Raw genomic sequence first — 144,179 nt, 5'->3', positions numbered from 1 at the left:
GCTCCACGGCCATGGCTCACGGGCCCAGCCACTCTGCAGCATGTGGGACCCCCTCGGACTGGGGCACGAACCCGTGTCCACTGCATCGGAAGGTGGACTCTCATCCACTGTGCCACCAGGGAAGCCCTGTCAACTTCATAATATTTTTGATATTAAAAAGGTAATTCAGTTGAAATTTGCTAAGAAAATATATCTTAAGTGTTCTTAACACATGCGCACACACACACACAAATAGTAACTATGCGAGGTGATGGATGTGTTCATTAGCTTGATTGTGGTGATCATTTCACAACATATGTGTATATTAAATCATGATATTGTTCACATTAAAAAATAGTTTAGTAGCATCCTGGGGGGAAAAAGTAACTCAATCTATATGCCAATTATTAGATTCAGTGGAGCTTGGGATAGCATCCTATTATTAAAGACATTAATATTTCTGAAGCAAAATGAACAAATATTCCCATTAAGTGGGATAAATAAAGACTATCTCCAGCTGCATGATGGTTTAGAAGAGGTTTTACTAACAACTGAATTATGAAAACTTTCCATTTCAATAGGTTTTCAGATTTGGAAATCGGTGATGAAAAATTGTCAACCTGTATTCCCATGATTTCAATATTAAATGCCATTCCTTCTTGGAAAGTCCATGCAGATTCTATTTTTAAAGAACGCTTATTAAATGCCTTAATGTTCAGGGCTTTTTGTGAGACGTGCTTGTCGAGCTGTATAAATAATTAACAAAACAGATAAATTGGACCTCATCAAAATTAAATCCTTTTGTGCATCAAAGAACTCTATCGAGAGTGAAAAGGCAACCCACAGAATGGGAGAAAATAATTGCAAATCATATATCTGATAAAGACCTTGTATCAAGAATATACAAACAATGGGAGTTCCAAGAGCAAGACCTCTGAAAAATCTGTATGTTTGGGACAATGAACAAGTACTGGGTTGCCACAAATAGGTTGCAATTAAAAACAATCAAAATTAGAAGAGAAAAAAGAAAGGTCAACAAAGAAATGTTTTTTATTAGTTCATGGTTTTGAAATGCCTCGTGCCTCTCTCCTCAGTTTATTCAGTTCCAGAATACAGGTGTTTTTTCTGACAACAATGGAAATATCAGTTGAGTTGATAGGCAGCCCTGCTTATGTTTGCATTGTTCCTCATTTAAGCATCACTCCTCACTCTGCTTTTTCTGGCTTTTTGCGTCGATTATATATATAAAGCTTTTCCAAATCGCCTTTGAAGGAAGCAGTTTGACATGCTAAATTAAACGGAGCTCCAGAGACATTTGTTTTAGGCAGCAAAACCAACTCAACTAGACAAAAAAAAAATGCCGAGCCCATCAGATCTGAAACCATATTTCTCCTTGTCTGCATGTTAAATGGCAATAATGTAAATGAATGTGAATCTCTTGGCGAGCTGTGAGAAAATAAGCTGCAAATTACAAAGTTGGCAAGTGAATGTTGAAATTGGTGGAATGTGATGATAACGCAATGGGTGGAGACCTGAGCCTTCATTAGAGATTCTCATTTCTCACTCATTTCATTTCCAGTTATAAAGCCCAATGAAATAAATCTTGGTAATTGCACAGTTGATTGCCACATCAGTTTAGGGGAAATGAATATGGTTATTACTTTTTTCCCTTTCTCCCTCTCTTCTTCCTCTCTCGCTCTTTTGTTACATCTATGGGATTTTCAGAGAGCTTTTCCAAACTATTGTGAGGATCAAACTCTTCAGTAGTTTTGACATTTCTATGGCCTGTGGGCACAAGTGCAATTTTCTCTTTTCAAAATGAGGTGTGATAGCATCACCAAATGACAAACCAAAGCTAAAGCCTTGGTACCCTGGATATCACAACTCTTCCTACTGCCAAGAAAAGAAAAGAAAACCAGGAAAATCTCAACTAAAGTAAAAATCTCAAGTAAAGGCTCTATAAGGAAAAGAGGGAGAAACAGAGTTTATTGGATATTGCTGGTGACAGAAAAGAAACTGTGAAAACATTCACATCAAAGGTGATCATTTACCTTCATTCAAGGCTCTTTTTTAAGTTAAATTTATTATAGTTTTATAACCACTGTAAGTAGATTTCATGGGATTGGTCCAGTAGTCAGTTTTTCAAAGTAAACCAAGAGAAAGTTCTGTGTCAGGTGTTGACATATGTTTCCTGTCATGCTCAGAAAACATGTTAAGAATTGACTAGCTCATAGAAATGAAGGTACCACTCACTTTTTTCATGAGAATGGCCAGATTTCAAAATGGCTGGTACAGCCATTTTAAAGTCTGTTGGAGGCAAAGATGGGGGATGAGCAAGGTGAAGAGGAAGTGCATAGATTAGGTCTAGGGATGATATTAGTAGATTTCCAAATTAATATAGGGAAACCTAACAGAGTCAACTTGATAGACTTCTTGCCCAGGGCACAACATTCCTCATTGATCAAATTCCACTTTGTTCATGGGATTTAATCCCTTTTCAAGAAAGGCAAAGCAAAATTTCAGGATGAGTGCATGTTAACTGTCATGGCTCCAGTGAGTTGGACAAGGGAATCTGAACTTTGTTGATTATTGTGATCAGGTTTAGGAACAGCAAAGCTCAGTAGGGAGCGAGTCTTACCTATTTTTGTTTGCCCTGAATTGTGTGACTGTAGTCTCTGCCACTTTGCTCAGTCTCTCTGTGTGGCAGCCTTCAGATTATGAAAATAAGTCACAAGAAACACCTGATTCATACAGAGTCAGGCAAATTCTGTCTTTCTCAAATGTCAAGAAGATATAGCTCTATGGCGTGATGGTTCTATGTTGTCAACTTGATTGAGTCATGGGTGCCCCGACATTTGGCCAAACATTATTCTGAGTGTCTCTGTGAGGTGTTTCTAAATGAGACTGAGTAACATATATTTCCCTCCCTTAATCTGGGTGGACTTTATCCAATTAATTGAAAAACTGAACAAAACTAAAAGCCTGAATTACGGGGAACTCCTTCTGCCTGACTAATTGAGCTGGGACACTGGTCTTTTTCTTCCCTTGAGACTTGAACTGCAGCATCAGGTCTTCTTGGGTCTCCAGTTTGCCTGCATTTGGACTGGATCTACACTATATATATATATATATATATATATATATGGAGAGAGAGAGAGAGACCTTATTATAACATAAGGTTAAAAAAAGAGTTAAAATTTAAATACTGTGGTATGTACATTTTGGCTCTGATGGGCCAACTCTGTGACTTGAGTTTCTCACAGTATGGTGGAGGACACCTAGAGAACATGTTGCTTTTGTTGTTGTTTTCAAAACAGAAAATTGAATTCCCATTGTGAATTTATATAACTTTATTTTTTGCTTTGAACAAGAACTACACCATCAGCAGAGATTTTCCTAAAAGAAGTGTTTTGATACATCATCACAGTAAAAATCATCATGGTTGAATACTTCCTATTTGTTAGGAATTATACTGAGACCTTCACAAACTTTTATAAAACCTACTGACAAACTTGCAAATGATGAGTCATTAAGCAACTTGCCCATAGTCATTCATTCAGTGGTTAAAACAACATTCATATGGGTCCACTTGATACTGCCCGTCCCTGCCAATGGTAGAAAAATTGGTGAAATGAGGCCGCAAGGATGTCACCTCTGATTTGAGTGGGGAGAAATGAGCAGTAGTCAGCATATGTTAGTCACCCAAGCTATTTATCACTCTGCTTATCTCCTTATCTTTTCTTTCTCCTTTGCAGAGAACAGGATGGCACTTAGCCCTCTGTTCTCCACTATCTCTTTAAACTCATGGATAGACAGAGCATGAAATTCAAGCCAAAACAGACTGCAAGATTCTCCTCTTTGTGTCATATTGGTGCTATGACTCAACTGAAATTTGAAAGAAATGGAAATCCTACATTTATACATATATACTTTACATCTCAGTAACATATCTGAGACTCAGATGTATAATTTCCTATGACCATGGCTTTATGTTGGGGGTTGGGGGAGGAGGAACAAGGGAAAACTAGAGAGAAATGAGTCAAGTAATTTTACAATATCAAAGTTCTTTTTCTATTGTTGTAGATTATTTGTTGAATTTGTAAAATAAGGACTTTGGACAAGATGTTTCTAATTTTGTCCAGTATTAACATTGTTTATTTGTATCCTTCTATTTCCAAAAAGAAATTTCACAAACTTCTAATACATTAATTGTCTCAAATTCCTTCCTCTATAATCACTTGTAATCTAACCTTTTTTTAAAAAACATCTTTATTGGAGTATAATTGCTTTACAATGGTGTGTTAGTTTCTGCTGTATAACAAAGTGAATCAGCTATACATAAACATATATCCCCATATCCCCATATATATATATATATATATATATATATATATATATATATATATATATATATATACACACACTGCAAATAACTGAATTTTGTTTCATTTTCTGGCTGAGTAATATTCCATTGTATATATGTGCCACATCTTCTTTATTCATTCATCTGTCAATGGACACTTAGGTTGCTTCCATGTCCTGGCTATTGTAAATAGTGCTGCGATGAACATTGTGGTGCATGTGTCTTTTTGAATTATGGTTTTCTCAGGGTATATGCCCCGTAGTGGGATTGCTGGGTTGTATGGTAGTTCTATTTTAGATTTTTAAGGAACCTCCATAGTGTTCTCCATAATGGTTGTATCAATTTACATCCCCACCAACAGTGCAAGAGGGTGCCCTTTTCTCCACACCTTCTCCAGCATTTATTGTTTGTAGATTTCTTGATGATGGCCATTCTGACCGATGTGAAGTAATATCTCATTGTAGTTTTGATTTGCATTTCTCTAATGATTAATGATGTTGAGCATCCTTTCATGTGTTTGTTGGCAATCTGTATATCTTCTTTGGAGAAATATCTATTTAGGTCTTCTACCCATTTCTGGATTGGGTTGTTTCTCTTTTTTTTGATGTTGAGCTGCTTGTATGTTTTGTAGATTAATCCTTTGTCAGTTGCTTCATTTGCAAATATAAGTTCTCTTTCCTTATCGTCTTAATTTTTATGATTGGTAGCAAAACCCAGCAGGACCCTAGGGGCTCCTTGGCATGAAAGCCTCTCTGTGTCCTCTGTTTCTTGTTTGTAGGGAATAGGTTTCAGCCTCCATGACCTTCCCTGTGTTGTGAAGGGCAGGTTCAAACAGTTGTTAATTAGGGAAGGGAGGGGATTCAGAGACAAGGTGGGAGCAGTCAAGAAACAATAGTGCAGCCTTGAGACAGGATCCTGGTTCTGCCTCAAGGGATACATACAACAATACCTTTGAGCTCTTCTGCAGAACTAAAACCCTCAACAAATGGAAGATGTTGTCTACTTGATGAAGCATTCTTCATTCCAGAGAGAAGGTCACAGTTTAATAACAGAAGCTCATCAGGAGACCACCTGAGGCCAGATTAAAGGAGTGCAGGTCCTTCACACACCCTGATCCTTATCAGCAAAACTCCCCTTGAACCATTTCTATAAAACTCCTCACCAAATAACCCCGGGTTGGGACACAGTTTTTGAGGGGCATGAGCCCAATATGTCCCCCTTTGCCTGGCAAAGCAATAAAGCTATTATTTTCTACTTCAGCCAAAACTCTGTCTCCAAGATTCAATTCAGCACTGGTGCACAGAGGCTGGGTTTTGGCATAAATAACAACAATTTGGTACTTATATTCAGAATGGTTATTGGACAGAATGTGTAATAGTCACCTATTGAATTCTCTCATTTTATAGAACTTTTAACTGGTTTATCCAAGTTGATACAGAGATTTGTGGCAGATCAGAATTTGGGTTTCCAGGCCCTTATGCTAAATTATTTCTGTCATTTTCTGAGTAGGATTCTGAGTAGCACAGCTTCCTCCTCTAATACACTTTTCCTGGCCGAAATATTTTTTCATCACCAAAATGATGCTGAAAATTCCATAGTTGTGGCTAGGAGGTCATATGGTTCTGCCACAAATCCATGTGATAATTCAAATTCTCACAGTATACTCTGCATGGATAATAGAATTTGTCAAAGGACCATATTCGTGCCACACAGACCTCTCAGAAAGTAGTATTTTGCAAGTATGTGAAGAATCAAATGGAAAATCAGAAGTTTCCCTCATTTGATCTGATACAATAAGAACTCATATTTACAATTACCTCATTCTAAGCACCTGGCGGTAACTAGCCATTTAAATCCTGATTAACAATTCCATGACGTGGGTGTTATTATTAGTCCATTTTTCAGAGGAGAAAGCTGAGTCAAGGAGAAGTTAAGTAATTTGCAGGCTCCAGTAAATGGTAGATGCAGGTATTGCTCCCGAGTACAAACCCTAGTCTCCTGAATCTGGGCTCTATCACCACTTGTTATGCTCTGTGCCACACTAAATTGTAAAATCCAGGAGATCCTTTGCAACTGATACCTGTCTTCATTGGCTGATTTCTGATGGGTCATCTGAAAAGAATGTCACTATCAAGGTCACAGTCCATCAGAAAATATCTGTTTTGATGCAAAGACCAGCACTGCATTGAACTGTTGGAGGTAAGATAGAGACAGCACATCTATTAAAAATGAGTCCCAGATTCCCTTTTGCCTCCCTAATTCCTTAACTTTCATAAAATATATTCCAGACTCTCAAAATTACTCTAAAACAGCAAAAGGAATAAAAGAGCTAAATCAGGGGGAAAAAATATTGTTTGAGCACTTTGACTTAAGAAAAAAATAAAAAAGCTTTCAAATTCATTTTCTGGACCTATTCTTTCCCAATCAGCACCACATCTAATAAAACAAAATCAGTGTCACCCCTGGAAGAGCTCATTACCTTTCTTCCTCTTGACATGCCAGGAGGGAACTTGTTCCCCAATGCCAGCTGTTTCAGAAGCCTGAGGCCTGCTTCACCTCTAGGAAAGTTAGCTTTAACCTTTCAATCTCATTGATTTAATCATATAACCATGTAATTAAATTCCAATAGTCAAGTTTCAAGGGCAGGGAGGTGAGGACTGGGCAGTTCCATTTAGCCCAAGCAGATGGCAGACACTGCTCCTGGAACAGCGTGCTCAGATTGCATGTTGCCATCATTTGTGTTGAGTCCCTATTAAACACATGCAACAAAAAAGTAGAGCCCGCCTGCTTAAAGAATGAAAGCCTCTTCACCTGCTTCCGTGAGATAAGGTGCAATGTATTTTTAATGTACACTTTTATCTCTCCCTGGCAGTCAAGACAGCTTCCATGTGATAGCCAAACCATAAGGTGAGCAAAGCTAATGGGTCTGATTTGTAGACAGCATATGGACCCCTAGGTTCAAATTAATGCATTCTTTCTTCTGTTGCCTGAAGCTTTTCAAATGTTGAGGAAGAGCTTTCAGGATTGAGTTTAAAGATGCTTCTTCTATTTAACTGTTGTTAATACCCAGGTGTTATTTCAACACCTGGTTGAAGTCTGTTTTATGATTTTACCAAGAAGACATCAGCAACATCTCCAGCCTTGTTACATTAACAATGTGTTGGTGAGGCCAGAGTATAACTGGGTATCCGTACACTGCAGGTAAATCTGTAAATTAGTACAAACTGTTGAAAGAATATGATAATATGAAATAAAAGTTTAAAGCTATTCATACATTTGCCCAACTTTCCCAATTATTCAAAGTGTACAAGCAAAAAGATGTACATGTTGCCTTATACATTGTACTTAAAAAAATTTATTCTGAATATCCTTCACCAGACTACTGATTAAATAAATGTTGGTACATCAATGGGATGGAATATTACGTTCACAAAGTGAATTTTATTAGTGTAAGTTCAAGTAGGAATCAAATCTGTTTAAATGCATTATCCCAACTTATTTTTTTTTAAGAATATACACACAGATATGAAGAGGGTGACATTAATTAGCTTTGGCTGATGAGACATGGGTAATTTTTATTTTGTACTTTATGTGCTCTTTAGGTTTTATATATATATATATATATATATATATATATATATATATATATATATGTATATTAGAATTATGTGCAGAGAAAAGTGATTTACAAACTAATCCCATGAAATTTTCATAGCTGTTTCAAATCTATGAGATTATTCATAGAAAGATCACAAACCAAAAAGCTGGTCTCTTCATTGCAGCCATCCCATCAGAAACTCATCAGGATAATATTTGGCACAAACATGAATGTCAAGGTACTTTTTTACTAGTTTTAATTTTAATGTTTCTTGCATTAAGTGAAATCATTCTGATTTTCATCAGATGACCTTGAAAAAACAGACAATAAATGACACTAAATCAGTTAATACCAAATTAACATTAATATGAGATGAGCGATAAAATTTTAGAATCATACTCTCAGTATCAAGAAAAACAATTAAAGGGTACAGTTTCTCTGTTCTTTAATTTAGAAGAAAAATAGGCATTAATTTTCTGGTTCCCTCATTCAGTTTTTAGAAAGGCTGCTACTCAGATCAATCCCCATGTCTCTCTAAAAGCAACACACAGAGAAGGATTCATACACATGGACTTATTCTCAAAATGTCCCTGCAAAACAGGCCAGGGAAGGTGCTTAGAAGAGCACAGAGGTTAAGTGACTCAATCAAAGTTACTGTGTGGCTGAACTCTTATTAAAGCCCAGGTCTCCATATCTCAGGGTGGGCTCTCTCCAAGGTGGCTTTGGTGAGGGGAACACAGCATACTTGGATCTGTTTCTTTCATGTGCTTCTAAGAAAAGGCAGTGAGTTTGAGTAGCACTGTGGGGATTACTAATAGGTCCCCCAGCAGAAGCATTTTTAGCTTTGATAGAGGTTTTCCTGAAATCACCAAAGGATACAGTTAAATTGAGATTCTAGACATCATTTGCAAGGAAGTTTTGTTTAAATGGCTTAATGGATCATCCTCAGTGACGGGTCATAGAATCTCTGGATATTCTTCACCCAGCATGACTAGCCAAATGGCACTCCACTGATGCCACCAGAAGATTTGTCAACTTGGATGACCAAGTTGGTAGCTTTCCAAGTTACATCTGTTGCCTAGCAAAACTATTCTGTGGGTAGAGCTGCAATTTTTTTTTCCAACTTTGATTAAAACCTTCCACTTGTATATGTGACTCAGGAAATACCTCCAGCCTATCTATGCAAGTCCTCAAGTGGATCACCACTGAAAATGTTTATTTTTTAAATTGTGTTTTGAGTTTAGGTGCATCACTGTAAACGTCTGGAACTCGTTTGCTGTTTTCTCTCTTATAGATAATAACTGTTATCACAGCCATTGCATAACAGCCAACTTAGGTTAAAACTTTGACATTCTCCTAACTGTTCTCATGTAGTTAAAGGCAACTTCCATTCAAAACATGGACTATGACATACCTTAAACAGGCCAAATCAAAGGGCTAACATTTCCCCAACTTCAGAGGTAGGTAATTTTAGGGTGTTGATATGTTGATTAATGTCCAAACAATATTCTTAATTTCTTTCCTTTGTTAAGAAGAGTTGGGGAGACTTGTAAAGGAAAAACTGTTCAAAATAACAAAAACATCAAATTCATTGTTAATTTCTAGGTTTTTGTAAATCACTAAATGTATTTTTATGCTTATTAGTTTAGTTAACATATTCACTTTAAACAACTAATTTGATAGTATTTTTTTGCCCTTTTATTTTTATTTTCATTTATTTATTTATTTATTTTCTGTGGTACGCGGACCTCTCACTGTTGTGACCTCTCCCGTTGCGGAGCACAGGCTCTGGACATGCAGGCTCAACAGCCATGGCTCACTGGCCTAGCTGCTCCGTGGCATGTGGGATCTTCCTGGACTGGGGCATGAACCCATGTCCCCTGCATCGGCAGGCGGACTCTCAAGCACTGTGCCACCAGGGAAGCCCTGCCTTTTAAAATTTTTAATTGAAGTATAGCTGATGTACAATATTAAATTAGTTTCAGGTGTACAACATAGTGTAATTTGACATATTTAACATGAACAAAAAGTCAAATGTTCAAATCTTACAACTGGCTCAGTAATAGATGAAGATTATATTTAACTTGTAAAATGAAAGCCATGATTTCTTTTTCAATCTTCTAAAAGTTTTATAATATTTTATTAGATTTATAGCCTAAAAATTAAGATGACTTTGTTTAATCAGATGAAGAGCATTACAAGAAGAAAGTTCTCAGGAAATATTTTCTGCAGCAACAAACAAAAAACTAAAACCCACTTCAAGGTAGAAAGTGAACTTTGCTTCTAAAAGAAAACTTGCTATCTTGGACATTCTTCAATGGAAAGGAAGCATGTCAGAAAGTAGAACTCTTTTCCAAATAATCAGAGAAAAGCTGCTCCCCAATAGAAATATTACTGAATATGAGAAGAGCTAATAGTGTTATTTAAAGATTATCCAAATAATACATTAGTACAAATCACTGAAATATCTTCTGAGCTAATAAGGCTATTAAAGCAGAATTCTAATTGACTTTAAATAATATATTTATGAAGATATCTTCAGCAACACCAAACATATGAAACAAAATATTATTTTTGTCCTCATGTCTAAAGAATACTCTGTATTCTTTGTTCCTGGCTTTCCTAATAAACAGCTTCTTTAATGAGAACTATCTAATGTAGATTATGTTCTTGTTGTTGTTTTAAATCCTGTATTTAATACAGATATCTTTTTTTTTTTTTTTTTTTTTGCGGTACGCAGGCCTCTCACTGTTGTGGCCTCTCCTACTTCAGAGCACAGGCTACGGACGCGCAGGCTCAGCAGTCATGGCCCACAAGCCCAGCCGCTCTGCGGCATGTGGGATCCTCCCAGACCGGGGCACGAACCCGTGTCCCCTGCATCAGCAGGCGGACTCTCAACCACTGCACCACCAGGGAAGCCCCAATACAGATATCTTGTTTAAGGTGTAATATATGTGAGCTCCCAGTCCTAGTGAGAAAGTATATGTAAGCTGGCAGGTGATGAAGGACAATAACGAATTTGAAATTTATTTTATTATTTAAGAGAAACAAGAAAGCATTGATTAATTTTAGACTTTAAGTCAAATATGCATGCTGAGATTTTCAGGAAACCATTAAAAGAAATAGGAATAGAACACATATCTTCCAAATCAGTTGAGGGGAAAAAAAAAAAAAAAAAACCTTCCTCATAAGAGACACAGTTTAAGCATAAGGACATAGAAAGATTAAAAATAAGAGGAAGAAAATGACATGAACATATCAGCCAAAAGAAAGCTGGTATAATTATGTTAATAATAATCAAAATAGAATTTAAGCCAATAATACAAAATGTCCCTCTGAGAAATTAAATGGAACATACATAATTACAAAAGGAATTACAACTATATAACTATTCTAAAATCTATGCAGTGAATAACTTAGTCAAATTATGACACAGTGCACAATCCTTTTAATACATTATCCCAATAATTGATAGACCAAGCAGGCAAAGCAAAAGTGGTAAGAGATAAAATGAGGTAATATTGGCTAAATATAATGTAGTTACATAGAATCCTGTATACAACATTAGGAAAAGAACACTCATTGCAAGCAATTGACAAATTATTAAGTCATAAAACAAATCACAACAAATACCAAAGAATTGATATTTTCTAGGCCATATTCTCCAACTTAAATGAAAATAAATCAGGAATAAGTAATTAAAGATATCTATAAAACCAAAAAAAATGAGACATTCTAAATAATTTATGGATCAAAAATCTATATCAAATTAGAAAAATTTAAGAGCTGAATATTAATTTAAAATTACATACTAAAAGTTCAGAGTGGCAGCTAAATTAGTACTTAGAGCAAAAGATATAGCCTTATACTAAGAAAAAACTTTAAAATTTACTGCTGAGATTAGAACAAGCTAATGTTTACTATTCATCATATAGAGGAACCAATAAGAAAAATAATAAGTGAAATTCATGAACAGATAATGCATAAATAAAAAGAAGCTCAAACACAAAAGGAATTAGGGAAATGCAAATTAAAACCAAAAGGAGACACCATTTCTATTCCTAAAATAGGCAAATATTTAAATGTTTTAGACTAGGAAATATCAAGCATGGGGAAATGAGAACTTATATATTACTGGTGGTAATTAAAATTTGTATAAACACTTTGGAGAGCAATTTGGTAGTACCTACTAAAGCTAAGAATGAAAATTGAATGTTCAATCTAGCAATTCAAATCCTATATATATATATATATACCTAAGGAATTCTCATACATGATACAAGACATTAAAAAATGTTCACTGAAAGAGGTTTTATGATACTGAAAAATATAAAACAGCTAAAATGTTCATCAATATGCTAAAGTAAAATCTAAATTCTTATGTATTTGTTAAATGTTGTATTTATATAGTAAAATACTATTCTGTATTGAAAATGAGTGAATTAAACAACATGGGATTTCCAAAATATGATGTTGGGCACAAAAAAGCAAAATGCAGAATGATTCATAGATTATAAAACCATTTATATATAAATTTAAAGCATAAAACAAAATTATATACTGTTTATTTATACACATGAACACGGTAAATATTTGTGAAAGGAAAGAGGCTAGTGTGACAGGTGGACACAAGAGCTTCAACTATATTTGTAACTTTTTTAATGAATAAAAGATCTGAAGCAAATTTAGAATACTCTTTAGATCAAAGCTAGTTGATGAGTACATGAGTGTTCCTGTTATCACTCTCATTACTTTCCTGTGTGGTGAAATAATAATAATTTCCTAATAAAAAAATAAAATAATAAAGAAATAATAAAATAAAGCAACAAATTGTATGATCAACTAGAACAGAAATATTATGTTCTTCCTCAGAATATGAGAAAATATTCTACATGTGTATAAGGTATATATTTTAAAATAAATGGATTATTGCCTCTGCCCCAAACATGGTCTCTTTGAAATTGTTGACACAGTTTAAATAAAGTTAAATGAAGAACTCAAAGTTGACACATAACAATAATATGTTTCATTAAATTTTATAATGAAGGAAAGTATAGACAATATGAGAAATTTCATTGTGAAAGAATTTATCTTAAAATATTTTGTGTAAAACTAGTCTGATAGAAACAAGGTTCTGTTTTTGAGGCTGAGCTTTTTGCTTGGCAAGATCAATCTGACGTGATTCATGCATGTTATTCAAACACTTAACCCAATATATTCTGTGCCACTGATAACAAATGTGGTTAAGGAGTTCATCTGACAAAACATTTTGTACAATTTTGAATTAAGTTCTGACTTGAGACACACATATCTGTCTTAGTTCCTGATTATCTTCTTGTTTTTCAAACCATTAAAGCACATAAACCAAAGGACCAATGGCTGCAAATAGGATTTACAGCATCTGCGACAGATTTTGTCATCTGCTTCAGGCTAGTTCTTCCGATGAGCTATTAAATCATCAAAATTTGGGTCAAGTGATTTCTGCTCAAGTAAATTGTTACCCAAAATAAATACATTGGGACTTTATGGAGGAAACCGTAGAATAGAAAATTAATAATTAGTGCATTTCCAGATTCTTACATCATGTCTAAAATGTATACTTTTGCATTTATGATTCTGCAACCAGACTTCAGGGCAATCAAGTCACATCGAGGTAATGGGTATGTTGACAGGGACAGTAACAATTCTCCCCCAGAGATATGGGATTTCTTTCCACATCAGTTATGGAGGAATGTCTGTGGGCAAAATACACTGCAAAGATGCTATGGGTTCAAAGGAATGGGTTAGTTATAAAGAGAAATACAAATTCTGTACCTGCTTACACATGGCTTAAAAATCTCTTCATTCAAAAAATTTTAATCAATTTTTTAAAAAAATTAGATTTTATTCATGACAGCATCTCTCCTTGGTTAAACTTTAGACTGTCTCCTCTGAGCCCTACTTTTGAACAGGCCTCATCCTTGGGTCTTGTCCTAAAGCCTACCTATCCTAGTTGTAGGAAGAATCCTGCTAGTCTGTTTAGTGAGAATCTCCCAGCCTTGATATCTGACAGCCCTGGCCTGTGTACAAGAAGAATGCTTTTAGGTCTATTGAGCAAGAATCTCCCTGCCCTGGATGTTTCCTTGTACTAATTTTCCATCAATAACCCCTCACTCTGCTCCTTAGCTATAAGTCCCCACTTGTCCTTGCTGTATTTGCAACTGAGCCCTGTTCTATGCTGAGGTCTCTTTTCCCCTTAATGCAATAGTTTCCAAATAAAATCTATTTTTACCACTTTATTGTCCGGCTCTGGTTCTCTTCGACAGTGCTAAATATTGTGCTAAGTTCTGATCAAAACAACTGTTGTAGGGCTTCCCTGGTGGCGCAGTGGTTGAGAGTTCTCCTGCTGATGCAGGGGACACAGGTTCATGCCCCGGTCCGGGAAGATCCCACGTGCGGCGGAGTGGCTGGGCCAGTGAGCCATGGCCGCTGAGCCTGCGCATCCAGAGCCTGTGCTCCGCAATGGGAGAGGCTGCAGCAGTGAGAGGCCTGCGTATCGAAAAACAACAACAACAACAACAACTGTTGTCCCTACTTTCATGGATATTATCCTTTAATGGAAGATAGGCTTTGAACATATAATCGCAGAGATAGATGACCACTTAGTGTTGATATCCTTGTTGTAGTACTGGGGACAATTAAGGATGCAGACAGAACTTCTTATCTGTAACTAGTTCGAGGTCCAATTCAAGAAATAAAACCCACTGTAAGTATTTAGGCAAGAAGGGAAATTAGGTACTTAGAAAACTGTATGAAGAATTGAAGGAGCAGAGAAAGGGGACGGCCCATGGAAGTATTAAGTTCAAGAGAGCATTGAGTGATTGCACTCTGGCAATTAGAAAAACACTCTTGTATTGCCAGACACTATCCCCATCACAGCTGCCCTTAACACTCATGTCTCAGTGCACTTTATAACTGAAATGGCAACATAAGGATGGCCTCTGTCTCATTTTTGTCTTTCAAACTGTATGAGTGTATCTGATGGTGGAACCAAATTTCCATCTAGATGACTAGTAACAAGGGGATATGGAAATGCATTTTTAGGCTTACAGCTTCTTTAGTACAGCATGGCACCCAGAAGAATATGGGAATGAATGCTGAGTGCCAATTGATTAGACACTTTGGCTACTCAAGACCATATCTTAAACTTAAAAAAAAAAAAATTAGCAATTTCAACATGCACCTGCCTATCATATAGCAATTACCCCTTATACAAATAAACATAGGTTTTCCTCTCCCCAAATTTTATTAGTCATTGCATCTGTAGCTGGGTTATCATCATCCTTCAGCTCCAGTCATAATTCTAACCTGATAGTCTGTAATTTGAGGGCAAAAGTACAAACATCACAATTTATATAAAATTGTAGGGGGAAAGGAAAGAGGTAAAAAGGAAAGGCAGGACATACACAGCAGAGCAAGGAAGAAAAGAGGAGTGGTTATTAATTCCTTATTCTGTAACTGGTCACAAGATCACAATTGTTGTTTATGATGCCTTTTATCCTCTTCCCATTCCATTGACTTTTGACCAGCACTGTGACTAGTTAGGGATCTTTGCTCAGTAGGGGATCCAAATCCTCATTCTTGAGGGTTCTTTACTCTTGGTGGTTCTGCCTGTATTGGATTGTTATTGTCCCCTATTTAACATTTGACAAAAAAGTATGGAAGTAGTAAGAGGTGCTCCTAGAGGATGCCCTGTGTTCCACATGTACCTCTCCTTTTCTTTGTAGAAACAGTTCTATTTCTTCCTGATACAGGATCAGTTGTGCCAGCCAATGAAGTTAACTTCCTCATTGCCTATTGGTTCAGTGTCATGGAAACACCAAACTATCCAACAGTAACCTTAGAGTTCAAAGGAATCGCTGTTGTGTCATTTTGGAGGGGAGGCACTCCTCCTTTGAGTACTAAGACCTTTAAACCATCCCAGCCCAAAGTCATGTGGACAGAGAGCTAAATATTGTGAATGCTCTTTAGATGATAGATAATTATCTCCTCTCCCAGTTCCATCTCTTGGTTTCCAGATATACACTTTGGTATGATTTGCATATGTCATATTGTTAGACAATATTCAATTCTGCTGTAAGAAACACAAAAACTCATAAGATGTGGAAGTTTTTAACCTATGAGACATATTAAATATAGATAAAGCAAGTACATCTTGTGTGCTCTGAACATAGACATAAAGGGATGGGAAGAACAAGAGTCACCTAACATTCATAATATACTAAATATATGAGGCACCTGAGGCACCAAGTGTTCTTGACACACTAAATGTACATAAAGCATATGAGGTACTCAAAATTTACAAGGTTGTGGATCAACCAAACATTAGTGATAATCATCCCAAACCCATGTTTCCTGTGGACCATAAATGCAAAAAACATCCATAGCTGCTCCTCCAGTAATTTACAAGCTACAGCTTTATCCAGATGCACATGCCCCTTGGCATCCTAGATAGAGTGTGTTGGCCCTGGACAATTTCCATATCTTAGGGACCCTCCCTTAAACCTCAACTCTGGTCCTCATTACCATGCCATCAGATGGGAAGGCTGAAGGCTAATCCATTCAAGAGGCAGAAGCTACAAATATGTTCAAGTGAAGATTAAACACTAGGATCCATTCAGCCTACTGGCATCTATTCTAAGAAGAACATCAACTGAACTCAGCCCTTTCCCTTTACTTCTCGTCATTTGTTTTAAATTGAATATGCCATCTGATTTGAGCATCTTAATTTGGTCTGTAAGTCTCTGTTCAATGACATTGTTCAATGACCTCTGGGAAGCTTAAGGGAACTCCCCACATAACATTCAAATATAGAAAAAAGTGTCATGTATTGGTCACTAATTCTGATCATGTATCCTATTATTGAAGGACAGTGCCTTCAACCTCCAAGTGAATCTTCTCCCAAGTGGTGTTATAAATGAGTTTTCATTGGTTCATTATACTGTCTTAAAAAGCCATTTGCTTCAGGCAGCTTGTGGCACATGATACACAAGTGAATCCTGTTGACGAGCCCATTTAAAAAAATGTGTGTCCTATAAATGAATCCACTGTTCAAAAACAATGTTGTATGTGTCACCATGATTATGTACCATTAAGTAAATCAACAGATGCAGAGACATGGTAACAAGAAAGGCAAATCCATATGCAAAATAACTGTCTATCCTAAAATGAATAGTTGCCATTTCCATAAATGGAAAGAATCCCATGTCATTATCTGTCATCAGACAGATTACTGGTCCCCCTGTGAATGGTGCTATGTGTGTATCAGCATTTATCCCTGAGGCTGGCAGCGCAGGTATTGAGTATTGGTCATACCAAATAAGCCATGCTGTTAAATCTGTGTTTAACTTACATCCTTGCTATTTTGAACTCTTTATTTTTGACTCCATTGAGCAAGCAAGGGAAGGTGGCTGGTAAAAAAAACAAAAAAAACAAAAAAAACAAAAAAAAAACAAAAATCTCCTTGGCCTTCATATAATGGGTCATTGTATTCATGTAATCTTTGAAAAATTCCTCATCTAGGAATCTCTTCTAAAGAGAAATCACCTGAGACATTAATATCCACATAGGCTCTGTCAGTTCTGAAAGGTCCTTCCACATACCTCTACCCTATAACTCCTTGTTATCAATCCTCCAAATTTCATCCATACTTCTGGCAGCCTTTTTTTCCAAACAAAGTGAGCAAACAGATGTGCCACTCAAAGATCTGTGCACTTGGAAGATTTCTCTTCTCTATATTTTTTCTGGGAAATAGGATGATTGAAGTGGCAATGGAACAAAATGAAGTCCATTGAGAGGGTAAAAAACTTGTTCAAGGGTAAAAAAAATTGTTCGAGTGACAAATTTGAGCATTCAGCCAATCTTATATATTCTGTTACCATTTGCTGTAGGTGGCTTGTTGCTCAAGCTCAAATTTCTGGTGGGTTGGTCAAAAAACATGATAATCATGGTGGCATGACCACTTGGGGGGTCCAATGGTCAAGTGTTTAGCCTTTCCCAGGATCTATTAGCAAGGAAGGATATTTCCTTCAAAAGAAGATTAATAATATCAGGAAGGAGACATAATTTTGTTTTGAAACCCCAAAGGTCTACATTATTAATCTCCTATCAGATTTGCAAGATTTTCCAAACTTCATGGCCATCTGCCTCAAACACTTTAGGCACTACTGAATTTGCTGACTCATTATGGCCAAGTGGCAGAGAGAACAGCTTGCACCACAGCCTGGATGAGCTGGAGAGTCTATTCTTGTTCTGCAACACACTGAAGACTCAGACGTAGTGATTACTTGGTAAAAGTATTAAAGAAGCACATCCCAAAATAGTGTATGTTGCTTTTAAACATCCAAGAAGCCCACAAAAACTGGGCCTATTTCTTTGGAAGAGATATAAAGACATGCCCCATTGAGCTCTCAGGAATTTGAAAAAGATGGCAGGTCCTGAATTTTCATGGGGAAGGGGGTCTCTCCTACTTTCTGGCATGTATACAAATTACCGAGCTGTCTAGAATAAAATTTACTCACAGATCTCCAAGTGACTGAAAAGTTACTTTATGTCATTAAATAATAAACCTCTGTGATATCTTCTGGCATAGTCAGATAATCAAGGGCCCTGGGGTAATTCACGCCATTGCCATGAGAAAAATTAATTAAGGTGAAAGCAAGCCTTTTTACGTTCTTTGCTTATTCAGATAAAAATAAAGAAAATTCTAGATTAATAGCTACAAGATATCACAGCACAGTTGATTTTGTTCTAGGAGAGACCACATCTTCCACAACAGTAGCAACTGAAGTCACCACCTGATTAAGCTTACATTGACCTGCTCTTTTCCAAAACATAGCCAACTTCTTCATGGCTGAAAGAAGCAAGTTAAATGGGGATATCATAGAAATCACTACCCTTACACCTCAAGTCTGGGAATTGGGTAAGTGTCTGTGACATTCCACTGTGATAATTAGAGTCGGGCTTCCATTTGTCACACCCGGGTCATTTCTTCAGCTGTACAACTTAATACAAGTTAAGCGAGTTGACCATCTATTTTATTCATAAAGTTATGATGAGCAATTATCCAGTCCTAGAAAATGGGTTAAACCATTTTTCTACTACTATCTTCTTGATGTCTATTATAATCATGTCCACCCTATACCTGGCAACAAATATTGTCATTTGACATCTGTCACTCCAAGAGTCCATCACTCCTATCTAAACAGAGAGCCCATTTCAAGGGCAGCATCTACACCTTTATCTCTGTCCTAGAGAGGACATCAGTGTACTGCTAAATGCCTTGGTGAAAGAAATACCCTCTGAACTTGCTTAGGTGATATAATTAGAAGTTAAAATGAGTCACATGATAAATCATTCCAATGTTCTTATCCCCCCAAGTCTCAGATTCTACAGATATGTTGAGGAATTTCTTGCATCTTAACTTCATTTGGTGGGAATCATCTCTAAGTCCAGGTTTCAGTCAACCAATCCATCAAACACTTATAAGCCCTCTTGGCTTCTTGGACCAGCACATTAGATGCAGATGCTGGTATGTGCAACCATATTGGTTAATTTGGCCCAGTATGTTTATAATTTTTCCTATCTGGTGCAGCTCCCTTCAAATATATTTCCACACACATTCCTCAGGTTTCTGCTGATAAACAAGAACAAACTATTGCCATTTTTTTTAATGTTTTGGGCTTTTCCTCCTGGTTCACACTTTGTATTTGACCTCTGTTCACACCCTGGGAACCAATTCTAACAAGTCTGGAGGCAGTGAGGTGGTAAGGACAGACTGTGAGGAGAAATGGCGTTCCTTATACATTAGTTAACTGCAGGTAAGTTAGCTCTCCAAGAAAGGAAGAATCAACCTAATAAAATAGGGATGATAAGTCCTCTACTGGCAAGGAAGTTTCAGTGGATTTGGACATTCAGTATAGTTACAATAATCTAAATCCATCTAATGTTCCCATTCAAATCCTCTGAGCTCTCAGTCTTTCTCAACCAATCCTGTAACTTTCACAGAGGAGGCCTGGTGAGGCTGAGATTCAACCCACATTACAATTTAGCAATAAACAAGATTAGACACTGTGTAAGAGATACTTTTTTGTTTGTTTTTGTGTTTTTGTTTTTTTGCCATCAGCAGCCCTACAGCTACAAGATATAAAAGGTTGTGGGAGATAGACATGGATGCTCCCTGGGCTCCTGACTTGCCTTGAGAAAAGTATTTAAAACCCTGGGTTTGTTGTTTCCTCTCTGTATAATCAGGACAGTCAGAGAGAGCCAGCCTACCTTACAATTATTATATTTATATTCCCATCATAAAATTCTATTGAAAAAATCACAAAACCTTGGCTTTCATAGGTACTTCATTCCAGGTGACCTCAGGTAATCATTACAAGCCAAGTATTAGCAATGTATCATTATGCACTAATAGGATTGTCTCCTCTTTCATACTCAACCGGGTTAGGCAATTCCAAATTTATATCCTTGAATAAGTAGATCTGTAACCAGTTTTGGAATCAAATACTTCAGCCAATAGGATAAAATATAAGAAATGGAAATGATTCTAGTTATTTTAAGCAAGAGAGGATTTAATACAAATATTAGGTGTGTACAAAATCAGTGAAAGAGCCTGGGGATGGGGGGGTGGGAGAAGAAATCCAGGGCCATTTCTTAAACTGTTATATCCAAGGACATTCTGCTGTAGCCTTTATCCAGAAAGCAGGACTCTCCGCTGCTGCCTCGTGACCTCAGTGAAGTTAGTGACCAGACACTGGAACGCTGATTATGGCTACCTTGCCTGACTTGTACTGAAGCCCAAACATCAAAAGGCAGATAATTTCAACTTCACTTCTGCCTTGAAAATTTTGTACAAATGCACATAACTGGCAGAGCCTAATTCACATATAGAACCCTACATGTAAAGGAGTCCAATAAATGTGGTTGACTCTTCCAGAAAAGTATATAATAAATTAAGAATGATGAATACCAAAGCAATCAGCCATATTTAGAGGTTTGTCTAAAAAAGTTGATTCTCACAGCTTGCCACCCAGCATCAAGCACTGTATTCCCTTCTTTTCTCCTTTGAGGTTTTTATGTCTTTTAAAAGCCCTTTCTATTTTTAGTTTTCACTTCAGTGGGATTTAGCAGAAATAATTCATAGACTAAATGCATGGTGGGAAGGAGTACAATTGGGACTCACATTATGGAGAACTGCACTAGATGTCATGTGTGCTTTACGTGTATTTAAACTCATTTAGCACTTACACCAAATCTACCAGGAAATTTTGGTTACATTTTAAACAACTTGCCCAAGGTCACATGATTAGTAAGAAGCCAGGTCAGGATTTCCACACAGGCACATCAGCTGTGCTTCAGAAAAGCCTAAGGTGAGATCTACACTTTAGAAATGTTCACACATTCTCTCAAGCTATTTGTGAGAGAGAATAGGAGGCAGCTTCTAATGAAGTGTTTGCCAGGTCATTTAAGTAGTTTGCTATGTTGTAATCAAGGGGTTTAAATTTCTTTGCAGAGATGCTAGACTCTAATAGGAGAGACAGACTGACCAATGAAAATCCAGAACATATATAAAGATGTAGTAATAGTCACAAGGCACATTTATTAAAAAAGTATGTAATTTATGGCAGCCAATGGTTCTGTAATGGCAAAGACCTCAATGAGAGTACTTAGTCTTTATTTTTATTATTATTAATGAATTCTGCCTCTTCTAATTTGCTTCTGAGAGAAAGCTCTCCATGGTTTTCCCGAGGATTAAACAAAACAAAATCTCAAGATATTTAATACTTGCAATAAATACTTTGGTGACTACATTTTACTTCCCAAGAGAATCTGGGTCATGATCTGCATTAAAAACTTATAATTGCATGATTCTAAATGTAGTCAGCAGGATGGTTGGGCCATTAATCCATGGAGTGCCTTGCTATCCTGTTAAAATATATAGTTTTGGAAATAAAATGCTCAGTTTGGTCATTTTTAGATTACCTTGGCTTTATCTGCAGAATGGTCCACCACAAGCCCCTTACAATGGGCTTCAGTTATCTCATCTTTAAAATAAGTGATGCACTTGATGATAGCAAGAGTCCATAAATATGAATTCTCAATACACACGCTAATTCTAGCTAAAATCAATGGTAAGAAAACTCAGAAGCTCTCCAATACGGTTGAGACAAACCATTCACTGCTACATTTCTTTGGGCACATTAAAAAGTAAGTAGCTAAAAATGAATCACAAGTCTCTGAATTACTGGTGGGGACCCTTCTACTTACTTGTGTTACAGAAAATAAATGTGGTATCTTGAATACCTGATGGGCTTTAATACTCATTTTCTTTTTGCCCATGTAGGTAAACTGCTTTCAAGAAGAGCAGCTTATTTTAAAATTATAAATCACTTCAGAAAGAGAATTCACTTTGCTCTTACTCCTGTCAAGGTTTTGTCAACTTAACGAGAAGGCATGCTCATAAACAACTTGCCATCTGGTTAACTGAATTTGTCAAGGAGTATTAGGACTGGAAGAAGGAAACAGCACAGCAGAGAATGAGAAGCACCATTTCCCAGGTTCCAGCCAATGATTGAGAAAATCTGGGGGATACTGCAGGGATGCTTAAAATAATTGCATCATAAGAGAAGTTTGTTACAGAGTAGTGGCTGCCTACTTTGGGAATTCTTTTGGTTTCATTTCCGTTTTTATCTAGCCACAGGAGACACTTGGCTTAACACAACGATCATTTTGATTGTCTTTTTCTTAGACATTTTTATTTTCATATAGAATTGATGAACTTGGTTTCACTTGGCTTCAAAGAATTGAATATTAAATATTTTTGGTTATTGTACTCTGTGTTTTTAAATTTTCACTTTTAGGGTATATTAGGGCTATTTACTGAGAAATTTGATAGTCATCACATAAGGGAAAAAGTCAAATACTGATTAATCAAGATAAGTTTGCCATAAACGTGGAGCAAAATTTGGGCCTTGTATATGTTCATATACATCATTTATATGCATAGAATTAAACAGTCAGAGGTTATAACATGAAGTTAATTTTATTCCATGTTGTTCAACAAGTAAGGAACACCTTTAAGCTCAGTCTCACACCTTCCTAAAATGATAGTCCTATCTGCGGTGGAATTTAAACTTTGAGCAGAAATGTGAAGTAGGCTATGGAGGGTAGGGTTTCCAGAGAAGCATGCAAGACTAGCATGCAAGAGGTTTATTTGCAAGGACTCTTGCAATTTACAGTGAAACAGATGAAAAAGAAGGAAGGACAGGATAGAGGCAGAAGTGAAGCCATTATAAAATCTTAAATGAATCCTAAACTGAGGCTGCAGCCCATTTGTAAGCAACACCTTACAGAGCTGATCCAAGTTGCAGTAAGATACCTAGACCTTCATACCCCTGTGACTACCAGTCATCAGGTAAGTGTGATCTGGAGAAGAGAACAGAGGTGAATACCCTCTCTTCAGACTCAAGCTTTCTACCAATAGCACTAGAGCACTTCCTGGAGTGCTAGCCACAAAGGCATATCTTGCTCTCCTTAACGTTGCTTCCAAATTTGGGATCCCACTTGGTGGCTGTCCTTCTTAGAGGCCTCTGCTCCAAAGTCTTCCATTTCTCCTCTCTCCAATTCAATTGTCTCATCCCATTGTCTACCATTAATCGTTATGTTGGGATAAGACACATATTTCCAACACCCTTTCATAATGGCTAGTAGACGTGTCACTTCTTGAAAACCTTGGTAACATGTACTCATTTTGGTAATGATGCCTGGAATCAAGGGAATGAAGACACTGGTGTCAACTCCAAGCAGAGTGAAGCATTACAGAAAAAAGATTAAGAACAACAGGGAATTTAAACTTCTTTAAAATGAGATAACTGTAGGGGTGCATATATTTAACCTTTCTGTTATACTTTTGGGAGATTACATCATGAAAAATTTGCAAATGTGTCTCACCAGCTCTCCCAGAGACACCCATGGAAATGCCAGAGAAAATGACTATGTTTTAAATCTTAATTTAATTCAAGCAGTAGATGAGCATACCCAAAGTATGGCAGGATTGGTGGATCCTTGCTCAAAGCTACATGACTCCTGGACACATGAAATAGCATCTCTATCTGAGGATCTCATGGGAGGGCAGACTGTAAATACTCATTACAGGAGTACAGGAAAGCACTTAGTTCTACAAGAAGTGCTCACAAAGGAAAGGAAAGGGGCCAGAAATGACAGGAAGATGTTGGATGTAGTTAATGCTGCTAAGTGACTACTATGAACTAGGCATTCTGCTGGTAACTTTAAATGAATTATCATACCAACACTATGGTAGATGTTTTTAAAGATAAGAAACCAAATGTTAAAGAAATTGGCTATTTGGCTAGGGAACACAGCTGGTAAGTGAATAAACCAACATTTGAACCCCAAAGCCAGTGTTATTTCCACCATCTCATACTCATATGCTATGGGAATTCTGAACAACTTTTAATAACAGCAGTTCAACTTTCTAGTATTTGGAGGGATAATATTTTAAACTACTTGTTAATGCTTTTAATAACTTTATGGTCGAGATGTAAATTTTCTCGTATTTTCTAAACTAACCCTGATTATTTTAACTTGTACCCATGCCACAAATGATTTATATGTTTAAATGTGTTTATTCCTATGTCCATAAAACATGTTGCTTCTTTTTCCCTAAAAACAAACAAAAAAAGTATGTCACATCACAGTTTCCTTGCCTGTACTTTGATCGCTTCTCTATAAAATATGTGTTTATGTTTTTGATTTGTGTGTATGTTTTTGCCTGTTAAAATATTAGTAATGTTGCATAAACATTTTATGTCTTCTCTCTTCCTTATGCTGTTTTCTCTGTTTTTTTTTTCCTTTTCAGTTTACATTAGCTTTTTAAAAGACTCACTTTATAGTAATTCTTTCATTAGTAAAATCTATCTTTATTAAAATAAATGATTTCAAAAACTTGTCTCTGAAGTTTTGAATTTCACTCACTATGGAAAATTAGTTAAGATTAATAAGAATGTGTTTTTCCTTGAGGTGACTTCATCTTTGATTTATTTATATTTAAGCAGTATTAGGGATGTTTCTGAACTGCTAAGTAGAATTCTAATGTTTGAAAAAAATATTATTATATAATTTTATAATACTTACTTTGATAAATCCTTTTTTAAATGTTATTCTGGTCCTTTATAAAGGTAAAGTAGTACTTAACTAACATCAAAAAATAATTATTTTACTAATTTGGTTTCATTTTATTAAATTCCCTTTCTAGAATTAATGGACTTTAAAAATTTCATAACAAAGAGCTGATGAATGAGAATCATAAATAACAGCTTGTAAAAAAGGTAAACACATAGGGGTACCTCAATCTGAGCTCCAAGGATGACTTTCCAACTATAAAATTAAAAGTCATTCGTTTAAATTCCACATATAAGTGATATCATATGATATTTTTCTTTATGGGAAAATAATCTAAAAAAAGAGTGGATATTTATATATATATATAACTATTCACTTTGCTGTACACCTGAAATTAACACAATATTGTAAATCAATTATACTCCAATAAAAATTTAAAAAGTCATTCATTTAAAATATCAATCATTAGTGTGTTATAAATTGGAAAGTCAGCATTATGTAACATCTTTAATAAAACAATATATCATTATTCAATTCAGGTGTATGGTGTAATCAAATAAAGGTATTGTTTACTGGCAGGGATTCTTAGGCAACCACGTCAAGGCTAAACATTTTGAAATTAAGATCCCATTATTACCTGTTAATCAGTGGTTTTATAAATATATTGAAGGTCCTGAAAATAAGTAATTCCTAATTATTCTAAATTCCTTGTCCTTTAATTTTTTTAGACCAGAAGTGTATAGTTTTTCAATGTTTAAAGATAAGAAGTGGCAGAGTCAGTACTAGAATCTGTTCTATTTCATCTAAAATAAACTACATTTATCAATCATTGTTTTCCTGGGTGTTCTTCTCATAATTAACTTTCTGTTGAATATTTAAAGTTTAATAGCTATTACATAAAAGGCCTGTAAAGATATAAGATGCACTCACTATTTTAAGAAACAATCTTGCTTTATACAATTGTTACTGTAGGAAAATCTATCTTTGATACTTTGTATTGAAATTATGTATTTTATAAGTGTGTCTACTTAGTAATAGTGCTTGAATTCCTCTGTTTTGAAGGAAGGGTCATTGAATTAATAAGAATGAGTTTTGTTCCACTTTCTTCCCTTTCCATTCATTTGTCATTTTTCAGCAATAATGGTTATGAATGAATCCCTGTCACTGCACTGAACACTGGAAAGAAATTATCTCATTGGCTCCTCAGAAGTTTTAGTACCCCATTTCACATATGAGGAAACTGAGACTCAGGGACATTAAATAATATCACACAGATACAAAGTAGGAGTTCCTATGATTCCACAACTCCTACTTTTAATGATCGTGCACACTGTTTCCCAAACATATTGAGTTTACTATTGCTATAGCTAACGAGGAACATGTCAGCCTTTGTGATAAAGTTAATGAAACTGAGTGAACGCTCCCTGTTTTCTAGTCCATACACATCTTTCTAAAATTTATAAGAACATAGGACATAAAGCAGCCCAATTAAATAGAGCTAAACTTCACGGAAAACTAACAAGGATGAAACTGAATTTAGAGTTTAAAGATCTTAAGAAATCCACCAAACTCTGATGCTTTCAAATATAAGAAACAAGCCAGAGAGATTAACGGTCTTACCCAAGATGCAAGAGAGAACTGAGCTATGTAGCCCAACTTTTGGACATGAATTCCATATATTTTCAGAAAGTAAGTGACATTTATTGAGCATTTGGTATGTGTGCTGTATTAGTAAATTATACAGCATGGCGCTGTATTATTGTTGCTGAGGTAAGTTTTGTAATTACCCTTTGTACAGATGAGGTAATTGAAGCATAAACATGTCCAGGGCCCAACATTAGTATGTGTTGCTGCAAGGATGAATCTAGCTCTAGATAACTTTGAACTCAGACTGAAAGGGATTCACCACCATTCAGTAATTTAGCTCCTCACCCAATAGGCTGTACAGAAACTGCTAGTCTCTATTAGATGTGATTGGCCTCCATTACAAAGCAACTGGTTTTCCCTTACTTCAGATATACTCGAGGAGCATCCTGTATTCCAACTAACCAGGGACGCTATGTAAAATATTTAACAATAGAAAGAGCTGTGGGCTAATCTATCAAAACAGATACTGGCCCAAACAGAATAGAAATTGGCTATAAACCATGGGATTGGTAGGACTAACTTACACCTACCAAATAATTGCCCTGAGACCAATTAAATTCTGCAGTCAAGGACTGGAATATAAAGTATTTTCTTCCCTTAACATCTGGATATCTGATCTTCTGTATTTACTGATCAAGGAAACACAGGATTAAAAGGAAAATAATTCTAATATAGACCCCAGTGAGTGAGCTGCTTTGAGACTATTTTAACTACCATGAACAGAAAGTGTACAGAAGGAAAAAAAAAAAAAAAAACCACAACCCAGCTGAAGAGGATGCATGTTTCTTAATTACAGCTAGATTATGAAATCAAGAATGGTATTGATTGCAAAAAGGAACTATGTGACAGCTGGTAGACTATCACATCTGCATTGCAGAGCCATTAAAGAACTCTTCCATTTGGTTGCTACCTTCCCCACTATCAATCAATTGTGGATGCAGATGCCACGGTTTGTGGTATAGTAGAATGAAATAAAACTATGTCATTTAACATTACAGATTTTTGAAACAGAAAGTTATTACCTTGATCTTTTTAATGTTTCAATTTCCCAGTGTCTTCTGAACACTCTTTCTGATACTCACCCATTTGATACATTTCCTGATTTAATTTTCAGCAATAACCATGCCTACATGTCCTCTGCAGATCAGAGAGGAAATAGCTACACTACAAAGAAGTCTATTCTCTTTCAACTGTGCTGTTCAAGGGATCCTGCTCACCACGAGACAAAGGACCTGGTATTGTTTTGTGTTACCCTGTGGGGTCTCACTTTCCCCAAATGTTCCAGAAAAAAAGAATAGGGAAAATGAAAAGCTCCCTGTCAAACTTGTGTTGAAAATGGTTGTACACAGTGATGTGGAATTTTGGATGCTAACTTCCTTTACATAAATGATTCCTGCATATAATTCTGATCTTAATCCTCAAGAAGCTTGGTTTCGGGGTTTCCCTGATGGCACAGTGGTTGAGAGTCTGCCTGCCGATGCAGGGGACACAGGTTCATGACCCGGTCCGGGAAGATCCCACATGCTGCGGAGCGGCTGGGCCTGTGAGCCATGGCCGTTGACCCTGTGCGTCCGGAGCCTGTGCTCCACAACGGGAGAGGCCACAACAGTGAGAGGTCTGCGTACCACAAAAAAATAAATAAAAAAAATAAAAAAATAAAGCTTGGTTTCATCATATAAATTTGGCAATATGTCACTCCATGCTTGTGAATTGGGTTTGCCTGAAAAGTACATGGTGCTTGACGTCATTTATTCAGCCCCAGATAATGTGTTAACTTCCATACCTGCTTTCAGTTCTGACAGCCATCATATGTGTTAGTCTTCACTGTCTCCATTTAAGGTAAAAGAAACCGATGACCCTAAAGTGTAAGTTATTAAGAAGGCCAATTGGCAGGTCAATGGCAAAGGCAGGTTTCCAAAATAAGTCAGCCTCATTCAAGTTTCAGTAACCACTACTCTCTATGCATCCTTCTTTATGGGAATATCATTTCTAGGAGAGACTATTTATTCTCATGGTAATAACCAAGATAATACAATGTGAACATTTAAATGATATATGCCGTATTTTTTATATAGGGTAGAACACAGTGAATAATGACTGTCCCTTTTGATACTACTGATGGACACAACAAAAAATCTACCTCTGCTTTTTACATGTGAAGAATTCATTTTGACTAGCAAACAGTCAAAATGTTTTCCTCAATTTGACTTTGTGTCTCCCCATACTTTGTGTACTTTTCATGATGGTGACATTTTGTTGCAAGACGATTTTTTAAGATAGCTCTTTATATGCATTTTGCAAGCTGGTTCAGTTTTGAGGTTGTGTGTAAATAGAAAAAAGGATATTCTTCAAATCATTTTAACAGTTCTCTTATCCTTCCCTGTGGGTGTAAACATATCCTGAGTCCATCTCAGGCTTCCAAATCAGATAAATGTGTGGCTATCATATAATCATAAAAACAAAATTTCTGTAAAAAATAGTAATGGGTAACCAAGAGATGTTAAATAAAATATATGATTTGCTTTGAGCAAAGCTTATTGTGCATGATTCACAATTCTATAGCTCTTTCTGAGGCTTTGAAAAAAAAGTATCCAGCCACAAGAGATTGACAGGGTAGCTGTTATTTGAGGTGATGCTGTGTGTGGAGAGCTGATTCCACAGGGAGCCTGATGTCACCATGGGGCCCCCTGTGCTCCAATCACACTTTCTCCAAAAGCACATGGAGGGCAGCTGCCAGGGCCTGGACACCATACTCAACACTGGATGAGATACAATTGACAGCATATGTGTTCTGTCTCTCCTGGAGTATAGTCATGAAACAGACCCATGAAAATTTACAATGCATAGGTGCTACAAATAAAAGTATTTTAAAGCTAGATTAACTGCACAGAGAGGTCAGATCATTAACAGGTATGATTCAAGAAGCTTTCCAAGTGTTGGGGGTGGGTGTGCATTTGAATTGTGTCTTGAATAGTCAACCAGACAAGGAACTTGAGATCTCTTAGAGATAGAGTGAAAGATTTTCTTTCGTTTTTTTTAATTTAAAATATATATCTAACCTAGAGCACATAATGAATGAGAAGGAAATACTGGTAAGGAATACCAGGCAGCAACGGGTAGTAGGACGCGTATGTCACACAAGGAGTTTGACTTCTCTCTTAAAGTAATGATAATGGGATATTTTGAAATTGAGACAGTATCACAACAAGCATTTTTTATAGATTATCCTTTGTCCTGCCATGTATACACGAGGCTGAAGTGGGAACAGACTGAAGGAAGGGTCTTAACCATGTCAGGGTTAGGAAGCTAAGAGAAGAAAACACATTTGAGAGCGTGTGTAAGTGCCAGAAATAGTATCATTAGCTGATTATTTAAATATAGGTGCGTGAGCTCTCCAAGAAGTCAAAGAGTGTGGGGAATAGCCTAGACTGTGAGTTGAATACCTGCGGCTTCCAGGAAAGATTTTTGATGATGCAAAGTTAAGTCTCCTGGAAAACTGTCTTACTCAGCGCCAAAACTTATAAGGCCTTAGCGAATATTTGCTGAATTAAAACAAAACTAAATTACCCAAACCAGGGAGTTTAACAGACCCTCTGATCCATCGCATTTTTATATTTGATTAGAAAAAGATGGAGCCATTATGGAGGTTTATTATGTCAAATGGTAAGAATCCCCCTAAGGGTATATTGAAATGTTCATCTACTTTAGACTTCATACCAAGAACCTGGACAGACGGGATCATCAGTTGGTGTGTGTCCTACAGTGACATCCAGTTTAGAGTTTAAAAATTCTTTATCCTTAACTTTCTGTAAACTAATGAGATAAAGCTTGTATAATATCTTCTAAAGCACACATTCTATATTTGTGCTATGAAATAAAGGTATAAATCCAGAAGACAGTTTGCTAACACCCTAATAGATTCTGATATATCAGCATCTTCAGCAGGATTTACAAAATATTTAGAGCAACCTCTCAAGTATGAAACAAATTCATTACTAAAAATAACCTGACTCAAGTTTCTTTAATAGTTCTCTCAGCTTACCCCATGGATATACACAGAGCTTGCTTGATTCCATTTGAAGCTTTCAAATCAAATCAATGTGCAGGTATCAAACGATCACAAATTATTCACAAGAATATTATATTCACAAGAATATAAAAATTAAAATTATAGGAATGGATGACCAATGGAGTTCAAAGACATAGATATTTTGAGGTTTATAAAAGTATTCCCTTGATTGGTCACAAACAATCAATGGATGAATCCACTGGGTGAAGTTGTGGTATCTCCATCACTGAAAATCTTAAACACTAAGAATTTGTCCTGAAGGCTAATCAGTCTTAAGGCTAGTCAATTGATTAAGAGGCAAGAAAACAAGAAGAGTCCATGGAGCCAGGTACCATTATTATGATTATTATTTTGGATTGATTTCCATTCTGTGCTCAATGGGAGTTTAAGAGGTTGCCTTTGTAATTACCAAATACAATTCTGAAATCTTCAATTTTCAACTTGTAAATTTGAAAATTTAATTCAATTGAATTCTGATCTTATCAAAACACTCTCTTTGTTTCATCTATTAAACACCAAGATCATCTAACCTCTTTCTCTCTAGATATCTAATATACAAACTTGATGTATTATCAAATTTACCAATAGGTATATATGTCTCTTTCATTATCTTAGATATTCTGTTGAGTTTAATGAGAGAATGTAAAGTTATTACATGGGCTCTGAAACACTAGAATGTGTTAGAAAACAAGTTTATTACATGATCTGTGGGCTTCCTAGCAGCAGAGTCATATTTTTCTCTGAATCCCCAGTAGAACCTAATAAAGTACTCTGTAAAAAATAGATGAAAAGTAAATATATTGGATGAACAAAATTTTAGGAACATGGTGGTGTTGGAAATACACTTGGTTTAGCTAAGACTGTATTTCATTCTTCTATGAAACCTCTGAACTCAGACCAGTGCCTGGGACATAGTAAAAGTTGTTTCATAAACTCTTTTGAATGAAAGGTATTCCTTGACTAAGGGTCTGGTCTCCACAGAGTAAAGTCTGTAACTCTTGGCAAAAGTAACCAAGAACACATAGACATTATTTTGCATAAAATCTCCCAAATGTAATATGAATCACCTGTCACAACCATCTTTCATAGTTAATTCTCCAACAGAGGTTCTGCAAGTCATTAATAGTAGTAACTGAGTGTCATCATTTTATTTCCTGATTCAGTCTCTGTCAAATACACTATTAGTAAAACGGCCAAGAGGGGTTAGAGAAAGGGCTTCTGGAAAATCAGGAGATAATCCCAAATTGAACTTGAGCATATGAATACATACATTTTCATGAGTGCTTATTGAAAGTATGGGTGGATGAGCTATATAAACAATTCTGAAGGAGAAAGTACCATGAGGATTCTTAAGGAAAAGTGACATTTAAAATGGACAGTGTATATTATGAAATAGGGAAAAAGACTATTCTGATGAGATAACTACATTGGCATTTATCTATATTCTAAACAATACAGATTTCACAAACACAAAATAATATGCTCCATGTATGTGTGTATATTCAAAAGATATCCATAGGAACACACAATTTAGTCAGGAAATAGAAAAGAACGTGAAGATTTCATATAAACCCCTCACACAAAAAGAGTCAAATGGCCTTAAAACACAGAAGTTGTCTTCAAGGTAAGAGAAAATGAAAAACCCTACTACCTCCTTCATTCCATCCACGATCCTGCATCAGGAAGTGTCCCTCATTTCTCTTTGACATGAACCAAGCAAAGATGAGCAGTATCCCAATGAACTTACTCAGATAAACACAATGTGGTTTCTTTTTAAAATAAGCCTTTACTGAGTATATCAACAAGGTACTGTATAGTGTAGAGTGAAGTTTGTAGTTAACAAAGTGTGTGACACAGTAGGTCTCAGGGGATGTGTGATGCAGAATCTTCCAGCCCCTTGCAGTCCCTTGTCAGCGAGAACACACTACACAGAAACCAGAAGCAAATCAACATACGACTCAAACAATAACAGGTCATCAGGATTAACTTTCAGCGAATATATACTGTTCTCACGAGGGACACACAGTGGCGACGTCTTCACCTTGCCTCAGAAAGGTTATAAATCTTACATCCCATGGATGTCTTTACGAATACCCCTGTGTGTGTTGTGTGTGTGTACACAAGTGTGTGTTTTATACTAGTTAAAAAATGTCTGTTGTGATGGCCTTGCTTTGTGCTCTTCTGGTGGGTGTGCAGCTAGAAAAAGAAAAATACTTAAACTATAGCAAAAAGAATGTGATTTTTTTTGTTGTAACAGTATCCCCAGAATAACAGTGTAACAGTACATGTTATAACAACATGTACAAAACTTTCTCCACACAATCAGGGACAAGCATCCCCCATTGTCAGCAATAGTCTTTCAACCCCACTGAAGAAATTAGAGAGAGGTGAAAACTAACGCTTCCTACATTAGTATTTTGACTTAAAAAAAATAAGCATCAGGCAAGGTTGGACAAAACTAATAATGAAGAGGAGTTTTTTGGTTTGTTTTATGTATTTATCGCTTTCTCTTTGGGGCTCCATTATCTGCTTCGCTTTCCCATGAAGTTGGAAAGGTAAGTCATGAGCAAAACTATTATTCTCATATTCTAAAGTGAAACAATGTCTCCTTGTTATAGGGTAGAGAAAAATGCTAGAAGCTAAGAATGGAAATTGATCACTTCATTGTTGCAAGTTGTAATGGATTCTGCAAGTGAGGTTAGCTGACCAAGCTATCTTCTCCCTGTGGACAGCAACTGTATCATCTTGTGTCTGGAATGGATGCTCTGTCCACAACATGGAGAGCTTGTTCTCCTCAGTGAGGAAGGAAGTTCTAACTCCTGTGGAATGACTAGGACTATTATGATCTAGTAGGAAATGGAGCCATAACATCAGCTATTTCATTCATCCTTTTTACCAGACTGGTCACATTATACTTTTTTTTTTTTAATCTCCGGGAAAACATGTAACATATTTTCAACAAACATCCAGATAACTAGAAATTGCATGATTTCTCACAGGGTAGAATGTTTTCCACTTCTCTCATCAGAAAAATAGGCAGGAGGACACCCTTTGTGTCTCTGCTTTTGATTGTCCCATGCGATAGGTTGTTAATGCATTTGACAGTTTCAGGGAAGCTAAGGGCCTCTCCCTATTCAAATACGTCTCCCCAAACAAGTAGGTATTCATGACAACCCTGGGTATAAATAATGGTCAGTAGTACCTGTGTGCTCATGGCTATGCCTTTTCCTTTTGGAATTTCTTGGGCACAGTGACAGTTACCTAGCTCTGAAAGTGGACACATAGAATCTGAAATCATTAGATTTGGTCAGACAGCATTGAGCTCTTTAAAAGCAGGTATGTATGGCTTTGCTCATGGTCTTGTCTTGCATCTTGAACTGTGACTCTTGACTAATCTCAAAATGCAAAATAATGTATGAGCTCAAGAGAGGTCCAAAATACAGAGTTGATGTATCAGTAAAACATTCCCATAACAAAAACACCATTCAAAGCATCATCCACCACTGATGGTCGTTACAAATTCCATGATGTGCATTCTATCCTGGTGTAGGTTAGAGCCCCAGGTACACTATTACAAATAGGAGACTGATCTCAATCTTAACAGTCTCTGTCATGTTGTGCACAAGCTCAGAATTAAGTCTATAACTAGATTCTGTCTCTTCAGAAATGTGTTCTGGCAAAGGAACCATTTCAGATCATCTTAATCATTACACATGACCAGGTCTCTGTGGTAGGACTTAAGCCCCAAATAATTCTGTGTATCCCATAAGACATTATAGAAACCTCTCTAACCTTGGTCTTCTTGGCTCAAAGCAAAAACATTTGTTTCAGCAGCGAAATATCCAGCTGGAGGTTATACACACAATACAAATAAATGAGAATTATTATTTTGTGGATAAAAGGGAAAAAAAACCCTCAAAAATCAAAGTACCATCATTTGAACACATAGTTTTATCTATACAGCCAAGGAGAAAGGGACAGTGGAAGGGAATTATCCAGTTAAATACACAAAACCCCATGTCATGGTCCTGCATTTCAGATGGCTTGCTGCTACACTGATCACTTTCACAGATTGTCTTACCCCTTCACTGTGTGGATCAAGCTTTAGAAAAGCAACAGCCAAAACGAGCTAGCTAATAAACTAAAATGAAAAAAAAAAGTCACTTTAGAATTAACTCAAATTAATTAGTAGTTAATTTCAGTTCAACTGACTGCACAGTTTTGATTCTTGTGTCTATAACATTATAACTTCAGTTATATGTTCTGCTTATTCTGAGGGACAAAGGAGATTAAAACATATGAGTTGGGGAGATATTATTAAAGAAAATAAAGCCCTTACTATAAAGAAAAACTTGCATAGCATTTTATACCTAAACTCTTACAAAGTAGACACATCACAGTTCTATTTTGTTAAAAGTAAGAGGGACAGAGAAAGAGAAAGCAAAATGATTGTGACATTAACTTCATAGGTTCCTAAAATAATGGCCGGTGATCAAGGAAACATGCAACGCAGACTGAAATGCCTAAATTTGATTTTAAAAAGAATTTTCCAAGGGTGTATTTTTTAGATAATGTATGTATGTGATCGATAGCCCTTCTACAACTAAGGGATGGAAAGGAGTACATTATACATGCTTTCTGAAGATGGACGTTGCTTCAAAAAATATCGAGAATTAAGTCTGGACATCCTTCTCTTCTCTATGCCTTCTGTTCTATGCCCTGCTTTGCCAAGATTAGGAGAACAAGTCTTCCCTCTCAGACTTGATCATTTCTTTCATCTGTTATGCTGTTAATATAAGATTGATTATCCCTCCACAATTCCCAAAGAAGAGGAACATCCACGACTGAAAGGAATAAATGAAATTTTAAAAATGGAAGGTCAAAGTCAGTTCAAGGTGGAAACTTGGTATTGCTTTTTAAACAAATATGTTATTTCACCAGCTTTGACGTGTCCTTACAGAATTATTAGCAAGGAGAATTAGTATACATTTTAAAGTGTATATGGATATTTTGTGCAACCAAGACTGGCATCCATGATTTTCTTTTGAATTTTGAAGAGAGGGGGAACGACAAATGTTGCCTCTACAGCTAATTACGAAAATATACATGAGGTGATTGGAAGACAAGAATTTCCGAGGGGATAAAAGTATTAATTCAAGCTATTTCAACATGATACTAACAAAGTTAGTTGATATAGTATAACAGAACCACTGATCACTTGCTTTTGTCTAAATGGTATCAATAATTTTTACATAACAAGTTTAGTATATTCCAAACATTGATCCCTTGTTGGTCTAAATATCATGTTGACATAGCTGCAATGAATCTACCCAAATAGTTATCATTATCAAAAATAATTCCATTCAATATAATTCTTCCCATTATTTTATTAGCCTCTTCTAAAAAAGTATTCTAGAATATATCTCTGATGAATGTGATTCAACCTGACATATGACTTGAACAGTAACACTTTTAAAGGGAGTTTTCTTTCTGGGACATCCTACCTGCCCCCAAAGATGACTGAAATCAGACTCAGGTCTCTCACTGTTTCACATAGGGCCAGGGAAGCCTGAAGAGTGATGTTCAAGTTCCCAGTCAGATAGCCAACACCTGGGTTTGACTGTCTTTTCAAATCTTATCTCATTTTCTTGATTCTGCCAGGATGGGTTAACTTATCTCACAGGAACTGACTTCCTCAAGAGATGTTTTCTGCATTTCCTCCTTTGGGTCAAATCAGGGTGACTACCTCCTTTCTTATATTCTAGAAGTTTTCACTTTTCTTCCAGACCAGGAAGTATACAAATAGCGTGAAGAAATCTGGGGTCATTTCTGGTTTTATGCCTATTATTTATCCTACCCTGATGAGTCCATTTTAAGCTGCCCTTTCATCTGACCACCAATTCTAGGAAAGGAATTTGTTCTGAAGCTTCAACAGCAAAGTGGTGAATTGCATCAGGAGGAAGAATCACTCGTTCTTTTACCTTAGCGTTGGGTTCTCATTGTACAACCCTGTACAGTACTTCAGCAACTATTTTTTTTTTTAAGATTTAAAAAGCAAAGAGTTACAAAACTGTTTGTAATTAACTTGGAATAGAAAAGATAGCACTTTTTTTTAAATCCCATTATATAGTACACCGTATAAATTACAGAGTATTCAAATGCACAAACGCATCTGTGTAACATTTATCAAATGTAATTCGCGTGTCTTTATGTGCACACATGAGTGTGTTCTCGAGAGTCTTACTGTCCGCCTTTGTAATGCTGGACCTCTGGCTGTCACGTATGGCAGTGCTCCAAGTCTGGCACACTGCTGTTGCAGTATCGCATGTTGTTGGGGATATGGCAGTCTGTGTAATTAATGCCCCCATTTGGGGTGTAAATGGGCTGCAGTCTGAAATCTCCTTTAAGGAGCTGATCGTTATTTAAGGAGACAATCTGAAAGCTGGTTTCTGTCATCTCCAGGATGGAATTGTCCTTTTTGGTGCCTGCCTCGCAATAGTCATCTTTCCGCCGGCCTCGGTTGTATTTCCACTTCTGGGAGGTGTAGCGCCCCTTTTTGTGCATATGCCAGCAAAAGACACTGAGAAGGACCACAAGCACAAATATCACTGCACCCCCAATCAAGCCCGCCAGCAGAAAAGGGGAGCCCATGTTATGGGAAGTCGTCTGCTCGTGACTGGAAGCCGTGTTGCTGCCATTGTTCACATAGGAGGCATGGGTGGTGGCCTCAGAACAAATGGTGTCTTCTACAGCTCGGTAGTTAAATGCATCCAGTGGCACTAAACAAATCCGATAAGTGGATCTGGGCTCTAAATTGACCAGGCTCAGATGCTGCTTCTCACCACTGACAATGCGTTCCTGAACGATGCCTCCCACCAAACTGTGGCCCATTTTCACCCATGTGAGTTTGTATGCCATCACAGTAAAGAGAGAGAGCCAGCTGACTTGAATGGAAGTGTCATTCACAAAATGGATAGAGAGCTGGATCCGTTCAGAAAGAGGCGGGGTCACTCTTTCTCTGCCATCCCAGTCGGGAATCGTGGGGAGTTTCGATGCCATGGGAGTTAGAGGCGCATAGCTTCTGCTAGGGGTCGGGACAGAGAGTGTGGGAGGTTGAGTCGTGGGCGAAGCTGAACTTGGGGCTGGGGTGAAGAGAGGCAGGCCGGGGGTCGTGGTGGGACAGGACAACAGATTCATATTCAATTCCCGGACTGCCATCCCCCGGACTTGTTCAGGACCTTGGCACATGAAACCTCGCACGTTGAGAGATGAGGGTATGTGTTTGAGCCATTCCGTGACCCATTTAATACTGCAGTCACAGAACCAAGGATTATTCCGAGCAGTGAGCTGCTTCAGGTTGGAGAGGTTATCGAAGACCCCTTGAGTCAACACACGCAGCTGGTTGTTGGATATATCCAGCCGTTCCAGCTTCCGGAGATTCGAGAAGGCTGTCAAAGGGATGTGGTTGATCTGGTTGTCCTGCAGATAGAGCCTCATCAGGTGCATACCTGGGAGGTCAGAAGGGGGATGGGAAAGCGAATTCCGGACAATGGAAAATTCCTTGAGCTTGGTGAGGTGGCTGAAGGTGCCCTCGGCAATGCCCTTGTTGGTCAGGAGGTTTCCATCCATGATCAGACGCTCCAAGCTCGTGAGGTTCTGAAAGGCCATGTCTGATATGACGGCAATTCGATTCTCATCCACTCTCAGCTCTTGCAGTTCCACGGGAAGCCCCACAGGCACGCTGCTCAGGTGATTCTTGGACAGAAACAACAATTTGAGGCTAACGGCCTCACGGAAGGCCCCATCTTCCACCCCGACTGTGGATATTGAGTTGTCATCCAGGTGGAGCTCTTCAAGCTTCAAGAGCTGGGCCAGGGCGGCCCGTGAAATGGTCTGAATATTGTTTTCCTGCAGATGGAGAACTCGGACGTTCTTGGGAAGGTTCATGGGGAATTCATCCAGTTGGTTCCCATAAAGGTACACGGTGTGCACAGACTGTACGTTGTGCAGCTCTGCAGGAAACCCAGCATTATTAATTTGGTTGTTGTGGAGGTAGAGTACAGTGACGCCCTCCGGGATCCCAAGAGGCACTGAGGTCAAGCTTCGCTCGTTACAGTAGACAAAGTTCCTGTCGCAGCGACACACGCTGGGGCATGCCAGGAGTTTTGACACTTGTGAGTAGAGCCCCAGGGAGATGAGAAGCCAAGATTTCAGGAAACAAGCCCCCTGGCTGGGCCCCTGTGTAGTCTGTAGGCCCATTTCTGAAGTACAGAAATAAAATACAATGTGGTAGTGAAAAGAAAAATAAAAAAATAAAAAAAAAAACAGATAGCAAAACCAAAATGATTGAATGCAGTTCTGTTAAAGTCCAGAACTCCAGTTAGAGGAAAAGTTCCGAAGGCTAAGGTCAAAGAATCTTCCTGTGGTCTCTGGTCTTATCAGCCTATGTTGCCCTCTTTGCTATTATCCTCCATGTGCAAAAAAAATTCAATAGGGAGAACTTTCCACCCAGGCAACAAGTGAAGCCAAGTTATCAGCGGTCAAAAGGGGCCCAGTTGGGTAGGCAGAATCCCTTCTTCTGTGGTCGGTCAGGTCAGTGTGGATCAGCCTATGAACTTGGTTAAGTTCAGTCTGCAATCTGTTGTAGGAAAGTAGAGAGAAAAGAATCAGTTAAGGGTAGTGAGTGGATTAAGTGCTGATCTGACTGGCTTTTCAAGAATGCTGTGATCCAATGTTCATTGCAGCACTATTTACAATAGCCAGGACATGAAGCAACCTAAGTGTCCATTGTCAGATGAATGGATAAAGAAAATGTGGCACATATATACAATGGAATATTACTCAGCCATAAAAAAAAGAAACTGAGTTATTTGTAGTAAGGTGGATAGACCTAGAGTCTGTCATACAGAGTGAAGTAGGTCAGAAAGAGAAAAACACATATATATGGAAACTAAAAAAAAAAAAAAAAAAATGGTTCTGAAGAACCTAGGGGCAGGACAGGAATAAAGATGCAGATGTAGAGAACGGACTTGAGGACACGGCGAGGGGGAAGGATAAGCTGGGACGAAGTGAGAGAGTGGCATGGACATATATACACTACCAAATGTAAAAGAGATAGCTAGTGGGAAGCAGCTGCATAGCACAGGAAGATCAGCTCGGTGCTTTGTGACCACCTAGAGGGGTGGGATAAGGAGGGTGGGAGGGAGACTCAAGAGAGAGAGGATATGGGGATATATGTATACATATAGCTGATTCACTTTCTTATACAGCAGAAACTAATACAACATTTTAAAGCAATTATACTCCAACAAAGATGTTAAAAAAAAATATCACTGTGATTGGGACTAAATGCTCAGAGGAGGGAGTTGGCATTAAGTGACATGCTAAATAATAATAATTCAGTTGAAAAGGTATTCAAGGAATGAAAACGATTAAGTTATCTTTACATCAAAAGGAGACCATGTTGTTACCTCTCACTATCAATGATCATATTGTGAATTTTACATCACAGTCAGTATCTTCTCTCAGAGATCTATTTGCATATCCAAACAGACAGGCACAAGAGGCCCAGGGCTGAATCCACTGAATCAATGATGACCGTCTACAAATGCAACTGGTCACAGTCATATTTCAAAATGAAATGAGTGACTGAGCAACGAATACAATTTAAGGGAAAAAAATTGTGAAACCCTTTCCAGTTATAAACAAATGCAAAATGGGGACTGATAAAGTTATTTAGAAAGATGCATCCTTTTGATCTGGCATTGTGATGAAGCAGTTTAAAGGTGATGCACAGAAACAGAGGTGATGTCAAGTCAGAGAGAAGACTGCTCTTTTCTTCCCCACTCCCTGTCTCCTCTCATCTCTCTCTGCCTCCCAAATAGCCCACACTTGAGTTACCCATGACACATTTCCACTTATCCCCTCTTTTGCGACCTTCAGGTTCAGATGAGATACACCATTGTGATTCCTTTGAGAGTTGACAAGCTCATGACTGGGAATAAAATTATTGTCCAACAACTCAACCTTTCTCCCATCTGTGTGTGTTTTCCTGCTTTTAAGAAAGGACTTTCAGTAAACTTTGAAATGTTAGAAGACACTGTTGGGGAAGTAAAGGCAATCTACAGATAGTAATTAGACCTTCTTGCTCCAGAACTGTTCTGTCTATTTTTAGATTAGAGAAGTAAAGAAGTTAATTGAAAGGTGCCAGATTTGATTTCCCTACAAAAGAAGCTAACGTGACAGGACATGGCAAGCTGGAAGTCTCTTAATTCTTACCAATACACAACAATTGAAACAACTTATATGTAAAGCACAGAGGAACTATTTGAAATTGTTCTCTTAGCTATCTTTAAAAAGGTAATTAAAAAAAAAACATTGTAACTACTATTTAAGTGTCCAGACTCTTGTAAATTTGTTCTACAATTTGAAATATTGTGAGCCATCTAAAAAATGCCTTTGATGACCAGAAACGGTAATATTCATTTTTTTATTATTCAGAAAACTTAAAAAAAAAAAAAGGAGGGGGTATAGGGAGTATCTTTCCAGGCAAAACAGATGGATGTGATACTTTATCAAAAATTAAGCATTATTTAATTTGTTAAAAATTACAAATATATGTTTTATCACATTGAACAGGAGTCATCCTCTCTGCCAAAAATTTCCCTATACACTTAAAGAATAATTTATACTACAACTAAGCTTAGTGCAGGAAAAGTGAATTTAATGCCATCAGCTTGATGCCATCCCTAGCTCAGGTTTCAAATTCTCAAACCATCTCAATGTTCCCTAATAGCCTGCTACTCAAGTGTGATCTCTGGTCCAACAGCATGAACCTCACCTGGGAAGTTGCTGGAAACAGAATCTGCACATTAGCAAGAGCCCGGGGCGTACACGTTAAAATTTGAGAAACACTGCCCTAAACACAGTGCCGTCTTATTTAATTTTTCAAATGTTTTAATTTATTAAATGAAAAATAAATGCAAGAGCATGTCAAATGATTCATTTGAGAAGTGTGAAAGCATAAGGCATACTAATCACTTTCGTCCCCAGGAGATGGTCTCAAATTGCATCTTATATGTAAAGGACATCTTACAGGTAGAGGAATGCAATGACTAAATATATCACTTGGCTTCAACAGACCCTTGAAAATGTATGTCTGAATGACAAGCACTAGTATCCAGTAGGAGCTTAAAGAGCTATTTGTAATCAGAGGGGGCCTACTTTCATAAAGCATGATTTATTTAAGAACAAAAATCTGTTTGGTGCTATTAGCATTTACTCTTCTAAAAAGGTAGGAAAGTGAGACCAAAAGAATAGAATCTAACACATTTTTGAGTATTCCACGGGAACCTTCAAAGTGTGATAATAGCACACAATGAATGGATTTTCCAAGGGAGAAAACACAGCTGCCCCAGGGTCTTTAAATTCCTATGTAAAAAGGATAGATGCTTCTTAACTTGGCATTTACAAGCCAAGTTTTAAGGCCCTAGAAACAACAAACCAGTGCCTGAAGATGGTAGAATTTGTTTAGAAACTTTATCAGTGAAGAGCCTCAAGGCAATAATGATTGCGAGCTAACAAAGTACTCAGGGATCACTGGAGACCATCACTGTGCATCCAAATTGCAACTCTTCCACTTGCTTCAACTGTGTCCTCTGTAAGGAGAGAAAAAGCCCTATCAGCCAACCCTTTGCCCCAGGCCTTGCTCTCTTGGCAGGTGGACTTTACTCATGAGTGGTTCTTGTATAATTACATAAGAAGAGGATGTGGTCCTGAAGAAAGCTCCTAATGGGATTACATGGGGCAAACTGTCACTGTTTATCCACCTCAACAGGAGAAAAGTCCCATCTAGATCGCACTGTGTTGATCAGCTATGGCAAGTTCAGTGTTGAAAGAAAACAAACTCTCAAGGTTTTCTTTGTGCTTTTGGGAATTCCATAAAATAATTGTGCATAATAGACTTGTCCTAATTCCTGGATCAACAACTGCCTACATATTATATCAGCTAGTAGACTGTATCTTTGTTCAAATTAGTGCAAGTGTAAAACTGCAACCACCTAGGCAATGATGATATTTTTTAAACTTAAGTAAGGCTAAAATCTCCATATTCTCCACTATAATTCCCACTAAATACTAAGGGGAGAAATCCTTTTAGACCTTAAAATGGAGACTGTATTTATAGAGAAAGCAGTATAGTATAATGGTCAAAAGCATAGCCTCTGAGTTCTCATCCCACCTCTGGCACTTAGGAGCTAGATAAATTAGTTAACCTTTTAAGTCTTAGTCTCCTTATCTGAAAAATGGGGATAAAATAGTTCCTAACTCAACAGCACTGTTGAGAGGATTAAATAGGATAATATTTGTGCGAAGTTATATGGTGCCTGACACATGGCAAGAACATAATAAATAAAACTGTTATTCTCTGTGTACTTGTTATTATTAATGATATCCAAGAAGGTGAACTCCAAAATGTAGAGTAAAATAAAATCACTTTTGACCAACCAAGTTCTCTGTACTGACACCTCCTCCAGGATTTCTCAACATCAGCACTATTCATATTTTGAGCCAGATAATTATTTTCTTGTGGAGCTGCTGTGAGCATACAAAGATGTCTCCAGACATTGCCTTAGGTATGTCCCCTGGTGAGGCAAAATGCCCCCAGTTAAGAACGACTGACCCACCCCATCTTACAAGTACCTTAAAGGGTTAGTATTTTTATCTTGATTTTATAGAGGAAGTTGAAGATACATTTCTAATAAACAGAGCCCATAAATGCTTCATGCCATGGCCACCAAAAAAGCATGAAAATGCAATATGTTTTTCATTCATTTATTCAGCCAATATTTATTGGGCACTGGAATGATGATACCATCATGCAGAGCTGATATGGTTTTTGACTTTGTGAGTCTTAAAAGTATAATGAGGGGAGAGAAATAAATAAGCAGGGAATTGTGGTACTGTGTAAAGATATCCAATCTCAGGGTATCAGGAAATTATGGTACCATGTAAAAAGCTCTAATCTAGTCCATGGGGTATCAGGAAAAACACAGCAGAGGAAGGGCTGTGTACATGAGGACCTGAAGGATAGTAAGGTGCAAGCCAGGGAAGAGATTCCAAAAGTTCTGCACATGGACAGTTGTCATGTGGACCAAGAGGTGAACCCCAGCCCAGCTCAGAGAAGGAACAAAACTTTGACTACACAGCATTTTCGCTCAACTCTTTGCTTCCCAAAGAGATAGTCCTGTTTCTAGAAGTTAATAAACAAACCCATGTTTCAAAATCATTAGCCATTTCATTTATAAGTCTCTAAAGGTTGGTAATAAAAAGATTTTGCTTTCCAAGATGGATTTCAAATATTGAGAGCAAAAGGTGTGGGGTTTTTCTTCTTCCTTTCCTATTTGAGTAGTGCACTGAGTATGTCTCCCCTCCAGGAAATGAGAGAATGTGAAGAATGGCTTAATGGAAGGTGCTAGGTAAAAACAGAAATTTTCCTTTAAAGCAGAAAACAGTTTCAAAAGCCTGAGTGTAAAACAACATGCAACAAAGGCTCTTTGGAGACAGCAAGACCCTGACCCTGCCTGTCTGTTAAAGATGACAGTAACGGCAGCAGTTATGCCAGGCTACTTTTTAACTCTTTTCATAGGAACTGAGACTCAAGAGACATAAATCACGGAAGAGCTTTCTTCAAAGTGTTTCTCTCCTCATGTTGCCTAAAAAGTTTCTTAAATTAATTCCAGGGGCTCTTAATAAACTCAGACTATAAAAATCATAGTACAGAAAATAGGCATTATCTATAAGCACTGCCAATTCCATAGTATAATGACACCAGGACAAACCTAATAAAAACCTTAATGGTTTCGGCATTGGCTGGATTGTGCCAAGACAGCACACTGCCTGGAGCGATGCAAGTGAAAAAGCTACATTGATGAGGGATCCTCCTAGAAAAGTTTCCCTGGATACATCAGACTTAGAGCTTCTGGAGTTAAGTTTGTGCTTAAAATCGACACACACAGGTGCAGAATCCATAGTCCCAACTACGCTGCAAATGTCTGTGTTATAATCTGGAAACACTAAAGCAATTTATAGCTCTTGTGCACATTTCCACATTCCTCAAGATAGGTTATAAATACCATTCCTACAACAATCAGGAGAGTTCTGTAGTTAGCTGGCCAAGATGTGGGAATTAGCAGAGGAATGTGGAGGAAAATATAACAATAGCTATCCCCTAACTTGAAACCATTTTTCCATCTCATTCACTGAAGCTCAATCAAGCTCCTTGAAGTTTTTCTCATTAGACAAATATTTTTCTTTGCCAAAACAAAGGGAGAGAAAGAAAGGAAGAGGGAGAAAAGGAGGGAAGGAGGGAAGGAAAGAAAGGAAACACTTTATTTAAACAGTTGACAATTTTTTGGCTCCAGTCAGTCTAGAATGGAAAACATTAAAATTGGACCAAAAAAAAAAAAAAAAAGAAGAAGGAAAACTATTCTCCTGACAAGCATAAAATTCTCTAACACATTTGAAGGGTTGTTCTCACATGGTTTCCAATGCAGTTGGTTTGAATAATAGGGCTAAGTTTAGAACAAGTTACAGTGCTAAAAACTCAACTGCATAAACTTTGAGGACACCTTCATTACTGCCATACGCTTCTCTCAATCCACTAGGGAGCTCCCACTGACCATCCTCTGGGTTCATATAAATCTGTATAATCTAGGACTGCAAGACTGAGTCTTCACAGTATTTAATAAAGCCCACTGGTGAACAGACACTATTAGAGAAGAATTTTATTGAGACAGCGCCAACAGGATTAAAAAAAAGAAACAACTCTACGGTCAATAAAGGATGGAAGTCCCTACAGCTCATATCTATACACTCTTCAACCTATTTCAAAGGGAGGTAGTTCAGCAGTCATTCATACATTCATTCATTTGCTCAGATACTGAGCACCTCATGGTTTGAGCATAGAAAATAGCTGATTTCTTAAACTCAAATTTGAGAGAGATTTTTCTCATCACCTGATCCAGTGATTCCCCATCCCCAAGGGTCATCAGAAACACTTAGGGAAGGTGATGAAACATTAAAGTTCCTGGGTGCCACCTCTGCAGATTCTGGTTTGACTGGTCTTCAAAGAAGGCTGGGTAGGTACATTTTGTCAACTTTCCCCAGATGGGTTTGATGATCAGGCACTTTAGGGTCTTACTACCCAGCCACTCACTAATCAGGAACTGCTTTCAGGGCATCGAGACAACTGGTCCTTCTTGCTTCTGGATCAAATCAACAAGTGAGAGGTAGAGGTGCATGGGGGTATGGAAAGAGCAAAGGGTTTGGAGTCAGAATTTAGCTTAACATCAGTGCAGCCACTCAAACGGCATGACAATGGACACTTAACCTCTCTGTACATCACCTTTTTTCATCTCAAGTGGGGATAATAAGCCATGCTCATGTTGGGAAGACTAGATATAATGCATGTAAAGTAGCAAAAAGCACCAACTAGGCACTCAATAAACTGTGATTTAAGAAAGGTAGAGATTGTATAATGAGAAAAAGCTGTGTCTGGGGACAGTTGACCTAGACAGCTTTCCCACTTACTAGCTGTGCTAATTTGGGCACATTACTTCATCTCCCTATGCCCCAGTTAACTCATATGCAAAATGGGGAAAATGATAGTATTAATCTCTCATAGTTGTTGTAGGACTATAAATCACTTAGAATATCATCTAACACATGGAGAACATGCATTCATTGTGTCATTCCTATTATTAGCATTAAAAAATAATAATAATAACAAAAAGCCCCCTATTCTAGGAAGCTTTTGTCCCTAATTTAGTAGACAGGTCATTCTGTTTAATTCATCAAATTTTATTTTCCTCTGACTTTCATTATCTATTTTTATCATAGTTCTTTCCTCTGGAGATACACACACACACCTTTCCATCCATCAACCTGCAAATATGTGGAGACATTTATTGGGTCTCTGAGATCTCTTCCTTTCCTGTGTAAATGTCCCTTTTCTTTCATTTGCTCCAGAATCTTAGCAATGCTGATGCCTTCATTGGCAATGACTTTCTTGATATATGTTGCCCAGAATGGAAAATAAGACTCATGAGGTCTACCAGCACCAAGTAGTGCTCAGCAAATACTAAGGGAATGCCCATGCCCTGCCAGGCATGGAGCTGGTAACTAGAAAGATACCTATGACATGGCCCTTGGTATTGAGTAAAGGTTCATGTAATATCAAGTAACTTTTTGTATAAAACTCTTTATAATTCCAAAGACTTTTAATATATTTCATTTCATCTAATCCCACAACAACCCAGAGGAGGTATTTATATCAACCTCAAATGAAGTCCACAGAGATGAAATAATTTGCCTGAAGCCACATGGACGGTATGGAGAGAGGATAGTATTATAAATCTTCTGTATGAAAATGCAAGCTTCAGGTATAATTTTATGAATGGTGTTAGTTACAGTGGTATTAAAACCAACATCCGGGCTTCCCTCGTGGAGCAGTGGTTGAGAGTCCGCCTGCCGATGCAGGGGACGCGGGTTCGTGCCCCAGTCCGGGAAGATCCCACATGCCGTGGAGCAGCTGGGCCTGTAAGCCATGGCCGCTGAGCCTGTGTCTCCGGAGCCTGTGCTCCACAACGGGAGAGGCCACAACAGTGACAGGCCCGCGTACCACAAAAAAACAAAAACGAAAACAAAAACACGAATAACAAAACAAAACAAAACAAATAAACAACATCTACTTCCCTGAAAAAAATAAAGCCCCTCGCCACTGCTCAAATTTTCAAAACTAGCAGCAGCCTGGCATTTAAAGTGGGTAACACTTCCAAGCTGGACTGGTGCATAAGTAAAAGGTAATTACACCAGTGGGCGAATTATCTGCTTTGCCCACATGACTCCAGGACTCAGCAGGAATGGGAAATCAAGGGCTCCCCAGACGAAGGGCAGCAGCAAGATGCCAAGAACTGCAGGCGTCTAAAGGACTAGATGGCTACTGATAAGTTGGTAGCAAGAAAGACAACAAAGTCCCCTTGCCTCCTTCATAACCAAGAGTCCCAGGTTTGCTGCCACCACGTTCTACAGCTTGGGAAGGTCTTTATGTGGATTAACTGTTGGAAAAGCCATTTAAGGGATAAAACTAACTGCCAACTGCCCTACATACAGCCACCTTCTGTATACTAATTAAATGAAATGTTGCTTAGTGTTGTGAGTTCCTTGAATTCCAAGTGAAAAAAAAATCTGTAGAAAGTGGGCTCAGTAAGCTACCAAACAGTAATTTTAGGGAAAATCTTTCTACATCTGCTTTTTCTCTACAAGAGACTTTGTTCAGGCAATCCTATAATAGCATGTGACATCAGGAAGTCTAATAGGTTTTTTTTCCCTCTTCCACTCTATAACTCAAGCATGCAGTGCTCATTCTGAATATGTGTGTCCCAAATGAGAATTCGTCCTCTTTTCCTCACCCCTTCCCCTTCTTTCTTTTTCGAAAGGCAGGCTGTGCAGGGCTAGAACAAAACATGTTTAAACAGTTCTTGATAATTCAAGAGAAGGAATAAGCAAATAACTGTACTCAAATTATTCACCACTAAGCTCTTGTACATTTCCAACTGAAGTTCAGATTCAGCTAAATATTCAAATACCTATTGAGAGCTAGTCACTACTAGTCTTGTGAAATGCCTACACAGCTATGAGAAATAAGTCATTATTATTCCTAATTTACAAATGAGGAAACTAGCCTGGAGAAATCTGTGACTTCCACCAGTTGAAACAGTAGCATATCCTAGAAATAGAACTGCAACTCAATTTTCCTGGCTAAAAACCAGTCAGTGCTCTTCCCACTACACCACATTTCTCTCCTTATCGGTTTAGGGTATACAGTCTCTCATTTCAAAAATTCTTCTGCTAACACCCCAGGTTCTCTTTGCCCTCTATTCTTTCATTACACCAATGAAGCAAAGGCTTCCCACTCAATCACAAGCCCAGTCTCCCCTGTGCCCACCTGAGTTTCAGATTCCCACTAGAGAAAGTCACCTAACAGCACAGACTAGTTCTACCTTAAATAAGAAATCCCCAACCTAAAGTGAGACCTCACCCCATCTAACAATGTTACTGCACTTATCTGGAAAGCACTCTCTCCCATTCTCCTCAAAGATGGTGTTAAACTTCACTCTCCTTAGCCCTCCAAACCTCATTCCCCTCACTCTCAGTAGACAACCTGACTTTAATCTGAAGAGAGCGGAAGGCATCAGACAGGATCTCTCACCTCTTTCTGTTGCCAAACATACGAATCTGTTCCTTGGAGCCCTCGCCCTACAGGTCTCTCTGGAAGATAACTATCTCTTCCTTCCCTGCGTGCACAATCTCTCCCTCTCAAACTGGATCCATGTTGAAACATTCCCCACTATTTTCCACTAAAAAAAAATCCCCTTGATCCTCAAGTTCCCCTCCAGCTATTCCCACATTTCTCTCCTTTTAGCTAAATTACTGGAAAGAACAGTCCATCATGATATCTCTGTTTTCTCACCTCCCATCCATCTCACACCAACACATTCCATGCTGGTTCCCATCCCTACTCTCCCACAAGCTTCTCTCCTAATGTTTACATTAGGAGATGCTAACAATCAGCCCCAGGTTGGCAAATCCAAAGGGCTTTCTTTTGACTGTATTCCTCCCACTTAATCTCACAGCATCATTTAGAATTGTTCATGCCCTTACTGAAACATCCTCATTCCTTGGTTGCTATGACAGCTGCTGGTTTTCTTCCTATTTCTCTTGTTATTTCTTATTTTGTAGGTTCTCCTTCTTCAGTGTAGCCATTCAGTGTTAGTCCAATAAGCTTGGGTCCAGACACTCTTCTTCCCTTTGTAAGAAGTGGCATCCAAGCCTTAAGCTTAAATGATCATATATACAAATGATGCTTGAGAGGGTGTGGAGGGAAGGGAACCCTCCTACACTGTTGGTGGGAATGTAAATTAGTACAGCCACTATAGAGAACTGTATGGATGTTCCTTGAAAAACTAAAAATAGAAATACCATATGACACAGCAATTCTACTCCTGGACATATAGCCTGAGAAAACCATAATTCAAAAAGATAGATGCACCCCAATGTTCTTTGCAGCATTATTTACAGTAGTTAGGACATGGAAGCAACCTAAATGTCCATCAATAGAGGGATGGATAAAGAAGATGTAGTACATATATACAATGGAATATTACTCAGCCATAAAAAGAACAAAATAATGCCATTTACAGCAACATGGATGGACCTAGAGATTATCATACTAAGTGAAGTAAGTCAAACAGAGAAAAACAAATATCATATGATATTTAAAAATCTGTGTAACCTAATTTAAAAACATGATACAAATGAACTTATTTACAAAACAGAAACAGACTTACAGATATCAAAACAAACTTATGGTTACCAAAGGGGAAACATAGCGGGGGGGGGAGGGATGAATCAGGAGGATGGGATTAACATACACACACTACTATATACAAGAAGATAACCAACTACCATATAGCACAGGGAACTCCACTCAGTATTCCATGATAACTCATTTGAGAAAATAATCCAAAATAGAATGAATATATGTGTATGTATAACTGAATCATCTTGCACCTGAAACTAACACAACATTGTAAATCAACTAAACTCCAAAAAAAGTTTTAAGAAATGATCATATCTACAATCAGAAACATCAATCTCCATCCCAGACTGTCCTCTCAGCTGCTTGTCTGTACACCCAAACACCCACCTGACTTACTTCAGTGTTTCAAGAACACTTCCAACATAGCATTTACAGTTTTAGATACTTTAAAAGAAGCTTACATACATGGACTCATACAAAAACTATGCATTTTATACTGTTATTATCTCACAGAGGGAATGGAGGCTCCAAGTTAAGTAGCTTCTCCAAGGTGGATGAGCAGAGAAGTGACACGGATGGACTTGAACTCAGGCATGATCTGCAGGGCCTTGCTCCTATCCTGTGTTCTGACTCTCTGTAAACTCCACACATTCACAGGCTGGTCCCTCCCCAGGGCCGGGAGCAGCACACGGCAGGCATTCAAGAAGTGTTTGTAGAATAAATGGACGAATCAGAGAACGACTTTCAGATGATTACTTTGTTTGAAGAGGCAGTCTGTGAAAACTCTTCAGCATCTTCAATTTGAGGTCCCATAAGGAATCACTGAGATAATATTTCAGAACAGGCTTCAAGGGATTTATACTACACTAACCTAGCTGGAGAGATTGATGGATAAATAGTTCCCAAACACAAAGGAACTAGATGACTTTAGGAAAAGACACAGAACACGTAAGTGGAAAATAACTGTAATTACTACAGCACTGTACTTCTTTTACAAAATAACATCAAATTCTGTGGTCTTCTTAGCAAGAGTACTACTCACATAAGATCAGTCTGATCTATTACTACAAACTCTGTTTGATGAAAGACACATCTGATCGTGCTAGATACCTAACACCTCAGTTTTAAAATGGTTATGACCTGAATTCAGGTAAGTCTTTATGGTTTACAGCAAATATGTGTTCTACTTATATATACCAACAGCTTATAAATATTTACATACATTCAGTGTGACAGTTCAACTGCGTTTTAATTGCACATCACTTTACCATGCCACATAGTTAGAATCAACACAGTATAGGCCAGTAACTTTGAGAGTTATAAAAACGCTTATAAAAAAACAAACTGAATCAAAAAATATAAACATGGCCTATTTTTTCCCACTAAAATACTGCACCCTATATGTAATAGACATAATGAAACAGAAAATCTTGTGTCTCCTTCACAAGGAGAATACAGATTTCAGGCAGTGATACTGATTAGGTGCGTGAAATGAAATTACATAGTGTGTATTTCCATGTGGGTTATCTGGTTTTGAGTCTAAAAAAACAAAAAATTCATTGCTTAAGCCTATTTCAGTATGATAGTGATGGCTCTGAATGTAAGTGGTATAAAATTTCCTCACTGAATAAATAGGCTTTACAATACACCTTCTCATCTTCAGAACACCTGTCACGCAGATGTGTCAGGCTATGTTCAGGGGACTATTTCTGGATCTGGAGGATGAGAAGGGACAAGAAACAGAAGAAAAATTATTATTCCTTATCCTTGACCCTCTCCTTCTCTCAAGGAAATTCTCCCCTGCCCTGACCCTGGAACATGTCTAGATATGGGTTAAAATTAAACCAAGTGATTTCTAAGACATAAAATAAAATCTCAGATGAGAACCATCAGTACCATATCCAGTGTAACTACACAGTTCAGATAAGGAAAAATTCAAAGGAAAATAATAAAAACACACACCCACAACAGATTTTAAAAGCTACCTTTAAAAAATCTATACTGGTGGCCTTTCTCATTTGAATGAATTTTGAAATATGTTCCCCCAATACTGAGGAATTTAAACATATGAGCAGATCCTTTTATAGGTTTATATGCAGTCAGAGCCCTGCTTTCATTTATGAACACTGCAGGTTCCCAACTTTACCCCACATGCAAAAAGCTTGTATTCTCTTAAGTATTGAATATATGCTGCCAATCAATTTCAACCACTTAAGTCTTTGTTAAAAAAAAAAAAAAAAAAAGAGCTTCCACCAAAAATTACAGTCTGACTTAGTCCATGTCACCCAGGCCCATGTGCACATAGCTGGCAGTCAGAGGGAGGCAACACAGCTGTAAGATGATCTCAGTAATACACACACACAGACACACACACACACACATCACATGAAAAAAAGTTTTGACTGTTTTTTCATCTTTGTCTCAGCTACTTTATGGTTGTTCAGAAAAGAGTTCCTATCTTCACTTATAAATAAAACTAAAAACTCAAGTATTAGAGAGTAATGTGAAGTTTGGGATGATAAAGCAGATTTTAAAGACTGAGATTAATGAGGGGAGCATCATATGTTTGAAATCAGATTGGATTACTCATTCCTTCCTTAGCTACATTTTCACACTTGACTAAAATGCAGGGCCCCTTGGTCCTTGGGAGTACCGCGGTGGGTCTAACAAGGTTTAACTTATAAAGTATCACATCTAAATGGCAGGCCTGCTCTCTTAGACAAAACACTCAAGAAAGATCAAGGAAAAAGACTCGTGGGTGGGCAGCTGCTTAATGTGACATGGTTTCCCAATGGACCTGTGTTTCCACAAAAACCTTTTACACCACTTCCCTGACACTTACAATTTCATAATTGTAAACCAATTTCTTTGGGCTAGAATGTTACCCTCTCTAGAAATCCAAATATCCTTGGCAGACATTCTAAATCAAGTGAAGTGTATCAGACTTTATCCTAAAGCTAGCATTTCTCATTCCTTCATTCATTTGTCAAACAAGTGTTGAGTTGCTACTCTGTGCCAGACACAGTGTGAGGCCCTTGGGATACAAAGATGAACAAGACAGATAAAGTCCCTGCAGTTGGGGAGGTTATCTGTTTTGAAAGCAAGACAGAAAAGAAATATCAAATAACAACTACAAACTTGAGACTGGAAATAATAAAATTATTATGACAGAGAATATTGGGAGGCTGTGAGTGTGAGTTTAAATATGGCGGACATGGATGACATCTTGGAGAATGGGATTCCCAAAGGATGAGCGGTTGATACCCATGGGGGAGCTGGGACAAAGGAGGGCAGTGCATGGGAGGAGAGAGGTTAACACAACAGTCCAGGTCTCAGTAAGAGCAGGCACAAAGTTAGTAGGGAAGAAGAGTCTGTTTTTTTCCGGGAACTGAAAGATCAATGTGGCTGGGGATGTTTTGTGAGGAATGGGGTGAGTGGAAAGACCAAGGGTTCCGATGGGCCTGGATGCACAAGGCCTTGAGGCTTTGGTAAACCACTTGAATTTTATTCTAAGGACAACTGGAAGCCGGCAATTAAATGGACTAGAGCAGGGAGGGTATAGAGAGGGATGGTAACAATGAAAAGGGATAGGCTGAATCTGTACAGCATAGAGTGGAAGGAGGTCTGGGGAGAGCAGAAGTAAGGATGAAGTAAAAACAGGAAATTTTATCAAGAAGAGGACAAGCACCTTCAAACTTCTGTCTGAATTGTCTCTTCAAATGTCCTGTTTCAGAGAGCCTTCCAAATACTGGCCCCACTCCCATTTTCTCATCTGTCTTAAACTCTCTTTGAAAATAGATGTTGTATAAATAATAAATAAATAAAAGAAATACGGCTTTGCCTAAAGAATCTTGAGGACAAAGTAAGGTACTGATACTGCATAAAGACAGCCATGTAATTAATGAGAAAGTTCTCCCTGCTTCTATGGTGAACACTGAAGACTGTCAGCCTGCTTAACATAATGTCCCCTCCACTGGGAAAGGCACAGACCACCTGCTGTTCCCAAGCAAGTAGATTGGTCCCTACCTGTAAATGATTCTATGTAGTGAAGAAGAACACTGTTTTTTTGTTTTTTTTTTTCCCTGAAGCTATGAGCATAGCCTGGCAGACCACCATAGATAATTTTGAAAAAGTGGCTTTTCTTGACCCTAGTGACACAAAAGTGGCCAGTGCTGTCCAGGGTTTGGCAGGGCTGCATCATTCATGAGTGGCTGGGCTGTCTCACTTGAGTGCAGGGGTGGCATCAATGCCCTGGCTCCCTGCAGGTGAGGTGGGCACCTCTCCAGGGTAGCCTGTGCAGTTTCTGCTTTGACCTGAAATCTGTTCATGTTTCTAGAGCTGAATCTCCTCAGAGGGAGTGAGTTGGTCTTTTCGGGGACTCATGGGTGCAGAAACTCGGGGTATTTGGTGTCAGGACTTAAGGAGGTGAATTTCCAGGTGAAAAAGCCACCTCCATCGGCTCCCTTTGAATGTGGCTAACCCCTGACCCTTGTGCTTTCTCAGAAGGTTCTGTCCCCCTGACTCTCCTGCTCACTCTTCAAGGAAGTCAGAGTATGAGGATAATCTCAAAACTAGTGCAAAGTCCTGAAGGAGTTGAAACTGACCGCAGTATCACCCTCAGACCAAGACCCCCACCCTCCCATCAGGGCAAGGGGTGGACAGGGCCAAACAGTATGACTCTCTGAAGACCGTACAGCCTCTTCTAAGCTAGGTTCTTTGTAGCCAAGGTCCATAATTTCCTGTCCCAAACCTTCTCCCAGGGTCTGGGTGGGCTTCTCTGCTGCATCTGTCCTCCCAAGGTTCTGACATCTCTAGGTGTCCCCTGTTTATCTGGGGGAGAAGAGTGCAGAGCTGGTGTGTGTGGGCCAAGCCCCTTGTGGTTCAGGATGGAACCCCTGTGGAGAAGGGAAGAGGCTTTGGATCAGCTCTCTTTGTGTTGTTACTTTCCATGCAGCACTGGTGGAGTCAGACTTCTAAAGTCAAACCTTCCTGGCCTTCCAGGACATTCTGAAATGCAGATCAGTCATGGTAGGAGGATTGTACGCATTTTGTAAACAATCTGTTAATAAGATGGTTAACTTTTGAAAGATTAGTTCTGTGGCTGGCCTCTCTCTAACAGCTGCTCAGGGGTCTGCTAATGTTTGGGTTACACCTGCTGATGGCAGAAGCTCTTAACATGATGAGAGGACCTTCCTTCATGAAGAGAAGAGTGGTGCATAGTTGCTGAATAAATATGAACATCACATTGGAATTTTATCTCCTAAGCATATCTTTAGGGTGAAAGAAATATAAAAAATTTGAGAAACTTATTAATAACTCACAAGAATTGCTAGAATTGCTAAATCTGCAAACAGCAAAAATATAAATAAAAACCGATTCATTCATTCACTTATTATTGAATACCCACTACCCAATAGTTAATGGATTGTTATGAACTGAATTGTGCTCCTTAAAACTCACATGTTGAAGTCCTAATTCCCAGGACATCAGAATGTGACCATATTTGGACACAGAGTCTTTAAAGAGGTATTAAGGTAAAATGAGGTCATTAGGGTGGGCCCTAATCCAATATGACTGGTATCCTTGTAAGAAGAGGAGATTATAGGACACAGACACACACAGAAGGAAGACCATCCGATGACACAAGGAGAAAACCACCACCTATAAGCCGGGAAGGGAGGTCTCAGAACCCCGCTGACACTGCTGACATCTTGATTTTGGACTTGTAACCTCCAGAACCATGAAAAAATAAATTTCCGTGGTTTAAGCCACCCAGTATGTGGTACTTTGCTATGGCAGCCTGAGCAAGCTAACACAGAGATACACTCAGTTCAATAACTCATAATACAGAGGAAAAGAAAGACATGTCACAACTAATTGTAAGACCAGGTGATTAAGAACAGCTCACTTACATCCAACTCTCAGAGCAAGACTGAAAGCAGACTTGTTTGTAAACCAAAGGAAGGATTTTCTCCTAGAAGTCCACTTTAAACCTAATTTCAACTTCCAGGTCTCCCCATCAGGATTTCTCATTCTTGGAACTGAAAACTTTCTTCTCCCAGGTGCCTTGGTCATACCCCCAGCAGTTCCAAGAATCCACCCACCTCCCACTTCTCAGGCCAACAAATAATACTCTATATCTTCAATGACAATCCATTAACAAAGTACCTATCTAAGGAGAGAAATATCCACAGGATAAGGGAGCATCACTCCCAGGTCAAAACTAGCTCAATCCCATATTATAAAGAGTCAACCCCAGTCTAACATAGTACCCTGATGCCTTGGGCTGGAGGAGAACACAGTCATCTGAAATACAGTAGACCACGTGTTCTCAACCAGGGCAATGTTGTCCCCAGAGGGTAAGAAAAATTTTCTTAGGGAAAGGAGAAGAAAACCTTAGATATTATGATAGTTTATGACCCTCCACGTGGCCACAGAACATAAGCAGATATACTGCATATCTATGGTATTAAAATGTTATGAGGGAACGAAATCTTTAGGAAAAAACTCTAAGCAATCTCCTTAGGGGGGCAATAAGGACAAAAAGTTTGGGAGACACAGTCATAGACTACCAAACAAGGACATAAGAATAGTAATATCTAAGATGTACTGAGTGCCACCTTCAACTGAAATGCACAGTGCCAAGTGCTTGAGATTTGCCAGCTCATTAAATTTTTCTCGCAAGCCTGTGAGATAAGTTTTATTATTTTTTTTTAATTTTAATTTTTTTTTTTTTTTTTTTTTTTTTTTGCGGTATGCGGGCCTCTCACTGCTGTGGCCTCTCCCGCCACGGAGCACAGGCTCCGGATGTGCAGGTCCAGCAGCCATGGCTCACGGGCCCAGCCGTTCTGCGGCATGTGGAATCCTCCCGGACCAGGGCACGAACCCGAGTCTCCTGCATCAGCAGGCGGACTCCCAGCCACTGCACCACCAGGGAAGCCCCAAGTATTATTATTATATTACTATTTTACATGACATAGAAACTGAGGCATAAGTGTTTAAGTCATTTTCCCAAGATTACACAGCTGAAATATACGATAGCTGGGATATATGTGGCAGAAAGTTTCTGCCCAATATTCCACTTAATCAATATACCAGAAAGTTCGATGGTCTCATGTCCTCATGAAATGCACTGACCACCACCCAGCACATACTGGGCGTTAGTGGCTGCTCAGGTAATCTTCTGGCACCTCCACACATGTGCTCTTGACTGTCAAGCTCTTACCAAACCATATTATGGCAACTATACTTAAAAAAAAAAAATGACTGAAAAAAAATATTCTTTATATATATACATTTTTTCACATTCTTTTCCCTTATAGGTTATTAAAAAATAATGAGTATAGTTCCCTTGTGGGTTATCTATTTTATGTATAGTAGTGCATATATGTTAATCACAACCTCCTAATTTATCCCTCCCCCACTTCCCCTTTGGTAATGATAAGTCCGTGGGTCTATTTCTGTTTTGTTAATAAGTTTGTTTGTATTCTTTTTTTTTCAGATTCCACATATAAGCAATATCATATGATATTTGTCTTTCTCTGTCTGACTTACTTCACTTAGTATGATAATCTCTAGGTCCATCCATTTTGCTGCAAATGGCATTATTTTATTATTTTTATGTCTGAGTAATATTCCATTGTATATTTATACCACATATTCTTTATCCATCCATCTGTTGGTGGACATTTAGGTTGCCTCCACATCTTGGCTATTGTAAATAGTGCTGCCATGAACATTGGGGTGCATGTACCTTTTCAAATTAGAGTCTTTGTCTCTTTCAGATATATGTCCAGGAGTGGGATCGCTGAATCATATGGTAGCTCTATTTTTAGTTTTTTAAAGAACCCTCCACACTGTTCTCCATAGTGGTTGCACCAATTTACATTCCCACCAACAGTGTAGGAGGGTTCCTTTTTCTCCACACCTTCTCCAGCATTTATTATTTGTAATCATTTTGATGATCACCATTCTGACTGGAGTGAGGTAATAATACCTCATTGTAATTTTGATTTGCATTTCTCTAATAATTAGCAATTATGCCAACTATACTTTTGTATTGTAATGATATAAGAATAAATATTTTATAATACAATAAAATAGGGGAACAAAAAAGGAGTTACTCATTGTATGAAAATCTACTTGAATGGTTTAGAAACATTTATGGAGGACAAGTCAGTTAAAGTTTCTGGCAAATCAGGGGATATGTGGGTAATGAGAGGGCAGAATCTTAAAAACCTTGAATGATTCTACACTCAAATTACTCTCCAAGTGCCTAAATGTTTTTATTCTAATATAAGAAAGCAAGCTGGAAATCAGAGTTGATGCATGTGGGGAAGGGAAAAAATATTAATTCAATCAGTGGATCCACATGCAGGCAATAACTTGGACCCTACATCAAAAGATTGCCAAGTTAGTGTCCGTTTAGATGGTTTTGTGTGTATGTGTATCACTTATTAAATATTTTTATGACTTCTTAATTTAACTGAAATTACTGTCCCAATTATGTCTGATAATAGATAACTTGTACACTGTATACATTTTCAAATGTATAACATGGTTCTATTAGCCCTAAAACCTGGAAAATCTGTGACTTATTATTGAGGCAAAAACGTAAGCAAAATTGTTGAGCTCCATCCAATGGAGAGAGTTACTGTTACCAAAATAAATGATGCTCCCTATTTCCAACTATATTTGCAAGTTACTGAAAGAATAACATAGCTGAGAGAAAACAAGGGGCTTCCTAAATGATCCTTCTTGACAAAAGAGAGTTAGAGACAGACACAGCCATATAGTGACAGAGACAGAGACAGAGATGTGACAGAGAGAAAGAGAAAGGGGAGCAGGCAGAGAGAGAGAGTCAGAGAGACAGAGACAGAGAGATTGAGATTCGCATCAGATGGAAAGGAGGCCAGGGAAAATATTAAAGGAAAAGATGAAAAAGAACAGTTAAAGTCTTCCATATGCAGGCACTTCTGACTACCTGAATTATTTATCAGGTGCACTGTAGTTAGGTCCCAAAAGGGCTATGAATTCTTAGTGGTGTCTTCTTTCTGACCTATGATGATTCTGAACCTTCTGTGTCAGAGTCACGTCTTCGCTACCCGGCACTGACAGCCAGAGGAGGCTGCGAGGGCCACTGTGGTCTTCCCATTTCCTTTCCTAACCACCCCCATCCCACCCCTCTGCACAGACACAGCAGGAATGACTAATTTCTTCCCATTTTCTAAGCCCTCTTTGAAGGTACCTCTCTAGGACTGCTCTGAACTGCAGCTATTTAGAGCAATTTAGTTTATCTGCATCCTTTTATCCCCTCTACCATTAGTCCAATTTCAAAAACAGTAAGAGCAAAAAAAATTCTTCTCAGTTTTAAAAACAGTCCTTAGGCTTATTTAACTTGCTTCTGATTTTTTTTTTTTCTTTTTGGTGGAACTTTCCATCTCTCACTCAACTTCTTCATCCACAGTAATTTGTACAAACAAATGCTGCCCACAGCAATCATTAATCCTTAAAGGGTGACCTACTGTGAATAATAATGTCCAAAGACTTGGGCTTGGTTGTGAGAGGTCAAAAGAAGTCAAAGATATGATCTGAGTCCTTGAAAGATGTACACTATAGTTGCATAAAGAAAATACACACATTAGAGAAGATTATCAGGCAGCAGATAAACATGTGAAATATACATGAAATAAGATATACGTGAAAGATGATATGGGTAAGAGCTAGGAAATCATGACTTTACTCCTGAACAGTCCACTAATACAGGCGTGCCACTTAACTTCCCTGGGCATCCTGTCATGCATCTTTATGGAAGAGGATGGACTTCATTACATCTAAGCTCTTTTCTTCCAGCCCATCCCACCTACCCAAAATCAACAAAAAACTCCACAAAAATGTTTTTAAAAACTAATAAGACATGGTAGGATTAATTTAGGTAGGATAGGCTTTGAATTTCTTGAGTTCACAGAAATATATTAAATAAAGCAATAGATGTGTATTTCAACCAGAGCAGTACATTTTAATGTTATTAAAATGGTCCCATCAAGACACAGTGAAAAGTCACCTTTTGTTACCCAGAAATCTGTACAGTTTTAATCTCTGATCCCTTCTCCATTCTTTGTTCAGGTCCCAATTACCTGCCAAGATTTGACAAAAAAAGAAAAGAGAAGACAAAATAAAGAGGGAACCCCTTCATCTTCTATCAGAAGTTATTTATCTGTCCTTATCTTGTCCTCAGCAGAGAACATCACTCATCAAGGAACAATAAGACAGGGACATTTTTTAATATGCTGGTTTTGAGCTTATCAGTTATTCAGACATGGCCATTATTGTAGAAAGAACTGACACGTCTTCTTTTTCCTCCTTAATAATCAATGCCCAGAACCTCAACTTTCCTCTTCCTTATTGATACAAGCAAAGGGCCCTCCGTCTGCTCTTCTCTGGAGTCTACCTCACTGGAGCAACAGGAGTGGTTACCAAGCTGCACGTACTGGGTGAAGGGCTCCATACAAAGTGTCTTCAGGGAATTCAGAAGGAATCAGTTCAAGTCCTTGCCTGTGTGTTACTTAGCACGCAGGAAGACAAGGAAGATGGATAAATGAATAATTGAAGGCAGAAGAGCATAAATGCCATAACTAGAGGTTATCAACAAAACTATATCCAGGCAGAAAAGAAAGGGAATATTTGATTGGGAATATCTGAAAGACTTGAAAAAAAAGTGGCATTTGAGATTAGCTCCTTTTCTAACTGCCCATTGAGTTGTAAACAAGAGAAGCACCTCACAACCCCCAACCCCCCCAAATAAACCTGAGCCCAGAAATAATCATCAATCTGGGGTTATGACCAATTTTTCTCTGCAATATATCTTTAAAATGGTCATTAGTTTTATTTTAAACAGTGATGAAAGGCACACACAGAGTTTACATGCATCAAAGGATATGCCATCCACATATGACATTCTAGCAACTTGTTTCTTAATAAAAACGTTGCCAGATACGTTCAGCTACAGGGCAAATAACATGATGTGAAGGTAAGGTTCCTAAAGCACAATCACGCCCATCCTTTTTATTTCACTGTCTGTAATAATTGGAGCTTTTGCCAAATCACAGTTTTCTGTACTGAAGGTAGAGCTCCATTAAGCTACTCTCACTCTGAAAACTCTAACTTGGCTTTTGAACAAACCCTGATGAAGACAAAGAGAGCACAGAAAATAATCAAGCCTGATGTCTCCAATTTGCTCCCTGATCCACAGGGCGTGGTAATGAAATCAGAAACACCATCTCCCTTCCAGTGGAGAAGGTGGGAAGGAAGAAGAGCCAGGAGCAGACCAGGAATGATTCTGCAATAGTAACTCCAAATCTGAGCCCAGAGACTATTGCAAGGTTGTTTTAGCAAGAGGGTTAACCTTGAGAAACTGGACCAGATGTATCACTATTTGAAAAGACAGCTATGTAGGAGAGAGCTAAGAAAATAAGGTAGTTATGTATGTATTTTCATATAACATACATGTGAATATTTATATGCATTTACAGGATGAGTGCATGTATGTATATATACACAAAAAACATTTATACCTACAAAATACACTGCACTATCCTTTACTATAAATAAGTATTTCATGACAACTTCCTGATATGGTTTTACAAAAAAGTGTCTATTGCAGAAAGGGCCTTCCTTCATACAGACCAAGAAGTACTGTTTGTCACAGACAATGAACTTCCATCTGTACAGCCTGGTATTCAGAACACTCCATGATGGACTCAAGGACACATCTCCCATTTCTGAGTACTGTATGCCAGATACATGGCAATCCTTCTGCTAGCACTGTTTCTTAGCCATTCACATCGCTGTGGCTTTACCAACAATAATGATAATGGTCAAAAAACTAATATTTGTGTAGAAGTTAAAATTTACAAACTACTCTCCCATGTATCTCATTTGATCTTCACAACATCTCTGTAAGACAAGTCTGTCATTGGTCTCAGTTTGTAGATGACAGAACTGAGGCTCAGATAGTTTCAAAGATTTGCTCAAGCTTATCTAGGTAGAGGGAAGCAAGGCTGGAGTTTGAATTCAAGTGTTCTGATTCCAGAGTTGTGTTCTTTCCTTTGGGGTGAGAAGAGCTTTAGGGCTTTTCTCCCCAGGCCATTAATCCACTGCAGCCTGCCATTCCCCAGCTCTTAGAGCAGCCTGCTGCTTTCTATTATCCAGAGACCTGCAGTCTCTCTGGGGAATTGGTGATGTGGGGCATAACTTTAGTCCTGGAAGCCTGGCTGTGCTCCAGGACCTCGTTATTATGATCACGCCATGTCATTTAAAGTTCAATAGGGCTTGTAAGCAACGCTGACAAAATGGCTCAGCAATGGTCTATGAGTTCATGCAAGTTCAACCCAGCCCTCATCGGTCTGGGCTGCCAGTTCACTGCCTGCCCTGTGCCACATCCTGTCAGTGGGTCTCCTGCGTATTTTACTTCCCTCCGATCTCATCCTATTCTCCCTCCAGCACTTCTGCCTCTGTTCCTGCATCTTCACCGCCTTCCTGAGCCTTAGCCCTGCCTGACCATCAGCTGGACCTTCTCCTTTCTGATGTTAACCTGTGTCCTTCATCCAACCTCCTCCCCACCCTCCTGCCTACCATAGGACATAGTTTCTATTTGTTTATTTGAGAACATGTTTTTTTTTTTTAATTTATAAAATTAAGGTAATATCTATCTTTCTGGTTTGGTAAAAGGTTAAATCAGTCATTCAACAAACATCTATTAAGCACCTACGTGGATGAGGCAATGTACAGAATGATGTATAAGTCAGAGACTTGACCTCAAACTAGGTCTTTTCTGATGACAATTATGATCGGGTCTCCACTATTTCAAAAACTCATTCCCAGCACTGGGAGTCCACCAAACTCCCACTCCATCTTTCTCCTTGCATTCTTGTAAATTATCTTATCTCTATTTCTTACCCTCTGGATCTTTATAATTTGGCTTAAACTATCCTGAAATATTTTTGAAACTGCTCTCTAAAAAATCCACATTAGGATTTCATAATATAAAATCGAATAGTCTCTTTTGATCTTCCTTCACCCTGACTTCTCTGCAAGGAATGACACTCCTGACAACTCTTCCTTTCCCTAAGCTCTCCCCTTCATCAGTTTATCTGATATCCCGTCAGTCTTCCTCTTACTTTTCTGACCCCATTTGTTTCTTCCCAACCCCTACATGTGGACAGTCCTTACAGTTCTGTCCTTATTTACCTTCTATTTGATGCACGATGAAATGTTACTGCTTTAATCGTATAAAGCTGGATCCCAAATCTTCAACCCAGTTCCAACACCTGATCCGAAATTCAGTCCTACATTTCCATACCCATGGATGTTAACAGCATTGCATCTATCTGGAACTTCAAACCAACTCTCTCAGGATCTTCTTCTGACTTCTTCATTTTGACCAATGGCATCAGCATCCTCTTTGTTACTCACAGTGAAGAGGTCACCACTGCCTCCTACTTCCTCCTAACTTACCACCCAAATGAGTCACTGGTAAGGTCAAGTCTTACTTTAAAACCACCTCTTCAGATATTTACTGCTAACCTCATAAATAAGCTAAACTGAACTTTCTTTGTGTCTCCTTGTCCCCAGTGTGCATGAGTGTCTGAACACGTTCTCTGCCATTAATGAGCTGTAGGCAAATATTCAGTAAATCGTTTAACTTCTCTAATCCAAAATTTCCTTACAACATGATTGTAAAAATTAAATGAGGGCATTTATGCAAAGCTTTTACTTAGTAAATGGCCTGAATGGGGTAAGTGCTCAGTAAATGGTAATCATTATTTTCATCATTTGACTTAGACTGTGTCTATATGAAGTAACTAAATTAACAGTTTTGAATGAAACAACTAAACTGAAATAGTGACAAGTGTAGAGAAGCCATTAAAGAGAGTCTAAAACTCAGGAGATCAAAGGTTTATTTTCCAAATGTAGACAATTATGTTTTTGACTGTAAATAAATCCATTTTGCTGGTATAAGAAAAAAAAAATGCCTCCAGAGCATTTTATCTCTGTAGAGATAAAATGTCACTCAGTGGTGACATCTTATCAGTATATAATTTTAAACCATACATCCTCCTGTGTAATTCACCAATGCCTTTAAATTTCTGCAGAAGTGACTGAGGTATAGAGAAGCATGGTTTCTTTGTGAACAGATCGTACTTCTCACAAGTTGTTTAAACCCCTAAATATCCTAAAGTTGACTGCATTTTGGTATCTCCAGCATTCCGTTTTAACTATGAAAACAGTGTAATTTAAGAAAAAATAACCCCATAGGAGTTTGTCATTTAGCTGGGAATGGCAGCTGGCAAAATCTGATAGAACAAATAAAGAAAACAAACGTTCAACAGCGTCTCCAAGTCTTTCCCCATAGAGAGATCAAATATCTCCGAATAACTCACCTCATTTACTCACATTTTTCTCTTGGTTAATAGGAGACTATGTACTAAGTACTATATATATATATATATATATATATATATAAATAAATGTAGTTCCTGCCTAAATAGCTAATATTTCTTTTCATCTTTCTTTCATGCCCTGACACATTTTCTCTCATTTTCCAGCTCCTTGAACTACATTTTTCCTTATTATATTTTAATTGACTTTTCATATTAAATTTTGCTGGAAAGGATGATTTGAGTTCAAAAACACCAGGCCTCATACCTTTTGAGCAAAGCCTTATGTCATATTTAATTTAATCCAAACTTTGATAGCAAATTCTGGTTTTCCTCTTTACTTTTTTTTCCCTATCCACACAACACAATATAATAAAGCATAGCTAATAATAATAAAGAGGGAAGAAATAGTTTCTGTCATTCAAACACTGATTTCACCTTGAGTTTCACACTAGTAAAACTCTATCATAATTTTAAAACGTTTGCTTGCTTTCTGAGAATCAAATCGTTAAAGCCATATGCTATCTCCCAGCCTGGCATTCTCACTACCATTTAAAGTGTGCTTAAAATCAATTGAAAGTCAACACATCACATAACAAGGCCCAGCTAACATGTTCTGATCTGTGTAGCTGCATGGTAACTGCTCACCTGTGAAACATCCGAATTCTTGCAGGTACCATGGTGAGAAGCAGAAAGAGCTTAAACAGTGAAAATGTTTCAAAGAAAAACAAACAGAAAAATCTTCCAAAAGGTGACTGGCTCAGTTACTTTAGAATTTCTAAATCTGAAGTTCTTTTATCTACTTGTGCATTGGAGAAATCCATAAAATAAATTCTCACATTAAAGTCCTTTTTCACTTAAAAAAAAAAAGTTACTTCAAAAAATCCCTGCCTTATGTTCCTATCTAATCTCTAGTTTGGTCCATGGTTCTACAAGGCATAAATATGACATAGCAAACAAATGTGCTGGAGTGTCTCAAAAAAAAAAAAAAAAAAAAACTACATGAAAACTGTGTGTCCAACTGCTTTAATATTTGCAGAAATGTCTGATTCATTTGAGGATTCTTGTGAAGATGAGGGCTGCTGGTGGTTATTTAACTGACCTCACCTAAATCCGTGAAGACAGGTTCTATGTCAGTCTCCAGGTCTGGAAGAGAAGATAACGTGTGAAAACAAACCATGGGGAAAGTTCAGAGGAGTCTGTTTCCTGGCCCCTGGGTGAGATGCGGCCTCGCTGACCTGTGCAGGGAAAGACTGTTTGTTGGATGCCAGTATTTAAAAAGGCCCTTCCTGAACAGTCAAAAAATGAACTGTAATTTCCTGAGAGGCAGCCACAAGCCTGTCCAAAGATGAATGAAAAAAAAGCCCAGTCCCGACAGCAGAAATCTCCAAGCCCTCCAAATCCTCCCCAGGAGGCTTACAGAAGTTAACTCCAAGCAACAGACCAAGCAAGGAACATGCTCACCTCTTGCCAGTCAACTGAACCGTTCTAAGGCACCAAGAGAATACATATGTGAAGACAGGACAATACAGATATGGCCTAGCTGTCCCACTGGGCCTGTTACTTGGTATCGAGAACTTACCCCCAATAGAAATAGCTATGGGTTTCACTTCCAGGCCTTTCTGTATTAGGACTTCAAAGATAATTCAGAATATTAATCCTATTGATGCTATTTGAAAATGGTAGGCACTTATATCTTGGATAACAGCAGGACATTAATTCCTAAACTCTTTTCATATAGACTTCAAAAGATTATTTCTTCCTTATCTTTGAAAGGAATCCATGACTTCTTCTAGCTCTGTGCATATACACGTACAGAAATAAACAGGCATGAATATACATTCAAAATGTATCGACCAACTATGGACATGTTCTCCAGGCCAAGCATTTTCTCCGTCATTTCTTTACATCTTATCACTAATCCTCACAAAACCCATGCAGGCCATTATTTGTAACTCATTATTGAGATTTAAAAATATCTAAATTTAATTAAAGTGACATAATTTGCTCAAATTCACACAGATTATAAACATCAGCTCTCGAACCTAGGATGATGTGAGTACCACATCCCAGGGTCATTCTGACATATCACAGGTATCCCCTGTTAAGTAATGACTGGGGCTGTGTGTGGAACTATGGAGAAAACTTTAGTTCTTGTCAGGATTATATGAAAACTGCATGGGAGGACTTAGACTCCAATGCGCCAAAAGATAAAAGCCTCCTGTATGTTTATTGACTGAAAATGACTTCGATGGGGACAACTCTTTGTTTTTGTTTTTTTAATTGATACAAATTCAGTACAATACCTATACCAGAAGCAAATTATTTTTTATATTTATTTATTTATTTATTTGGCCATGCCCCGTGGCATGGGGGATCCTGGTTTCCTGACTGACCAGGGATTGAACCTGTGCCCCCCTGCAGTAGAAGCATGGAGTCTTAACCCCTGGACCCTCAGGGAAGTTCTGGGGACAACTCTTAAGGTCCAAGTTCTTTCAGAGCTCAGGGAGAACATTCCCAAATGTTTATTGAGCACCTAATAAGGTAAGAGGGACTTATTTGGGTGCGTGGTGAAGGGAGTGAAGGGCTGAGTGAGTGCAGTTTTATTTTATTTTATTTTATTTATTTTTTTAACTTCTACTAGTCTTTATTAAAAGGAAAACTATTATATGAAAACAAAGACCCAATGTAGTCTCAGGCTAAGTCTCATTGATAGAACCCCTCAAGCAACAGCCCAGGCACCTAATCTTGGCACTACAACGTTGTCCTTGACTCTGCCCTATCTCTCCCCATCTCAGACTCTGGGGGTTCGCTTCCTACCAGGATATTCCTCTCCAGCCAGGCAAGATATCTCAGCATACCCCACCCCCCAGGACCTCGCCCTTCCTGCCAGGATAGTGGCCACAGGGTCATCCCCCTATCCCGCCCCCTACACACCCGGTCAAGGTGACTGCTACACACGTGTGGCCGCTGCCCTCTCAAACCCAAGTGTCTTCATTGCCTTGTCAGCACCCTGGATACACTTTAAACGTCTTTAAAGTCTCCCAGCCCATTAACAATAGGGCGGACGTAACCTCCTCTGAGCTCAGTGTGGTGGCGTCCAAAGCTCCTAAAGTCCGAGACTTAGGTTCTCCCACCCCATGTCACCCCCTGGGGCATTAGAACTACTACTCAGGCCTTAGCTCGAAGGTTTCTTCTCTAAGAAGCCTACCCGGCACTCGACAGGCCAAGCCAGGCGCCCTCTCCTGGGGGCCCCGTGCCCCCTCAGTCTGGGCAGAGATGATACCGGGGGTCCGAGAGTGTGCCTGCCCGGCCCCCTCCAGGGCCAGGGGCTCCTCGGGTGCGGGAGCGAAGCTGAAGTGCTCAGTTATGGCGTCCACGTGCTGGGCCTGCACGGGATTAGGTGCCGGCTCCTCGGACAGGAAGACTTTACCTCCAAGAAGACAGGAGTCCCCCGGAGGTCCACCAGCCTCTTTCCCGGCGCTTCCCCACTCGCCCTGCCCCTCCCTCCCACCGGCAGTGCAATTTTAAATATGGCATTTGAGCTGAGACTTGCAGGAGGGAAGGAGCTGGGCACGTGGATACCTGGAGGAAGAGATTCAGGGCAGCTCTGCTGCCGCACACATGGCCATACTCCAAAGACACACATCCACACACATTCCATCCCATACTCAACAGATCCCCAATACCCCCCAGAGTAGCGATCGTTGCCCCCATTGCTCCTCTCCCTCAGCTGAGAACAAACTTGAAATACACATAGAACCTGAACAAAACCCTTGCAGCCATGTATAGTCACTCCACCATGACCTGTATTTCCAATCTCCTGCAAAAAGTGTCACTTCCTTGTACAGACGTGTACTCTCCTCTTGACATACATAGGGTGTGATTGTGGAATTTTTTCTATTATTCCTTGGCTGTCTCCTCCAGTCAGATGATTTGTTTCCTCTGTCTTCTCCTTTCCAAAGATACCTCCTCTGGTCTTATTCTAAGTTAGAAATCAATATCATCCCATTTGTAGGGCTTATTAGTATTAGGAGATCGCTTCCAATCAAGATAAACTTTTATTGTAAAATGCTTTCTTATCTGAAGAAAAGCCCTGGGGATCCAAAGGAAGGAAGCCATGCTGATGGGAAACAGAGGGGCTGGTGTTTGGGGCAGGGCATCCAGCCTGCTGTGTCTACTAACACCAGCTCACGCTTCATGGTCTCAACCACAGAAAGAGGCTCACGTTGGTCACATGACACAGAGCCTGGTCTTTTTCATGTGGCTGCTGAATTACCCAGGTCTACCAACTGCAATTTGAATTTTCTAGAGAAGCTGTATTGAAGACCTTAAATCTAGTGTTGGTTCATTAAAATATTCAGAAGACCACAGTTGGAGTGGACTGAAAACCTCATTATGGTTGAAAATCTAAAATTTAGCTTACATAAATTATTTTAGGTAAAAAACAATTGTGGTCATTCACTTACTGATAAAAGTTTCATTACTAGTTTACTTAATGTTATTTAAATAATCAGATTTAAGTAGTATAGATTTAATATTAAATATTATCTTTAGACGAGTTTGAAAAATTATTAACAGATACTTGTGACTGGAATGTTCTAAATAAGCAGGCAAATGATAGGATCCACAGTATATAAGGCAAATAGAAATTTTTAAATCTTATTTTTAAAAATCAGATGCTGAGACTTTTTAATGCTCAGAACCAGGCATAAAATAATTTCAATTCAAGAAAAACAAAAACAAAACCAAGAAACACAGGTAACTAAGAGCCCTGAAAACAATGCTAAACAACCAAAAGAAACAGTTAAGGGTCGGCAATGACATAAAGAGTTCACAGTCTATAAAACATTATTAATTGGTTCCCAGGTAGAGTATAAAGACCCAACAATATCCCTCGGTTTCAATCCCCAGAAAGTATATGACGTATCGAAAATCCTACTGGCACCTACTGATTTTGACTGAACACATTTTTAATCTTATCAAATCAACAGGATTTCACAATTGTACTTAAAGAGAAATTATATGAAAGGTATGACAAGCCTTAAATTAACCTACTGGCTCTGCAGCCAGGAGATGAGGTACAGAAAAAGAGCTTGAATATCATGAGGAAGAAACAGCCACGAGCTTCATGTAATGACAAAAGCAGCACAGAATAGGGGCACACAGACATCACAGAAAAATCTAGAAATTTTAGGAAAAATCTAATAACTCATTGATTAAGCATTTGTAAGCTGCACTCGAAGAAATGAAAAGTTAATCTACAGATAGTATATAGACATATGGTCAAGTACTCTTTTTCTCCTTTCTTCTGAAGAAACATTTCTTCTAAATGTTCTTAAAGGAACACGGTATATAACCCAGTGGCAATTCTGTAGCATAAGATGAAAAGAAAATATTACCCATATCCAGATGTGTATTGAGATTTAGTGTAGAGTAGATGAAGATGTATTTTGTGTATTTTCTGCCCACTGATTTGAAAATATTAGGTAAAACATTTATGTAATTTGAAAAGAGTATGGAATGACTACAAAGAAAGCCTTGTGCTCCCAGGACAGCTGATGCAGCATGTTCTGCATGTCTGGATCCTCCACAGCACTCTGCACAAAATCCTGGACAAACAGGTGCAGATTAATGTGGTTACAATTTTTGATTGAGCAAGTAATGCCAATACATCTTTGTACATACCAGATTCCATTTATTTTCGGAGTTGATGCACTTTTATCACCAAGGGAAAAGGATGCACCAGTTCTTCTTACCTGATAAAGAAGGTAGGGAAGGAGAAGGTCTCCATTTACTGTGTGTCCCACAATTTGCAGCCCAGTTGCTATCTAATTGGGTGAGAAACCAGGGATGTGACTATAGGGATGTAAAGAGCAGAAAAAAAGGAGGCACTACCTCTGTCCTTATCTAGAATTCTCTCCTTTCTCTTCTATTTTGTCTTCCATCATCACAGAATATATTGATTAACACTAAGAAATAAAGTCGTCTTTATCCTATCACTTTTTGTTGTTGCTGTTAAAAAATAGTCATATAAAAGATTTTTGTTTTCTTCGTGTCACATCTGTTTTTAATGACCCATCTCAGACAGGGTGAAATCAACTACTACGTAGAGAAATATTTAATTTGACACTTTGTAAATCAATTTGCAATTTACTTCGTTATTTCAATTTACTTGAGTGAGTCATTCATTTCTTGACTGCTACATGTGTTTAAAACACTAAGATAAATGCATATTAAATTTATATAGCATTCTATGTAAGTATAATGCCCCTTTATTTTCCACATCCATAAGAGTCAGGGCTTAGCTCACGAAATATTTATTAAGCAATAAAAATGCTATATATTCAGCAAACAAAACTCCACCTCATTTATAAATTAGGTACCCTTGTACACCCGTCACTCAATAAATCAAAAGCAATTAAAAACAATTGCATTTAGTTTCCTGCTAACCTAGATTTATAGAGATTTGTTTTATTATCAGCTATTTTATGTGCTAACTGGCAAAAATGATTTGGTGGCTATTTTGAAGGCCTGAGGTGATAAGATTTCTAATCACCTAAGCATTCACCTAGGTTACCTTTTAGGAGCAATTGGAACCTGCCCCATACATCCCCCAAGTAAGGGGCAGGGCTGTGGTCTGTCCCCTGCCTGTGCATCTTTATTTTTATTTATTTATTTATTTATTTACATCTTTATTGGAGTATAATTGTGTTACAATCGTGTGTTAGTTTCTGCTTTATAACAAAGTGAATCAGTTATACATATACATATGTTCCCATATCTCTTCCCTGCCTGTACATCTTTAGATGCTCAGAGTCCAAGAACTTTTCCATTGCAGACTTTCTAACCTAGAGAATAAATTCCCACAGCACAATGCACTTCAAATGCACCGACACTGGAAGAGGGCAAGATGTGTCCTCAGTTTCTGTGAAATGAACAGATGACAACATCAAGACACCCCTGATATGTGCTTTTCATACCTTTTTCCAAAATGGTTTTGTATTAACCCAAATCCTCAGCTACTAGAAAGCCTGAGAAAACTAAAACTAACGATGGCTTGCAAAAGGTATATGTGGCTTTCTTCTGATAGTATTTTATGCATTAATGGCTGACCAACAGACTATTTCATCTTGAAAGTTATCGCCGTGAATGATACTTCTATTTTTCAAAAATTATACTTTTCAATGAACTGGATGTCTTAGAATTCCTTTCAAAGTGTTTCGCAGTTAACACACCACTCTCCAAAGTGAAAGGTAAGAGGACTCGTGATAGAAGAATGGTTCTCATTTTTTCAAAAAGAAAAAAGAGGAAACACAAATGATTCAGTGACTTGCTCAAGGCCACCCAGCCATTCAGAGGAAACAGTGATAGAAGTCTGACTCAGTGAACACATGACGACTGTGTATCTCAAACACGCATTCAGCAAGCAAGCGAAGAGGGATGAGCAATTAAACAGCTGCTGTGTGTTTCTTCACACACGCTGCTGTTCGTATGATATTGCTTTCACAAGGCGTAGATCCCATACCATTTTTAACTGACTACACCCACAAAGAGAATAGAAAGGTGTTTGTCAATGCACTTAGTCCATCATCAAGATGAACAAGCAGACATTAATGATCACTTACTAAGGGCTAAATCTCTATGTTCAGAAGAAAGAAAGAGAGAGGGGAAGAGAAAGAGACAAGAAAAGCTGATAGCTGTAGCTGTGTGCTGTATGAACAGGGAGCGGAATTACAGTAACAAAGAGTAAAGAGGAAGGGAATTAGTCTAAGACATTCCCAAGCTCCACTACATATAGTACAGTGGTTCTCAGTGGGGCAATTTTACCCCTGTCCCCAAGGGACATTTAGCAATACTGGAGACTTTTTATTAGTCATGGCTGGGGGTGCTGTTGGCATTTAGTGGGAAGAGACCATAGATGAGACCATGGGTGTCGCCCAATGTCTTATAAGGCAGAATGCAACCCCCACAACAAAGAGCTATTCAGTTCAAACTGTTGATAGTTCTGTAGTGGAGAAACCCTGAATTAGTGATACGACATTGAAAAGTTATTGAACTTCTGGAAATGCAAGCCTCCTTAACCGTATAATACTATTAATAATACAGCAGTCCCTACCTTGAAGGATGGGTGAAGTACTGAAAGAGATAATTCAAGCAAAGTACTTCATCCTGTTACTGGAATGCTTATAAAACTGGAAGTATTTTTATTACTTTTATTCATAATAAAGTCCATACTTTTCATTGAACAGCACATGAAGAAAGGAAAATATATAAGAGAGCATCAGAATAAAGACACATTTTAAGCTTAGGATAGTATTAAAAAATAAAATTCAGAATCAAACAGTCACATTTTGTTCAGCCTAGAATATTTTAATCTAATTAATTTAATTAATTTTAATCTAATTAATCTAATTCAATCTAAGGGCCACCCCCACCAATAAAAAGGAAAGCTAAAATAAAAGCAATCCTCCAGAACATTCCTCATCATTTACCCTGTGAGAGTTCCAGAGGTTTCCCTAAATGGATGATTAAGACAATACAGCCTTACAGTTTTGTGGGTAGTGTTTAATCAGGAGAAGTTTATGCTAAAAAGGGATGTTTAAAATTATTATCATTTTAATATCACCTTTGAAATACGAGTTTTTATTCCAAGAGTGATTTTTTATTTCAATTTTAAGGGTTCTGATTTCATTCTTTTGAGCTGTCAACTGTGACCACATCTAGAGACAGTTTGCATTTGTCTGCTGAACCTGTGGTTAGAGATTGAGTAATAGCAAAGTGTTCACTTCAAAAAAAAAAAAAATTCCACAGTCAAGTCCTTTAATTTGTTGAAATAGTTAGAACCTGAGCAAGTTCTAGTTAAAATGACCTAAGAATCGAATATGTTTTTCTGCTTTAGGTGGTGTAAACCACAAGATTATATATCAAATGAGCAAACAAAACAAATCTGGAAAGTCTCGGACAGCAGAGTAGCTCTTCCTTGGGAATTATTTGGAACTGTGGGCAAACTGGTGTCTGCTGTCAGTGGCAATTAGAGTGACCAATATAAGCTCTGTTTTCCTTTTTTTTTTTTTTTTTTTCCATTCCTTAGCCGGCTACAAACTAGATGACAGAGCAGTTTCAAGGCTAAAATCTACTTGTGCCCATGCCCTGAAATGCTGAAAGAAAGTGTGTTTTTTTTCGAATATCATTTTGAAAGCAAAGTAAAACTGAGCTTCCTCATTTGATGGTAAAACTGGAAATACACCTTTTCTAACACACAACCAAGGACCAAATATCAAGTAAGATATTCTTTATATAAAATAGTGTAGATTTCCGTAGAGTCAAACTGGAGAATACTGATCTATAAAGGGAAGCCAACTCAAAAACAAAAACAAAAACAAAAACCTCTACTATTTTTAAAATTCACATGCTACCTGGGAATGTTTTTGATTAAACTAAACTCCATGAGAATCAGCTTACCTTCCTGTGTTGATCTTTTGGATTAGAACATTTTTCTTCTGACTTTGAGAAATATCACAGACCCATTGTACAAGTGATGGGATCATTACTAAACTCATTCCATGTCTACTATGCCCATGAAAATTTGCCTGACTAGTGTTCTGGTTTCAACTGTTTAAAAACAACTTAAACAAAGACGCTTTTTTACTTTGATATATATATATATATATATATATATATATATATATATATATATATATATACATATATATATATATATATATATATATATCAAATGAAATACCATATTTTCAATTCCCAAACTGTGCAAGGATTGGCACGTAATCCTGGTGAATTTTACCAGGATTATAAAATTCCTATTTGGGGTATTTTTTCATTTATTTTTTAAAACTTTCATTTTATTGTGGTAAGAACACTTAGCAAGATTACCCTCAACAAACCCTCAATTTTTAAGTGTATAATACAGAATTGTTAATATAGGCACAATGTTGTATAACAGATCGCTGGAACTTATTCATCTTGCATAACTGAAATTTCAAGCTCCTTGATTGATCATTATTTCTTACACCAGCATTATCAATGCAGTAGGCAGAATAGATAAAAGCTCATGCTCCAAAGACCCTGGGACTGAAGCTGGGCTCCATTGTCACAGGCTGTGTGATGTGTGGGCAAGTTACTTAACCTCCCTGTGCCTCATTTTCCTCTTCTGCGAAAAGAATTTAAAAAATCATATATATGTGTTATATGTTTTATATATATATATATATATGTTATGTTTATATGTTATATAAAATATATATAAATCATAATAATACATATATAATATATATGTTATATGTTATATAACACATATAACATGTATGTGTGGGTAGACGTGTATTAACTATGTATGTGTGTGGCATGTAGAACCAATGCAAAGAAGATAAATAACATAAAAAAATATTTACGATCATTATCACTGACTATCAGCAAAGTGGAAGCATTGGTACTCCTGAAGAACAACAAGAAAAGAAAATGTATGTGCATTTATATTCTCATTCTAAAATGAAGAAAATAAAATTCACTCACCCTTGATCTCAACAAACCTTATGTTGCAGAATCCAGAACTCTAAATAACATATTAATATGATACTCAATAAAATACTCATCATATATACTCTCATGTCTCTGTAAAACACATACCCACACATGCAATGATTCTTTCTGTGTGCTGAGATTATAATTGCTGGTTATTTTCCTCTTTAACTTTGGATTTTCCAAATTATCTACAAATAAGCTCACCTTACATATGTAATCAGAAATAAAAAGGTTCGCAGTTTTCAAGTGGGGATAATTTTGGAATTCCCATTATAACTGAACACGATTGAGCCCCCTTTGAGTGGGAAAAGCAGGACTAGCAGACTGATAATACAAAGACTGCCCTGAAAAATGATCATCTGCAATGAACCAAGTGGGACAAAGAACAGTAAGAGAAATAAAACATTTGAGTAACATCTTGCTCTTTGAACACAGAGGACAGATGCTCACCTCAGTCAAACCTGAGGAGTGGTGGCTTGGAAAGGCTTAGGGGCTATCTGTCCTGATGACAGATAACTTGACAAGCATTATCTCCCTCAATCTCACCTCCAACTTGTAGAGAGATATTTGGACCACAATTTTACAAATATGGAAACCAGGGTTCAAGGTCAGCAGCCATGGTAGAACACCAACCACATTTCCCAGTTCTAAGTTACATATCCTTTCATGATACCACAGAGGCCCTCATCTGCCTCTTGCTTTTCCTCAGCCCTCTCATATATTTATTTGTTGCCCCTACCATGCTCCCCGTTCAAGCCCACCCTCTTCCCTGCTTTTTGGATGTGGTCCCATTTGCAATGAAAAGTCAGCAGGAGTACAAAAGCCTCATATAGCTCCCACACAGAAAGCCTGACTAAGGTAGAGACAGCAGTGCCTGAACCCACCAGTATTCTCACAGACATGCAGCTGCAGGCATGCACACCGATTCTGCAAAGCTCATAAAGCAGCTTTCAGTGCCGCTTAGAACCCTGTGTCAGCAGGCATCTGCGGTGGAGGCCAGCTCCCACAGAGTAAGTGACTCTCTACTGAACCCAGGCAGGACTGCATGGGACCCCAGGGAAGAATGTCTGTCCTCTGTGGCTCTGGAGGGCATATTGTCATGTCCCAAAAGATAGGAAGGGGAGAAAGAGCTGCAGAAATGTCTAAGGAAGAACCTCCAAGTCTGACTGTATCCAGTCACCCAACCTAGGCATGGAATTTCTACTGCTTGACAGAAATACAGAATTAAGATCATTTAAAAAATGCCTTTCATGGCTTTAACTGGCCCCCACTATATTTTTCATTTATACCTTTCAGCATATATATTTTTCATGTAATTTCTCCTGCTAATTATTTAAAGAAGGAAATGAGTGCAAAGCCTAAGTCAATACTATAAGGCCTGGTACATGCTCATGCCATTCCTAAAAGGCATTTCCTCGTCCTGTGCACATATTAATCGACTCTTGCATTTTGTGAGGCAAGTAGCTAAGAAGCCCTAGTTCACCAGCGCTTACATAGAGAGGTTAGGGGGCTTCCCTGGTGGCGCAGTCGTTAAGAGTCCGCCTGCTGATGCAGGGGACACGGGTTTGTGCCCCGGTCTGGGAAGATCCCACATGCCACGGAGTGGCTGGGCCCGTGAGCCATGGCCGCTGAGCCTGCGTCTCCGGAGCCTGTGCTCCACAACGGGAGAGGCCACAACAGTGAGAGGCCCGTGTACCGCAAAAAAAAAAAAAAAAAAAAAAGGTTAGGACAACAGAGCAGTTTAATTGTGGAGCCTTCCTAAGACTGAAAGGTTATAGGTAAGATAAAGGGGAGCCCATATTCCCTGAGGGAAAAATAAATAAATCCTGTCTCAGGGATAAAGACAGTCCAGGGAGACACAGGAGCCCATCAATAACAAAAAACTAGTGCCAATCATCTCCTATTCTTAAAACATCTATATACCCATTGTCAGATTCTGATTAGCTTAAGAAAGGCCCATTTTTCTCTTCCTTCTCAGTGATTTTCAGGAGGTACAGATCAGTACAACCAACATGCAGCACACATATTATATAAAGTAAGATATATTTTCTTCCATGCACAATGCCTTGAGGAAACATTCTTTAAGCGAGACATGAGCTCTGATCTTGACTTTATCCTGTAGGGACCCTGGGATGTGACTGGAGGCTCTCCCCATGACATCTACTGCCTGATTCTGTGTGTACCTAGGGCTTCAAGCCACTATTGCCAAAATGGGAGTGTTCTGCTCCCAAAATTCACTGTTTTAACCCACATTTGAATTCTGTTCATGGGACAGAGTGCCCCTCAGTTGCTCCCTGGATTAACTCCTTGATTGTTTCTATTGGGGAACTTTGCCCACTCCGGTTTACCAGCAGCAAGGATCTCAAATGGGTTAAAAGTGTTTAAGTTTTGATCTAACAAAATGGATGAACCTTATCTATCCTTTCTCATTACCTCTGCTTCTTTAGGTAGTATGACATAGCATAAAAAATTAAATGAATCAAAATTAATTTAAAATAAATAAATGTCCCTGAAGTATTTACTACTGGAAGGATTGGGACATTCTAACTTTCAGAGCTGATCTGTCCCAGTAACTTTCAGAATCTTACAGAGATTATTTTTCAATGATTTTCTGCACACAGTTCCTAGAGCCCTAACCCTTCACAAGGACAATTTTATTCCTCACATGGGAATTTTCTCTGGGTACTATTTTTTCAGATGGTTTTCTACTTTAGATAAGGGCCAGGAGAGGGGAGTAGGGAGGAAGCTTAGCTTTAACCTCCAAAGTTGTGCAGTGAAACAATGTGCAACTGTTATTCTCAAAAAAATATGCAGAATATTATGGAAATATATAGTAAAATAATAAAATTGATCTAACATACACAGAGCCCTACAAAAGGATGCCCTTTTTCATAGCTACTATTTAACATCTCTCAAAATTAGATGCTTTCATCCCAAGTTAGTAATAAAAACAGCTAGACTTTATTGAGCACTTTCTTTGCAGGACAAATTTATGCATAATTATTGCATGTAATCTCCACAGTGACTGCTTAATATAAGCCTATCCATTATCCCCCATTATACCTATCATAGTAATGATAATAACAATACCAAGAACTATGATTTATCTACTCAGTGCCTAACTACATGCTATACACCTTACTTTAGTCATCTTCATTTAATCCGTGCATTAGCATTATGAACATGGTTCTCTAGTTTCTCCCATTGTACCAATGAAGAAATGGAGCCCACAGAGGTTAAGTAACTAACTAAGATCAACACTTATAAGTGCCAGCATTTCAACCCAGACTGAACTCATTCTTGACTTCTTAACCACTTTGCTCTACCGCCTCAAACAAACATGAAGTACAATGAAAATCAGTGAGTGGGGTCGAGGAAGACCTCTATGAGTCTTTGAGCAAATAGTTTCTATCTCCTCCTTAGGTACCCAACTCAAGATTTCTGCCACTTTCATTGAGCTTCCTAAATCAAAACAAACTATGATTACCCATTACACACACACACACACACACACACACACACACATCACATAGTCGTAAGGCATTATGTATCAAAATAATGCTCATCTTGCTGTTGAATAGAATATCAAAACTCCATTTGTTTTGCCTTACCACCAGCCTGTAGACCTAAGAGCAAGACCTATGTACACCTTAAACCAGGCAAATCATACAGACAATGGGATGGTAGCTGTTATTAAGTAAATATCTTCCATTGTTAGAGTTACTGCTTCCTATAAATAGCTTCTTCCCTAAGCTTCATAAGAACATGGCAGAAAGACCCCTTTTGTACAATTTAAAGACAGGATGACTCAGATGCATAAAAATAATGATCAAACAAGTATTTAAGACTAGCTCCTTCTCCAGTGCTGGTGCTCTTTCCACTAACATACTGTATTAGTAATGCTCCCCACTTGCCACCATCCCCAAGGAAGAAAACAGCTAGTGTAAATGATGCACTCCATGAAAAGAAAAGCCCGCCCCTCACTGTATGGAAACACCAAAGTTGAAGCCAAACTTGCAACTGTGTTCACAGGTATAGTCGTCATCCATAGCTAAGACTTCATCCCTTCAAAGGCTATGATCCAAGTTGAAATGAAATGATAGATATCTGTCATATTTGTCACACATCCTAAAGGTGGACAAGACAATATGGAGAAATAACACTGCAGAATGACCCCAAATATTAGACTTTTTTCACTCAAGTGAAACGTGGCAAAGGACCTTTTGGACACCACCCTCAAACTGGCCCTGCAAAAAAATACACATTTTTTTCTGAATAAAAATAAAGAATGTTATTATTTAAAATCTAGTTCTACAAATTTAAAAATAATGGATACTACAAAACAAACTTTATAAAATATATGTAATGTCACCACTGCACAGGGAGAATTTTTAACCTTTCACTCCGGAAGAAAATGGAAGTCTTCATTCTAGGGTTAATCTTCAATGCTAACGTTACTGGACTCGTGACTATGAATGCCCATGAGGACCGACTGGGGCTTTGAACCAAAGGAACGGAACGACCGCCATTTTGTTCCAAGAAGTGGAGACGTGGTAGATTTTCTAAACTGTTTGAACTAGGACTCAATGGTACTGTCAAACTATTGTTTTCCTTTCTTTGACCACAAAATATAGAGGCCGGTCTTCTCTAGGGGTCAGTGGCATCCTGTAATGAGCTATGTGAAGCCACCGGCTTGTCATTCAGAGCACTGCTTGCTCTGTTCTAGAATCCTGGAACACCCCATGACTGCTGCTGCCTCCGGACCATCTCCAAACAAATGGGAAGCTGATTTGCATAAACCTCATTTGCATTTTATTCATCCCCTGCCCAAATCTAGATCAGAATGTTTAATATCATCCCCGCTGTGGGAGGTCTCGTGAATTTAAGGCCATTTGTGGTCAACCATGAGAAGGTCTGGGTTCCAGAGTTGGGTTTATATTTGAAATTAAAAGCAGAAACAAGAGAAAGCCTGCTGCAAGATACAGAGTATGAAAAAACAAAAAGACCAGTTACAGTATAAACATGGCAGAAACCAGAAACCATTGCTGAGGTCTTCCATTTCTACTGATGAGCTAGCAAGTCACCATTCAGGGGCGCCTAAGATGACACCAGGTACTTCACTTGCATTTCCACATTTAATCGTTTTTTACTCCCTGATATACAAGGAAAGTCCAGAGGAAAAAGAAAATCAAAAGGCAGGAGGTTTTCTCAATGTTAAACATCCTCTAAACAGTAGAAGCAAGATTCAAACATAGTAGTGTCTGGCTGTAACCCCATTCCTTCACCCATCACCCCAATTCACCTCCCTTCTGCCGACCCCTTGTTTTCTGAAATTAGCCCAAAATACAACAGAAAACTATCCTAGTAAGTATAAACAAAAACTTCAGCCATTCACTCAGCATTTGAATGTTTTCTTCTCCTTGAAGATTAATCAGACAGAGAAAAACTGTTAACTTAAACTAAACTTTTTTAGGTTTATGAGCCAGATTTTGAGGTGTGTGTGAATGTTAGTTACCAAGAATAAATAGGCTCTATGTCATAATAAACACACACATACATACATGAATGTGTATTTCTTGAGCAAACACAATCCCATTAGAAGGAGAAAACAAAACTACTTGTGATAACTCTGCAAAAATCCTGCAACATCAACAGCATCTTCCCTGGATCATTAATTCTAGCCTAACTTTGCGACTATCAGGCAAATCAGGCACACTGTCCAGCAGACACCCACCTGCTATTAGGCTGAATGTGCCCGGCATCTTGACATTATATTGAGTCCAATCCAAAGCTTATGTAAAAAAGGCAACTCAGAGTCCAAAGGGAATTTTAGCCACAAATACTTTGGGAGAAATCCAAACAACTAAAAACAGAAAGAAAGACAAGATGCAAATCTGAGTGACAAAACTGCGACAACTCAAACCAGACTGGTAGATGCTCAAGAACGAATCTACAAGCGACTCAGGCCTCCCCTTTTGATAACTACTGATCTTAAGAAATCCCAATAGCCTCTATGAATCTGGACTATCACTACTGGTGCATATAGCCACGAAAAGATTTGTTATGACTCCAGGGGTGTTGCTTTCAAAGAGGACTCTGTCAACTTCTGCCCACTAGAACCCTGTACACATTCAATAGAAATTTGTTGTACCATAAATACGACCCTGATAATGACAAAGGTTCTTAAGCAGTTCAGATGAACCAGCAACTATATAAAGTGCTTAAGAATACTGCATCCTTTAATCTTCAGAACACCCCCACGAGCTAAGAGTTTTATTTCCATTTTACAAATAAGGAAAATTGAGGTTCTGAGAGGTAATTTTCTCCAGGTAACTAGAAAATGAGACACTAAAGGAGAGAGAGCATCAGGATTCAGTTATAAATTTTCTGACACCTCCCAGTCTTTCTCCACTCCCAAAATAGCCTAAGCCTAAATGGGATGGGTGTATGTCCAATTTCCAAGTCCTGGCACTAGTGGCTTTGGTGGCAGCTGCTTGTTACAGTCAACTTTGCATAAACAAGCTGGCTCTAGTGGTGTTCTTTAAAACCAGAATAATTCTGTCTTTACTTTAGCCAAGAGAAGACACACATTTCAAAATAAAAAGTAAATATATATTTTTAAAAGGAAGCAAAAGAGAAACCTGTAATCCCATCAAACAACATGGATTTCAGCCGGCCCCCACTCCCCCCCTCCACCCACCTCCCCACTCCCATCGGCCACTGCACAGCCCCCTCTGACTTCAAAGGCAGCTCCAGGGGGAAGAGAAGCACGAGGTCCATGAGGGCCAGCTGGAAGGGGGACCATTTCCCTAGGGAAGGGTGGAGATTCACTACAGAGGTCGGTCAGCTCAAAGAAAAGAATTCAAAGTGTTTCCAAAAGCTGATTTCTATCAGGACTGCCAGGGCAGATCAGAAGGTATGAGGTTCCAACTGGGAGGGATGTGTTTCTGTGGCTCAGACCCCAGGTTTGCAGGATGATCCCAGATTTCTGAGTGTCTGGCTGGATTTGAGGGGCAGGGCTGGCCATCCAGATGTCAAGTAGACTCAGTTTATCCCCACCATGACAAGGCAGCAGTATTTCATCTGCCCATAAAGCTGTCTGTGACCCTCAGCATGTCTATAATTTGAAGCAATACTCTTTTACAAGAATGCTCCTGAATTGAGCTATATAAACTAAATATGTGAAATAACCAAAAAGTTCCTTAAAATGGTTTGTAACATTCCTCAGCCCCCATTTTCCCCCAGCTTGCTGCAGCATCTATTGTTTTTTGTCCACGATAGGGGTTGGAGGCCCTGCCTGGAAGTCAAGCCAGTGCATCCTTCCCTTCTGCTCTGCCTCTGATTTACAAGGTGACATCTTAGAGACAGCCACTTAGCCGTCTATTCTTGGTTTATCATCCATCAGTTACCATTGTTACTGCTGCCATTATTATTCAGAATGATTATGGACTTATAAAGATGTTCTCATCTGATAATAATGTATGCAATATGCTTTTACACTGTCTAGCTAACATAGCATGCCTGTGATTTTTGTTCTGGCGCAAGTCAAAAAAGCTGCTGCAATGGAATGTTTAGTAGCTTTCTGAACGGTTACATGTAGAACTGGGAAAAAAAAAAAAACAGGTGCCAATATACATACTTTTTAAACAGCAAACTGGGTGTACTTTTGTGCATAGATGACAACCAAATAGGTAACACCATATGCAATGTTAGAAATATGTGGCCCTTTCCTTCTCAACTCATTGTGGCAAACTCTCTAAGGGCAGTGATTGCCATTTGCTGTCCTTGACCATCTCACTCAAGTCCTGTTGACAGCAGGGGAAGTAGAGCAGGCATACAGAAGGCAGGGCATGGTCCTCAGAGGCCAATAAACTGAAAAATAGTATACTGGCTAGAAAGCAGAATCTTGAAGGAGAGCACGGCTGCAGGGAATTAATACAAAATCCGTACATCTTTTTTTAAAGGCAGCAGCAGTGGGCTGTGACTAGAATTCACCTCTTCATGCATGCACTCACCTCCCCTTAGTGTGGATGGGAGTTCTGTAACAGCACTGCAGGAGAAAATGGATTCATATGTCATTGAAAATGAATCATTTCACTTCCTCTCCTCCATTTTTATACATATTGACAAAATACAAAAATACATTTAAATAAATTGATTCGGCTTTGTAGTTTTCTACACCAACAGCAAAAGGAGACATCAGAATTATAAGATTCGATAGCCTCTGAATAATTATTTAAATGGGGTCACCCACAAGGGCGTTCCACAGGCCTCAGATTCGCCAACCCAAAATGAAAAACAGGAAAAATGCATTACAAATCGCTCCTTATTTATTCTGAGATTTGAATTCCTATTTTATCTTTAACAAGAGCTTCACAGTTCGCTGACAAATGTTCTGAGCTATAGTTAGAGGAATAACTGTATGTAAGATCAGGAACACACATGGACAGAATTGGTTTTTCACTTTTTCTCAACAGAAATACAAAACATGTGGGCATTGTATGAACTTCATGGCGAGGATTTGAATTGGCCATCAGAATGTCTGCTCCTCTCTGAGCAGTATGTCAGTGCTCTTGGAAGGATATCTGGAGCACTTTCGAGGGGTGTCTATAATGCATTTTCTCTGATGCAATAGAATATTTCTACCATCAAGCAAGCAATTAGTTTTAATATGTAGAACTGCAAATCTGAAATGCATTTGAAAACAAAATCGACAGATGACTTGTTAGCCTCCTCGCAAAAGGCACAAGCAGTTTGTACTGCTGTTGCTTTAGGAATTAGATTTTCAGAAGTTGGAAAACACAGTCTTTGGCTTTCTTTGAAAGAATGATAGAGGCAATATGCTGATTATTTTTTCAAAGTAGGAAAAGAAGGTGTTGAAAGCTTTTAATAACACGTAAAATTCTGAGTTTGCAAGCACCAAACACAAGACAATGATAGTGTTTTGGCACTTTATAAATGTAAGGCACTCTCTCTACTGTTTGGAGACAGCAAATACTTTTAGACAAGTTATAACATCCCTGTCACTATGCCCAAATAGAGGAAAACAGCCAAATACTTTGAGGCATCAAAAGATAACTATGGTGATGAAAATACAGAGCTCTTGTCCCAAAAGGAAAATAAGAAAGCACATATAATTAAAATAACAGCAAACCTGAAAGAAATCCGAATAACTGAGGGTTTGGTCATGAGTTTCTGAGGCTGCCTCTGACAGAGTTTCAAATATAGCACAGATTGCAAGTAAAGAAAGATCATTTTATCTCAAGATTGGTCACTGGTGAACTCAATGGCAGATTATTAATCAGAGGAAGCCCAGAATATAAACATACAAGGTCGTGAATGATATCTTAAAGCCTTAGTGCAATAAGCATCCTTCCCAATTCTAGAATATGTCCTCACAAATGGAATTTTACAGTCAAGAGAGAATGAAGGTTTACCAAACTCCTTAAAAGCCCCGTCCCTCCCAGACACTGTGCTAAGCACTTAACATATATTCCTCCCTTTAATCTTCTGGATAGCCCAGCCAAAGAGGTAGTATTATCACTTCTTTACAGATGAACAATTTGACACTCAGACGTGAAGGTCTTTAGCAGTGGAACTATGGCTGCAAGGTGGTTCTCCTGGAAAAAAGGGCCCCCCCCCATTCTGCCTTCCCTCCTGCACCCTCTCGCTCTCTGCATCTCTTAAAGAGGCTTGAAATTGCTGCTGCAGGTTGTTCATTCATTAGCCCATCTGCCCCATGGGAAGAAGCACAGTCTGGGGCAAGGTTTTCACTACTTGCTGTAAACAACTTTGTTTGGAGACGCAGGGGTCCAAACCGCTTGTGCCTCCTTACTCCATTTAGTTATGCTTGGCAGGGAATTCTCGTTGTGGGGCCTGATGTGCCCATCCCAGAGCAGATAACTTTCATTTCCCCATTTCCAACTTAACTTATACATACTTATGAAAAAGATGTGTTATCTTTTCTTGAGCCGCAGAACCACTTGATCCATTCTAAACTAATGTTTTGAGGGGGAACCAGAGGTATCGGTAGATATTTGTTGAGCTTGAAGAAATATTTCAATAAGAACAAATTGTTTTCAGCTCCAGAAAATGGGAAACAGGGTTGTAAGTCAGAGTCTCTCGTTCTACCCACACACACTCTGCTCTGAGGTACCCAGAGGTATCAGAGGTAGATATTCAAAATGTACCTTCAGCCTGTTTTAGGCATTAGGACTGTATAAGATCATCTGGGTACAGGTTTCAAGATCTCAGTGAGATGGTAAAAGCCCAGGAGCAAAGCCTGGGAATAAACAACCTTCAGATGATGAAGGTTGGGTCCAGGCTGCTGAACTATTTCCTTGGCAATCACAACCACCTATTACAGGCTCTGTGCCAGTATGGCCATATTCACAAGCGTGCCCAGTAAGTGTATCTGAAAACCTATTAAATAAAAGCCAAAGTGAAAATATTTGCTAACCTAATGACCATAAGTCTTTTCTGCTGAGTCAGTAAGACTAAGTATGTGTGGTACCCAGAGATATTGAGTCAGTAAGACTAAGTATCACTAAGCGTGGGTGGTACCCAGAGATCAATTTCAGGGAAAATGAATCCTGGTGGTGTTGGCCATGACCTGGTCTGTTCTTAAAAAATGGCCAAGGCCTTTGTTTCCTACCTTACCCAGCATGTCTTGGGTAAATTTTTTCCAAAGTAGACTAAAGAGATGCAATTCACAAACAGTGGAAAAATATTCCATTTGGAAGAAAAACTGTTTGGGAAGACAACACATTGGTCAACAGGGAGGTCTTAGATTCCTCACAAGTCTCATCAAAATAAAGTTCTGAAATTTAGGAGATGGTAGTTGTATCCACATAAGAAACACTGGCACAGTTTTCCACATGAAATGATGGCTTAATAGGAGCAGTGTGGCTAGATTCCTTTGCACTCTAAAAAAAAAAAAGAAACCCTTTAATTTATTTCAGGCATAAAAGTGCATGCAGCTCTGGCAAAATGCAGCATAAAGGGAAGAAAACGAGTGAAAGATTTTAAAAAGGTATCTTCAAATGTCTTTCTAGTACAATGATCTTCCAAAGGTTCAAGACACAAGTTAGCAGGCAATACCACAGCTTCTGCAAACCTCTCTTTGTCTAGAGATCATTTTTGACCCCTTGGTATTAACATTTGTAAAAGAACCAAGACTGTCTTGGCTTTCTATAGTATGAAAGGTTGCCAGGTGAAAAAAAAAACATAATACAAATAAGGCATGGGACCTATGCATGAAAGCAAATATTCAGTGTTTATCAGAAAATCAAATTTAACCAGGCATCCTGTATTTTTATTTATTTTATCTATTAACCGTCTAATAGAACAATCAAGCAGTCATGAGCAAATTTTGAATGAACTATTTTTGAGCTGGTTAATGGTGCAACCAGAGGTCCTTAACCACTATTGTGCTTCATGTTTTCCTGGGAAGCTCTTTGAAAATGCAGACTCCTGGGACCTTCCCCTAGAGATTAGTTCTCCTATGGGCCAAGCATCACTGTGCTTACAAGTTCCCAGGTGAATCTTGATGCACACATATTTGAGAATGACTGTTTTAACCCAGACTAATAAAAATAAATGTGGAAGACACAATAAGCCAGATTTCTTTGATGGCTCAAATCACTCCATTAGGCTTTTAGAGGTGACTCAGATGTCCTAAATCTTAAGGTAGTGTTAACTTGAGAATGTCAAAAGGAGATAACATCAACCCAAATACTGGTTAAGAAAATATTGTAATGGACTACTTCTTCATTACCCACATGAGGACACTGAGAGAGAACCATTCACTCTAAATTAGTAACACAGAAGCACAACCAAGAATAGAATCTCTGACACCTGATGCCAGAATTCACCCCATGTTGTCATTTCTAAACAATTCCTCACATCCTGTTTCTTGAACAGCTGAGAGAGTTGGCACACCCAACAGAGCTGAGAAATTCTTCTACCCATAGCTAATGTGCGAACTCCTTTGCCACAATGTTACCGTCCAATCATAGTATATCATAACGACATCCACATTTGAATCAGGAATTATCTCAACAGATGTGAGCTGGGTCTTCATTGTATCAGTAAATGCTAAACATAGCATTAAAAGTGAGTAAAGAAAAATCGAATTTTTCTTCATGGGAAATAAAGCTCAATGACTTTTTGCTTCCAAGGACATGCTGTGTGTGTGTGTGTGTGTGTGTGTGTGTGTGTGTGTGTGTGTTGTCTATAAATGGACAGGAATGATGGAGGAGGGAGTGTTTCCTTCTCTTACCATCAGCAGAATTTCTTCTCTGGGGCATAATGGCCATTTACAATAGCTCACACACACCCTTGCATTTACAATAGATAAAAGCTTCCCTCCCAGGGAGGCTATGTTTGACAATCCTGGGTTGTTAACTATGAGATACAAATGACCAAGAGGATGACCCAGCCAAAGAAAGATGTTAACACAGAAACTGTGGCTAATCAGTAATTAGAATGGCCAAGAACTGGAAAGCTAGAACTGAAGGATGGATCTGTATGCAGAAGGAATTCAGGAGAGTGGGAAGTAGGCATTAGAGTTCTCTCTTGAGAGTTACTCAGACTTGTGTTCAAATCCGAGTTCCATCTTGTCTGGCCCTGAGATCTTGGGCAGGTTACTCAAACTCTCTGTGCCCCTTAGCCATCTGGAAAATGTAAGTAACAGCAGCAAACTCAAAGAGCTCCTGTGAGGATTAAATACATTAGTGTGTGTGAACTACCTACCACAGCGCATGGTACATGCTCACTAAATGGGAATAATGAGAAGCAAGAATGCACATTTCTGTGGGGCCAGTGGGTCAGCCCATCACCATGTATTTGCCAGTACTTAGGCACAGGCTCTGTGCCTAGCTACATACAGGATGAATGAGCAATAAAAGAATATCAAAACCTACTTACTGTCTGCACATAACTGTCTTATAATCCATGTACCAATATGCTTAATAGCAACTCCTGCCATGATCCTGGGACCTGATTAACTGACGTTGATAATACAAAACTTTGTAAGACACATTACCCTGCCCCCATGTCTTGGTTGAGGAAATAACACACACCTGCTGGAGAAGTTAATGAAAATGACGGTTGAATAACAACAAAAGGACAACATAAAAGTACAAAGAGCAGTAGATGAATCACTGATGAGCAGTCAGACAAGTGGTATAACTGATAACACCATCCATGAGCTCAGACAAACAGGGAACTGCCATGAGTTAAAGCAGTCTGGGAATTCTTCATGGAAGATAAGCCACTTGAGACTGGACTTGAAAGAAGAGTAGGATTTAGATAAGCAGAGAAGAGGAAATCCTAGATTTATGATACAAGAAAGTCACAGAAATGAGAAAACACAGGGCTAAGTGATGACTTAGAGATACACAGTACATTAGCCATGCTGTTTGCAGCACTGAATGCCAGGCACAAAAGTTGGACCATTGTTATTTAGGCCGGTGGTTCTCAACATTTTATTGTTTATCTCACCACTACACAGCTATCAGATAATAACAGTGATCATTCTCAAGGCTCCACTCAAAAGTATTTGGGATTGCATAAATAAGACTGATTGTAGATTATATAATGTCCTAGTAAACTGGCACTAGCATCCTTCCCCAAACTCCAAACACACACACACACAAACACACACACAAACACAATTTCACTGACTGCAAAACAGTAGTCTCTTGACACATGGTTTACACGGCTGCCTTGGGACAAGAGCCTCTAAGAGCTTTAGCAAGCCAAATCAAGAGACACTTGATAAGGAAAGAAGGTGCTCTCCATGTTCTTCAAACATCACGTGCACTGAGTCAGAGAAGGAGAGTCCCTCTATGGCTCTGCTCCAGTGGCCTCCCCCAGCCCACCTTGTTACAGTTCCTCCCACACCACCATGGGAAGAAAGTCAAGGAAATATTCAACACCAGATGAATAATGATTACCTTTGATTCTCATTTTTGGAATCAATATTTGATACAGCTTTTACACATGTCAGTGGAAGGGAAGAGCCCAGGGATTAGATAAACCATTTCTCCTTTCTTATGGCCACATCCACCACCCCATCCATTGGGTTATACTTTTAAAACTGCTAACTATGGACCACTGAATTAAAATGTCATAATAGATACTATTTGGCCATCTAATATTTCAATATACTCATTACCCCACAAAGTTCTTTATAGTTTGTTAAAATTTCTGAAACTAATATATAAGAAGGTGATAATTTCCATTTTAAAAGAAATCCTAGAATATAAAAATGTTATAGCAGATCCAAATATAAACACATTATAGCCGACCCTAAGCTAACATCATGTTGATTCTTAAAATCATGCACGCTTCTGAGAAAAACCTTAGCAGATAGCATCCTGTGATAAAAATAAAAGTATATCCATTTTAAACAACTTCAGCCTTGAGCAAATCAGATGAAGAAAAGCCCTGGGTTCCAAATCCTTAGGATGTCACCAGGGCCCAAGATACACTGTAATCACCTTACACCCCCCAAAGCCAGTATCACTGAGAACCACAAACAGATACTTTCTTAAGAGAGAAGTCTTACAAACACTTGAAGCAACAAATGCTTTAAAATCTAAACTCCTGATTCATGGCAGACTACTATGAAAATAAGTATAATGTAACATATTAAGACACCAGAGCTGTTTTCAAGGAAATAATGAAAATTTAAGGGAAAACACAAGCATAAAGAATTCCTTAAAACCATGCACTTCACTCTTTGCTCTTTCAGTAACTGTATAAATTAGAGCACATCTATGCAATGTTTAAAAAAAAAAAACAAAAACATTCTAAATGTGAATTCATTTAGCTGCTTCCAATACTGTGGGTCAGGTTCAGCTAATAAAAGTACAACTATGAATCCTAGTGCCTAAAATGAAAAGAGTTCAGTTATTACATATTCAATTTTGTATGTATCTACTCAGTTATTTACAATAGCCTCACATAGATTCTAACCTGGAGTTGGAATTTGCAAACTATGAAAACCAAGAGCTTTCATCTTCAATATTCAACACAAACTTGGCATCGGAACAACAGAACATCTTTGAAGGAGCCAAGGTACAATTTGGGACAAAAATGACAACTCTACTCTCCTGGGTGATGGCTGTCAATACTGTAAGCTAGAGAATGGTGATGGTGGCGATACACAGTCTTATGTGGTGTGAAAGCTTGTCACTTTCTGTTCCTGATTTTTTACTAAGGTTGAAAATGATATATCCATCTGGAGAAAGCCTGTTTAAAGAATATGGTAGAAGATGAAATGGACATACCAACATCCTATCAATACCACTAAGACTGACTCTCTGTCACATTTAATTAGCATGATCCCAAAATTGAACTGGTCAAAACTTTTGTAAGAAAACATCTTGGTAATGGCAGCACTTGTGATGATTTTATCACTATTGCAAAATCTTTCCAAAGGCACAGAAAAAAAAAAAAAAAGCTTTAATAACATTATTTCAGGATTGGTATCCTGCCATTGTCTCACTGGTGTGCGATAAATGTATTTTTTAGTAGCTCTGATAAAACCATAACAAATTGGTAACCAAAGGGCCCAGTGACAAAATAAACCTCATCTGAAATTCTTAAAACATACTCCTTAGTGTGACTGCCTGCAGAGTTTTATGAGAACTCTGTAGTGTACTCACAATTGTCCTGGTTCTTACTGGTTCCTTTTTTCTAAGGTTTATCTCTAAGGGCCAAGTTAAGTGCCCATCCAGGGTAGTGTTCACTGTAGGAAATGATGTCTTCCTCCTGCTGCTCTTGCACTGTTCTGGTTCACATTCCCAGCACAGAGGACTAGGCTCCACCCTCCTCCTTGCCCCTGGTGCCATTTCCTGTTCAGCTCAGGGAACCAGAGGGGCTCAGTTTTGCCCTTCTCTCCATCCTAGGCTAGAAACCTGCATTGACATAGGTCTCCTTAACAACAGCTGATCAGCTGTCAAGGACATGGGGTAATGATAGAGCTGCTTTGGGTAGCCACAGCTCCTCTTTTCTTTCTAGAGGAAACCAAGAACAGTGCCCAAGAACAAAATGATAACCACCTCTACTGGTTAAAGTGCCTTCCTTTGGTCACACAGAGCCCTCAGTAGTTTGTCACAATGTCCAAAAGGTCCACCATGAATATATTCCTTTTTTTCTGTGAAGGGTTGTGGTTGCTAAGAAATTACTGTCACAATGTTACTACTTATCATGATAGGGTTTACTCATTAATTAGTATTAGAGCTGGAATTTCTAAGATAAAGGCTGACCTGCAAATCCTTAAGACATTAGGATAAGAGGGGATGAGAGGGGGTGGAAAGAATGAGAAGCAGAGAGAAATGGTTAACATATACCAGGCACTGGGCTAGACATACATACCATGTCCATTAACCTCTAGGCTTCTCCATTTTACAGACAATGAAAATGGATTTCAAAAGGTCAAGTAACTAAGAGGAGAAAGGTAAAGAGCCTAAGAATAGGAGGAGGGCACATCCAAGGTAGGGCTCTACAGTGAGTATCCTCATTAATTGGAGGAGAGGGCAGGATCAGGACACTGGATCCCTGAGGAAGTTCATGGAAACAGAAAAGACAAAAGAAACGACAGGTAAATGAAATGTGAAACTCAATCACCATATTTTGTGCCATTTGATTCAGAGTTGCTCCAAGCTTCCTGAACATGAGTACATTTTTAAGGGAAATCCCCATCTATATTTATATAAAGAAGGAAAATTAAATTCAGTTGGAAATACACCAAGCAATGACCACTGTCTCGGTCCTAACGCCTCCCTCACACATGGTTGTTAAGGTTTTCCAATCATCTTTTAATTTCAGCACTCATCCTCCTTACAATAACCCTTTCCATTGTCCAAGCAGGGCGAAGAAACTCTTTACTTTCAGCAGGAACCTGAGTGACCAGCCTAGGGCAGACTTGGAACAAAAAACATGTTTTCTGCCTCAAAGACCCACGTTCCTCCCCCAGCGCCCTCCTTCCCCAAGTCAGTGAGTTTCTACAAATAGAGACAGTGTTTGCTGCCTTCTCACTTTCTTGTATTTGTCCCCTGATGAAACAGGATAAGGGGCAAATTCTCAAAGAACCCACCATGAGGAAGATAGAGATGGCTAATCTCCAAATAAGTAGTAATAATCCTTACTCTGCAGACGAACTGTGCAAATCTTCGGCGACCCACCTGCTGGGAGGAGGGTAAGCCATGCTGTCGTAGAACTTAACCGAGCTGGATGTTCCCCTGATCTCTATAGGAAAACAAAATTTACTTATAAGTCCTTTGCCCAATGCTAGACCCCATTCTAAGTGCTTTACAGATATTAAGTCATTCAATTCTCACAACAACCCCGTGAGTAGGTACTGTGATTTTCTGCATTATACAGAGAAAGATACTGAGGCAGAGTGATAAAGACCTTGTCTGAGCTCCTAGGTAAATAAGAAAAAGCCAAGGTATGAGCCCAGGTGGTGAGTCTGGCTTTGGAATCCATGCTCTTAATCCATATAGTATGGCAATAGGGCAAATATGCATATGACACATACACAGTGTATGTCTTCCTAGAAAGTTCCATTCTGGCCTAACAGAAGAAGTGTGTAGAAGGAGGTCCAAATGACTTTTGGAGTTTCTATTATGTGCAGGCACCATGGTATGATGGAAGTACCATGATGTTCAAGACACTGCCCAGGTGTCCGTGGGGGTCTGAGGGTACGTGTCAAACATGGCGGCTGACCTGGGCAAGTTGTGAGCACTTCTGCAAAGCTCAAATCCAATATCCTGCTCCCAACTGATGGATGTGTTTGCACACACCTCCTCTAGCTCCTTTGAAAAAGATTACCACTGGGCCAGGCATCAACACATTTTTCATTTTAAATAGGTTCCAATAGATGTGTCCTTCTTCTAACTTTCAACGACACTGGCTGAATCATGAGAAATTTTGGTCACCTGTGGAAACTATTTTCATTACTTTCTAGTCCCAACACAAATATTAATATTGTTGAAAGTTCTGCACGGTATTACCCTTCATCTGGCAGAAACGGACTGTTTTTTCATTATGACTAATTCACAAACGACCAAACTGAAAAATATTTATGCTTGCTTCATTCTGGGAAGCTGATACATTGAAGAGGTCTGTTCCTTTTCAGTCATGCCAAAGATTTGATAGGAGGCAATACTGTAACTGTTTTTCAGCCACCAGATGACATTTTTTCTCCCTGCAACTAGGCCAGGAATATAAACCCTGAAGAGTATACCACACATATTTGGATCAGCTACTGAACAATACTGAATATTGCATTTTCCCAAATGCTTTCACCAAAATAGCAGCAGAAATCCTCATCTTACACACACACACACACACACACACACACACACACACACAATCATGGGAGTGGTGAGGATAGCTCTTTTAAGATTAGACTTGAGAATTTACCAAGTGTTATCTTCTGGGTTGAAAAATCAAAATGATCCTCTGGATTCCTTTACAAAGCCATTTCATTCTTGAAGAACTGCCCCAACTTCAGTCTTGAATGTAGTAATAATGTATGGTATTAATTCAGTGAATACCTTCTTCCCTGACCCATGAGTGAGTGGCTTATCAGCGTACTCAAGCCCACAATAATTTGATGTTTTTCCCTTTAATACATGTAGAGACTATTGTTTGTTGACTCATGTACCCTCTTTAGGGTCCTCAACCAGAGTGAATTGGGCAAGTGCCAACAGGAAAGTGGATCTCTGTCCAGGTACATCCAACTTTGTCATCTAATCTCCATTGTATGAGTCATCAGGATAATTCCTGAGAAAACTACTGCTGGCACAGTAGCATTTGCAAATTTCCCTAAACTTGTCATTTTCTTATACTGGTTTATCTGTCAGCATGGTCTAGATCTGACAGAAAGCAGAGACCCATCTTTCTTATTGTAATGACTGGGTGTATGGGAGAATCTTACAAAAGTTGATTCGTTTTGCTTATTCATCCTCTATTGAAAGCAGTGAAGTCTCTGTCTGGAGGACTAACAAAGCAACGGTTTTTCTCCCTTAAGATAACAGCCTGTTGGTAGGCATTTTGTAATAAACTCCATTACAGGTTCTAAACCTTCCCAAGACCCCATGGATTCAATAGGTAGGAGTACATCAGTGTTACACGTCAAGTACATTTTCCCTCATGACTTGTAACAGCTCTTTTAATCTAGGAGTCTTTTTATGCTATTTCCAGGTGTCTTTTAAGCATGACAACCCAAAATAGAAACCCTTTTTCAAAGCTCACAACCTGTATTTTAAAACCAATAACCTGAGCACAAGGACCCTCAAGCATATACATCTTATATATTCTCTGTATTCTGAAATCTTTTGAAAATTTAAAAAGTAAATAAATTTGGTCACTAGCCATGCATGTACTGGAGCAATGGTGATATTCCTATTAATCAGATTAAGAAACTATCGGGGTTCCAGATGCTGTAATAACACTCCGAATAGCTCCAGCAAAGTCATTATTTTTACACCCAGCCCATTAAACCAATTGCAAAATCCCCTTGTCTCATATCCACATTTTAACTGAAAATGGATGTGACAGATTTCTTAGGAGAAAAGTAATAGCACACAAGTGACATTATGACAAAAGCTATTTTTATGACTCCATACATCCCGGTAATATTAATATCACTTCTCTTAGGCAAAAACAATACATGACACTGCAGGCTGCATGCCATTTTGGTCAGGAAGAATTTCGCTATCCTCGTCCCGATAAAAACAAAAACAAAACTGTTTTTAAAGTAGGGTATTTCGAGAGTCCGGGGAAGACGGCGGAAGAGTAAGACGCGGAGATCACATGCCTCCCCACAGATACATCAGAAATTCACCTACACGTGGAACAACTCCTACAGAATACCTACTGAACGCTGACAGAAGACCTCAGACCCCCCAAAAGGCAAGAAACTCCCCACATACCTGGGTAGGGCAAAAGAAAAAAGAATAAACAGAGACAAAAGGATAGGGACGGGACCTGCACCAGTGGGAGGGAGCCGTGAAGGCGGAAAGGTTTCCACATACTAGGAAGCCCCTTCGCGGGCGGAGACTGCGGGTGGCGGAGGGGGGAAGCTTCGGAGTAGCGGAGGAGAGCGGAGCAACAGGGGTGCAGAGGGCAAAGCAGAGAGATTCCCGCACAGAGGATAGGTGCCCTTAGGCACTCACCAGACCGAGAGGCTTGTCTGCTCGGCCGCCGGGGCGGGCGGGGCTGGGAGCTGAGGCTCGGGTATCCGGTTTCAGTCCGAGCGCGGGAGAGGGGATTAAGAGCGCTGCTTAAAGGAGCTCCAGAGACGGGAGCGAGCCGCGGCTAAAGGCACGGACCCCGGAAACGGGCGTGGGACGCTGGGGCTGCTGCTGCCGCCGCCACGAGGCCTATATGCGAGCGCATGTCACTGTCCATGCCCCCCTTCCAGGGAGCCTGTGCAGCTCGCCACTGCCGGGGTCCCGGGATCCAGGGACAGCTTCCCCGGGAAAGTGCACGGAGCGCCTCGGGCTGGTGCAACGTCACGCCGGCCGCTGCCACCGCAGGCTCGCCCCGCACTCCGTGCCCCTCCCTCCCCGCCCGGCCTGAGTGAGCCAGAGCCCCCGAATCAGCGGCTCCTTTAAACCCGTCCTGTCTGAGGGAAGAACAGACACCCTCCAGCGACCCACACGCGGAGGCGGGGCCAAATCCAAAGCTGAGACCCGGGAGCTGGGAGAACAAAGAAGAGACAGGGAAATCTCTCTGTGCAGCCTCAGAAGCAGCAGATTAAAGCTCCACAATCAATTTGATGTACCCTACATCTGTGGAATACATGAATAGACAACGAATCATCCCAAATTGAGGAGGTGGACTTTGAGAGCAAGATTTAAGACTTTTTCCCCTTTTCCTCTTTTTACAACGAATTATTCCAAATTGAGGAGGTGGACTTTGAGAGCAAGATTTGCGATTTTTCCTCCTGTTCTCCTTTTGTGAATGTGTATGTGTATGCTTCTGTGTGAGATTTTCTCTGTATAGCTTTGCTTCCACCATATGTCCCAGGGTTCTATCTGACCGTTTTTTTTTAATTAATTACTTTTTTTAATTTTAATAACGCTACTATATTTTATCATATTTTATTCTATTTTACTTTATCTTCTCTCTTTCTTTTTTCCTACCTTCCCTTCCTCCCTCCCTCCCCCCGCCCCTCCTTTCTTTCTTTCTTTTTTCTTTCTTTCCTTCCTCCCTCCCTTCTTTCTTTCTTTCTTTCTTTCTTTCTTTCTTCCTTTCCTCCCTGCCTCCATCCCTCCTGTCTTTTTTCTTTCTTTCTTTCTTTCCTCCCTCCCTCCCTCGTCTTTGTTTCTTTCTTTCTTTCTTTCCTTCCTTCCTCCCTCCTTCTTTCTTTCTTTCTTTCTTTCTTTCTTTCTTTCTTCCTTCCTTCCTTCCTTCCTTCCTTCCTTCCTTCCTTTCTTTCCTTCTTTCTTTCTTTCTTCCTTCTTTCCTTCCTTCCTTCCTTCCTTCCTTTCTTTCTTTCCTTCTTTCTTTCTTTCTTTCTTCTACTAATTCTTTCTTTCTACTTTTTCTCCCTTTTATTCTGAGCCGGGTAGATGAAAGGATCTTGGTGCTGCAGCCAGGAGTCAGTGCTGTGCCTCTGAAGTGGGAGAGCCAACTTCAGGATACGGGTCCACAAGAGACCTCCCAGCTCCACATAATATAAAATGGTGAAAATCTCCCAGAGATCTCCATCTCAACACCATCACCCTGCTTAACGACCAGCAAGCTACAGTGCTTGTCACCCTATGCCAAGCAACTAGCAAGACAGGAACACAAACCCACCCATTAGGAGAGAGGATGCCTAAAAACATAATAAGGCCACAGGCACCCCAAAACACACCATCAGACGTGGACCTGTCCACCAGAAAGACAAGATTGAGCCTCAACCACCAGAACACAGGCATTACACCCCCCCCACCAGGAAGCCTACACAACCAACTGAAACAACCTTAGCCACTGAGGACAGACAAGAAAAACAACGGGAACTACGAAGCTGCAGCCTGCAAAAAGGAGACCCCAAACACAGTAACGTAAACAAAATGAGAAGACAGAAAAACACACAGCAGGTGAAGGAGCAAGATAAAAACCTACCAGACCTAACAAATGAAGAGGTAATAGGCAGTCTACCTGAAAAAGAATTCAGAATAATGATAGTAAAGATGATCCAAGATTCTATTTCCAAGATCCAAAATCTTGGAAATAGAATAGACAAAATGCAAGAAACAGTTAACAAGGACCTAGAAGAACTAAAGATGAATCAAACATTGATTATAAACATGATAGATTAAATGAAAAATACTCGAGATGTGATCAATAGCAGAATAACTGAGGCAGAAGAACGGATAAGTGACATGGAAAATAAAATAGTGGAAATAACTGCTGCAGAGCAGAATAAAGAAAAAAGAATGAAAAGAACAGAGGACAGTCTCAGAGACCTCTGGGACAACATTAAATGCACCAACATTCGAATTATAGGGGTTCCAGAAGAAGAAGAGAAAAAGAAAGGGACTGAGAAAATATTTGAAGAGACTATACATGAAAACTTCCCTGATATGGGAAAGGAAATAGTTAATCAAGTCCAGGAGGCACAGAGAGTCCCATACAGAATAAATCCAAGGAGAAATACGCCAAGACACATATTAATCAAACTGTCAAAAATTAAACACAAAGAAATCATATTAAAAGCAGCAAGAGAAAAGCAACAAATAACACACAAGAGAATCCCCATGAGGTTAACAGCTGATATCTCAGCAGAAACTCTACAAGCTAGAAGGGACAGGCAGGACATATTTAAAGTGATGAAGGAGAAAAACCTGCAACCAAGATTACTCTACACAGCAAGGATCTCATTGAGATTTTATGGAGAAATTAAAACGTTTACAGACAAGCAAAAGCTGAGAGAGTTCAGCACCACCAAACCAGCTTTACCACAAATGCTAAAGGAACTTCTCTAGGCAGGAAAAACAACAGAAGGAAAATAACGACAATAACGAACCCAAAACAATTAAGGAAATGGGAATAGGAATATACATATCAATAATTACCTTAAATGTAAATGGATTAATGCTCCCACCAAAAGACAGAGATTGGCTGAATGGATACAAAAACAAGACCCATATATGTGCTGTCTACAAGAGACCCACTTCAGACCTAGAGACACATACAGATGGAAAGTAAGGGGATGGAAAAAGATATTCCATGCAAATGGAAATCAAAAGAAAGCTGGAGTAGCAATTCTTATATCAGACAAAATAGACTTTAAAATAAAAACTATTAGAAGCGACAAAGAAGGACACTACATAATGATCAAGGGATCTATCCAAGAAGAAGATATAACAATTGTAAATATTTATGCACCCAACATAGGAGCACCTAAATATATAAGGCAAATAGTAACAGCCATAAAAGGGGAAATCTACAGTAACAAACTCATAGTAGGGGGCTTTAACACCCCACTTTCACCAATGGACACATCATCCAAAATGAAAATAAATAAGGAAACACAAGCTTTAAATGATACATTAAACAAGATGTACTTAATTGATATTTATAGGACATTCCATCCAAAAACAACAGAATACACATTTTTCTCAAGTGCTCATGGAACATTCTCCAGGATAGATCATATCTTGGGTCACAAATCAAGCCTTGGTAAATTTAAGAAAATTGAAATTGTATCAAGTATCTTTTCTGACCCCAATGCTGTGAGACTAGACATCAATTACAGGAAAAGATCTGTAAAAAATACAAACACATGGAGGCTATACAATACACTACTTAATAACGAAGTGATCACTGAAGAAATCAAAGAGGAAATAAAAAAATACCTAGAAACAAATGACAATGGAGACACGATGACCCAAAACCTATGGGACGCAGCAAAAGCAGTTCTAAGAGGGAAGTTTATAGCAATACAATCCCACCTTAAGAAACAGGAGGGGCTTCCCTGGTGGCACAGTGGTGGAGAGTCCGCCTGCCGATGCAGGGGACACGGGTTTGTGCCCTGGTTCGGGAGGATCCCACATGCCGCGGAGCAGCTGGGCCCGTGAGCCATGGCTGCTGAGCCTGCGCGTCCTGAGGCTGTGCTCCGCAATGGGAGAGGCCACACAGTGAGAGGCCCGTGTATCGCACAAAAAAAAAAAAAAAGAAAGAAAGAAACAGGAAATATCTCAAGTAAACAACCTGACCCTGCACCTAAAGCAATTAGAGAAAGAAGAACAAAAAAAACCCAAAGTTAACAGAAGGAAAGAAATCAAAAAGATCAGATCAGAAATAAATGAAAAAGATATGAAGGAAATGATAGCAAATATCAATAAAACTAAAAGCTGGTTCTTTGAGAAGGTAAACAAAATTGATAAACCATTAGCCAGACTCATCAAGAAAAAAAGGGAGAAGACTGAAATCAATAGAATTAAAAATGAAAAAGGAGAAGTAACAACTAACACTGCAAAAATACAAAAGATCATGAGAGATTACTACAAGCAACTCTATGCCAATAAAATGGACAACCTGGAAGAAATGGACAAATTCTTAGAAATGCACAACCTGCCAAGACTGAATCAGGAAGAAATAGATAATATGAATAGACCAATCACAAGCACTGAAGTTGAAACTGTGATTAAAAATCTTCCAACAAACAAAAGCCCAGGACCAGATGGCTTCACAGGCGAATTCTATCACACATTTAGAGAAAAGCTAACACCCATCCTTCTCAAACTCTTCCAAACAATTTCAGAGGAAGGAACACTCCCAAACTCATTCTACGAGGCCACCATCACCTTGATACCAAAACCAGACAAGGATGTCACAAAGAAAGAAAACTAAAGGCCAATATCTCTGATGAAGATAGATGCAAAAATCCTCAACAAAATACTAGCAAACAGAATCCAACAGCACATTAAAAGGATCATACACCATGATCGAGTGGGGTTTATTCCAGGAATGCAAGAATTCTTCAATATATGCAAATCAATCAATGTGGTATACCATATTAACAAATTGAAGGAGAAAAAACATATGATCATCTCAATAGATGTAGAGAAAGCTTTCGACAAAATTCAACACCCATTTATGATAAAAACCCTGCAGAAAGTAGGCATAGAGGGAACTTTCCTCAACATAATAAAGGCCATATATGACAAACTCACAGCCAACATCGTCCTCAATGGTGAAAAACTGAAACCATTTCCACTAAGATCAGGAACAAGACAAGGCTGCCCACTCTCACCACTCTTATTCAACCTAGTTTTGGAAGTTTTAGCCACAGCAATCAGAGAAGAAAAGGAAATAAAAGGAATCCAAATTGAAAAAGAAGAAGTAAAGCTGTCACTGTTTTCAGATGACATGATACTATACATAGAGAATCCTAAAGATGCTACCAGAAAACTACTACAGCTAATCAATGAATTTGGTAAAGTTGCAGGATACAAAATTAATGCACAGAAATCTCTGGCATTCCTGTGCACTAATGATGAAATATCTGAAAGTGAAATCAAGAAAACACTCCCATTTACCATTGCAACAAAAAGAATAAAATATCTAGGAATAAACCTACCTAAGGAGACAAAATACCTGTATGCAGAAAATTATAAGACACTGATGAAAGAAATTAAAGATGATACATATAGATGGAGAGACATACCGTGTTCCTGGATTGGAAGAATCAATATTGTGAAAATGACTCTACTACCCAAAGCAATCTACAGATTCAATGCAATCTCTATCAAACTACCACTGGCATTTTTCACAGAACTAGAACAAAAAATTTCAAAATTTGTTTGGAAAAACAAAAGACCCTGAATAGCCAAAGCAATCTTGAGAACGAAAAATGGAGCTGGAGGAATCAGGCTCCCTGACTTCAGACTATACTACAAAGCTACAGTAATCAAGACAATGTGGTACTGGCACAAAAACAGAAAGATACATCAATGGAACAGGATAGAAAGCCCAGAGATAAACCCACACACATATGGTCAACTTATCTTTGATAAAGGAGGCAGGAATGTGCAGTGGAGAAAGGACAGCCTCTTCAGTAAGTGGTGCTGGGAAAACTGGACAGGGACATATAAAAGTATGAGATTAGATCATTCCCTAACACCATACACAAAAATAAGCTCAAAATGGATTAAAGACCTAAATGTAAAGCCAGAAACTATCAATCTCTTAGAGGAAAACATAGACAGAATACTCTATGACATAAATCACAGCCAGATCCTTTTGGACCCACCTCCTAGAGAAATGGAAATAAAAACAAAGATAAACAAATGGGACCTAATGAAACTCCAAAGCTTTTGCACAGCAAAGGAAACCATAAACAAGACCAAAAGACAACTCTCAGAATGGGAGAAAATATTTGCAAATGAAGCAACTGACAAAGGATTAATCTCCAAAATTTATAAGCAGCTCATGCAGCTCAATAGCAAAAAAACAAACAACCCAATCCAAAAATGGGCAGAAGACTTCAATAGGCATTTCTCCAAAGAAGATATACAGACTGCCAACAAACACATGAAAGAATGCTCAACATCATTAATCATTAGAGAAATGCAAATCAAAACTACAATGAGATATCATCTCACACCCGTCAGAGTGGCCATCATCAAGAAATCTACAAACAATAAATGCTGGAGAGGGTGTGGAGAAAAGGGAACACTCTTGCACTGCTGGTGGGAATGTGAATTGGTACAGCCACTATGGAGAACAGTATGGAGGTTCCTTAAAAAACTAAAAATAGAACTTCCATATGACCCAGTAATCCCACTACTAGGCATATACCCTGCGAAAACCATAATTCAAAAAGAGACATGTACCAAAATGTTCATTGCAGTTCTATTCACAATAGCCTGGAGATGGAAACAACCTAAGTGTCCATCATCGGATGAATGGATAAAGAAGATGTGGCACATATATACAATGGAATATTACTCAGCCATAAAAAGAAATGAAACTGAGCTATTTGTAATGAGATGGATGTCATACAGAGTGAAGTAAGTCAGAAAGAGAAAGACAAATACAGTATGCTAACACATATATATGGAATTTAAGAAAAAAAAATGTCATGAAGAACCTAGGGGTAAAACAGGAATAAAAACACAGACCTACTTGAGAATGGACTTGAGGATATGGGGAGGGGGAAGGGTAAGCTGTGACAAAGTGAGAGAGAGGCATGGACATATATACAGTACCAAACATAAGGTAGATAGATAGTGGGAAGCAGCCGCATAGCACAGGGAGATCAGCTTGGTGCTTGGTGACCACCTGGAGGGCTGGGATAGGGAGGGTGGGAGGGAGGGAGACGCAAGAGGGAAGGGATGTGGGAACACATGTATATGTATGACTGATTCACTTTGTTATAAAGCAGAAACTAATTAAAAAAAAGTAGGGTATTTCATTTCCTTTTTCTTAAGATTCCTGAAAGAAATGGGAATGACAGAAATGGGTCTAGTTTAAAATAAGACTTTAGGATTTCTGTGGCTTTGCATCTTTAACGTTGTATAATATATCTTATAAATTCTGTTCCTAAGACTGGTATAGTTCATAAGTCTACAACTCTTTTCCTTCTGTCATAGAAATGGTGAGAAAGAAACAAGATAAAACCAGAGATCTTATAATAAATATCCTACCTCCTTCTTACTATGAAACAACAAGTGTACATTCAAAATTTCCCTTTCAATATCATATAAATTCATTGGAACCCAACAATTCAGGAGTTTGAATTCTCTTTTATATTGAGGAAGCAATATTTTAAAATCCCAAAGACTTGATTGAATCATAAAATTAAATTGTTTGCTTTCTGGTAAGGCCAGGGATGCAGCTGAGAACTAATTCATGGCTATACAGGAAATATGAGGAGAACAATTTCGTGATACAAAAGGAGATAAATTTAAATGGGTATTACTGTACAAACTTAAGACAGGACAAGGTAATCCACATTAAGTGTGTCTTAATGTATGAACTTCCCCATAAGATCAGAATAATAATCACCAGTAGGACTTACACATGAATAATAGTCTTCAACTTGCAAATCATTTTTAGATAGGATCTCACAACTGATCACCACAAAAACCTTTGAAATCAGCACTATTATGATGCTCATCATATAGATGAAGAAGTTGCTTTGCAGAGCTGCACAGTTTAAGAACTATTACATTAAATTACATATCATTTGTTTCAATCACAATAGGTACAGTACTATTTTTCTGCAATAGTGTTAACCATGCCTACAAGAGACACAGAAAATGGTTCATATTTCAGGACCTTACAGACAAATACATTTTTTTCATGCTATCTATGAGTCTAATGGAACACTCAGAAAACTAGCCCTTTTTGCCAAAGTCAAAATGTCTTCACATAGATCTTCCATGAATACATTTCGAATGGTCTTGGTTGGAACAATGGACAAGTAATGATTTAGGCTCTTAATTATCTAAATATGTTCCTAACTAAGTTGTTAGTTTTTGTTTGTTGAATTTTTGATTATCCTGCATCCCTCTAAGATAATCAATTTATACTAAAATGAGGGAAACCAGTGTCCCTTTTAACACTCCCAAATTGGTCCTCACCAAAGGGTTAAAAAAAAATCACTAAATCTTCTAAACCTATCCATCCAGCTCAAGCAATACATAGTCATCAGCCAAATCAATCCATGAGACATGAAAAAAAAGGTTATTTGGCTATAACATTCTCCATATACAGGCAGAGAAGAAAAGGTTGTCAAGTGTCACTTTGGTTTTCCACCATGTTAATACTGAAAACAGTGCACTGAAGTGTGAACCCCCCTGCCTGCCCTATACCTCCCTTGATAACATCATCTTATGATCAATTGAAGGAAAGGGATCAATGCCCTGGCGTCCAGCTGTCCATTCAAGCATCAAATGTAGGAGTACTTTTTTTTAAGGGCCTTTTCATGCTTGGACTTCTACCTGTGTCAACACTGTCTTCTTTTTCACTCTATGTCTTCATTGAGATTTAGAGTGAACCGTCATCTATGACGTTATATACAAATATCAGACACATCCTCTACCCAGGAGGAAATATATGTAATATTTCCTGTTTTTTTGAGAGAGAAGTCCAACTCTCTCTGTTTTTGTTTATCTTTCCCAAGATCATATAAAGTACTGGGGTTTGGAGGTAACAGAAAATCTGAACGACATCAGCCACAACAGAAGTACCCTTGGGAAGCACCCAATGAATCTGGCATTTGTTAAATAGCATAGACTTTGGAGTCACATAGAGCTGGTCCCTTTCCAATCTCATCATTTTCTGGTTGTGTGGCCCTGGTAACAGAGGTAACTGTTGTGATATTACTTGGGTGTAATTCTAATTATGAAATAATTCTTATTTCATAAGACTTCTGTAATGGTTACACTGAGTAAGGCAACAGTGTCCAGAAGACCATAATTCTCAAAAACTGGTATGTGTTTCTTTTAAGAACTAGATGTCCTATTGATGCTTCTAGCTATCTAACTTTACTTAAGAAGAAACTAAGTTAAAGATACATTTCTTATTATTTATCTTTATATTTAACACAGTGGAAACAGCTTTCAAAAAGCAAAGCAAGAAGCCCAGGTTCCAGTTCACACAGCTTCTCAATCACCTCTGGGTCTCTGGGACTCAAGAGCTTTGTCTCTTCTTACCAGGTTCTGTTACACCATTGATTTTTTCCTCACAGTATAAAATTTCCTTTGTTTAATTTCATTGGACCATTTCCCCTGGGTCACTCTGACCGATTATGTTCCTTGTTGTTTATACTGTTCAACCTTCAATAATTTCATTTTGAAGAACATGATGCAATCATGTGATGGCATTCTTTCTTGTGATTGAACTGTCATTGTCTAAAGAATGTCCTAAAGAACAGGAAAATAATTGATACCCATAAGCATCACAATCTTTAAGATAATTATGAGTTAAATTAGAGATCTTGCATTTTGATTAAAGAAAAAAAAAAGGTGGAGTAGGGTTGAGACTTGGTAACTAGCCTCAAGTAGCTGACATTATATACCCATCTACTCTCTCCCCCTCTCTGATATTTATATCATCTCATTTGGTTCTCAGAACAAGGCCATGAGTTGGTATTATTACCTCAGTGTACAGAGGAGGAGACTGTATTTCCAGAAAGTCAAATAACCTGCCTCACAGCCAAGAAAAGGGTAGAGACTGCACTCAGACTTGGTCTTCTTGATGCCAATCACCATACATCATCTATGGAGAATCCAGGAATAATATTAAAACTTTACACTGTCTACATTACATTCCGATTACTTTGGGTTTGAATTTCAGAAATATCCATGTCTACGTGAAATGAAGTGTCCCTCTGGAAACCTGAATCAGGTTTGAGAAGCTGACCAGGTGTGCAGTAACTTTCAGAAGGAAATGAAGCCTTTTCTCCCCCATTTGTTCAGTAGCTGCTCTAAGCATTCCATTTCAGAAACTATCTGCATTTAGTCCAAGGCCTTACTTATAGTTTTAAAATGTAAATACTTTCAGAAAACAAATATTGAGCATTGGTGTCAGTCATATTCACTGTAGTGGCAATGAGTTCCAACTTATCTTGAGACCAGTTGTATTGGTAAGAGAGCTTGAGGACAGAAAAGAAACATGGTAACAGAAGTGTCCCACAGAAGGGAGGATGGGCAGCTCTGGAACTGGTAGGGGCACTAAAGCCAAACAACAGAAACAAAATACAAAGACAGCAAGAGCCACAACCGAAACAAGTTTGTACCTTTACCCAAGGCTTGGGGCTGTCTTAAAGAACTAATGATTTTCGGGCTTCCCTGGTGGCGCAGTGGTTGAGTCCGCCTGCCGATGCAGGGGACACGGGTTCGTGCCCCAGTTCGGGAAGATCCCACATGCCGCGGAGCGGCTGGGCCCGTGAGACATGGCCCCTGAGCCTGCAGGTCCGGAGCCTGTGCTCCGCAATGGGAGAGGCCACAACAGTGAGAGGCCCGCGTACCGCAAAAAAAAAAAAAAAAAAAAATTAATGATTTTCAAGCCTCCGTTATTATACATTTTAAAATAAGGGAAATTTACCATTCTATTTGGACAGGTTTCCAGCGTGATTCTATGTGATCTCACTCCTACTTTATCACTGTATACTAGGCAGCCTTTCTGCAATTTTACTGGTGTCAACAATATGACCTGCTGTAATAATGGGAGGAGAATTTCCATGCAGGCAAAAGCCATGTATTAGGATGCCTTGTTTTCTATCTGCCGGGGTTCTGTGAGTGTCCTAGTGTATTTCCAGCACTCATTCTGCCCAATTCATAATCTAACAGGTACCACCATTAAGCAAGTATTCCCGGTAAGTCAGTCTCTTTGAAAATGAGGGCAAAGAAATGCAGGATAAAATTCCGTTGACTAGAAGAAAACGGGTCCTTACTCTTTACAGTATGTCGACAATGGCCGACAAATTTCTAGTGGATATAATCTTGCAGAACTTATGCACGGTAACGTTTTACAGCAACATAAACTGAGATTGTGAGATACCTTGATAAATAGCTACTTTCTCACCCCAGGCTGTGTGCTTCCCTCTCTAGACACATATAGCTCGCAATACCACCCAACAGCCAGGGGAGAATGACACACTGCTCAGTAGACGGCTTCTGCAAGTGAGGAGATGTTAAACAGCTGCACTGAAATTAGGGTGGTGGAGCAGAAGCATGTTAGACAGAATGTAATATCAGCTTTGGAGGCAAAGAAATATCCAGTGTGCAACACAAAGGTAATGAGGAAAAAAAAATCTAGTGTTCCACGCACTGACATTGAGCTATTAACAGGGTAAAATGACCAAATATTGGTGCAATTTGGAGCTTGCATTTTCTGTTTTGGGAATTACGATAATGTGACAAGGTTATCATTATAATTAGGAGAGTAATTAAAGTAGCAGAGTAATTGCTCTTCTGCATTTTTTTTTGTAGTCAAAAAGATCTAACTGTATAAAAAAAGAAGGAGAGAAAAGAACATTCTTCATTTACTTTTTAAAATTTCTCACAAGCATCTATTTCAGAACCCAAGAGCAGGCAGGCTCATCACATTGCACCTAGCACCTTTCAATTTTCTTCCCTTGAACCACTTTTTTTTTAGCTGTTACAAATTACTTGTCACATAGCATGGATTTTATGTGTGAAGACTGTCTTTATTAGGAGTCAGTTTCTGGTGTGTGTGATATCATTTCTAAATCTGATAGGTTAAGATGTTTTTCTCCTTCGTGCTTCCTGATTCTGGACTTAGTTTCAAGTAATTGTAAGTTCACACTGTCTCACCTATAAAAATGAGGAAATACAGAGTTGTTTCACCCGGGTGGGTACAGATGCACATACAGTAGACAAGTAAAACTTTAGAAAGAAAGAAATAAACCTGCCCATCCCTGAAGAGTCGGAGCTGGGAGAGAAAGGTCTGTCTGTCTGGCAGAAACACTTTGAAGAACAGAAATGAGGAAGCAGCATGAAGAAATTTGTTGAAATTTCTGCAGGGAGAAGGGAGCAACTCTGGCAGAGATGAAAGAAAGTAAACATTTTTGCTCAAATCCTATGGGCTTCTTGAGACAGATAAAAAGCCCTGTCCATCCGACATGAAGCAAGAGTGAAGGAGACAGGAAAGCCACTAAAAGCTGCTGATGCCAGGGGAAGCCCAGGGTCTGCAGTCTAACCTGTAACCTGACATCTAACCTCTGGATGGTAATGGACAGCACAGACCTGGGGAAGAGTGGTGAGTCCCAAGAACGTCCCTGGAGGGAAACCGAGCCACATGATCCTGTGCAAGTGACAGCACTTCTGTAAGCCTCTCTTTCCTTACCTGAAAAACAGTGATCCTATTCCTCTAATTCGTTGAGCTGCTAAGAGGTAAAAAGAAAGAAAAAAGTGTAAAAAGACTTTATAAACAACATCTATATTACATGTACTAATATGTACATACATTACACATACATGTATGTATACACATATATTACATAGCGCATATAATCTTTACCATATGCAACTATGATTTAGTTCCCGGGCTCCCTTTCTTCTAGGTAGTGCCTTTCAAAGGACAGCTGAACTATTTAGAAACAAAAGAACGCATATTCATTTTGCTGTAAGTTTAGCCCCAAAGTGATTACTTCCTTTGCCTGGTAGACCTCACACTGCTTATCTGCTTAGCTAATTCTTGTTCCTTCAGCAAGGATCGGCTAAAAGGTTACTTCCTTGTGGAGCCTTCCCAGACTCCCAGAGGAGAAATGAGCCCCACTTCTACTCTGACTCCAGACCTCTGTGTACATCCCCCCACCCCAGCTTGCCCTCTTGTCCATCTACCACCAGACCATGAACAGCTTGAGACAGGGGCTGAGTCCCTGCATCTCCGTACTGCTAGGCTGAGCACGTGTTCAGAAAGTACATGTCAGCTGAACTGAATAACAGATTCTTCAGCAGGAGTAACTGCGACAGTTATATATGTCTATATATGCAGATGCATATTCACGTGTACATATCTATGTGTATACATGTGCTTTTACTTGGATTTATCTGGCCTCATAAATATATTTTAAACGCAGTTTTCTTTGATGAGGACACTAAACTGTTAGGAAGCCACTAGCCACCCACATTACCAGATCCAGAGAAAGTGATGGGAATAACTAGTTCCTTTACTTCAGATTACCTTATTCCCTAAAGGTTATTAACTCTTCTGACAATAACAGCATCTCGCAATCACTCTAAAGAAACACTATCCAATATGCATGATGCAAAAGGATTTGAAAAACAAAATGTTGATCTGGAAGGGAATCATGTAGCGGGAACTCCCCGGCGAATAAACACCTTGACACTGATGCTACAGCTGCTGTTCATCTGAGCAACTGCATCTTCCCCTCTCTTTTGTGATGTGATTTTAAACTGAAAGCATTAGGTAGCAAGAAGCACTGTAATTAAAGCTTCAAGCAGAAAATGATTGAAGAAGCACTGAAAAAGACTTCTCCTTCAAAGTGCATTTCAATTCTCCCCATGTCTCTAGAAGACAAATGCTTCTGACAGTCTATATTTTACTACTGTTTCATTTAATAATGCATATCGACATTTATCCAGGAACGTCAGCCGTTGCTTTACTTCTCATTTTAAATCAGCTAAGCACCTGCCCATTCCCATGACTCCAATCCCCTTCCTCCACCCACCCAGCTTGTTTTCTCTGTTTGTGCTCATTTATTTATTTTTTAAATTAAGTTTTGAAGCAAGGATATATGTTTCAGGGCGAACACACTAATTCCCTAAAAGATCTGAATATAACTCTGGGGGCAAAGGAGAGACCCTTGCCTCTTGTTCTGCTTACAAAATGATAAAATCATAACCCAGTTGAAAATATACACACACGCGCAGAGGACATACACGTTCCAAGAGCAAAACAGACTACACGGAGGCTTCATTAGTATGGTCTGTACTTAGAACACAGTAAGAGATACTGTCTACAAAATTCCATCATGTGCTTTATTTCCTAAGAAGGATTCCAGGTTCACTATTTCTATAATCATCATTTTCCTTCTAATATGAGCTTGTGCTATACACAAGTTAGCTCTAGAAGTGTCTTTTAGGCTTTGCTTTTATTTTTATACTTTCTGGGTTTGTGTAGGGATGTTAACTAGCCCATCTCCTTTTTGAAAATCCAGGTACCCTACTAATAATACCTTATAGTCATAATGCAGTAAACTTAAGGAAGAAATCATTTAAGCAAATGTATTCATCACTTCATTCAATACTCAGTTAGGAGCTGTGGAGGTATTTCAAGATAAATATGATATGAACCTTGCTCTCAAAGAATCAGCAAACTAGTAACAGAGCTACCTCATAAAAATGCTTTAAAACAGAACACTCTAAATTCGTTATGAATTTAAGCCTCCCATCAAGTAAGAGGGTCTGTGTTTTTTGAAGGGGTTTATCACTTAGAAAACAGGAAGAGTTCACAAAGTCTTTTACTAGATCAATTATAAAAGGTAGAGAAATTGTGCTAGTAAGGAGTTATTTATAAGTAATAGTCATAGTTATTACTTTAATATGCATGTACTACGTGCCAGGCACTGTTCCGAGCACACAGTATTAATTCGTTTAATTCTCCCAACACCTTTATATGGTAGACATTATCTCCATGCTCTAGTTGAGAAAACTAAGGCCCGGAGAGACAAGTAACTTACTTAAGGCAACCAAGTACAATGACGAGGAGGGATCTGAGCCCTACAAAGCCCGCCTCCAGCGCTAGCTTAATCATTTCCTACAACTGCCTCTAAGCCTTGGCACGCCCCTGCAGTATAGAACGTACGCAACTTACCAGGTCGAAAATGGATTTTCTCCAAGGGACATGTGTGGTCCTCAGGCCAATCTCAGGCTATGATTCCATTTTTAAAGCTACAATATTTTTATCAATAGAATTTTATCACTAACTTCACTGTGTGTGGCCTCTCCCGCTGTGGAGCACAGGCTCCAGACGCACAGACTCAGTGGCCATGGCTCACGGGCCCAGCCGCTCCGCGGCATGTGGGATCTTCCCGGACCGGGGCACAAACCCGTGTCCCCTGCATCAGCAGGTGGACTCTCAACCACCGCACCACCAGGGAAGCCCTATCACTAACTTTTTAAAATTAACAAAGCACTACCTGTAGGTGAATTTAGGGAAAGAAAGCAGGGTATTTGGGATGTAGGCTAGAGCTTGTCAAAAGGTAAGTTAAATATCTGAAATTAAGCTCTTACCAATAAAATTAGTGTGCCCTGCACACACCCATGTACACCGAATTTTCAACCACCCAGTGGGCATTCTTTTAGAATGGCGAATACTGCAGATGAAATCCATATAGTTGTCTCTAGGATATGAAACTTTAAAAAAATTATAAACGTCCAGACAGCACTGCTTATTACTGCTTTAATTTTAAGAGAATCACCGTATATTCCAGACAGTCTTACGAAAGTACAAATCTTCTCTATTCACAAGACTGAATTTATCAACTTAATAGTGAATTTCTTATTATATGCCTTCTATCTATATTGTATTAACATCTCACAGCTAGAAAATAGAAACATGCATACATCTTTATGCTTATTTCTTCTGCTAATTATTTTTTAATTAATTAATTTATTTATTCATTTATTTTTGGTCGTGTTTGGTCTTCATTGCTGCATGCAGGCTTTTCTCTAGTTGCGGCCAGAGGGGGCTATTCTCCGTTGTGGTGCGCAGTCTTCTCATTGCGCTGGCTTCTCTTTGTTTCAGAGCACGGGCTCTAGGTGCACAGGTTTCAGTAGTTGCGGCACGTGGGCTCAGTAGTTGTGGATATTGGGCTCTAGAGCACAGGCTCAGTAGTTGTGGCACATGGGCTTAGTTGCTCTGTGGCATGGGTATCTTCCTGGACCAGGGCTTGAACCATGTTCCCTGCATTGGCAGGTGGATTCTTAACCACTGCACCACTAGGGAAGTCCCTTTCTCCTGCTAATTATTAAAAGTGTTTTTAGTCATCACTTTTCTAATTTTTAATAGTTGGAGTTCTTCCCGTTTTCTTCTCTCCTTACCACATTCATTTTAAGATTTTAGATAGGGAAGAAATAGCTATGTTGCTGACATATAGCATCTCACAGGAATTTAGGCATATTCTGACATACTAACTAGTTCATTTCTGAAGGTACAGCAAAATTATTAGAGCTGCTAACCTCCTTTGGCCCCTTAGCTCAAGATCTGAATCTACTGTGAAATCTGACGTGAAAAGACTTCAGTACCTCGTCACTCCTAGATTTTCCCTCCTTCCCTTTCAATAATGATAGCTTTTACACAGAGTAAACTAGCATACCAAGTGGTCTCTAAGGTCCACAATTGCATTACCAGAATGATGCCTGTCTCCATTAGAAAGGCATTATTAGATGATATTATAGGTCTTTAATCCACATCAGTGTGTTCTGCAGGTGTGATCTATACCCAGTGGGTGAGGGCATGGGAAGCTGATGTGGTACCAAGCACCACCTCTGACTGCAGGACAGCAAACCACCTTCAGGGAAAAAGGACCTCAGAATCAGACCTTAGCAGCCATCCAGTAGTGATGTAGAATTGTTCTCTTACCTGGGCCGAGTCGACTGAAATTCATAGCAGCACCTCTCTATTTTTAAACTCAGAAAGGAATGGCAAACATAACCATTCCTCAGGTAAGTTAAACACCACACTCATATTCACAGTCCTAATTGTTTGGTCAAAGTTAATGAATTAAATTTTACAAATAATGGATCAAGTAGAAATATCACAATTTTAAGAGGGAAAGAGTCTTGGCCCAATTAGGTGAGTTGAATTCATTGTCAGCTCTAACTAGAACGTCACGATTCAGTTAAGGTAAAGGGTTGGAGGATTCAAAATAGATATTCAAACCACACAGACATGGTCTGAAAAAACCTCAGAGTCATCTGTATGCCACTGGCAAGCTTTGAAAAAAAAATGAAAATGTAGTACACCCTATTTCTTAGGTACATTAATATATCAGGAAATGAAGCACATAATACTTCCACTCTGCAGGAAAGGCGTTTGCACCCTGTGGTCGCTCACTGACAAATGTTTATCTTCTACAATGTCTTTTTTGCAAGATGACAGTTTATTAAATCCTGCAGGAAGAACACTAAACTAGCACTTAGAACTTTCTGGTATTTGGGACTTCAATAATTAATTGTTAATCGCTGGCTCAATCATGAATCCTTTTTTACCTAAAAATATGTGGTGTCTTTCAGAGGGTAATGAAGCCCTCTAATAAGTTCAGCTCTTTGAAAAAGAAAAAAATAAAATGTTTCCCCCTTTCTTCTACATGAGAATGAAAACAAGAAGGGAGGCTTGGCTTTCTGTTACTGATGAGATTTTCCTTTCAATTGAAACACTCAAAATCACATTTGAAAATATCTGCCCTACCTTATAAGCTGATGAATATAAAACTGAATCTATGCTGTTTTTTGGATAACTGTGTCAAGCACATAGGCAGAGCTGTGTTTTAATGCACTCCAAAGGTCCTCTGTTATGCCGTGTCTTCAGTAGGACAAAAAGGCTCTATCCTTTTCCAAAATTAAAATGCAGAACCACCACCAAAACTTATACTCAGGGCTTCCCTGGTGGCGCAGTGGTTGAGAATCCGCCTACTAATGCAGGGGACATGGGTTCGAGCCCTGGTCTGGGAGGATCCCACATGCCGTGGAGCAACCAGGCCCGTGAGCCACAACTACTGAGCCTGCGCATCTGGAGCCTGTGCTTCGCAACAAGAGAGGCCGCGATAGTAGTGAAAGACCCGCGCACCGCGATAAAGAGTGGCCCCCACTTGCCACAACTAGAGAAAGCCCTCGCACAGAAATGAAGACCCAACACTGCAAAAATAAATAAATAAATAAATGAACTACCCCCAACATCTTCTTTAAAAAAGAAAAAAACTTATACTCATCTACAGAGGTAACATGAGATCATCTTTCTTTTTTTTTAAATTAATTAATTAGGATGCGTCGGGTCTTGGTTGCAGCATGCTGGATCTTCGTTGAGGCATGCGGGATCTTTTGTTATGATGAACGGGCTCTTCATTGCGGCGTGGGCTTCTCTCTAGTTGTGGCACGCAGGCTCTAGAGTGCAGGGGATCAGTAGTCGTGGCATGCGGGTTTAGTTGTCCCGCGGCATGTGGGACCTTAGTTCCCGGACCAGGGATCAAACCTGCATCCCCTCTGTTGGAATGTGGATTCTTAACCACTGGACCACCAGGGAAGTCTTGAAATCATCTTTCTTTTTACCTCCTCCCTCAATCTTTCCTTCCTTCCCCCTCCCTTCTCTCACTCCTTTCCACCACAAATATTCATTGAAACCCTACTATATCCCTGATCTGTGCTGGAATCTGAGGATAAAAGTGTAATTCAGACAGCCATCATCCCAAGGGGTTCCACAAGGTGAAAGGACCCTTAGATGGTCCCAGTGGCAGAGCCCACTGAGGGAGAGGAAGAGAAAGCAAGTTGATCATTGGGGCAAGTGTTTAAAAGTCGGCCACTACAAAATACCCTGTCTGCATCCTTAAGAAGATTGTATCATCACATCTCATCATGATTTTATGTTTAGTGGCCAATAAACCTTTATCACTGCAATATCCACTGCATCCTTTTGCTCTGTCTCAATGCTGCAAAGGAGAACAGGTGTGCATTTCAGAACAAAAGACCAATGCCGATACCTGTAAAATCTTACTTGAATCAAAAGAAAAGAGATAACAGGTGGAAGGTGGCTGCTCTCTCAGTGTTCCCTGCCTTATTCACTATCTATTGTGTCTGAAAGTATTTAATTTACAAAAAATCCCCTAGTTAAAATTTAATGTGAGAGTCCTAGCCTGAGCACTGCATCCAGAAATGCCATTCCTCCACAGTCTTCTAAAACTAGACCTAGAGGTTAGGCTGGTAAAATTTTCAGAGAAATAATGCAGTGGCAGAAGCATCAGATACATGAGCAGCAAGACTCATTAGTTACAGCAGTGCAGGTCTCTTGGAAGGATTTCTGGAATCATTTCTTCACATCAAAGGTTTCACGATCAGCCTTCTAAATCACTCCATAAACTGAAAGGTCTCCGTGTCTTACCTGTCTACACCAGGAAATTCCACGCTGTGGCAGAATCATCAAGAGTATCTTCCTGAAACACTGGCTGAGCTCCTAGAGGGAACGAGAGGGACCACACCTCTCACGGAAGAGACCTGTGGGATGTTCTTCTGTGATCATCTGCCCTTGGTAGCTTCGAAGGACATGACTTGGGTTGTTGGGTCAGTAATACAGGGACATATTAATGTCTATTTCTTTTCCAAAACGTCAGTGATGCTTGCCTTACCTTTTTTTGAATAAGCCATGTTAGAAGACTTGTTAATATTTATTGAGCACATAACTGCACCAGATACTATGCTAAATGCTCGGCATGCATTTAATCCTCATGGCAACTTTTTTTTTTTTAATAAAAATGTATTTAATAGAATTCCAAATTTGGAAAAACATATGGAAATAATAATAGTGATGATAATTACCAGTATTTGGCATTATACATGATTTATATTTTCCTTTCTATAATTCTTAAGTGTTTAGTTTGTTTTCTAGTTATTGGATGTTGCCACTGCTATATCAATTTCTTTTTTTTTTTGACATCTTTCTGTTTTACTGTTGTTGTTGATGGTGGAGTTTTTGTTGTTTATTTGTTTGCTTTGTTTAATTTCGCTTTGTGTGGTATAATCTTCCATTCTTTTATTTTAGAACTTCAGGTATAGTTTTTTAATAGGGGTGAGATGTCTCTTATAAATAGCATAATACCCATTTATTTCCTTTATCAAATCTGAGAATCTCTAATGTGTGAATTAAATCTACTCACATTTATTTCCATTACTTATGTATTTATTTTCATTTTTTTATTAACATGATTTTTCTTTGGTTTATATTTGGTTTTGGGGTTTTGTTTTTTTTCTTTTTTTAAAATTTATTTTATTGAAATATAGTTGATTTACAATGTTCTGTTAATTTCTGCTGTGCAGCTAAGTGATTCAGTTATACATACATTCTTTTTCATATTCTTTTCCATTATGGTTTATCACGGGGTATTGAATATTGTTCCCTGTGCTATACAGTAGGACCGTGTTGTTTATCCTCATGACAACTTTTTAAAGGAGGTTTTAATTTTGCTGTCCCCACTGCACAGATGAGAAAGCTGAGGCTTATAGAGATTAAGTACCTTGCCAGGGTGCCAGAGCTGTGAAGTAGTGAAGGCAGCTACAAGCCAAAGCAGACAAGATCCAGAGCCTAGCTTTTAACCACTAATGCTGGCTCCCTAGATTCTGAGTATTAAAGAATTACTGGAACTGTCCAGTCTTAAACAAATGAAGAAACTGAGGCTCAAGACAGTTGAGAAATTTGGCAGAAATCAAAGATTTTTTTTTTAGAGACAACACAAAAACTAGAATTCAGAACATCTGCCCACTAGCCTATCAATCTTTTCATGATCCCACACTGCTTGTCCAGTCCAGCTCATGGCACCAATTGTTGATAAGATGACTATTTGGTACATAGCTATACAAAACAGAAATGGACATGACCTTCCCCATTTCATCTTCCTCTCTGGGAATCTTTGAGATAGTGATAATTGTACACACCCCACCTACTACAGGAGATAGGAAAGTAAAATGATATAACCAAACTGAAAGCTTTAAGAAATAAACGAAATAGGAATTACAAAAATGGAAAGGATTACGAAAAACAGTTCCCATCTTCATGTTTCCATTTCATGCCATGCTTTCTCTCTGGCAATAATTAAATTAAATCTTTAGTTATTCCATTAGGGTCCACTGCAATCCTAAATAAAATGAATCTTTTAGGGATTTCAAGGCAGAACACACATATAAATCCATCCATGCATGCACGCATCCATCCATTCATTCAAGAACTTAAGATACAGTGGTAGTTAGCCAAACACACCAAAAACTAACAATATGCTAAGATCCTACTAGGCATAATATTTTGCATATCTTATTTCACTTAATCTTTATAAGAACTCTATAAAATATTAATGTCTTCATTTTATACAAGAGGTTGAGATAAAATTTATAATTTGCCCAAAGTGTCACAGTTAGGTAGTAATAGAGCTGGTATTCAAACTCAGGCCCACCTAATTCTAACACCGAACAACCATGCTGTCCTTGACATTCCCTCTACCTGGAGTCATGTTTGGATGTGCCGATGACCACAAAGTACTACCCCTCCCAACCCCTCCTGTTAAACAGGACAAGCAGAGGTGACATGGGAGTACCTATTGCTATCACTTGGGCTCTAGAGAGTTAAATCATAGACTGATATAAAAAAAACACTGCATTTTTTAATGTATTCTCAATAACTCTCCATTGGAGAAAGCTAAGAGCTACTGTAGGCAGAAAAGGAGATTCTAGAAGGTTATCTCTACCAGCGGCATGTCTGTGCTCCTCTTAAGCTTCTAGTCTACCTCCATTTCCTAATTTTTCCAAACAATCCCATTCCTTATATCACTTCAATTATGGCCTAATGGTCCTGTTCAGCACATTTCACAGATACCAACTAGCACTCCTCCATCAGCAACGTGCTCTAAATCTTGAAGAGCAAAAGAAATATGGGACTTGAAGTTGCAATCCTTTCATCTTCTTGTTAGGAGTTCTGGTAAAAAGGTGGAGTCATAATCACAGCCAAGCTACCATTAAATGAAATTAGAGATTTCTCTCGACACTCCATTATTTACAAGTGTCTCTGTCACTTGAGGACAAATAATCATCTGAATACTCATTTCTTCAGGAATCTATTTGCTATATATTTTCATAGAAATCCCATTAATGATCTAGAAATAAAGAATCACGAAACGAGAGTGGGCAGTGACAAGCCAGCTTGTTTGCACGCCTGTCATCAGAGACCAAATTTAAGCTAAACCATCAGGATAATTATTTATGTTATCTGAAAAATCGCTAATGAAGGAACTACTACAATTCTCCCATGAGATCCCTTCCAAACTTCCAAAGTACTTTATACAAGAAGATCAAGATTTCCACACAAAGAAAAATACAATCAAGGATAAGCTCTAATATTGGTTTTTAAGGGTTAAAAAAAAGTCATGTTGTATAGATCCTTCTTCATCTGCTAACATGTGTTTTCAGACTGCAGACAAGCCTTTAAACTGAAATCTAAGTGAAGTTGAAACAACATTGACTTTTTACCAGAAAATAAGTCTACGAATATAATTTCTCATGGCTGTGGGGTTTTGATATGAAAAACACCTTCATAACTCTGGATGACAATAATATTATGCTGAAAAAGAAAACATATTCATTGAAAACATATTCAACTATAATCACATTGGTCATTCATGCTAAATATAACGTGCCTCACATCCCATCATATTTTCCACAATGTGGTCCACAATAAAATTATTTACTAGATTTGCCTGTTTTGCTTCTCTCTTTGTAATAGCTTTCATTTTGCTGTTTACCTGTTTCCTAATAGACATTCCCTAGTGTTCTTGAAGAGTTAATGTTCATTTTTAGAAGCTCTTACTAGAGAATTTCACCTAGTGGAAACACGCACTGCATCGTCCCCACAGAATATATTATGAGTATTGCCATTTTCATGTTTAGAGTGACAAGCTAAAATTTAGTAGAAAAATTTTTTTTTGCCTGTTGATAAGCCAGACTCCTCAGCGGGCAGTTGTTTTTAAGAACACTCTCTTTGAGTAACTCCTTTCTAATAATCCATGATACCCACTGTTTTTGAGGCAATAAGACTGCTGGAGAGATTTCTTTTTTTCCCAGAAGCAAAGTGTTTTTAAGAGTTCTTCAACAGTGAGTGTCCTAATTGAGACAGAGTGATAACTATTTCTTAAGATATCATTTCCTCTTCTGGACCCCAGACATAAATACTGTTATAGAGAAATTGAGCAAGAGGCAGTGTTGCCCCACAGAGAGATCCTTTAGGGAAACAGTGACGTAGTATTACAGAACTGCCTTATCTATGCAGGAAAAAAATAGCCATTTATAAACAACAGCACTCATATTATTCCAAGTTGGAGTGCAAAAGGAAGGAGAGCTAAGGCTTACTAGTACTTGATGTGTGTCAGGCATCACCTAATCTATTTGTCACAGTGATCCTGTGAGATGCATATTATTTTTCCTCCATTTAAAAATGGAGGAAGTAGACCCAAGACGAAGAAACACGCTCAAGTTACCCTAGCTGGTTGCGGCAGAACCAGATTCAAAGCCATCCATGTGAATGCAAACTCCATGGCCTTCCCACTACACCCATCCTCTGTCATTATGCAGCTCCCTTTTTGAAAGAATACAGTTATGGAGATAATAAAAAGCATGTGATTGTTGCATTTTTCAAAACATCCAGATGTCTTCAAAGATTCCAGCGAGCTGCAGTCTGTGGTTCTGCAATACTGCAAGCATCTCTTTCAGTATAAACCATCACACCACAATTTTGGCTGTCCAGCCTCAGTTATAAGAATCCAGCTCAACATAATCAAGTCTAATGCCTCTGATTATTTCTATTTGCTCTTGCTTAGAGGTCTAGAAAGACTATCGAGTTTACAAATATAAACAGAGGGTTCCTGGTGCTGTTGGAATGTTCTACCTTCCTGTTTTCTAAGCAAGAGTGCACTGCTTTGACAAAGTGTTCCACAGAGGGAACAAGGGAAGCTTCTATTAGATAACTTTGAAATTCAAATGCATGAGTTATTTCTGCAAACTTCTGTTAATATTAATTTGCTCAGTATTGAAAATGATGGGAAGTAGTATATGTTGATGGAGATAGAGACTTGTGCTATAAGTTTCAGAGGTAGGTTGGAGTCAGATACCTGAGTTCAATGGAGCTCCTCAAACATTTACTGGGCATGGCCTTCTCCCTAAAGGAGCTCACAGACAGTGGACACAAAGCACCAGGTAAAATTTTACACCACAATGAGACTATTATAAGGATAAAAATGAGGGCTCACCCTACATTTAGTTCAGAAGAGAAGATTAACTTTCTTTGGGAAGATAAAGGAAAGCCATGGAAAGAATGGCCTTAAGTGTCAAGCTTAAAAGTTTAGACTTGGGCTTCCCTGGTGGTGCAGTGGTTGAGAGTCCACTTGCCGATGCTGCCGATGCAGGGGACATGGGTTCGTGCCCCGGTCCGGGAAGATCCCACATGCCGTGGAGCGGCTGGGCCCGTGAGCCATGGCCACTGAACCTGTGCGTCTGGAGCCTGTGCTCCGCAACGGGAGAGGCCACAATAGTGAGAGGCCCACGTACTGCAAATAAAAAAAATAATAATAATTTAAAAAAATAAAAATAAAATTTAGCCTTGACCCTGTGAATAATGGAAAGCAGTAGCATCCGCCTGAAAATGAGGAAGAGCAGCTGTGGTGTGCACGTCAGGGGAGGAAAGACATACCTGGGTTTAACTGCAATGCAGCCAAAGTGAAAGGGCAAGGATAGAATTTTTGAAAGATGCATAAAACTAGTGACAGAACAGTTGAAAGTGAGTGAAAGGGAGTAATCAAAGATGACTCAAAGCAGTGGTTCGAGACAGTGGATCTTGTTTAATAAGACATATGAATTAAACAGAGTGAGACTTTGTTTAAAATGACATACCGACATTGAATTCCAACAAAATCCAAGTGAGTTCACCACTCCGAGTGGAGAGGGAAGAGTGACCCTGGGTCGCAGGCTGATCCCTTATAGGTCTGTGCATGGTCCAAAGAGACCAGGCAGCCATTTCCAGCAAGACTGACACTGGTATGTTTCAGTTTCTTCCATGTGGCTTGATCACTTCTCAGCTGCAAACTGCAGAGAGCAAATGCTTTGGTTCAATTTAGCTCCTCAAACATTTGTTGGGCAAGGCCTTCACCTTAAGTGAGCTCACAGATAGTGGACACAAAGCATTAGGTAAAATTTCTTCCATAGACAGAAATAACACAGAATTCACCAGAGGGTCAACAGAGCTGGTGTTTGCGTGTGGCCCTGGAAATGGGGAGCCGCTAATCAAACTGCTACCACACGTGGGCAGAGCGTGCTTTCATACACCACCCCATCCACGAGCCCATCCAAACTGACCCAACTCAGAAATCATCTTATGCCACCCCATCCACAGAAGTCTCATGACAGACCATGGGCATGTGGTGACAAAAGAACATAGAAGTAACAGCAGTCATGGTCTAGCTGCCTCCAGGGAAATGAAAGAATTAAGCAATGGATCACTTAATTTAGACAGAATTAAGAATATTTATACAGAACTAGGAAGAACAAATAATTGCAAATTCATAAAATGCAACGAGAATACATGCAGAGGGCATCAGCAGAAAGGGTGAAAAAAGAGGGATGGTCAAAAATCAAATTCAACTGGGTGATGACTTGTAAGCACTGAGCTTATGTTCAAATTACCAACATGCAACAGCCTTTTCCAGACCATCTCTGGGTCATTTTTTCACCCAACAGGGTCTACCACTTGAGCAATCACATAGATTTAGAAAAGGAGAGAATCTGATCTATTTATAGCACAGTCAATTCTCAGTCATTTCCAGGCTCTCTCAGAAAACCTCTCGCTCTATGTTATTATCTGCCCTTTGGACATTCCATTGTCCATTATCACCTCCACAGGGAAAAAGAGGTGCATCTCAAATCAGTCCATCTAACTATTTATTAGTAGTGCTGATAAAAGGGTAAATACAAGAAACGGAGAGTCTGCTCTCCAAAAACAGACTCCTTAATCACTAAGTACTTACCACAGACTTTCATTAGTACTGAAAACATGCTAGAAGTTGTCACACTTTATTTTCTAATTAATGACTCTTCTCTCTTCCCATTTTATAGAAATGCATGGACAGACCCAAGAACTGCTTTCATTCAAAAATGGCAAAGAGCAAATAATTACTTCTTAGTTACCTATTAAAAAGTCAAATATGGAAATCTGGACCACATGCTGCCTAGTGGACAGTGAGCAATCATCCAAGAATTTGATTTTAAGGCATGGAAAAATAAATTTAGAGTGGATTTTAGAAATTACCTAGTGCTCACTTATCCTATAAAACTAATTAACTTCAGTTACAAAATAAGATAAGTAATCTGACATAATTTCCTCTACTTCAGTTTCCCTGTGTGTAAACTGGGGTTATTAGCAGTATTTCTAAACAGAACCTCTTATACAGGATTTTTGTGAATATTTAAACATGATAATATACATGAATTGCATAAGCAGCACCCTAAATGAATTGTATAATCAATACAATTACTGTTGTTACTTATTATTACTACTATTATTATTATTATTATTAATCCCCCTAGATGAGAATGTGGCCTTACTGATACCCAGCATGATTCAAAAATCAGGAAAGCATATTGTTTCTAAACAGCCCCATAAATTAACCCTGTAAGATCCTTGGGGGGGGGGTTGTGATTAGCCCCTAGAACTCAAGCAGAGTGCTTTATCAAAAGTCATCTCAGGTCATCCATCTCAGGTCTATTGGCATGGAAAGTGTTGCCAGTATATAGACAGCCCAGAGGGGACCAAGGGTTAAGGTGTGAGCATATCAAAATGTGCTCCAGTATCTTCTACTCTTTTAGCCACTGAAAATTTTGCTTAAAAGGGGGGAGGAGGAACCAGAGTGTGTTTATATGTGCATACACCAGCCCCACTTGCAAACAAGTCCTCTCTGTCCATCAATCGATAGTCTACCATAAAAGCAGCAAGGTGTTAGAATTGTCTCTTGGCCAACAAGAAGGACTTGAAGTCCAACTTCTGTCACTACCGTGATCACATTAAACCATGCAAGTTTAGAATCTATTGCAACCTTTGCATGTGCTTTGCTGCATTCAATGTGCAAATCATGAGGACTAGGGTGGATCCTGCTTTGTGGAGACAGAGTGACTAAGGATCTATGATTCCTAGTCTTCTTTTCTCCTCTTTGGAGGACCCTCATTCCTCAGATATCGCCATCAGGAAATAATGTGCCTAAGATAAAATAAACAAAACAAAACAAAAACAAAGAGCAACAACATGAAAAAGAGGGCAAATGCACAACACTGTCACAAGTTCTTTGCTTTGCTTTCTTTAATTCTGTCAGGAAAGAGACACAAAGTTAACACTATAAGTTAAATTTCTCATTTTATGGAAACCACATCTGCATGAACATCTACTTAACTGATGGTTTTACTCGGTGCCAAAAGACATACTTCATCAAGCAAAATTATTCCTTCTTTAAACAGATCTTCAAGTGTGGCCTTTGAAATTGCCTCATGTGAGGTTTGGAGAGCTTGATGCTAATCAGGGTTGGGTTAACCAAAAGGTTTTTGCCTGACAAACCTTCTTACAGTAAGGCAGAATGGTGGTGGTTGTATTTTTTCCCCACTGAGCCACCAATCTATAGGCATGGAAAGCACTCCTGAGGAAGCAGCCCCTATCACTAGATTATGAATCTTCTTGTTTTCCAGAATTATCCAGCACAATTATATACTTATTCATTCAATTACATTTATGCAGAACCTGGGGCATTGAGCACTATTGTTAGTACCAGGGAGATGGGATGAATGAGCCATGGTTTTGGGGTCTACTGGGAGAGACAGACACGTGAACAGACATGTTACAATACAGCACCAACAGGGAACTAACAAAGTGACAAACAAAATGCTCTAGAAGCCCAGAGAAAGTAATGACTAATTTTGACTGGGAGGGAATGTCATTCCTGTGTGTCTTAAAGGAAAAGAGTTTGCAAAATGGAGAGTTAGCAGGTAATATTCTATTTAAAGGGTAAACAGCATGGGGAAGGCTAACTCTCAAGAGGCCTTACCATCTTTGGAGCATGGGTGCTGGGGATGGGTGCTGGAGAATGAGGTCTGAGTGATGCTTGGGACCCAGATTGTCATGGATCTCATGTGTCATGATAACAAGTTTGGATGGGCTTTATCCAGGGGGACAGGAAATCCAAGTCATAGGACTAGTAATGCAATGTGATTTGCTTTCTTAGGGGATTAACTCTGGGGACACCAAAACTGGTACAGACAGAAGGTAGAGAAACCACACAGGAGACTGTGGCTACCAAGAGTGAAAACAGTCCTGACATCTGGTCCCGCAGAAGGTTCCCCTAGAAGAGTTGGGTTAAATGGAGCAATATTTCCTATGTGGCAAAATATATGGGAAAAATACTTTCAGAAATTCACAAGTTACTCTAAACCAGACAACTATAAAACCACTGAGTCTCTGGGTTGGAAAAAATTCTAAAAATTATCAGTGAGTGATCTTCAATCCCAGGAACTTCTGAACATCCACATTCCCAGGCTTCATCACAGACTTAAAATATCAGGGTCTCCAGGCCTCAGGCCCAGAAACATGGATTTTTAACCAGCTCCTCCAGTTTATTAACCAGTTCATTCAGTTGGATGAGTCTAGTTTGGAAAAGGGCAACTCTAGGTCAATCCATTAGATTTCCTGGGGAGGAGGGACGAGGTCTTCTTTGAAAGAGTATCCCAAATGCTCAGAACAAAACTTAGCATGGTGCCTGGCACGTGGTAAAAAATCAACCTTTGTCAAATCCCCAGTTACAAGCTTGTGACTTGAATGGATGTCTGCCTTGCATTCCTTTGGGACTCAGAGATTATGAGAATTGAGCTTTAAATTCCATTGCTGTCAGCACTATTTGACTGGTTCCTTACCTATTTGGGTAAAAAAAAAAATATTTTAAACCATTTCCCAAAGAATTTTAATCTCTCTTACATGTTCTAAAGAAGCAAAACAAGGTCTTATTGTTTTATGTTGGGTGGAATGTTGGTTCTAAAGCTACTTACTAAGAAGTGAAGAGCTTGCAGAATACACTCTAGTGCCTGCTTCTCTTCTCCAATGTGATTGATTGTATGTATATGTGTTGCATACATATGATGTGATTTTAACAGGAAAACCTTCTGTGTTTCCAAACTTGGAAGCTAGGGGTTCCTAACATCTTCTTAAATATAACTTTCCCACAACAATTTACAGATTCATAGTGCTAAGAAAAAGTAACCAAGTCTCAACTGCTCAGTAGAATGCAAAAAAATTATACTATATATACATGTAATCATAATGAAATGGAAAATAACCCCAGCATCGTGTATTTGACCAGTGCCTTTGAGTGCTGTTCAGGAGTGTCTCACACAGAAGCAGTAAGAAGCTCCTTTACTTAAATTAATTAAAAATGGCTTTCTGAAAGAAATCCTTCCACATGGAAATGATAACCCAAGAGCATCATTCTGATATGAACATCTACCATTACACAAGCAAGGTATAATCATTCTGTAAGCACAGAATAAGCATTATATAAACAGAGCAATGATTTACATGTTAATCTTCTACAATGAAATATCTTCTTGACTCTGCCAAGAGCCATGTGTGAGATGAATTGTGTGAAGCAAGTGTTTAAAATGCATTCTGATAAAAAAAAAAAAAATCTCCGTAGACTGGCAGAGGCATCATAACCTCGGCTCACTGTGTCCGGGTCACAGTCTAGACATGGGGCTTGTTGAAGCTGCAGGTACTGTCACCCTGGAAGGGGGCATGGGGGTGAATGGGGGGCGGGGTCCCAAAGGCTATGCTTTCAATGACCAAAAACATTGCAAGTCAGGCAGGACTCAGCTGACACCACCTTCTGATTCCCCAAACTGAGGCCTCTTTTCTGCCCTCCGTCCCTTCCCTCTGTGTCCTCTCACACCATCAGCCCACACTGTATCCCACTAGCCATGAGCCCATTCTGCCACTATGTGGAGACCGCTTTCCTTTGCTGTCCCCTCATGCTCTGTTATGTGCATAAATAACGAAATTGTCTTTTGCAGAAGCTGTATCTTGTTAATGAACAGGTTCAAAGGGTCAAAAGCCTTCTTCAGGATTCCAGGGGAATGCAGAGGTATGTGTAGAGGGGAAGAGTAACATATTGGAATCATTATCATTTCAGAGAGAGAAGGATCTGCAGTCAGCATTTATTAAGCCTCTACTGTGTGCCAGACTGGCAGACATTTTACATAATTATCTCAATCCTCAGAAGAACAGCTCTGTGACTAGAAAGAATTTCCTTCCATTTTTCCACTTGAGAAGACAAAGACTAAAAGATATTTTTAAGGTGTGCCTAAGTTTACATAATTAACAAGGGACAAAGGCAGCATTAGAACCCAAGACTCTCTCTCCAAATGTAAAGCTCTTTTCATTAATACTCTGTGCTCCTGGCACTGTCTTCAATCATGGATGAAACTGCCATGCAGATAGGTTTTATGTCTTCCTCTCTCCTCGCCAGCCTGGGTTGCCCCTGTGGAGGGATCCTGCATTAGCAGTGTTTGCCTCTTCAGTCTTACTCCATGCCTGGTACATGGTACATACATTGTTGGATGTATACCTTCTGCCTCTACAAGAATAATATCTCCTCCTAAGTACCACACCATTCACACAAAAGTATAGTCCCTTGTTACGTGTGTGTTTATCTACTTAGAGTTTCCCTAGGACCTATTTGGAAGTGAAAATCTCCAACCAAAAATAAGTTGGGTTATCTCATTGTTCTATTATATTACGGACATCTGGGCTAAATTAACACCACCTAGCATAAGGGTAAAGTTGTACCCCCATCCCATAGTATCTAAGCCTTAGATTTGTTTGTGCATTTCAAAGACGCACACAAACATATACTACCTCCCCCATATGTACCCACAAGTTCTTCTCATGTTGTTAGCAGAACTCTTCAGAGTAGCAGCAAACATTCTTTCTTCAAATATTATATCATTTGGCACTGCCAGAACAAAAGGTATTCAGACTAATTTTTTCAAACTATGAAAATAATTTGTCATATAAAAATATAGCTCCATGGCCAGGTCCTTTACAAGGTACTACTAAAATGCTAATCAACTTAAAAAAGAATAAAGCAAGCATCAGAACTCTGGCAAATAGAAAATCCAGAACTAAAAAGAACACTGTCCAGATCCAGAACACAGATCCAGACTGTCATACATTCAAATCACTGATAGGAATATTATCTTCTGATCAAGAATCGTGACCTAATCATACGTTTTATAAATACACACTTCGCATATGTGTGTTTTCTGCAGGCTTCAATTAAGTAACTTTAAAACAATTTAACCTTTACAAAGGCTTACATGTATACAAATCAGGGAAGTAAAATAAACATGCTCAACTCGTGGAACATTTAAAATTAAAAGTGTCTCCGATTTGACAATTATAAAAATACAACTGAACAAAATATGAAGAAATAAGTTGTGAAGAACTGTCCCACAGGGGCTTTGTGACACTCACAAGTCAAAATAAGGCCAAGCTTTGGAGACTGTGTTGTTTCTTAATAAATGAGGCCATTTATTGGTAATGGGCTCAGGAGGCTTCCAAACTACTGACAGTCTTTTGCACTGGCCTGCCTTATTTTGCAAAACAAAAGTCTGAAAAATCATCATATATTCTAGTAATGACTGTGTTTTTGCAAAAGGTTCATTTGGATAGCTAAAGTATAAAGCCATCCAAAAAGAAACAACCTTACTTCAGGGAATGTTGACAGTTCCTTCCCAAAAGATCCCAAGTGGAATCCATCTGTGATAAGTTCAGTTTCCAATGTCAAGCCAAGCTGTCAAGGAAGGAAAGTTTGACCCTTGTGCCCAACTCACCACGGAAGAAGATCATGCACCATTAAATGAAAGGAGAGAGTGATGTAGAGGACCACCAGACACTTTACTGGTTGGGTGGTGTCCAGAACACTCACAAAAACAAAAGCTCCTGGAGAGCAGGGCACTCTGTCTTGGTTACCCTTCTATTTACATAAAACCTAGAACTATCCTAGCACCTGACAGTCCTACAGTGATAAATGTCATCAATCTGAATAATGCCTCTTTATGGGAATATAACACTGAATTATTATCAAGGTATTTTCACACACATTAATCTTATCTGACCCCATAACAACCCTGTTGAACTCTGTAGAGGGGAATTAAGTCTCCAGAAGATGAAGTAATTTGCCCAAGGTCATCAGTGTAGAAAGGAGTGTGCTGACATGAGAATGCAGGTTTTCTTTCTATAAATACATCTTCTCTTTCCTCCAAAACAGCCTCCCTATTTCTCATTCCCCATCACAGTAAAAGTCCCAACTCACAAAGCCAACCTCATAAAATTACCCCCATCCTAACAGGCAAACATGCCTCTAGGACAATGAGGGAGAGACAGTGAAGTGTTATTTTTAAATCAAAATATGTACACAATTGCAAGATTTTTTACAGTTTTAATTTAAGAAATCCAACTCTGATCATTTTAGTTGAGTTCGTAAAGAAGGAAACTTCTGAACTGTATCAGGGAATTCAGCATCTATGTAATTAAATGTAATGTTCATGATTTTGTATAAAGTCAAATGGTTTAAAGGAGGGCTCTGTGCAGCCTTAGGTAGCCTTCAACTTCCTTCTGGCTCCTGTAACCCAATAAGAAGCCAGGAGAGTGCGGCTTTCTCAGACCAACTCACAGAAGAGGCAGTTGTGAGGAATAAATTAAATACTGTATGTGAGAACTGAAAAACATAACAGAGGAGGGGAGTAAATGATCAAGAGGGATATGTTTTAAAGTCAATGTCATCCCTCAGGGCCTAAACAGAATTTTCTGGAACCACTATGTCAAGTGTTTATCCAATCTACTCCCTTAACCTTTAGCACCTCTTTATCTAATATCTATGAGGAACATTACAAGTTCCTTCATGATTTCCTTCTTCAAAATATTCGAGTCGAAGCTCTGGAGCAAAGTGGGAGAGAAAACTATCATAGAGGTTATTCTGATACTGGATTTTCATGAAAGTGACACCCACAGGCAGCTGGGGCTAAGAGTGACACCAGCACGTGGGCCTATTTCGGGACTGATATAAGTCTAATGTTTTCCATTCAGCCCTGTGACCTCTGTTGACTTCAATGGACCATATATTTGTGAACCAATTTTAGGAGCCACTGTCCTTTCACTCCCCGTGGAAGGAGGTTTCATTGTTCTGAGGCCTAATATTATCAATGAACTTGGAGACCTGATATTTTTCGATGGGTTTAAATCCAAAAGCCCTTAGGTTCTTAAAAGGTTCAGCTGGAAGATTCTTTTATCTCTGTGTTGAAAGCTCTAATAAAGTGAACTGAAATACAGCACGTGACCTGTGAACTGAGGGGAACAGAGGGCTTTTTGCCAAGTTTCTTGCACATTCCCTTAAAAGCAACCTGGGAAGAAAGTGAGAAAAACTGCTCAGTTCTAATGAGCGCTCAACGGGTAAGAGCATCTGAGATTTATTTTGTGAATACATAAAAAAAATGGCTGAGGTCTTCAACCACTAAACTGCCAGAAAAAATGTGTGCCCTTATTGAGTATCCGCAGAACAATTGATTGGTATTTAAGAATCATGAATGTGGCCTTTTGACTTCCCAAATTATACAAGGATATTTTCTTTGACTTTCCCTATGACAGATCTATAAATGACACTGCTTTGTTCGGACAGCACATGGTGCTGTACGCTTCTGCAGAAACACATCCCACATTAAATTAAGTTAGAGGTGGTATTTGAAAAATAAATAAATAACAGAGTTCCAATTCACTGCAAATGGTACAGGAGGCCAGTAAGTGGGAAGCCTGCAAGAGAAGGACTTCTTTTAGAAAGATGTTTTACAGGACTTTTTCTGCATCATTAACTCCTCTGGAATCCTGAATATAAGATGATGAATTTCCCGAGAAAAGGAGCTACTGTTTAATTCTGAATCACTTCAAAGAGCCACATTAGAAAGAATCAAAGAAAACCAAAAAAGACCAGTAGATGCGAAATTCACCAAGGGGGAAAAAAAAAAAAAAAAAACCATGAAGGTTCTAACAGATTTTGACCATGTACTGAAAATACTGCTGATTATTTTGCCAATACAGTGTTTTACTGTTCCATGCGACTGAAATAAGCCTCTGTATTCATTGGAACACAGGATATTTTTATTACAATATTTGTGTCATAGTCCCTTAAAAAGAAACATATTTCAAACCTTGAAAAGAATCTCTGTCCTAAAATGGTCCTTGATGTTTACCTGTGTATGTTTTACTATAAACAGATATGTAATTGGAGGTCACATTGCTGAAAGTAGTAAAAAGATACTGATAGCCTTACTCCTAGCCCCAACCTGTAGTTTTAGAAGAAAAATATAACTTAAAAAAAAGCAAAGCAATTTGTGGAGGGTAGAGAAAAGTAAGAAAGTTGGGGTGTTATAATAGTTGCTTAAGTTTAGTAATAATAATAATAATAATTGGTCTTTTTATATGTCTCTGGCATAAAACCTGCCCAAGGGAAGAGAAAGCCTCCTAAAAATTCTATATTCCCAAATACCACGAGATCAAAAACCAGCTGGAAAACGCCAGATAATGGTATCCGCCCACCTAAGAAAGTCAGTAAATTTTGTCTTCAATTACCATTTAGGATAATCAACTCAAATGGAAATTTTGATTTGAAAACACTCAGAAGACAAAGCTGGATTAGGAATCAGATTTTTAAAAGTCTCCTTAAAAGACCAGCTGTTTATAGACACCCTTCTCACACCCCACGTCGCCCTTGATCTGGACCATAAGTTCACAGTAGAAGCACAGCTGAACTTAAAAAGACATACATGCACTGCTACTGTGAAGTCTAGAGCCCACATGTATGTTCTGGGCTTGTCTCAAGTTTCCCTTGTTACATAAGCACTTCAGGGCAATAAAATTTCACTAACATCCAGCAGTATTGTGAGTCTCGAAACATTAGTCTACCTGTCTGTACTATCCTTTTATTGGCAGTGGACAGCACTGGTGTTTTATTTATGTTGATCACATTGTCAATGTTGTATGGAATAACCATTTAGTAGCCTATTAGCCTGTAACATTTTTATTACCATTGTTAAATATCATTACCCATTCTGAACTCTGTATTAGAAATATCAAGTTCGAACATCTAAATACTCAGAAAGAACTACAGAGCTGTTGGGTTCTCCCCTGCACACACACACATAATCTGTCGACTCTGATGAGAAGAAAGAAAAACAATGAGTGCTCACTTCTCACAGACAGAGGTCACTAATGGCCTGAATTTGAATCACTGTGGCAGAAACCACAAGGTTAGTAAAGTAATCTAGTGAAAAATGAACTTGAATTGAAATTAAAGATACCAAAAGATGGTTATCCAGAAAGGTCTAACCGGAATAGAAATAAAATTACATCACCTTGACCTTTTTCGAATCTTCTAAGTAGAGCAAAACCGAGAGCCACCCGGCACCCTTGCTGTTTTTTACCTTCAGACACTAGGGACCGCAGAAGTGGCAATTCTTCCTTGTAGAGTACAAAGCTGAAGAGTCAGATCAGGTGCTCACACTGGTTCTCTACAGAATAAGGCTTCTGCACTTGTACATACTTGAGCCTCTCTTGAAACCACAGCTTCAAACTGGGAACATATAGGATTGCTTTTGGGAGATATGTCTAAATCCTAAATCAAACTCTCCAGCAGGCCAGAATATAAATGTAACGGGTATCAGAGGAGGTTCAAATTAGATCCAGGCGGTCGAAGTCAAACTCAAACTCGGATAAGAGCACATCATCTGAAACCTAGCATACAGGAAAAACCATGCCTGCTTTGGGAAACCCAAGGCAGCCCAGCATGGTGTCATTTGGGAATCTACTTCTTCTGTTAAAAGCATCCCCTGGAATTTCTAAAACTGCAATGAAACTACTGAAGTGTTAAGACACTGGTATTTTTTTTTAAAACCAGCATTCCTTCCATGCTAGGTTTGTAATAGGTCTGCTACAGTACAGCTAGCTCAAGTCTTTTTACAATTTCTTGTACCTACTGCCAGAGGCATGGACTAATGTTTGAAATTTCATCTTCCAGCCTCCTCCAGTCACAGATATTTGCAGCTCAACATGACAGTATGGTGTTGCACTGTCACCTGTGATTATTAAAAATCCATAAATGGTTTTGAGGTTTCTGGCGAGGCGAGGAAGAAAAGTTGTATTTCGCGGACTAGTGACACTGTGGGAAAATAAGCAACTTTTCATGCTATGCATGAAAGATTGATTACCCAGAGACTGATTTTCATCTAACATGGTGGCCTGCCGATCTTATGTATCTGGCGCATGTTGCTCAGTGATTAAAAAAAAAAAAAAAAAGTCCAGTTCTAACACTTCAGATACTGACCTAAAATTTTACATCCATACTGATTCATACTGCAACAACCAAATGCATGCCTGGACAAATGCCAACCTGCATTCTATTTACCTCAAAATATTTGGGGGATCCTTTCGTTGGAGATGTAATAAGGTCATACCGCTAAGTCCATAGACAATATCGGTCCCGTTATGGAAGGTAGCCTTCATATTACCTTTTGCCTCGGAGAAGTTAGACATAATAAATTTAGCAATAAGCCTGTGAGCCAGTGGACATGCCCCAAAGCTCCCTGACCCTGGGTGATTAAAGAGTCACCCAGCTGAGTGGGGAGCAATAGCTCCCATTTAGAAGACGCTTTCCATAGCAAATGCAGCATATAAAGAAATCTAATCAGCACCTTGCACTCCTGCGCGAGCATTTACACGGATTTGTGCCTTGCACTTGATTAGCTTACTGTAAGCTTTACAAGAGATTTCCTCCACTAAAATTAATCAAAAGCTCTTGGAAACTGATTTCCATTTACGAGAGAAGGCACGATGAGTTTCCAGGTGAATAAATAATGATCATAATAAAGAAGACAGAGCAGCAAACGTTGAGCTGTTTCGAAACTCAAACTCGACTGGGGGAAAGGGGACGTCGGGGAGCTGAGGCTGAAACCTTTTTGCTCTTGGAGTGAAACGCAGGAGCTATTTTATTAGCGTAAGAAAGGCTGCTGCCCAGGAAACGTGACTGTTTTCTCTCCGCTGCCCCCTCCGCTGCCTCCGCGACCACTCACTCCCCCCAAGCCCCGGTGCATCAGGCCACCGAGGAAAACCGGCCTCTCCGCAACACCACTAACCCCCTAAACACAGTTACACAGGCTGACGATCACTGCAAATTCACACCACCAATGGTTAACGTGTTTCGTCTCACCCTTCAATCAAAATGTGACTTCGAAAGTTCCTATTTTATGAAGCCAGAGGTGAATGGAAGGAGGGAGGGAGGGCTCTTAGGATGTTAAAAAGGGGAAGGATAAATTTTCCCCTTTGCTTGAAATTTTCCCAAACCGCCCCCCCCCCCATTTGCTTTCCTGCACCACCTAAACCGGGCAGGCTAATGAGAGTGGGTTCGTATCATTTTTTAAAAAGATACTAAATAAGAGTGAGAGAGTGGGAGGGTGAAGGTGGAGTGAGTGAAATCTACGCATCATTTGTCTGGATTGAAGGATACTAAAAGCCACTGAATAAACATTCTAAATTTCCTCCGAGCTACAAGATGAGGCACCAGCTGGGGCCGAGGGCTCCCATCCATTCCCGGGCGAGATTCGCCTCCCTGCACAGCTGCCCACTCTGCGCAGAGAAGCGCCTCGATCCCGCTCTAACGTTCCAGTAGATCTCCCCGTGCTAGTTGCCCATTCCCGGGATCTTCAACTTCGCCTCCCTCTTACTTTCAGCCAGATCTGGCGAACGTCTGGAAAGGCGCTAGGAGGAAGCAGCAGCCCAGCGGGCAGGCAGGGAAGGAGAGGGTTGGGGGTGTGCGTTACCTGCGAAGGTTCTGGAGGTCTCCTTCCAGCCCTGGTAGTAATCCCGCTCAGCGTCGCGTCCTCCCCCAGATCCAAACTTTTGCTTGGTCCTCCGGGTGGTGGCGGCGGCGACGGAGGCGGCTGCCGGAGCCCGGCCCTGTCGCCCGCAGCGTCGGGGCGCCGGGATGCGGAGGCCGGAGCCTCAGAGCGGCGCGCGCCTCCCCGCAGCCGGCCGGCGCCCGGGCGCCCCGCTCGCCTCGCTCGCTCTCGCCTTCCTCCCCTACGGAGCCGCGGCATCGTCTTCCCCCGTCCTCCAACACCTCCGCCTCCAGGGCTCGAGCATGCCACTTTCTCTCGGCTCCGGCCGCCGCGGCCCCCGCCTCCTCTTCTCCTCTGCCTCCCCCACTCTCTGCCTCGGCAGAGCCCACGAGTCCCGAAAGAAGGAGGGGGAGCCGGGAGGGCGGCGGAAAGCTGCCCCGCAGCGCCGGGGCTCCTCGGACACGGAGGACCCCGGGGGGCAGCCGGAGAGCCGGGCGGGAGCGCGCGCCTCAGACGCCTGTGCGCCGACCGCGCTGAGCCCGGCGTGGGGTGCTGCGCGGGGTGCGCGGGGGCGGCCGCGGGGCTCGCTCCGAGGGCTGCGCCGGCCCGGCGTGGGTGCGGAGGCTGCTCCGACCTTACTGCCGCCTCGACCCAACCCGGCCCGGCTAATGTAGGCGCCGCGGCCCCCACCCCCACCCCCACCCCCACCCCGTCTGACACCCCCGGGAGGTGTTTACAGTAATGAAGGCGCGGGATCGCCTCCGCCGCTCCCGCACTCCTCCTCTGCCTCGGTCCCTCGCGCTCTGGCGCGCTCCCCTCCTCGAGTCCTCTTTCTCTCCCTCCCTCCCCTACTCCCTCCCTCTCGGAGCCCCTCCCACATTTCTGGTTTAAAGAATGCTTGGGAGGCGCGGCTGCAACTCAAAGCTTTCCAGGAGGCAAAGTCAGCCTCGGCTTTTAACCCTGTCCTCCCTGAAGAGAGTTGCAGCGCGAGCGCCGAGGCTAACAACGCGGATGCCACCCAGACCGTGCACGCCTTCCCCTCTCTCTCTCTACCCTGCACCCTCCCACCCCCAGCTCTGAAGGATAGTGCCACCATCTGAGCGCCAAAAGTTGATTTACCCCTGCCCGCCCGGGGTTGTACTTCTAAGCCAGAGGATCTATTACTTAGACACTGAGAAACGATCGGAACGTGACATTAGAGGGTAAAAATATATAACAAGTCTCTCAACCAAGATGGCGTAACTTCAAATGCAGGCAACCTTGGTGATTTGCCCCCCGCCCCATCACTAGTTCCCTGATCCCGGATCTTCTTAAATAACTCAATAGGGAAAATAATTCGAAGTTTCATATAATTATTTTAAGCCACCCATTTTCTTCCTTCACCCTAGCCGCTGGAAAGAGCGCTGTTCAGTTGCCCCATAGATTACAACGAACAACCAAATTCAGCCTCAGAGATTTAGAAAACAGGTTTGACAGCGGAAAAGAAAAAAAAAAAAAAACACGCCTGATTTGCATACAGGCTACGTTTCAACTTCACAATCTTTTGCAAAGGTTAAAGAGTAATGTAAGGAGAACCAAGTGCACGTCTCTTTCTTGAAAAAGGAAAGAAAAAAAAAAAGCTTCTGGTTTTCTCCCCTCATTTCATTGCCGCTCCGCCTGCCTCCAGTAAGTTGCTGTCATGTTTTAACAAGTCTGGAGAGAGGCTAAATCTGAACAGAAGAGGGAGAGCGAGTTCGCGCCAAGCGCTGGACTGCGCTGAGACGCGCCGTCGGTGGGGCCAGGCGAGAAGCAACCAGCGAGCTGGAAACTGGCTTAGGACCAACTCCCTAGGGATCCTCTCCGTTATCGCGGCAGAAGTGTTAGGCAGGGGCGGTGGCCACAACCAGCTCGGGATGAGTTCTCCGTCCGCAGTTCAAAGTCTGAGTCACTTGGCACCACTTTCCTAATTGTTTTTATTTCCTTCGCATCCCCGTTGTGTCTACTACCGCCTCCACGTTTTTTGAGCGCCTAAATCATGTTAAGCGGACTTGGAGAAACGCCTGATTTGCTTCTTAAACACAAACCACTCACGGATCCACCCAGACGCACGCCCAAGACGCACGCTGGCACACGCGCGCACACACACGCACACATGCCCCCGGGTCGTGCCCGCGGGTCGCTCCTCCTGTTGCATCCTGAGAAGGTGGCTAGGAAAATGCTTTGACTTACAGATGCAAAGCCGCTCTTCTCCCCAAACTCAGTATGTGACTAATAAATATCGGGTGGGGGGAAAGGCTGAGGGAGTTAATTGAACCAGGACTGACAGTGAGTGCCATCTTGCTCCAGGAGTAAAGCTCCAGGGACGACAGCAGCGGTGGCCTCTGCCTCCACCAGCAGCTGACGCCTTCCGGAGCCCCAAGCGCTCCAGGAGTTTACTGGGCATCAAGTGTGGGTCCAGCCCGCCCCAGTCACCCTCTTTCCGGATACTTCCTTTCCTTGGTTAGTGCCCGCACCTCAACTAGCAACCTTGATCTTGGGCCTGATTACAAATGAGAAGCGACGGAGACAGCGCTGAAAGCGCGAGGACGAGCCAGGGACTGGTCTGCGTGGCGGAGGGATCTTTCCAGGCGGCTCCCACCCCTCCCTGGTACTCCGTGGCAGCTGGCGGGGCTCCACTCCCGCGCTCCTTGCTGTCGCCTCGCCCCTAAACCCAGGGTTGGGAGGCGTTATCCACCCCCTCCCCGCGTCCCACGCACGCGGAGCCGGGAACGCAATCCCAGTTCAGCCTGGTGGGCTCCTCCCGCCTTCACCGTCACCACTGGTGCGCCTGCAAGACAAGCAGGCCGGAGCTCAGTGCCAGGCCACTGAAGACCAGCAGGGCTGGAGAAAGACTTTGTTTGGGGAAAAGTAACCCCTTCCCCAACTCGAAGGAAAACGAACCAGCACCCTCCGCATCTTCTTAGCCACTAATGGATCCCCGATTGCGGGCAGGGGGCGGGCTGGTGGTTTTAGACGCAACCGCTTGATAATAACGCTGGTGACATTAACAGCAGATGGAGTGGGCGCAGGGGTGGGGGACTAGGGGATTGTTACTCTTGGAAGTTAGCATTCATTCTGGGGGCAGTGAGAGGTTGGATTCAGGCAAGCTTAGTGGATCTAGAAATCCCAATTTAGGATCCATGCTCCAGCTAGTTAGCTAATTTGCGTTTTGACCCAGAGCTCAGTTAGGAAACTCCTTAGAGGAGGTAGATTCGACCTGCAATTAGACTTCCCTTCCCTAAAATCAGAGGCGAGTTAGGCAGTCTGTTCTTTCTATGGATGAAAGATAAAGCCTAAAACATTCCACCCCAATGACCACCGCCAGCTGATTTATAATCCCCCTTAAGAAACCTCGTGGTGCTCGCTTAGCGGCAGCCAGGTTGGTTACTGGAAACTCCACCTGGCGCCTCTGTCCCTTTACCTGGAGGTCGCGGCTTCTCTCAGTGGGCTCATCCGAATCCGACAGGGTCTGGGAGGTGGAAAGGCAAGAAGCTGGCTCGGCAGCAGCGGGGCTCCCGGGGCATGATATTTTTTTAGGGGTCGCCGCCAAGGTCCCTCCTGCCCATCGTTGAGAACTGCCAACCTGCTCCCCGGGCTGGGTGGACACGGCGGCGGGCGCGGAGCTGCCGCCTCGCAGCTCCCTGATCCACGGGACCGAGGGTCAGAGATGCACCCAGGGCGGGAGTCGCGCAGCGCCTGGATCGCAAACTGCGGCCACTGGTATTATCTCCGAGCCCCCGTTCCTCTTCGGTGACAGTGGAAGATGCCAAACTCGCAAGTGACGGCCACAGGTTTCGAACGTACAACTAACTACAAGGTACCCAGCCTGAGACTGTAAGCTGTTTTTCCCCTCCCCCGCTTCTCCCTCCTACCAGGGAGGGAACTAACTTAACCCTGTGTGCGCCCTACACTCCCCGGAGAAGCTGTAATCGACCAGGAAACCGCAGGCGGCGGTTCCCGGGGAGAGAGCTTTGTTCACGTGCGATTCCAGTGGGTGTGTTGCTGTCTGGGGGCACTCGCGTAGCAAGACGCCAGTGGCAGGTTTCCAGCGCCAGACTTCGGCATGGGAAGGAGCCCTAGCGTTTCATCCGGACCAGACCCAGCCCTCGGAATCTATTTTTTGCCTACAGTTACCAGATTTATTAGAGTTGCCAGCGAAGTTGGGTTTTATTCCTTCCCCCCCACCACCCTCCGGACCCCCGGATTACTTCCTTTCCTAGACGATGCTTTTGAAGTTGTGGGACTCTCTGCTCCTTCTAACTCTAGCTTTTAACTGTTTTGCGTGTGCGAGACGAATTGTTGAAGGCACCCTCCCACTCACGCCAAATTTAAATGAAACCGCAAGGAAAGTTGCCTCCCAGTCACCCACCACCCAGTGTCTGCAAAAGCCAAATATAATAACCTTATATTCAAATAAGATTAAGAGACCGGAAGATGGGGGGGAGGGAGGTGAGGGATTTTTGAGATGTGAATGGGGAAATAGGTGAGGGCTAGGGGGAGGGGGAGAGAGAGAAATCCTCCGAATGGAAAAAACGGGAAACACAAACAAGAATGACGATGCAGAAAATATATCTTGAGTCCCAAATTTGAAAGCAGCAGGTTAACTTTAAGAGCCTGGATTTTAATAAACATTATTTCCCCAGTTCCTGAGAGAGAGAGAAAGAGCGAGCGAGAGAGCGAGAGAGCGAGAGAGCGAGAGAGAGAGAGAGCGAGAGAGAGAGAGAGAGAGAGAGAAAGAGAGAGAAAATATGAATATGAGCCTCCGCCTTGGCCACCCGGATGCTTTGTATTTTGTAAACATCTTCGACTACTTGCTCTGGACACCCAAGAAGTTAACTGGAGTTGGAGGCGAGTCATCTCATGGATGCAGAATGGAAGCTTAGACAAGAGAAAACTGACAGCAGAACACCCCTGCTGTCACCGTCGTATCCCAAAGAGCCAGAACGTCGCCCAGAGCGCAAACTCAGAAGTCTTCCGATTCCTTCTTTCTCCATCTGCGTTTCGAACTAAAGAAAGACCGAGGCTTTAAAAATCATTCAGAGAGTAACACTTGAATCTTGCAGAAACTGAGTTATTTTAAATAGGGGAAATGTTAAATAGAGAAAATCCACCGGATAGATGTTCTAATTTCTCTCTGCTACATAATAGCCATTTCAAATGCCTCTCTGAGCCAGGCCAGCCCGCCCAGTCAATGGGGACGCTGTTTCCAGCCAGCCGGGTGCAGAATTCCGTTGTAAATCCTTCTAGTTTGCCAAGGTGGCAGCAAAGCATAGAGATAGCTCCTCAAGCCGCAGAATCAACACGGGTGACCACATTTTAGGACAAATATTCATCTACCTGCTTTTTAAACATCCAACTTCGTGTGTGTAAGTGTACATAAGTATCTACATGAGGTTCTTCCTTTGAAACCTTGATGTGAGATAACGGTATTACTATTTCATCTTTAAGAATACATTTTTGTTTAAAGGCAAACGGAACACTGTTCAGTTTTTGCTTTCTGATTTATGCTTCGGGAAAATGAATAAGACTGAGAAAGGGAAAGGGGGTGGCTGCAGATGTAAAGAATTTATATGTTAGATTATTGTTGTTTCTGAAGTATAAGAAGAGAATGTCATGTGAATATATTCCCTATTAAAGACAATTGGTACAGTTATTTAATCAGGACAAGGAAAATGAAGTATGGAAAATATCACACCAAATGTATGAACAGAATCACTGTTACAAATTTCTTAGGCATATGACCCAGGAGTCAGCTCTAGAAATGTGTGATGGCAGGGCCAGAGGAAGCAAAGGAATGTGGTTCAGGGGCTCCAGCATATAATAATTTTGCAGACTCACAAAACTGTGATAATTTGGTTACTTTATTTTTATAGGGAAACTATCACTAATGCATAAGGGTAGAGAAGGAGAGAAACAAAAAGCAAATCTGTGAGCTTCAAAAACCAGAAAGTCAGCTTAGTTATGCTTAGGACTTCAATCTTCAGTGGAGTTTTCAATTGAACTTTGACTGTCATCTCAAATCCCTTAGCCCCCCTCTTCATGTTTCTTGTACCCTTCCCCATTTGCACGTGAACATTGACTTGGTGAAAGTAAAAATAACATAGGATTTGGATACACAAGATCATGGTTTAAGCCCAAGGAACTAAAAATTTTGATCCCGAGTAAGTCAGCTTCAAGCCACTGTTTACTCATATATGAAATGGACATAAAAATACTCGTTCTACCAGCCTTATATACCGTCAGATCGTGAGTCAGTGTGTGTGAAAGTGCTTTAGAAATTTTAGTTGTTGTTACTGCTAACAGTATTATCATTACATCACACAGTCCCAGCCTTCAAAACATAGGAAAATGACATCAGTCTAAACATAGTTTCCTCTAACATTATCATCTTACATTACCTTGACACATTTATCAAAAGGAAGAAGCCAACACTGTTATATTGCTGCTAACTAAACTCCAGACTTCATTCCTATTTCGTCAGTTTTTCCACTAATGTCCTTTTTCTGTTTCAGGATCTCATCTAGGGTACCACATTGCCCTTAGCCATCGTATCTCCTGTGCTCTGTGACAGTTTCTGAGTCTTTCGCTGTTTTTCATGACCCTGAGGGTTTTGAATGAGTAATGGTCAGGTATTTTTCTCTCAGTTTGGATTTGTTTGATGTTTTCTCATGACTAGACCCCAGATTAGACTCTTAATTATGGGTTTGGGAAAGAATACCATGGAGGTGGAATGTCATTCTCATCACATCATATCAGGTGGTACAAGATATCAGCATGACATCACTTATGAAAAAGTCATCACTCAGGGTATTGTGTGCAAGGTTTCTCCACAGTAGAAGTATTTGCCCATTTCCATACTCTATTGTTTGGAAATGAGTTACTAGTTCCTGCCCACACTCATGAATTTAGAATTTTTAAAAGAGCAAGATAAGTTTTTAGGGTAGCTCATAAACACCCGAAATATCAAATTCATCCAGGAATAATCTCCCAGGAAATTCCTCCTGTATTATATGTCCTTAGAAAAGTGTTCAACGGTCTCCTCTTGGGTATGTTTTTTTTTTGTTTTGTTTTGTTTTTTGTTTTTGTTTTTGTTTTTTTTGCGATACGCGGGCCTCTCACTGCTGTGGCCTCTCCCGTTGCGGAGCACAGGCTCCGGACGCACAGGCTCAGCGGCCATGGCTCACGGGCCCAGCCGCTCCGCGGCACGTGGGATCCTCCCGGACCGGGGCACGAACCCGTATCCCCTGCATCGGCAGGCGGACTCTCAACCACTGCGCCACCAGGGAAGCCCTTGGGTATGTATTTTTAACCCATCTTTAATTACTCCATGCTTTACTGTCCCCAAACCTAGTCATTCTGCAAATCCTGCTTTTTTCTAACGTCCCTTTCCTTTCCAATCCAAACCAATGCCACATGTGGTTGATTCAGAATTCCAACTTCCACATGGAAAGATGACATTCATGACGTCTTACTCCTCTCTTTTTTTCATGGTTTTCTGATAGTATGGTTTTAATTTCATTCTCCCTCAAAGCCACAGTAGCTATCTTCATATTTGTCTTTGACTAGATCTAAGTGTCTCAAAGAATTGAGTTGGTCTTACTTTTCTGTTCTGCTGGTAATACTCAAAATACATGTGTTGACTTCATGAGTTAGCTCCTCCAGCAGGTAGAGAGAAATGCATTCTTTCTCCTACGATGAGAACCATCCTAAGGAAATCCATGACTAATATACTGGGGAGAAGTGGCTTTTCATTTTTCTCATGAGTATAAAATACTCCTAATGTGTGACACCCTTTTTGTGAGTGAAGCTTTGTTCATGGGATTCGGTGACATTGAAATGAACACACTTCTGATTTTGAAACACCATTCTACAGTATGTGGTTCATCCATTCATCCAACAGACATTTGTAGAAAACACAAAACAAGTAGCAGGCATATGCTGAATAGACTCAGTTCCAATCCTGTCAAAACTCTCAGTCTAGTGGAGACACACAGACAAATAATTATATACTCATTAGGTAAATATAACAATTTAGGTGTATGAAAAATACTTCAGTGCCCTGAAACAGATTCCCTCTAGAGGGAAGACCTCACCCAAGTGATGAGGAGGCTCTTTTGACAAGGTATTGATTTTAGAGGGGACTTTGCAGCTTTATTTTATATCCAGCCATGTGCATGTGGCAACCCCATGTACCAGCTAGAGTCCCCCATCTCATGGGAAGCTCTTTGGGCCCAGAATTGGGAAATCAGTGTGGAAGTAATTTCTTGAATATCCATTTCTACAAGCCTTGGTTTCTTTGACTTCCCATGAAAGTTACAAGATGATTATGCATGAACAAAAACAGAAGGTACATACTGACAGGAAACAAAAGCATGTTAAACCATGGAGATTTCCCCTTACATAAACCTGCCATTTGTTAAGCAGTCGCTGTCTGTTCCAAAAGGAAGCTGGTAAAAAACCTGAAGCAAACACTCTCCAACAGCACTGGGAAAGAATAAGTGAGGGAAACACCTTTTTTAATAAGGGTATAGGAGTGATGTAAAGATCTAAGCCTTTTTAAGAAGAGATGAAAGATCTACCCAGGGATTTATTCAAACCTGGTCAAAACCATTGTAGAAAATGTTACTGAGCCTTCCATATCTGACTGTAGTACTGATGAAGACAGAGGTACTATTTTAATCTGAGAAAACAAAGTCAATTGAATGAGTTTATAAGATTCTGAATTGGAATATATATTTGTATACATTTACATTTATATATATGTATATAACTTCTCAATACACTATATATATATATATATATATATACATATACACGCACACATATATGTATACTTCCCACTGTCTATTAATATATTAGAAAAATAAAATTGCACTCTTTAAAAGGTCAGAGACAGTTTTCTAGACTGACTCTCTTTATGAGAACAAATATACTGTCAGTTAAGTTGTGTGTAGTTTCAAGAGCCGTGAACTTGGATTTGGAAAATGGTATTATACTTTAAGCCACTGCCACGTTATTAGGGAAATCACTTAACTGCATGAAACCTCAGTTTCTCTTCTATCAAATAAGTATAACCAAAACTATCTTTCAGAGTATATATATAAAAATTAAATGAGGTGAGTTATTTCAAAGCTCCACAGTAAGAATAACTTCTCATTATTTATATAATTATAGTGTTTTCTAGGACATAATTTAATTTAATGTGAGATATATTTTGCTCTGTATAACATTAAGCCATGGGCTTTACCTGTGTTGTAGGTTTTGCTTTTCTGGTAACCTTGTCTCAGAGCTTCAATGTACAGAGCTGCTAAGTTTCTGCAGTGTCTCTGAACAATATTTTCTGGTACCACTGTTTGCTACTAAGCTTTGAACTACTCAAGAAATAAATGTTCTCAGCCTAGGGAGTTCTTAGTTTATCTTCTCACTGTATCATTAAAAAATTCCTATAAAATTCTGTTGGCCAATTTTCTTCCAAAGTTCCTCCACTTAGCTAATAGAGGTGAACTAAAGTTTTTCAACTGATTCTTTTATTTGTTTAGGTTTTTTTTTGTTTGTTTATCGTTTTGTCTTATTTTGTTTATTCATCTTATGGTTGGGTTATTTCAGTGCTTGAGTTATCTGGATTTAGTCATCTCATTTGCTTACTCAGCTGGAACAACTTAGATTTCATGTTTCCCCTTTCCCACTTGAAACATTTTTGAAAGGTAAAATTAACAATTTTACCTCACAGATAAAGCTAAAAAAAATCATATGCCATGAAATTAGCATTTGGTTTTCACTCTTTACCAATAGTACAGGGGCAGAAGTTAAATTCTGCTTCCTAAAAACTGAAGAGCCATTGTGGCTCACCAGTCTGTTTTGTAGATTAACAATGACAATGGGGCTCATTTCTCTAAAGAAGTCATTAAGACCTTGAGTTTGAAAGGTCTTCCCATTTCTTGGCATTTTAAAGACATGTCTAGTGAATCCCAAACACAATGTCAAAGCACAGAAAGAAGTAAATTGTTCTGTTCTTGGATTATGTATTAATTTTTATTTTTAAGGATTCTGCTATATTTCCATGTTTATATAGTGGGGTTTCCTCTCCTTTTCACTTTAATGCTTTATAAATCGTATAGTATTAGATTACTAAGTGCAGCAGATACAAGAATATGGATTATAGATCAACACTGGTAGAAAGTCAAGCAGTCAACATAAAGAATACCTTCATTTCTTGAGCCTTTATCTCTCACAGCATTTCTAAACTAATTATTTTATCTGAGAGCTGCCGCCTTCGCACACACGTCCCAGGTCACAGAACCAGTGAAGCAGCTAGTACTGCATGTCAGGTCTTGAGAAGACTGTACAGCGTTTAGCCCACAGCCCCGCTGTACATTTTATTCTCTCATCAGCAGGGAATTTTTTTCTTGTCACTTTGGATAAAACCAAAGTTTACTTAATTTTTTTCCTAAATGCCTATGAATTAAAAGTATTTTTTTAAAAAGTAAAGATTCCTTTAAAGACACAGTGTATTCCTCACATGTCTGTCTGAAGCAGACAGGCTTAAAAATTGCAGAAGTAAGCTTATAAAAGCTAAAGAAGCCTCAAGATCATTAGGGAAATGTAAATCAAAACCACAGTGAGATACCTCTTCACTCCCACTATAATGGCAAAAAAAAGCAAACCCCCCCCTCAAAGCCCCACAATAACCAGCATTGGTGAGAAAGTAGATAATTTGGAAGCTTCATGCATTGCTGATGG

At 39.5% G+C, this 144,179-nt stretch overlaps 1 protein-coding gene across 1 annotated transcript; it reads right to left on the bottom strand.

Moving 5' to 3' along the window:
- Positions 1–37,115: 37,115 nt before the first annotated feature.
- FLRT2 (fibronectin leucine rich transmembrane protein 2) lies at positions 37,116–133,527 on the bottom strand. Its single transcript, XM_082619961.1, has 2 exons — positions 133,404–133,527; positions 37,116–39,478 (listed from the first exon to the last, which is right to left on the bottom strand). Exon 2 carries the CDS (start codon positions 39,097–39,099, stop codon positions 37,117–37,119), a length of 1,983 nt encoding a protein of 660 aa, XP_082476087.1. The 5' UTR covers positions 39,100–39,478; positions 133,404–133,527; the 3' UTR covers position 37,116.
- Positions 133,528–144,179: the final 10,652 nt, after the last annotated feature.

The sequence above is a fragment of the Mesoplodon mirus genome (assembly GCF_964341445.2).
Source record: "Mesoplodon mirus genome assembly, chromosome: 4".
NCBI lineage: Eukaryota > Metazoa > Chordata > Mammalia > Artiodactyla > Ziphiidae > Mesoplodon > Mesoplodon mirus.
This window is presented reverse-complemented; position numbering and strand designations above follow the sequence as displayed.

Bases quoted from the DNA above. Each gene is read 5' to 3' on its own strand.
- FLRT2 (XM_082619961.1), bottom strand. From the start codon at position 39,099: ATGGGCCTACAGACTACACAGGGGCCCAGCCAGGGGGCTTGTTTCCTG.